Source organism: Muntiacus reevesi, chromosome 2, assembly GCF_963930625.1.
Source record: "Muntiacus reevesi chromosome 2, mMunRee1.1, whole genome shotgun sequence".
NCBI classification, from domain to species: domain Eukaryota; kingdom Metazoa; phylum Chordata; class Mammalia; order Artiodactyla; family Cervidae; genus Muntiacus; species Muntiacus reevesi.
In genome coordinates this window covers 60,650,242-60,794,420 of record NC_089250.1, presented here as the reverse complement: position 1 = coordinate 60,794,420, position 144,179 = coordinate 60,650,242, and the positions used below count along the sequence as shown (strand labels likewise).

At 47.6% G+C, this 144,179-nt stretch overlaps 2 protein-coding genes across 2 annotated transcripts; both read right to left on the bottom strand.

Moving 5' to 3' along the window:
• Nucleotides 1–91,464: 91,464 nt before the first annotated feature.
• Nucleotides 91,465–117,227, bottom strand: BPIFB4 (BPI fold containing family B member 4). The gene is made up of 16 exons (XM_065919755.1): nt 117,122–117,227; nt 116,097–116,159; nt 115,094–115,613; nt 114,024–114,128; nt 113,129–113,272; nt 111,955–112,018; nt 111,422–111,482; nt 110,338–110,429; nt 108,376–108,579; nt 107,041–107,094; nt 104,163–104,333; nt 101,910–101,977; nt 99,916–99,958; nt 97,654–97,717; nt 95,151–95,227; nt 91,465–91,488 (listed from the first exon to the last, which is right to left on the bottom strand). The coding sequence occupies exons 1-16, from the start codon at nt 117,225–117,227 to the stop codon at nt 91,465–91,467; spliced, it is 1,860 nt and encodes a 619-aa protein (XP_065775827.1).
• Nucleotides 117,228–126,409: 9,182 nt separating this feature from the next.
• Nucleotides 126,410–140,777, bottom strand: BPIFB3 (BPI fold containing family B member 3). The gene is made up of 15 exons (XM_065919754.1): nt 140,666–140,777; nt 139,786–139,942; nt 139,253–139,357; nt 138,679–138,819; nt 136,902–136,965; nt 134,792–134,852; nt 133,931–134,022; nt 133,626–133,805; nt 132,608–132,661; nt 131,252–131,422; nt 130,238–130,305; nt 128,786–128,828; nt 127,931–127,994; nt 127,249–127,325; nt 126,410–126,439 (listed from the first exon to the last, which is right to left on the bottom strand). The coding sequence occupies exons 1-15, from the start codon at nt 140,775–140,777 to the stop codon at nt 126,410–126,412; spliced, it is 1,419 nt and encodes a 472-aa protein (XP_065775826.1).
• Between the last annotated feature and the right edge of the window lie 3,402 nt (nt 140,778–144,179).

Genomic DNA, 144,179 nt, shown 5'->3' with positions numbered 1-144,179 from the left:
TATCTCATGGTTTAATTCCCAACTCATAGTAAAATACCTGCACGCAGTACAGTGTTAGTGTTAGTCACTCAGTTGTGTCTGAGTCTTTGTGACCCCATGGACAGTGCCTGCCAGTCTCTCTATCCACAGGATTCTCCAAGCAAGAATACTGGAATGGGTTGCTGTGCCCTCCTCCAGGGGAACTTCTGGACCTAGGGATCGAACCCATGTCTCTTATGTCCCCAGGATTGTCAGGCCGGTTCTTTACCAAACACTTAGTACAGTACAACAAAATAATGTTCGAGGAATAAAAGTATGAACATATAAGTGGGCGCCACATCATGACACTACATTCATCAATTTGACACTTCTGCTTACTGAATCTATTCCTTAATTTTCTCTATTCAAGATGTTAGTTAATTCAAAGGTCCTGTTCCCTGCCTTTCCCCCCATAGTGTTCTGAAGGGATTCCTGCTGGCTCAGATGGTAAAGACTGCAATGCAGGAGATCTGGATTCGATCCCTGGCTCAGGAGATCCCCTGGAGAAGGAAATGGCAAACTGCTCCAGGATTCTCGTCTGGAGAAATCCATGGACAGAGGAGCTTGACGAGTTACAGGCCATGGGGTTGCAAAGAGTCAAGCACGACTGAGTGACTAATACCTTCACTTTCACCCCTATGCCTCTTGTCCCCAAAGCATTCTGTAGGCCTCCATGTGGAGTGATATCAAGAGGGGAACCCACCAGTCACAGGTTTGAAGAAATATACTTACAAAATCCTTGCTCCTCTGCAGAGTCTTCTGGAATTATGCTGGGTGGTGATGGCCCGTAACTTATATTGGTGGAGATGGGGTGGGAGGCTGCCCCCGGAAACAAGCTTTGTGTCCAGAGCCATCCAAGGGGACTCCAATGAAAATAAGCCCTGTCCAGAGTGAACAGAAGACTTCCAAAGCAAAGGTCAGCCAGGATGCTTGAATTGGATGGCTATAGAGAGGACTTTGTGCCAAGACTAAGAGTAGGTTCTCATGGAGCCTCCAGATACCAAGATGGTGGCCATGCAGGTAGGGGGCAGAGGTAAAAACTGAGATGAATTGGAGAATATTCTGGTGACAGTGATCATAGTGATCATCCAGCTTAATTTTATCAGCACTTGGAAACTCAGACTGAGAGAGGGAAAGCAACCAGCCTGAAAGAGAGGGAAGAGATGGGGCTAGAATTGCGGCCCAGAGCATCAGAGTCAGTGACCAGTGAGATCATTCTTCCCAAACCTTCTCGTGGGTCTGAGCACTCTCCATGACATCCCTCACAGTGGAAGCAGTCTCAGGACAAATATTTGCAATGACAGGTTGCTCAGGACCCACCTCCCCATCTGCCCACTCCACTTAGTCAGTAGGGTTTCCCCTGAGAGTGAATATCGTCTACCTCCGTATATATCCAGCATATGCAGTATCCCTCTGCCCACTTGCCCCCAACCCCTTTACTCTCAGTAAAGTAAAGTAAAGCAGCTGCCAGAAGGTAAACCTCCGACCTTAAACCAAAGTCCCAACATGGCCCTTTGTTATCTACTCACTGCCACCCCAAACTCACCTACCTCTCTCTCCATGGCCCTACTGTCTTCCTTCTTTTCCAGTAAAATATCAAATTCATTGCTGCCTTGGCCCTCTGCACAGACCATTCCCTCTTTATAAAGAAATGCTCTTGGGAGGGGGATTCAGGATGGGGAACAAATGTACACTCTGGGGTGATTCATGTCAATGTATGGCAAAAACCACTATAATATTGTAAAGTAATTAGCCTTCGATTAAAATAAATTAGTTAATTTTTTAAAAATCTACTCTTTAAGCCAGTGTGAGTTGACTCCTGACATTCAAACTCACAGTAAGTCCTGACTTCACAAGTTTTTAGACTTATATCAGCACCTCTCTTTGGATGACAACTCCAGGTTCAAATAACCACATTGCAAACATAACAGACATCAAAGCCACAGGAGAGTTTAGCGTTCAACATAACCTCCTTACTGGGAGGACTGGGGAGCCTATGGTCCTGAGAAGGAGAAGGGCGCATTCAAAGCTACTCGTGAAATGAACCCAACTTATTTTCCTCTTCCATTTCATATCTTTTTGGTTTGTTGAAATTTTCTGCTTGGGAAATAGCTTTTTAAAGAAAGAGATTAAATAAAACCATCTAATAAGTTTGTTTAAACTGTGGATGCCTGACCTCCACACTATTTACTTAGGGTCAGGGGCTCCAGGGTGGCTGGACAGAAGTGGAGGTATCTAGACAAGGGTGGCTCAAAAGTACTTTTGACCTTGAGTTCTAAGATCTCTGATCCCAACACCATCCTCTGGACCCCACTTCTGCCTAGACATGACCGTGCAACACTAGGTGCTTATCCTGCTTCATCTTGTTTCACCTCATCAGCAGCCAGGCAGGGGTGTTACTGCACTCATTTCTTGACTGAGGGGCATGAGGCTCACAGGGGAGGATGACTTTCTCAAGGCCACACAGTCTGGAAAGGGCCAGAGCTGAGAGGGCACCCAGTTCTGCATCCTCTCCCATGGTGATTGGCTATTCCCACTCTCAGCCTCTGGGGCAGCAACAAGTCACACTCTTTGGCCCCAGTGTCCAGAACACTATAGGTCCAGGCCAGTGTCCAGTCCTGGGCTTGACACTGCAGGTCTACTTTCACCTTTGGCGCTCATGACAACCCCCTGAGAAGGTTTGGAAAACCCCTTTTTCCAGTTGAGGAACCTGAGATTGAGGAAAGAGAGTTGACTGGCCCAGGCTCACAAGGACAAGAACCTAGTATTTGTGTGCTCAGAGAAGGACCTTTCACTGAGATCACATCGAGGCCAGCTGGTCAGTCAGGAGAGTCCTTAGGTTTGAATACCCTGCTTATTTCTTGACCTCTGCTGTTTGGGTTGCTTGTAATGCCTGGTGCATTGGGTGTATGTCAACCAGGAACACCCGTTCCAGGAAGCACAGATGGGTGCCCATGTGGCAATAGGCTGGGAGCACCAGATAGAGAGCTCAGGTCACCCAGGAACAGTCTCCTCCATTCACCCAGTCGCAACTTGCAGGGACCTGTAACCCTGTCCTTGACGTGAATGCAGACAGGGCTGAGTAGTGGTAAAGCCAGAGGTTTGGAGAGCTAGTGTTCCTTATACTGATTCTGGTCCATCGTCAGAGCACAGGGAAAATGCCCAATCCTGGGGAGGGAACATGGAAGACTCCATCCAGCAGAGCCTTGGACTGGTCGGCAGACTCATCTCACAGGCTGTCAGCACCCAGTTCTGCAAACATCTGAAGTCCCTCCTCCCCTGGTTGTGGGCACAGAGCTGAGGGTTGTGCAAAAATCTTGTGCAGAGAAATGTCCAAAATCAAGAACACAGGGACTGAGTGTGACATAGTGACCTCTGACCTGGTGTTGGCCCCAAAGCTTCAGCCTCCTCATTGTAAAATGGTGAGACAACTCCATGCCAAGTAGCAAAATGGAAATTGCAATACCCCAACTCTGGGGTGACAATATACAGCCTTGACATACTCCTTTCCAGTTTGGAACCAATCTGTTGCTCCATGTCTGGTTCTAACTATTGCTTCTTGTCCTACATACAGATCTCAGGAGGCAGGTAAAGTTGTCAGGTATTCCTATCTCTTTAAGAATTTTTCACATCTTGTTGTGATTCTCACAGTCAAAGGATTTGGCATAATCAATAAAGCAGAAGTAGATGTTGTTCCGGATCTCTCTTGCTTTCTTAATGATCCAAAGGATGTTGGCACTTTGATCCAGTCTGGTTCCTGTGTCTTTTCTAAATCCAGCTTGAACATCTGGAAGTTTATGGTATACATACTGTTGAAGCCTCTCGGAGAATTTTGAGCATCGTTTCACTAGCGTGTGAGATGAGTGCAATTGTGCAGCAGTTTGAGCATTCTTTCGCATTGCCTTTCTTTGGGATTGAAATGAAAACTAATCTTTTCCAATCCTGGGGTCGCTGCTGAGTTTTCCAAATTTGCTGGCATATTGAGTGCAGCACTTTCACAGCATCATCTTAGGATATGAAACAACTCAACTTGAATTCCATCAGCTCCACTGGCTTTATTTGTAGTGATGCTTCCTAAGGCCCACTTCACATTCCAGGATGTCTGGCTCTAGATGAGTGATCACACCATCGTGGTTATCTGGGTCATGAAGGTTTTTTTAATATATTTTTCTGAGTATTCTTGCCACCTCTTCTTAATATCGTCTGCTTCTGTTAGTTCCATACCATATCTGTACTTTATTGTGTCCATCAATGCATGAAAACTTCCCTTGGTATCTCTAATTTTCTCAAAGAGCTCTCTAGTCTTTCCCATCCTATTGATTTCCTCTATTTCTTTGCACTGATCACTAAAGATGGCTTTTTCACCTCTCCATGCTATTCTTTGGAACTCTGCATTCAGATGGGTATATCTTTCCTTTTCTCCTTTGCCTTTAGCTTCCCTTTTTCTCTCAGCTATTTGTAAGGCCTCCTCAGACAACCAGTTTGCCTCTTTGCATTTCTTTTTCTTGGGGATGGTCTTGATCACTGCCTCCTGTACAATATTATGAACCTCCATCCATAGTTCTTCAGACACTCTATCAGATCTAATCTTTTGAATCTCTTTGTCACTTTCACTCCATAATTGCAAGTGGTTTGATTTAGGTCATACCTGAGTGGTCTAGTGGTTTTCCCTACTTTCTTCAATTTCAATCTGAATTTTGCAATAAGGAGTTCATGATCTGAGCCACAGTTGCTCCCAGTGTTATTTTTGCTGACTGTATAGAGTTTCTCTATTTTTGCCTGCAAAGAATATAATCAATCTGATTTTGGTATTGACCATCTGGTTATGTCCATGTGTAGAGTATTCTCTTGTGTTGTTGGAAGAGGCTGTCTGCTATGACCAGTGAATTCTCTAGGCAAAACTTTGTTAGCATTTGCCCTGCTTCATTTTGTACTCCAAGGCCAAATTTGCCTGTTACTCCAGGTGCCTCTTGACTTCCTACTTTTGCATTCCAGTCTCCTATGATGAAAAAGATATATTTTGTGGGTGTTAGTTCTAGAAGGTCTTGTAGGTCTACACAGAACCGTTTACCTTCAGTTTCTTCAGTTTTACAGATTGGGGCATAGACTTGGATTACTGTGATATTGAATGGTTTACCTGGAAATGGATAGAGATCATTCTGTCATTTTTGAGATTGTACCCAAGTATTACATTTTGAACGCTTTTGTTGACTATCAGGGCTACTCCAAAAAGTTGACTTAAAACTCAACACTAAAAAAACTAAGATCATGGTATCCTGTCCCATTACTTCATGGCAAACAGATGGGGAAACAATGGAAACTGTGACAGACTCTACTTTTGTGGGCTCCAAAATACTGCAGATGGTGACTGTAGCCATGTAATTAAAAGATGCTTGCTCCTTGGAAGAAAAGCTATGACCAATGTAGACAGCATATTAAAAAGCAGAGACATTACATTGCTAACAAAGGTCTGTCTTGTCAAAGCTATAGTTTTTCCAGTAGTCATGTATAGATGTGAAAATTAGACCATAAGGAAAGCTGAGCACTGAAGAACTGATGCTTTTGAACTGTGGAGTTGTGGAAGACTCTTGAGATTTCTTTGGACTGCAAGGAGATCAAACCAGTCAATCCTAAAGATAAACAGTGCTGAATATTCATTGGATGGATTGATGCTGAAGCTGAAACTCCAATACGTTGGCCACCTGATGAGAAGAACTGACTCATTGGAAAAGACCCTGATGCTGGGAAAGATTGAAGGCAGAAGTGGGTGCCATAAGAGGATGAAATGGGTGGATGGCATCACTGGCTCGATGGATATGAGTCTGAGCAAGCTCCAGGAGTTGGTGATAGACAGGGAAGCCTGGCATGCTGCAGTCCATGGGGTCGCAAAGAGTCGGACATGATTGAGTGACTGAACTGAACTGAACTCTGGGGTTGGGTGAACTGGGTTCAAATCCTCTTTTTGTATGTTGCTGGCTGTTTGGCCTGGACAAGGAGGTTCATCTCCCTGAGCCTCAGGTCCCCTAAGTGTGAAATGGGACTAACTATGAGCCTCTCCTCCTAGGTGTGATATGAGAAGTGATGGGATAATGTGTGTAGGCTCCTGATACACGTTTACTACAGTGATGATGAATACAATTGTTGGTGGTATCTGGTCACCTCACTCCCCTCCAGCTCCGGTTTCTCATCTGTTTATGACACAGGGTTCAGGAGAGGCTATATTGGGAGGATTAAGTAGCCAATATGCTTAACCAATTGCAACTGTATTTCTTATTTTTTGTGTGCAGTAAAGACTAAATGAGTTTGAATGGGCTCAGATCTACAGGATACCTATGTTCACAAATTCTGGAACCCTTGGATGCCAATATATAGCCCGTGGCACAGATGGTTCTTCATTCTCCCTCAGTTTCCCTTCTTGGATCAAGTTAGTGAGTCTGAACTGTGGTCTCAAGTAGGACTATAATTGATTGTAGGGCCTGGAGGCCGTTTTCTGCCAAGATCCCCTCCCAGGAAGCCTCTGGGCTTGGAGGAGAGGATTGATTAGTGATGTCTGCCACAGGTGAGGAGGAGAGAGTATAGACATTGCATGTTTGCCAATGCAGGACCATGTCATCTCTAAGGTCCCTGCAGCCAGTGACACCACATGTTCATGCAACATGGGACCCTAAGATTTGCCTGGTGCTGGAGGAAGGAGAAGGAGACCCTGATCTGGGTTTCACTCTTGGCTCTGTTAATAACCTGCTTTGTGACTCTGACAAAGACATTACTTTCCTCCCACAGTAACCGCTTCCTCTAACTACAAAATGAACAGTGGTTCTCCGCTAGACAGCTGACAATTCGGGGCTCTGAGAGGTGATCATGAATATTTGGGGCTACCTGCCACATTCCACCAGATAGAGCAACTGGCGTTCTTGTTTTTTGGGAATCCCACCAGCTCCTTGGGCACAGTGATTACTGCCCACTCTCTGAGGTCATAAGGGCCAGGACTACAGGATATCATCCCCAGGACCTGACACATAGATGTTCAAGAAACATTTATTAGAACATGCAAAAGCATTTTTCTTTATTGGCGATTAATTAAAGTGTACACATTGAGACATGCAGGCATTTTATCTGGAATAGCACATAAAACTTCCTCTTAGAGTCATCCTTGGGTATGCATCCCAGACTTTTCCCTTGTTGGTTATTTGGCAGCAGGCAAGTACACTAACTTCTCCTAGCATTTTTTTTAAAACTTGAAACCATAATCAGAATGTCCTAGGGTATTCTAGTTACCTTAGAAGAGCTGTTCAGGGAACTAACTGAGGAAGTGTCTGTAGAGAGCCCAGCCAAACCTTGGCTAGATAGTGTGTTCCATAAATAACAATGATCACTGTCATTACTATTACTGTAATAAAGAGTAGTAAGTGGTGACCAAAGACAGCAATTAGGAGCCCAGAAAAATAGGGAGGTTGACAAGGAGCATTGTGTGCAGTTCTTGAAAGTATGATGGAGCTGGGTTCAAATCCTGACTCTGCTTTGTGAGCTTTCCCTCCCATAGACTCAGCTGGCTCACCTGTAACCTGGGTATAGTGGGTGTACCTACATCACTGAACAGGTCTGAAGCATGCACAAGTTAACATGTATAAACCTGGACATGCAGTCCCTAGAAATGTGCTCTTCTTGCTCTTTCACTGGAGTGGGAGCCCCACAAGGCAGGGATCTTGTCTGTTTTTTTCCCTTGATGTGTCTGCTGTCTCATCACAATGCCTTGTGATCATGGCTGATGAACATATGTTCCCTGTTGTGTTGTTGTTGCCGTTATTATAAGACAGAAATAGGGGACCCTGCCCATGGGTGACTTCCCAGAAAGAGAGCCGTTGCTCTGTTTTCAAGTACTTTCCAGGCAAATTTGCCTCTTCCCAAACACTGGGCACCTGTGCTGCATTAGAACGCACCTGTCCCTTCTATCTGGTCCCTCCTTGTTCTGGTGACCACAGGTATGTGTAGTGGCTGAGAGTGTGGGCTTGGCTACCTGAGGTTTCTCCCCAACACATGTTGCTCCAACTGGTCGGGAAGTAGCCAAGTAGCCCCAGACATTCCTGACCACCTCTCAAAGCCCTAAGGGTTCAGCTGTGTACCAAGGAACCTCTGTTCATTTTGTCGTTGGAGGAAATGCAGACCCTGGCAATAATGAACATCTTACTCAGAATCACAAAGCAGGTTATAAACTGAGCCAAGACTGGAATCCAGACCAGGGACCCTCCTCCATCACACAGCATGAGGCAGGTCCCAGAGTCCCAACTTCCATGAACATGTGGTGTCCACATGCCCATAACCGACTGGATGGACCATTAGAGATGAGCTGTTTCTGCCCTGGCAAACACGCAGTCATTCCACTCTCCCCTGCTGAACCATGGCAGACATCAGTAATCAATCTTGCCCTCCAAGCCCAGGACTGCCTGGGAGGACTTCTCTGCATAAAGCGCCATCCAGTCCCTACAATTAATGAGGTGGATTAGAGATCACAGTTCTTGGAGTCTCTAACATGGTCCTGGACAAGCAGTTGAGGTTTAGTGAGGACCTGCAATCCCAAAGACTATACACTAGGTACCAAGGGAGCCAGAATTTGTAGACACATGTCTAGTGGAAGCTGAGCCCATCTAACTCATGTGGTCTTTACAGCACACAGAATAAGAAATGTTGTTGCCAATGATTAAGCGTAAAGCATATGGGATGTTTAATCTCTTCACTTCATTGTCTCCAGAACCCTGTGCAGTGGGTTGTAAAGACAGGAGATCTGAGGTGGAGGGGTGAAGTGATCAGACACTAGGAATAATTATAATATCATCATCACTGTTGTAACCGTGTATCAAGGGCCTGCCCACTTTATCCAATCGCATTTTCACAGCAAACTTTAGAGAATCCCAAGTGCGTGAGAGCTAAGTGGCTTCAGTCATGTCCAACTCTGTGTGACCCTAAGCAGTGTAGCCTGCCAGTCTCCTCTACCCATGGGATTCTCCAGGCAGGAATCCTGGAGTGGGTTGCCATGCCCTTCCCCAAAGATCTTCCCGACCCAGGGATTGAACCCACGCCTCTTCCTCCTCCCGCACTGGCAGGCGGGGTCTTTACCACTAGCGCTACCTGGGAAGCACAGAGAGCCCCATACTTGGTCTCATTTCACAGAGAAGAGACCTGAGACTCACGGGGATGAGTTGCTTGTTTAGGCCACATATCCAGCAACAGGAAAAGAGAGGATTCAAACCCAGTCTGACCAAACCTAGAGCTGAGGTCTGAGCTCACCGTATCCTCTGTATCTTCTGTATCCTTTTAGCCATGGGGATCCAGGCACCAGGTTTTTTAGCCGTTTTTAAAGGGGCAGCTAAAGGCTGGAGCCAACACCCAGTCTGAATTACATACATCACTCTCCAACCCCTGGGCTGTGGTCCTGAGGCCAAAAATTCTCTTTACCAGATTTTCCCACAGTCCTCTCATCTGTCCCCACTCCAGGAGAATAAGAACCTCTGATGTAGAGAAATGCAAATCAAAACCTCAATGGGGTACCATTACACACCAGTCAGAATGGCTGCTATCTGAAAGTCTACAAGCAATAAATGCTGGAGAGGGTGTGGAGAAAAGGGAACCGTCTTACACTGTTGGTGGGAATGCAAACTAGCACAGCCACTATGGAGAACAGTGTGGAGATTCCTTAAAAAACTGGAAATAGAACTGCCATATGACCCAGCAATCCCACTCCTGGGCATACACACCGAAGAAACCACAGCTGAAAGAGACACGTGCACCCCGATGTTCATCGCAGCACTGTTTATAATAGCCAGGACATGGAAGCAACCTAGATGCCCATCAGCAGACGAATGGATAAGGAAGCTGTGGTACATATACACCATGGCATATTACTCAGCCATTAAAAAGAATTCATCTGAATCAGTTCTAATGAGATGGATGAAACTGGAGCCCATTATACAGAGTGAAGTAAACCAGAAAGATAAAGACCAATACAGTATACTAATGCATATATATGGAATTTTTAAAAAGATGGTAATGATAACCCTATATGCAAAACAGATAAAGAGACACAGATGTACAGAACAGACTTTTAGACTCTGTGGGAGAAGGCGAGGGTGGGATGTTCTGAGAAAATAGCATTGAAACAAGTATACTATCAAGGGTGAAACAGATCACCAACCCAGGTTGGATGCACAAGACAAGTGCTCGGGGCTGGTGGACTGGGAAGACCCAGAGGGATGGGATGGAGAGGGAGGCAGGAGGGGGGATCAGGATGGAGAATACATGTAAATCCGTGGCTGATTCATGTCAATGTATGGCAAAAACCACTACAATATTGTAAAGTAATTAGCCTCCAACTAATAAAAATAAATGGAAAAAACAAAGAAAAGAACCTCTGATGTTTGCAGAACTGGCACAGGCAGCAGGGAGAGTGGTCTGCTGACAGGTTCCAGGTTCTGCTGCATGGGGTCCTCTATATCCCATCCCAAAACTTGGGCACCTGGGCTGCCACCTTCTCCCTGCTCTGTGCTCTGAAGACAGGACCGCAGTCAGGGTGAGGAATGCTATCTCCTCAAACCTCCAGCCCTACCCCTACTTTGTCCTGGCCGCATTCATCAGGTTCCTACTGATGCAGGTTGGGACTGGAGGAGATGGACCCTGGAGGACCTGGAGCTCTCTGCTGGTGCTCCCAGTCTGATGCCAAGTGGGCACCCATCTGTGCGTTCTGGACAGGGTGTTCCGGGTTGACAGGGGCCCAATACGTCAGGCATAACAACCAACTTAAACAGCAGAGGTCAAGAAATAAAAAGGGTATTCAAGCCTAGGACTCTCCTGACACACAAGCTGGCCTTGATGTGATCTGAGTAAAATGTCATACCCTTTGGGCCCAAATGCTGGGCCCTGTCCTTGTGAAATCTGTCCTTGTCCTGAGACCTGGGCCAATCACTTCACTTCCCTGAACTTCAGTATCCTAAGTTGGAAAAGGGGATTTTCCCTGCCTCCTTAGTGAGTTGTCATGAGCACCAATGGTGAAAGTGGACCTGCAGTGCCAAGCCCAGGGCAAGCCGGGGTCAACAACTGTGACTCATTGTTGCTTCCAGAGGCTGTGAGCTGGAACAGCCGATCTCAGTGGGAGAGGATGCAGAACTGGGAGCACTCTCCAGCTCTGCCCCTTCCCATCTTTTGACCTTGACTAAGTCATACTCTGCGTCTGAGCATCACATTGCTCAGCCAAGAAATGAGGGCAGTAACAACCCCTGCCTGGTTCCTGTTGTTATGAAATGAGGTGAAGCAGGATTAGCAGGTAGGAATGTGAGGGTCATGTCTAGGCAGATCTGGAGTTCCAGCAACAGGCAGGGAGGGGAAGGGGACCACATCAGTCACAGATCTTAGTGCTCAAGTTCAAAAGTACCTTTGGGCCATCTGTCCAGTCATTTGCATTTCTAGCCAGACCTTCTAGGGTCAGACTATTCAGGAACCCCAGACCCTAAGTATCTAGGAAGGGGCTCAGGCATCTAACGTTTAAGCAAACTTATCAGGTAATGTTGTTTAATTTTTTGATAAAAGGTTATTGACCAAGTGGATAATTTCAACAAATCTAAAATTTGTGAAGAGAAAGAGGAAAATAAGTGGGATTCAATTCTCGAGCAGCCTTAGATAAGTCCTTCTCCTTTCTGGGTCGCAGTCTCCCTAGACTTTTAAACAAAGGTGAAAATGATGACATCTAAGCTCTCCTGCCTCTTTGATGTCTGTGATATTTCCAATATGGTTGTGTCACCCTTGAGTAGACATCAGAATGAAGGAGGAAGACTTGAGTCTACAAATATTTTGTTAAGACTTCCTGTGGATTTGAATGGCAAGACCTGAGTCACACTGGTTTCAACAAAGATAAAAAATAGGAAGCAAGAAGTGTATTTGAACTGGAATGTTTGTGACAGGGAGGACTTCAGGCACACTTGGATCAAGGCACTAAAACAATGCATTGTCTCATCCCCCCCCTTTTTTTCCATTTATTTTTATTAGTTGGAGGCTAATTACTTTACAATATTGTAGTAGTTTTTGCCATACATTGACATGAATCAGTCATGGATTTACATGTATTCCCCATCCCGATCCCCCCTCCCACCTCCCTCTCCACCCGATCCCTCTGGGTCTTCCCAGTCCACCAGCCCCGAGCACTTGTCTCATGCACCCAACCTGGACTGGTGATCTGTTTCACCCTTGATAATATACATGTTTCGATGCTGTTCGCTCTAATCATCCTACCTTCGCCTTCTCCCACAGAGTCTAAAAGTCTGTTCTGTACATCTGTGTCTCTTTTTCTGTTTTGCATATAGGGTTTTCATTACCATCTTTCTAAATTCCATATATATGCATTAGTATACTGTATTGGTCTTTATCTTTCTGGCTTACCTCACTCTGTATAATGGGTTCCAGTTTCATTCATCTCATTAGAACTGATTCAGATGAACTCTATTTAATGGCTGAGTAATATGCCATGGTGTATATGTACCACAGCTTCTTTATCCATTCATCTGCTGTGTCTCATCCCCTTTTATAGCTTCATTTTCTAGTGAACTTTGCCATGTAATTGTGTCTAAATTCTATCTTTGAGGACAAAGTAGACCCAGGAAACATGTGAAGACCTAAAGCCTGCTTCTAAGTCATGAAATCTAGCCAAGGATTTTTCAATTTCTTTTACATTTTCAAAGGACTGATAGTAGTTTGATTAATATTTTGGTTAATATTTTCTCTTATTTTTGTCTTCTTTATGTCATTTACTCCTGCAAAATCTTTATTGTATTCTTTCAATGGTAACTTAGGGCTTAGTTTATTTTTCTTTTTCTAGTCCCTTAAGGTATAGAGTTAGGTTGTTCATTTGGATTTTTCTTGCTTCTTAATGTAAGCATTTATTGCTATTCTTTCTCATTTTAGGTTCTAAACAAATGAGTACTAACAATGTAATGCATAACATGTTGACTATAACTAACAGTGATGTATGATATACAAGAACATTGTTAAGACAGCAAATCTTAAGAGTTCACATCAGAAGGAAAAAGTGTTACTCTTTTTCATTATTTTTTACTGTATCTATATGAAAAGATGAATGCTAGCTTAACCCATTGTCGTAGTCATTTCATAATGCAGAGAAATCAAAATTGCTTTTAACTTATACAGTGAGAATATCAATTATTCTCACTAAAAATGGGGGAGAAAGGAGTTTAAAAAAAAAGTGTAAACTGTAATCATGAGAGCTGACATTTCCTGAACCCTCTGTCTGTATGAGACAATAAAGAAAAGGTAGCCTGGATAGAACTGGCAGCTAGAAAATATGGTCTCTTTTTGGGGGAAACACTGAGGAGTGGCCCCCACTTACCAGGAGACAGCTCCTGAAGGGTCTAGAGGGCTGAGGGGGATTGAAAAGCTGGAGGGCAAAAAGGAAGATGTTCCAGGTGTTGGAACAGCCTGGACAGAGGCTCAGCACTGACCCAAGTGCACTACTGCCCAAGAGAAGCCCTGAATCATGCGCTCTCCGTGTGGCCTTGTGTGGGACTTGGGATTATCGCAAAATACAGACTGAGAGGAAAACTCTCATCCCTTTGCTATGGCCAGCAGAGGAAGAACCAGAACGGGAGGAGACTGACTTCACATGAAATGTAGCTTTGCCTCTGACCGGCTGTGTGACCCTGGAGATGTCCCTACCCCTCTCTGAGACTCAATTGCCACACCTATGCCAAGATCCTTCACTGCATCACTCAGTATAAATAAGAATTGAGTAAGATACAATGTATAAAGATTGAATATGAGATTTCTCACACTGTTTGACGGTAATTCCAGTGTGTAGAGGCTGACATTCATCTTGTGCTCACCAGTGTCAGACTCTGCTTAAGCATTTTCCATTCATTGACTCATTTAATCGTCACAACCTTGCAATTGGGAGGTTTTGCTATTAACTCCCCTGGGCAGTGAGAGAGCTGTGGTTCTAGTAAGTTGCCTGAGATCACACAGCTGGCAAAGGGCAGGCCAAGTCAAGCTCAGCTCTGTCCAACTTCTCACCTCACGTGTGTCAGGAGCCCCGGCAGAGCCTGAACTGAGAGGTCCTCCTGGGAGAGCTCAGGAGAGGTGGTCCAAGGCCCCTCAGCTGCCCCAGGGCCTCAAAGGCCTTCTAGATGACTTGGCTCTGTGAGGCAGCCTTCATCCCACAGAAGGCCCTTGAGTGAAGCAGCCCCTGGTGGAGACCTCTGTGTGGCCCTGGTCTCGCTTAACCCGAGTCTCCCATGAGGATGACAGTGTTTCTTCCCTCACGGAATTGCACACAGCATTGAGATGGCTCCTCAGCAAATAGGCAAAGGTTTCCTGGACTTTTTGTCAGGAAAGTCAGACCCCCTCATGGAAAAGAGAGGTCCGGGGACCCTGGGGTGATAGCCTGGGTCAGTCCTCTGCAGAGGGAATGCAGCTGTGAGTAAGGGGTCTCTGCTCCCCACTCCCAGGCAAAGGGGGAAACTGAGGGCTTGCATGTTGAGGAGACAGAAGGGCCACAAGAGGAACCTCATCAGCCCTGGGAAGAAGAGATCAAGGCCAGGACAGCGGGACCTGCAGGGGCTGGGGAGGTGGCTGAGTATGGGAGCCAGGATGTCACTTCTCTGGGCAAGCGATCCCATAGCCATGGGTTTAAATCCTAATCCCGCCACTTGCTGTGCTGCAACCTTAATGAGTCACTTGTCCTCTTTGAGTCTGTTTCCTAATCTGTCCAATGGGGACAAGGGCAGTGTCTCCTGGCAGAAGATATCTGTCAAGATGTCATGAGATTAGGTGTGCTGGTGAAGACAACTCTCCATCAGGAGAGAGTTAGCAGAAGTTAGCAGAAGCATAGTGAGGCTGTCGCTGTGTGACCTCGGATCACTTTCTTGCCCATCCTGGGCCTCATGTTCCCATTTGTAAGACAATAAGTTGCAGCTAGATAATCCCAAAAGTCCCTTCCAACTTCAGACCTGGTTCTCCACTGCCCCGATTGCTCATATCTTGCCATACCTGAAATCTCAATGGAAGGAATGCAAGAGGCCACACAGGAGGTGCAGAAATGGCTTTTTATTGCTGGAGTGGAGGGTGATGAGCATAGGGTGTCCTGACTGCGAGGAGGAGCATCTGACGGTGCCCTTGACTGGACTCAGTTGTCCCTCCTGATGGATGGTGGCAGCCCCGACCGTCCCAGAGGGAGGCGGTTCAGAGATTCAGTCAAGATTCAATCTGGAAGGAGACCCCAGTGTGAGGCATGGACACCCCGGGGCCCTTACCGGCTCCTGCATTCACCAGACATAGTGGCAGGAGTGCGTCCCCCAAACCCTGCGAGCTCTGAGGCTCGGGGAGGAACTGGCACCTGTGGTTTGGGGTCTTTCTCTGGCACCTGGCACTGACCCCTCCTCATCCCCTCACCCTCCCACCCCCTCACCTTAGCAACAATGACTGATGTGAAAAGGCTGATCAGGGCCAAGGGGAGCCAGGGTTCAGGGCTCAGCGTATGATCAAGATCAGGGATCAGACCGAGATGCAGGTCAGATTCTAAATGTGATCAGTGTCAGGGCTCAGTCAACGACTGGAGTCAAAGCTCAGCCTGACTGTTCCAGGCTCAGTCAGGGAGCAGAATCAGGTGCAGTCTGGGTGTGTGATTAAGGGTCAGGACTCTGTCTATGACCAAGATCAGGGCTCAGTCTGCTACTAGAGACAGAGGAGAAGCCAAGCTTGTTTCTGCTTCTCCATAGGCCCCTGTGGGGAATCTCATCCTCCCTCATCCCATGGCCCCGAGCCCGGTCCTCACCAGCAGGCGGGCATCACAGCAGTTTTTCCTCATCTGTGCTCTTCACTGTTCCTGTTGGGCTTTCTGAAGTTCACGTGAAAGAAGAATCAGTAGCAGTTTTCAGCCTCCAGCTCTGGAAAGCTGAATAGAAATCAGACACCAGTGGTTCCCAGCATCCAGACAGTGAGACTGACAGGCATGGGACCACTCACATGCCACTCCATGTCTCTGAGCCTCAGTTAGATGACCTGAAACATGGGCGTGATGACACTGCCCACCCCCACAGGATTGCTGCAGGGGTCCAGTGAAGTGGTGAACAGGAAGCACAGAACGATCTGGGCCTGTGGCTGTTTTCTAGAAGGACTGCATTCAGGACCCTGACCTGTCACTCATCCCATTCTCTTGCTCCACAGTCCCAGCAACCTCAGTCGTGCCAGAGACCCAGGTCAAGGAAAGCCACCATGGGCTGGAGGTAAACCCAGAGCTCCTCATAAGAGGGCAAAGGGAAGGGATGGTGTTTATCATCAATGTCTACTGGATATTAGGCTTTTCCTGCTTTTTCTTTAAATCCACTCATCAGCTCAGCAGTGTTTATAATATCCTTTCACCTGTGAGGAATCCCAGGCTCAGAGACGTGGAGCCAATTGACCCCCACCCCATAGTGGTTGAATAGCAGATCCAGGATTTGAACCCAGATCTGGCCTGTCCTCTTTCTCACATCATTCTGGGCAGCAGGTTCTACCGGTTTGACAAGAGGGCGGCAGAAGCTCTCAGAGGCCCACAGAGGCCTTCAATCTGTGGGGACCCTTCTGTCCACAGTGTCCAGACTTGCTCAAGACAAAGGGTCCTCAGCTTCTCCAGGGACCCCTGACCAGACCTGCTGGTGCTACAGGCATAGAGTGGCCTGCTCCCTGCTGTGATGCAGCAGAGGGAGCCCCCTCACCGCTTCCCCAGGCTGTGACTTACCAATGACTTTCTTAAGACAATCTGCATCCAGGCTTTCAAGGAGTTCATGGAATCATGGGCACAGCTGAGGGTTACACAGATCCAGGGAAAGAGAGAGAGACACAGAGAGAGAACTGTAAAGAGGGAAGGAAAGAAAGAGGTCAGGAGCTGAGGAGGGAGAGGAGAGAGGGGAGAAGGAAGAGGCCTGGTTATTACCCGCCGTCAGCACCCTGCCCCCCACCCACAGAGATGCTCAGTACTGGGGGCCCCAGAACTTCCGACCCTTAGGATTCTAGAACAGAGGAAACCTAGAAGGCCCAAATCTGAGAACCAGAGGACACTAGAACCCTAAAACCTCAGAATATTAGAATCCTAGAACCTTAAAGAATCTAGATTTTTTACATTCCAGAACCCTATGCCTTAAACACCTTGACCTCTGGACTCTGAAACTTTATGGAGTTAAATAGGGCCCTGGGAACCATAGAGAAATGGTTTTGTGTTTTTCACCAATTTTGTGTGCCTACAATTCCCTGAGGATATCGTTAAAAGGCAAGTTGGTGAGCAGCAGGTCGAGGGTATGACCTAAGAGTCTGCATTTCTAACGAGTGTCCATGGGAGGTCAGTGCTGCATATCTGAAGAACACACTTAGAGAATGACTCAAGTTCAGTAAATCACAGAACAACATGGAGGGTTTTTTTTTTTTAATAAATCCAGATTTCCAGCCCCTTTCCAGAGTGACTAATATAGAATCTTTGGAATTTTGTGCACATGGTACATATGGTATTTTTATGTGATATGCTTGAATCTGAACTATAGTATGTATAGTTTTTGTATTTAAATGAATTAAGTTTGTGTTGAATGAAGAAAATTTATTAGCTAAAAGTCCTGCTGGCAGTCTATGCGTATGGTAAATGGATCAAGCGTGGGACCCAGTGATTTCATCTCAGGTCAGGTTCCTGCTCACCTCCTCCCCAGGTCAGGCTGACTGAAAGGGGACAGGTAACAACTCAGCCCAAAGGGAAGTTGGCCCCACAGAAAGGAAAGTGTCCAGAGAGTACAACCTACCTAGGGCAAGTCACCCCTGCCCCCACCTGGCCTGGCTCTGCATGCCCAGGTGTGGGGGACTCACCTCATAGTGTGTTACAAGGGACAGCACTTGTAACATGCAAGGGACATGCATGAGGTTGATCGCAAAGTCCGTAACCTCACTGAGCAGTCCAATGCGTCTGGAGAAGAGATGAAACTGATAAATCGTGATGAAGTTGGCTCAGCAGGCAAGCGGGAACAGTGGGAAGAGGGCAGAAGATGGTGGAGCTCCTTGAAGTCAGTGACTAGAGCCTCTACCCAGGGTTATCATAACTTGGAAACCCATGGTTGACCAGCAGCCCACAGCAATAGCTCATGTGAGTCTCTTGACAACACTGAGACCTCATCCATTCATTCATCCATCCTTCCATCCATCCATCTCTAGTCATCCATTCATTCATTTGTCAACACATATTTAGAGAACACCAACTATGTGCCCAGAGCCAAGGCCGACTGGGGACACAGTGATGAGCAAAGCACAAGCAACTCCTAACACGGTACCTAGGACTTTGGCTAAATGTTGGCTAAAAGGTTCATTCAGAGTTTCCTGTAACAGCTTATGGGAAAACCACAAAGACTTTTTGGCCAACCCAGTATTATCCTGTTTTCCTAAGGCTGGCTCCTTCCTACCTTCAGCTCTCAGTGTAACTGTCACCCTCTCCCAGCAGGCCTCGAGACTGCTTGCCTAAGGGGGGGCTTGGTGTCATAGTGCCCTATTAGGTGTGCTGTTCTGCTCAGGGATGATTGCAATTCAGCAATTTCCTTGTGGGCTCTTTACTTCTGGACTGAATGTTCACCTGTCTGTTTTTCCCTCCAGAGACTAAGCTCCATGAGAACAAGCTCCTTGCCCTCAGTCACCAGTAAATTCTCCAGAGTTTAGAACAGTGACTGTGGCATGGAGCAGATGCTCAAGACATTTTTGGCTGAAGGAATAAATGAAGTAAACATGCGATTGAATATATAATGATAACTTGTCACAAGTATCCAGGAGGAGGAGAGTAGAATCTTGAGAGAAGAGGCAGAACCTTGTTTTAGTCCCTACATGACAAGACAAACGTGGAAATGGGATGCAGGAAAGGTGTCCTAGGTACTTGAACAGCCCATGCACAGGTCTTGAGTGGAAGGAGTTTCCCTGAGGCACAGAGCAAAAGCTAGCAGGTCTAGGGCAGAGTGGGCAAGGTGTGTATCTAGATCATGTGAGCCAGATGGCCCTGGGAGGGCCTGAGATTCCACCCAAAGTGGAGAGAAAAGCCCCCAAAGGGTTTGGAACAGTAGAGTGGAATATCATTTTACAGATATGGACCTTGAAACCCAGAAGGCAGATGATTTCCCTGGGATTATAGTTATTGTCCAGCAGGGCTCAGGCATTTGGACTTGTATCTCAGTCTTTCCAAGTGATGGGAAAGTTGCAGAGCCTATCTTTGGTTCAGGGGGTCTTTAGACAACATGTGGTCCTATCTCTTATAGAGGCAGGATGCACTGACCTCTGCTCATGGCTCAGCCTTGTTTCCTGCCAAGGCCAACTTGTCCCAGCCTTCAGTTTTCAGACTGTTTCTCCTCTCCCAGCCAGGACCAGGACCAGCCTTTCTCTTTCCACCCTCTTCCCTGGGCTAAACATGCTTTTTCAAGCACACAGTTTAAGATGTAGATTTGGTGGGTTATCAGAGAGTAGTGTTTTAAATGGAGACGATTCAGTTTTCAAGATCTCATTTTAGGAATTTCCCAGTGGGTGGAGGATGATTTGGTGACAATCTGAAATTAGAGCCCATGGTAGGCATTAACTACTGCTCTTGCTGTCTTCTAGCTAGAGGCAAAAAGATAAACACAGTGAACTATTATCATTATCATTATTATTATTGAAGGATATTATTTAATATGAGAAGGGTCAGTTCTTCAGGTAGAGATAGCAATGCTAAATGTGCAGGCATCTAACAACAGAGCTTCAAAAAGCATGAACCAAAAACAGATAAAGCTGAAAGGAGAAATACACCAACTCACAGTTATGGTTGGAGAGGTCAACACTCCTGTCTCAGTAAGGGGAAGAATCAAGAGACAGAAAGTCAGAATGAATATTTTCATTACCCGAGAGCTTAGTATGTTGCAGGCTGTATTCTAAACACTGGCATTTTCTCACTTAACCACGACAGGAGGCTGAGTTAGGTGTTATTACCATCTTCAGTTTACAGATGTGAAAACTGAAGCTTCTAGAGGCTAAATTGATTACAAAACCACAAGTTAGTGGCAAAGCTAACTTGACTCCAGAGTCTGACCTCTTCTTTGCCATATTCTTCTCTCTCCCAGATAAAGAATAGGGCTGAAATTATGGGTCCCAACCCCTCTGAGATCTGCTCTCTGCTGAGATCTGTGGACCTGACCTGCCCAGCATAGTGAGTGAGATGCTGTGTTGATTGTTCTTGCATTCTTCCATGAACACCTTGGAGACACCAGACTCTTCATCGGTTTCAACGGTTTCAACGCTGACACGAAAACTGGAGGACCAAGCTGAGCGCCAAATCGACAATCTCCCCCAACACAGGCGTGCAGGGAAATAGATTCACAGTGAACAGAGGTGGAGAAGTCCCTTCACATTGTCTACTTTAGTCTCCCTTTTGCGTGGACATTATATGGGATGTCCATGAACAGGCACAGGGAAACTTGGTCCATGGTGTCGCAAAGAGTCAGACAGGACTTAGTGACTGAACAACAAATGGACAATGTCAATATTGTCTGTATTCTTTATGGAATCTACATTCTTACATCAGGATTTTTTTCTCCTGGCCAGAAGTGTTTGACTCATGTGAAATTTCTATAGAGTATCACACCAATGATTAAAATAAAAGTAAAATCTAACATTTCTTAAGAAAAGTGCTACATTAGGTATTTCCAAAACAGTATTTTACTTGGATTAATCCATTTAATCTCAACAGGAATACCATGAGGAAAAAAGCACTATTATTATCTCTGTTTTCAGAATGAGGAAACATGTGGTATAGAGAAATTAAGTAACTCTCTCAAGATCTCATAACTAAAGAATGATGAAGTCATAGTGCACTTTAATTTATAAGACTCTTCTACACATCCTCAATTTCCTATCTCTTTGTATCTTCAAAGTAACTAAAATACTTTCGAATTACATTTTCCATATAATTTTATATGCTCTTGATTACATACTATACACTACTACATGGCCCATACTGGTTACTGTCTTTTAAAGAGAATCTTGAGAGATGAAATGATGCTGGAGAAAACTTTGCCAAAGAGTGATAAATGTTCATGTCTTCTCAATTCTCAAGTTTTATAATTAGATAAGTGCCTGATTTCAAGTTGGAGATCTATAGGCCATACCGCACTGCATCTCACAAACCTCAGATTAAAAGCCATACTCACAGTTTCACGTTGACATCAACAGTGATCGGGATCCTCAGTTTAGCAGTGTTTTCAGAAGTCACTTCAAATATGACATCCAGGATGTGGACATTCCTGATTTCATCCTGTGCAAAACCCACAATTGACCCTTGTCATCCCTCCTGACAGCCATTGCTGGGCTCTTTCTATGCCAGCAGTGTGCTGAGCATTTGAGCCTCACGGATCTTGCCTGCTTTGTTCTTCATATGAGCCATGCTCAGGGGTTGGATTCTGTCCATTGGATGGCAAGGCAGACTGAGGATTAGATGGCTGTGATTTCCCTCAAGACCCCAAGGGTGAATATGTGCCAGAGCCAGAATTTATATATATATATATATATATATATATATATATTTTTTTTTTTTTTTAATTGATATATAGTTGTTTGACAATGTTATGTAGGTTCAGGTGTGGGGCTACCATGCTGGCTCAGAGGGTAAAGAATCTGCTTGTAATGCAGGAGACGCAGGTTTGATCCCTGGGTCAGGAAAATCCCTTGGAGAAGGAAATGACAACCCACTCCAGTGTTCTTGCCTAAAGAATTGATGGACAGAGGAGCCTGGTGGGCTACAGGCTGTGGGGTCACAAAGAGTCAGAGACGACTGAGCAGCTGACACTTTCACTTTTCATTAGGTTCAGGTATGTAGCAAAGTGACTCAGATGTAGATATAGATAGATAGATAGAGATGCATTTCTATTTCAGATTCTTTTCCCTATAAGATATTACAAAATATTAAGTATAGTTCCCTGTACTATATAGTAGGTCCTTGTTGGTTGTCTATTGTATATATAGTAGTGTGTATATATTTATGCCAAACTCCTAATTTATCCTCCACATTGCTTTCTCTTTTGGTAATCATGAGTTTGTTTCTTTTATGTCTAAGAGTCTGCTTTGTATTGGTTTTTTTGTATCATATTTTAGATTCCATGCATTAGTGGTGTCTGTGATATATGTCGTTCTCTGTCTGACCTATGATTATCTCTACATCCATCCATTTGTTGCTTTAAGTAAGTGCCATTATTTCATTCCTTTTTAATGCAGAGCCAGAATTAGAACCCTGAACTTCTTGACTTCCAGCCTTCATGTGTGGGACCACCTATGTGGTGTGAATTCTAGGTTCATTTCTCCGGAGACCATTTAGACTTTTATACTCAACTATATTCAGACAAGAAAAGTCTTATTCCTTGGAAAGGGGACACTAGGCACTGTCAAACAGGCAGAGGTGAGGGTGAAGAGAACCTTCATCCCAACCCTGAAATCACAGAAGAACGCCCAAACTCATGAGATGTCAAACAGGCTCCACAGACCTGACTCCAATTTTCCCATGCTTTGGTAGAGATGGCCTCAGACCGCTTCTGCTCTGCAAGAACAGGGGATCTTCCCAACCAAGGGATTGAACCCAGGTCTCCCGCATTGTGGGCAGATTCTTTACCAGCTGAGCCACCAGGGAGACCCAAGAATACTGCTGTGGGTAGTATACCCCTTCTCTAGCAGATCTTCCCCACCCAGGAACTGAACTGGGGTCTCCTGCATTGCAGGCAGATTCTTTACCAGCTGAGCTACCAGGGAAGCCCTCTGTGAGAACACACAAGATTTATTCAACTTTCTGCCTTTGATATTAAACTTATGTCTCCAAAGAGATGTATTCCCTTTTCTGGGAACAAATATCTCCAAATGAAGCATCAACTCATGCTGTAAGTCTGTACACTACTTGAAAAATTCCAGAAATGAGTTGTTTCAAAGAATTGAGACAAGCGCTTAGGAATGGTGCACTGGGAAGACCCAGAGGGATGGGATGGGGATGGAGGCGGGAGGGGGATCGGGATGGGAAACACATGTAAATCCATGGCTGATTCATGTCAATGTATGGCAAAAACCACTACAATATTGTAAAGTAATTAGCCTCCAACTAATAAAAATAAATGAAAAGGAAAAAAAAAAAAAGGATTGGTAAGTTCCTCGAACCTCACCTGGATCTCCACCAATGCGTTGAATTCCTGGAGCAACATGAAATCAGTCTTCAACTGCTAAAAGATAGCTGCAAAACAGTCTGCATTTAGTGTGGTACACAACTTATGAAGCAGCTCCAAGGCACCAGGTCCTAAATGAGACTATTTGCCTGTGCTTTTTATTTATTGTTTGTAACAACTCCACAGAATAGGCATTACTAATATCTGCACTTCCAGATGAGGAAATAAAAAATCAAAAGTTTAAGAAATGCATCAGAGTCACACAACTAGGAGAACTTGTTCTCTCTATGCTGCCTTTATGCTAATATATACTCATTATACACCAACAGAGCAATCAACCCACTGAGCAGAAAATAGGTTTTGATTGCACATTAGCATCTAGTAGTGAAGCACTAATGAGCTGCTCATACAACAAAATAAACTTAGAAGAGAATAAGAATTGGAAAATCCAGAATCAAGACAATACACAGATGTAAATCATGAAAGTGGCAGGTAGGAGTCCCTGAATGACAGCTTTGCATGAGACCTAGAAAGAGATGACCCATACAGGAGAACAAGTATAGAGTCCTAATGGACAGAGAAAGAGGGATTTGATAGAGGAAGTGACATGGCAATGTAGAATGGCACTTTTGAAAAGTAATAAGAAAATCTCTGTAGAAAATAATTCAAATGAGAAACAACAAGGAAACAGCTGACTCCAAGAATAAGGAAGGGCTACAAGAATATGTATGCAATCAAAGTACTGCAACATGATTTTGCAATGGATATGACCTAGTTGTAGTGATGCAAAGATGGAAACTACATCTGGTCCCTTAACTTACTAGGTAACTTTGATGTAGACACTTCTTCCTCTGAGCTCAGTTTAATCAGCAATGAAATTGGAAAGTGAGTCCCTCCTGTATCTTTCAGGTTGCCAGTCTTCCCTGGTGGCTCAGATGGTAAAGAATCTGCCTGCAATGCAGGAGACCTGTGTTCAATCCCTGGGTCAGGAAGATCCCCTGGAGAAGGAAACAGTAAACTACTCCAGTATTCTTGACTGGAGAAATTAATGGACAGAGGAGCCTGGTGGGCTACTGGCCACAGGGTCGCAAGGAGTCAATCACAACTGAGTGCCTAACACTTTCACTTTCATCTCTATGACTCTTGTCCCCACAGCTTTCCGTAGGCCTCCATGTCGAGTGACATTAACGGGGAAACCCACCAGTCACAGGTTTGAAGAAAAATACTTGCAAAATCCTTGCTCCTCTGCACAGTCTCCTGGAATTCTGCTGAGCGATGATGGCCCTTATACTGAAGGCGAAGAGGTGGGAGGCTGCCCCGGAAATGAGCTCTGTGTCCAGAGCCATCCAAGGAGACTCCAATGAAAATAACTCCTGTCCAGAGTGAACAGAGAGACTTCTAAAGCAAAAGTCATCCAGGATGCTTGAATTGGATGGATATGGAGAGGAATTTGTGCCAAAACTAGAGCAGGTTTCATGGAGCCTCCAGCTACCAAGATGGTGGCTATGCTGGTGGTGGGCTGGGGCAAAATGAAGATGAATTGGAGAATATTCTGGTAGAAGGATCCATAGTGATCTTCAAGCTTAATTTTATCAGCGTTTGGAAACTCAGGCTCAGAGAGGGAAAGCAGCCAGCCTGTAAGACACAGACAGAGATGGGGCTAGACGTGTGGCCCGTGGCATCAGGGTCAGTAACCAGTGAGGTCATTCTTCCCAAACCTTCTCTTCTGTCTGAGTGCTCTCATAACATCCTTCATAGTGAAACCTGCCTCAGGACAAATGTTTGCAATGATGGGTTGCTCAGGACCCATCCTCTGCCATCTGCCCACTCCATTGAGTCAGTAGATTTTCTTCTGAGAGTGAATATAGTCTGCCTCCATATATATCCCCATATATGCAGTATCCCTCTGCACACTTGCCCCCAACCCCTCTACTCACAATGCAGGTGCCAGAAGTTAAAGCTCTCACCTTAAACAAAAGTCCCCAAGATAGCTCCTGTGTCATCTACTCACTGCCATCTCAAACTCGTCACCTCTCTCTCATGGCCATACTGTCTTCCTTCTTTTCCAGAAAAATACCAACATCATTTCTGCTTTGGCCCTCTGCACAGACCATTCCCTCTTTACAGAACTCTCCTCTTGAAGTCAGTGTGAGTTGGGTCCTACCATTGAAACTTTCAGTTAAGTTCTGATTTAACACATTTGTACACTCACATCGCCTCCTCCCTTTAGATGACAACTCCAGGTTCAAACAACCACATTGGAAACATAACAGACATCAAAGCCACTGCAGAGTTTAGAGTTCAACTTAACCTCCTTGCGGGGATAACTGAGGAACCTATGGTCCAGAGAAGGAGAAGGACGCATCCAAAGCTACATGTGATTTGAACCCAGCATGTTTTCCTTTTCCATTTCATATCTTTACAGTTTTTTCAAATTTTCTACTGGGACAATTGTTTTTTAAAAAAAAAAAAGATTAAATTTTTTTATAAACTAATTCATCTATTTTAATTGAAGGCTAATTACTTTGCAATATTGTGGTGGTTTTTGCCATATACTGACATGAATCAGCCATGGGTGTACATGCATGTGTCCCCCCATTCTGAATCACCCTCCCACCTCAATCCCCATCCCATTACTCTGGATTGTCCAAGAGCAACAACTTTGAATGCCCTGCCTCATGCATCAAACTTGCACTGGTCATCTTTTTCACATATGGTAATAAACATGTTTCAATGCTTTCTCTCAAATCATCCCCCCCTTGCCTTCTCCTACAGAGTCCAAAAGTCTGTTCTTTGCATCTGTATCTCTTTTGCTGTATTGCATATAGGATTGCCATCTTTCTAAATTCCATATATATGTATTAATATACTGTATTGGTGTTTTTCTTTCTGACTTACTTCACTCTGTATAATAGGCTCCAGTTTCATCCACCTCATTAAACCTGACTCAAATGAGTTGTTTTTTATAGCTGAGTAATATTCAATTGTGTATATGTACCACAAATTTCTTATCCATTTGTCTGCTGATGGACATCTAGGTTACTTCCATGTCCTAGCTATTGTAAACAGTGTTGCAATGAACATTGGGGTGCATGTGTCGCTTTCAATTCTGGTTTCTTCAGTGTGTATGCACAGAAGTGGGATTTCTGGGTCCTATGGCAGCTCTATTTCCAGTTTTTCTGATAAGTTTGTTTAAACAGTAGATGCCTGAGCTCCTCCCTAGATACTTATGGAGTCCTTGAGGACTATGGGGTGACTGGCCAAAATAGGAAGCAACTGGACTAGGGTGGCTTAAAGGCACTTTTGACCTTGATTTCTAAGAGGTGTGACCCCCACGCTGTCCTCTGGAACCCAACCTCATGCCTAGACATGACCCTCACTACACCAGGCACTTATCCTGCTTCATCTTGTGTCACCTCATCAGCAGCCAGGCAGGGCTGTTACTGCCCTGATTTCTTGACTGAGTGGCATGAGGCCCAGAAGGGGAGGGTGACTTTCTCAAGGCCATGCAGTTGGAAAGGGGCAGAGCTGAGCGAGCACCCAGTTCCGTGTCCTCTCCCATCTAGGCTGGCTCTTCCCACTCTGTCTCTGGTGCAGCAGTGAGTCACACTCTTTGGCCCCAGTGTCCAGAACCCTGTCGGTCCAGCCAAATGCCTGGCCCTGGGCTTGACAGTGCAGGACTACTTTCACCGTTGGTGCTCATGACAACCCCCTAAGGAGGTTTGAAAACCCCATTTTTCCAATTCAGGAAACTGATATTCAGGGAAAGGAGGTGACTGGCCCAAGCCTCACAAGGACAGGAACCCAGCATTTGGGTCCCCAGGAAGGACCTTTCACTCAGATCACATTGAGGCCAGCTGGTGGGGCAGGAGAGTTCTTGCACTTAAATACCCTGTTTATTCCTTGACCTCTGCTGTTTGAGTTGGTTATAATGCCTGGTGCATTGGGCCTAGGTCAACCCGGAACACCCAGGCCAGGAAGCACAGAAGGCTGCCCACGTAGCATTAGGGTGGGAGCACTGGTAGAGAACTCCAGGTCAGCCAAGGTCAGTCTCCTTCGTTCACCCACCTGCATCTCAGCAGGGACCCATAACCCCTACTTTAATGTGAACGTGGCCAGGACGTTCACACTAAAGTAGGGGTACAGCCAGAGGTTTGGAGAGCTAGTGTTCTTCATGCTGACTCTGGTCCTGTCATCAGAGCACAGGGCAGGTGCCCAAGCCTGAGGCTGGGACATGGAGGACCCCATCCAGCAGAGCCTTGGACTGGTCAGCAGACTTACCTCCCAGGCTGCCTGCGCCCAGCTCTGCAAACATCTGAGGCCCTTCTTTCCCTGGTTTTGGGCACAGAGCTGAGGGTTGTGCAGAAATCTTGTGCAGAGCGTTGTCCCAAATCAGGAACACAGCCCAGGGGGCTGAGTGTGATGTAGTGACCTCAGACCTGGTGTTGGTCCCAGGCTTTAGCTGTCTCATTGTAAAATAGCAAGGCAACTCCATGCCTAGTGGCAAAATAGAAATTACAATACCCTAGCTCTGTGGTTAAGCAGACTGGGTTAGAATTCTTTTTGCCTGGTGCTGGCTGTGTGGCCTGAACAAAGAGCTTCATCTGCCTGAGCCTCAGGTCCCCTCCGTGTGAGATAGGACTAACTATGGGCCTCTCATCCCAGGTGTGCTATGAGAAGTGTGGGATATTGTGTGTAGACCCCTGATACACGGTTACTACAGTGAGGCTGATGATTACAATAGTTGCTGTTGTCTGGTCACCTCACTCCCCTCCACCTCTGATTTCTCATGTTTATGACCCTGCTGCACGTGGTTATGGGGAAGCTGTTTGGGTATATTAAGCAGTCAATATGCTTAATCAGTTGTAGCTGCATTTCATATTTTTTTGTTCAGTAAAGACTAAATGAGCTTAAATGGTCTCAGATCTACAGGATACCTATGTTCACAACTTCTGGCACCCTTGGGTGCTGATACATAGCCCTTGGCACAGATGATTCCTCATTCTGTCCCAGTTTCTCTTCTGGGGTCAAGTTAGGGAGACTCGAGAAGAACTCTGATTAATTGTACGGCCTGGATGGAGCTTTCTGCCAAAAGGAAGCTCCTGGGCTTGGAGAGAAGGGTTGATTAGTGATGTCTACCAAAGTTCAGGAGAAAGTAGAGACACTGCATGCTTGCCAATGCAGAACCAAGTCATCTCTAAGGTCCCTGCAGCCCGTGATGGGCACATCAACACTACATGTTCATGGAAGGTGGGACCCTGGGACTTGTCTGGTGCTGGAGGAAGGAGGAGACCCTGATCTGGTTCCAGTCTTGGCAATGTTAATAACCTGCTTTGCGACTATGATCAAGACATTCATTTCCTCTAACTACAAAATGAACAGTGGTTCTCTGCTAGGCACTTCCGGTCACTGAGAGGTGATCAGGAATGTGAGGGGCTCCCTGTCACATTCCCACCAGATGGCACACCTGGCATTCTTGCTTTGCAGTCATCCCACCAGCTCCTTAGGGAGGATGATAACTGCCCACTCTCTGAGGCCATGAGGGCCAGGATCACAGGGAATCACCCCCAGGACCTAACACACAGATGCTCAATAAATATTTATTATAACCTGCAGAAGCATTTTTCTTTATGGCTGATTAATTAAAGTGTACATATTTATACATCCATGCATTTTATTTATAACAACACAAAAAGCTTGCTCTTAGTGTCAGCCAAGGGTGTGCACCCCAGACTTTTCCCTTGTGAGTTGTGTGTCAGCAGGCACGTGCCCTAACATCTCTGAGCTTTGCTTTTATTTTATTTTATTTTTAACATGAAACCAGAATTATAATGTTCTAGGACATTATGTATCTAGGACATCTAGGACATCCTAGAACATTATAGTTACCTTAGAAGAGCTGCTCGGGGAACTAACTGAGGAATGTCAGTAGAGAGCTCAACATAACCTTGGCTAGGTAAGGTGCTCCATGAATAATAGTGATCAATGGCACTACTATTACTGCAATAAACAGTAGTGAGTAGTGACCAAAGATAGCATTTAGGAGCCGAGGAAAATAGAGCGGGTGATGAGGGACAGTGTGTGCAGGTCTTGAAAGTATGATGGGACTGGGTTCAAATCCCAACTCTGACTTGTGAGCTTTGCCTCTCGTAGACTCAGGTTACTCACCTGTAAAGTGGGCACGGTGGGTGTACCTACCTCACTGAACCAGTCTGAAACGTGCACAAGTTAACATGCATAAACCCAGACACACAGTCCCTAGAAATGTGTTCTCCTTGCTCTGCCATTGGAGTTGGAGCCCCACGAGGCAGGAATCTTGTCTGTTTTGTTCCCTGATGTGTCCCCTGTGTCATAACAATGCCTTGTGATCATAGCTGATGAACACACGCTCCCTGACACGTTGTTGTTGGTGTTATAACACACAGGTTGGGGACCCAGCCCACGGGTAACTTCCCTGTGGGAGAGCCATGCTGCTCTGTTTTCAAGTACTTTCCACGCACGTCTGCCTCTCCCCAGACACTGGGCGCTTCTGCTGCGTTAGGACCCACCCCTCCCTTCTCTCTGGTCCTTCTCTGTTCAGGTGAACACAGGCATATGTAGTACTTTAGAGTGTGAGCCTGGCTGGCCTGAGGTTTCTCCCCTATGCGCATTGCTCCACCTGGTGGAATGTAGCAAGGAGCCCCCCTTTGTTCCTGACCACCTCTCAAAGCCCGAAGGGGTCAGCCGTGTGGCAGAGAACCTATTCGTTCTGTAGTTATAGGAAACAGAGACATGGCCTGATCCCACCCTGGTAAACATGCAGTCGTTCTGCTCTCCCCTCCTGAACTGTGGCAGACATCACTAATCAATCCTGCCCTCCAAGCCCATGATTGCCTGGGAGGGCTTCTCTGCAGAAAGCTCCATTCAGTTCCTACAATTGATGAGGTGTACTACACACCATTGTTCTTAGAGTCTCTAACACAGTCCTGGATGGGAAACAGGCTGAGTGAGGAACCGCACCCCACAAAGATTTACACCAGCCACCAAGGGAGCCAGAATTTGTAGACACAGGTCAACTGGAAGTATGAGCTCATCTAGCTCATGCAGTCTTTATAGCACACAAAATAAGAAATGTAGTTGCCGTTGATTAAGCATAACACATATGGGATGTTTCATCTCCTCACTTCATTCTCTCATAACCCTGTGCAGTGGGGTCATGTAAAGATGGGAGACCAGAGGTGGAGGGGAAGTGAAGTGACCAGACACCAGGAATAATTATAAACATCACCACCACTGTTGTAACTGTGTATCAGGGGCCTACACACATGACCCCGCCACATCTTCCCAGCACCCTTGGGAGGAGAATCCCAAGTGCATGAGTGCTAAGTGGCTTCAGTTGTGTCCGACTCTGTGCGACCCAAAGGACCATAGCCCGCAAGGCTCCTCTTTCCTTGGGATTCTCCAGGCAAGAATACTTGAGTGGGTTCCCATGCCCTCCCTCCAAGGGATCAAAGCCGCATCTCTTAGGTCTCCTGCACTTGCCTGTGGTTCTCTACTACTAATGCCACCTGAGAAGCCCAGAGAGTCCCATACTTAATCTCATTTCATGCAGAAGGGACTGAGACTCAGGGAGTTGAGTCCCTTGTTCAGGCTGCATAGCCAATAACAGAAAAAGAGAATTCGCACCCAATCTACCCAAACCCAGAGATGAGGTCTGAGCACCAACTCCTCGCTACCCTTTTTGCCACAGGTATCAGGCACCAAGTGGTTTACCCATTTTACAATGGGGCAGCTGAAGCCTGGGGGCTACACCGGGTCTGAGTTCACTACATCACTCTTGATCTGCTGGCCTGTGATCCTGAGGCCAAAAACTCTCTTCACAAGTTTTCCCACAGCCCTCATCTCTGTCCCCACACCAAGGGAACTGATATTTGCAAAGCTGGGCACAGACAGCATGGAGGGTGGTCTGCTGACAGGTCCAAGGTTCTGTTGGATAGGGTCCTCCATTTCCCAGCCCCAGGTTAGGGCACCTGGGCGGCCAACTTCTCCCTGCTCTGTGCTCTGATGGTGGGACCACAGTCAGGGTGAGGAAAGCTAGCTCCTGAAACCTCTGGCCCTGCCCCTACTTTGTTCTGGCCTCATTCATAAGGTTCCTACTGATGCAGGTGGGGTACCGGAAGGGACAGACCCTGGGTGACCTGGAGTTCTCTACTGGTGTCCCCAGCCCATCACCAAGTGGGCACCCACCTGGGCTTCCTGGACCAGGTGTTCTGGGTTGACAGGAGCCCAGTGCACCAGGCATAACAAGCAACTCAAACAGCAGAGGTCAAGGATTTAACAGGATATTCAAGCCCAAGGACTCTCCTGCCCCGCCAGCTAGACTCCATGTGATCTGAACTTTCCTGTGGATTCAATATTTGGTTCCTCTTCTTGTGAGACCTGACAAGTCACCTCCCTTCCCTGACCTGAGTTTCCTCAGGTGGAAAAGGAGGTTTTTCCTGCTTCCTTAGTGGGTTGTCATGAGCACCAATAGTGAAAGTGGACCCACAGTACTGAGCCCAAGGCCAACCATTTGTCTACCCCTCCTGGGTGCTGGACTTGGGACAATGACTGTGACTCACTGTTGCTTCCAGAGCCTGTGAGCTGGGATAGCTGATCTCAATGGAAGAGGATGCAGAACTGGGAGCACTCTCCAGCTCTGCCCCTTCCCATCCGTTCGACCTTGAGCAAGTCATCCTCCGCTTCTGAGCATCACACCCCATCAGTCAAGAAATGCGGGCAGTAACACCCCTGCCTGGTGCCTGTTGAGATGAAACAAGATAAGATGTAGGGTTGTGAGGGTCATGTTTATGCAGAGCTGGGGTTCTAGAGGATGGCATGGGGTTGGGGGATACAGCTCTTAGAACTCAAGGTAGAAAGTGCCTTTGGGCCATCTAGTCCAGTTGTTTCCATTTCTGGCCAGACAGTCTGGGGACAGACTACCCAGGAACCACTGACCCTAAGTATTCAGAAAGGGGATCAGGCATCTATAGTTTAAACAAAGTTATTAGGTAATACTGTTTAACCTTTTTTGTAAAAGGGCTTTCCTGGTGGTTCAGATGGCAAAGAATCTGCCTGTGGTGCAGGAGACCCGGGTTCGACCCCTGGGTTGGGAAGATCCCCTGGAGGAGAGAATGCAAACCACTCCAGTATGCTTGCTGGGAAATATCATGGACAGAGGAGCCTAGGGGCTACAGTCCATGAGGTTGCCCAGAGTCAAACATGACTGAGCAACTAACACTGTTGCCCAAGTAGATCACTTCAAGAAACCTAACAGGTGAATAGAGAGAGTAAAATAAATGGGGTTCTAGTTACACGCGGCCAGAGATGAGTCCTTCTTCTTCTTTGGGCCACAGTCTCCCTAGACTTTTAAGCAAAGAGGTTAAAATGATGACCTCTAAGCTCTCCTGTGCCTTTGATGTCTGTTATGTTTCCAATGTGGTTGTGTAACCCTCAAGTAGATGTCAGAATGGAGGAGGAAGACATGAGTCTACAAATACGTTGTCAGGACTTACTGTGGATTTGAATGGCAGGACCTGACTCACACTGACTTCAACAAAAATTTAAAAATAAGAAGCAAGAAACGTATTTGAACTGGAAAATTTGTGGCAAGGAAGGCTTCAGGCACACTTGGATCAGGGAACTACAGTGATACATTTTCTCATCCCCTTTGTATAACTTCATTTTCTAGAGCTTTGCCAGATAATTGCGTCTAAATTATGTCTTTGAGGAAAACAGACCCAGGAAACATGTGAAGACCTAAAGCCCCCTGGTGAGTCATGAGATCTAGCTGAGGGTTTTTCCATTTCCTTTACATTTTCAAAGGACCAATTTTGGTTAATATTTTCTATTGTTTTTTTCTTCTTTATTTCAAATACTCCTGCTATAATCTTTATTGTATTCTCTCAATGGTAAATTTGGCCTTAGTTTATTCTTCTTTTTCTAGTCCCTTAAGATATAGATGTAGGTTGTTTATCTGGATTTTTCTTGCTTCTTAATGTAAGCATTTATTGCTATTCTTCCTTGTATTTTAGGTTCTAAACAAATGACTCCTGGGGATGTAATGTACAACATGATGACTAGAGCTAACAGTGATGTGTAATACATAGGAAGACTGTTAATAGAGCAAATCTTAGAGTTCTCAACACAAGGGAAAGTGTTTTACTTTTTCTTCATTTTTCCTTGTGTCTATATGAGAAGATAAATGCTAGCTTAGCCTATTGTCATAATCATTTCATAAAACACAGAAATCACACTGTTTCCTTCAACGCATACAGTGATAATGTAAACTATTTCTCACTAAAAAATGGGAGAAAGATTATTTTAAAAATGTAAACCATAATTATGAGAGCTGACACTTCCTGAACCCTCTGTCTATATGGGACAATGATGACAAGATAGCTTGGGTAGACCTACCAGCTGGAACAAATGGTCTCCTTGTTGGGGAAACATTGAGAACTGGCCCCCACTTACCAGGAGACAGCTCCTGAGCAGAGTGGTGAGCAGAGGAGGATTGAGAAGCTGGAGGGAGGGAAGGAATGATGACCAGGGGGATGGAACAGCCTGGAAAAACACTCAGCACTGACTGCTCAAGAGAAGTCCTGAATTGTGAGAACTCCTTGTGTGCTGTTGTGGGATTTGGGGTTGTCACAAAAAATAGACAAAGAGGAAAACTCTCAGCCCTTTGCTATGGCCAGCAGGGGAAGAACCAGCTCTGGAGGAGGCCGACTTCACATGAAACCTAGTTTTGCCTCTGACCAGCTGTGTGTGGAGAAGTCATTTCACCTCTCCTCTTAGAGATTCACTTGGTCACATATTCCCCAAGAACCATCACTGCATCACTCAGTAAAAAATAGAATCTAATGAGATTCAGTGCATAAAGATCTAATATGTGGTTTCTCAACACTGTTTGACAGTAATTCCAGTGTGTAGAGCCTAACTTGTGCTCACCAGTGTCAGACCCTGGTTAAGCACCTTCCAGTCATTGACTCATTTAAACCTCACACCAGTGTATTGAGGAGGTTTTACTGTTCATTCTATTTGGCAGGTGAGAGAACAGTGGTTTTAAGCGTAACTTGCTTGAGATTAACCAGCTAGCAAAGGGCAGAGGCCGAGTAGATCAAGTTCACCTTTGTCCCACCCTTCACCCTACACCTTGTCAGTAGCTGCAGCACAGCCTGAACCAAGGTCCACTCAGCAGAGCTGAGGAGACCTGATTGAAGGCCCCTGGATGTAGTTCCAGGGTCTCAAGGACTCCCTGAAGTGACCTGACCTTGTGAGGCAGCCTTCATCAAGTAGAAAGCCCTTGGGTGAAGTAGCCATTGGTGCAGGCCTCTGTGTGACCCTGACCTCTCTTAGCCTGAGTATCCAGTGAGGATGACAGTGGTCCTTCCCTTACAGAATTGCACAAAACAATGATGCTTGCTTGGCAAAATGGGCAAAAATCTTCTGGACCTTTTGGCAGGAAAATCACATGGCCTTCTGGAAAGAAGCAGCCTGGGGACCCTGAGGTGACAGCCCGGGTCAATCCTCTACAGATGTGACACAGTTGTAAGTAGGGAGGTGCCTTGCTCCCACTCCAGGGCAAAGGAGAAATTGAGGGCTTCCATGTTAGGGAGGAAGAGAGGAGGCAAGAGGACCTCATCAGTCCTGCTCAGAAGAGAGCAGGGCCAGAATGATGGGGCCTGCTGGGGGCAGGGGAGAGGTGGCTGAGTGCTGGAAGCCAGGGTGTCACCTCTCTGAGCAAGCTGTCCCAGGGCCGTGGATTAAAATTCTAGCCCTACCACTTGCCACCCTATAACCTTGGTAAGTCACTTGTCCTCTATGGGCCTCAGTTTCCTCATCTGTTCAGTGGAGACAAGAGCCATGTCTCCTGGCAGAAGGGTGCTGTGAGGAGGTCATGAGGTCAGGTGTGCTGGCGAAGGCAGCCATCCATCACGGCAGTGGTGCAGCAGAAGCAGGGTGAGGCCATCTCCACGTGGCCTCGGGTCACTTTCTTGCCCATCATGGGCCTCAGTGTTCCCATTTGTAAGACAAAGAGGTGGGGCTGGATAATCCCTAATGTCCCTTCCAGCTTTGGGTCCAGGTCTCTGCTGCCTTGATTGCCCATACCTCACCTCCCCCAAAATCCCAATGGAAGGAATGCCACGGGCCACACCGAAGGTGCAGAAATACCTTTTTATTGCTGGGGGTGGAGAGTGATGAGCATAAAGTGTCCTGATTGCAGGGAGGAGTATCTGAGAGGTGTCCTTTGACTGGGCTTAGTTGTCACTCCTGGGGGATGGTGGCAGCACCAACCATCCCAGAGGGAGACGGTACAGAGATTCAGTCACATCACCGGGAAACAATCCCAAAGAAGACCCGGTATGAGGCCTTACCGGCTCCTGCATTCACCACGCACAACCAGGCCGGAGTACTTCCCCCAAACCCTGCGAACTCTGAGGCTCAGGGAGGGACCGGCACCTGTGGTTTGGGGTCTTTCTCTGGCACCTGGCACTGACCCCTCCTCATCCCCTCACCCTCCCACCCCCTCACCTTAGCAACAATGGCTGATGTGAAAAGACTGATCAGGGCCCAGAGGAGCCAGGGTTCAGGGCTCAGCATATGATCAGGATCAGGGATCAGCCTGAGATGCTAGTCGGGTCTCTATCCATGACCCATGTCAGGGCTCAGTAAACAACTGAAGTCAAACTTCAATCTGACTGCATTCCAGGCTCAATCAAGCAAATCAAAGCACAATCTGCAAAATGTGCAAAATCAAGCACAATCTGAGTGTGTGATTAAGGGTCAGGACTCGGTCTGTGACCAAGATCAGGGCTCAGTCTGCTACTAGAGAAAGAGGCGAAGCCAAGCTTGTTTCTGCTTCTCCACGGGCCCCTGTGGGAAATCTCATCATCACTCAGCCCAGGGCCCCAAGCCCAGTCCTCACCAGCAGGCGAGCATTGAAGAGGTTTTCCTCATCTGTCCTCTTCAGTTTCTGACTGATTGTGCGGTTTCCTGAAGTATATCTGAGGGAACAAAATCACTAGCAATTCTCAGGCTCCAGAACTGGATATAGGTGAATAGAAACCAGATCCCAGTGGCTGCCACTCTCCAGCAGGTCAGACCTACATAAGTGGGACTTCTTGCATGTCACTCTATCTGAGTCTCAGTTTGTTCATCTGTAAAATGGGTATGAAAACAATACCTACTCAACAGTGTTGTTTAAATAATACAATGAGATGGTGTATATGAAGCACAGAGATATGGCCCAGGTAACTTAGCCCGTGGCTATTTTCTAGAAGGACCACCCCTAGGAGCCTGACACTGTTACTCACCCCATTTCTGTTGCCCCACAGCCTCAGCAACCCCAGTCATGCTAGAGACCCAGGAAAACAAAAGCCCCCAGGGACTGGGGGTGAAACCACAGCTCCTCATAAGAAGGGAAAGGGAAGGGGCAGTGTTCAACAGCAATGAGTATGGGATATTAGGCTCTTTCTGGGTTTTCTTTAAACACTTTAAACACTCATCAACTCAGCAGTGTTTACAATCTTTCATCTGTGAGGAACCCAAGGATCAGAGAGGTGGAACCAGTTACCAAGATCCCCCGGTTGCTAAGACCAAATTCAGGATTTGAACCCAGATCTGACCTGTTCTCTTTCTCTCATCAATCTGTGCAGCTGCTTACACAGGTTTGAGAAAGGAGGCCAAAAGAAGCCCTCAGTCTGCAGGGACACCGTTCCCCCAGCCACATTCTCCTGACTTGCTCAGGACAAAGGATCCTGAACTTCTGCATGGTCCCCTGATCAGACCTGCCTGTCAAGCAGGTGTAGAGCAGGGTGCCTGCCCCTTGGGAGGCTGCAGAAGGAGCCCCCCGACTGCTTCCCCAGGCTGTGACTCACATTGAGGTTCTTAACCAAAATCACATCCAAGGAGCTGCTGACTGTGCGGATTCCTGGGCATAGCTGAGGGTCACAGGACACCAGGAAGAGATACAGCGAGAGATGGAGAGAGGAAGGCAGGAATGATGTTGGGATGGGGAGGGGGGAGAGGAGAGACAGGAGAGAAAGAGGACTGATCGTTATCCACTGGGAGCACCCTGCCAACCCCCTGCAGAGATGCTCACTACTCGGGATCTCAGAACTTCTGACCCTCAGGAATCTGTAACAATGGAAACCTAGAAGGCCCAAATCTGAGAGTCAGAGAACAATAGAATCCTAAAACTTCAGAAGGTTAAAACTTTAAAATCTAGACTTTTAACATTCCAGAATGCTATGCTCTTAGAAACCTTAACCTTTGGAACATTGGAACATTGGAATTTTAAGCAGTCAAATGAGGCCCTGGGAACCAAAGAGAAGTGTTTTCCATGATTTTGTGTGCATGCAATCCCCAGGTACCTCGTGAAAATGCAAATTCTTGAGTCAGCAGATCTGGGGTAGGACTGCATTTCTAACAAGCGCCGAGATGAGGTCAGTGCTGCTGGCCTGAGGACCACAGTTTGAGCAGTGACCCTCTAGTTCAGTAAATCACAGAGCCATCTGGAAGATTTTTTTCCCCATAAACCTTCCAGAGTGACTAATTTAGTCTTTGCTGGCACATGGTACATGTGGTTTGCATATGATGCACAGGAATCTTACTTAGGGTACATGTACTTTTTATATTTAAATAAATTAAATAAAATTGTATTCAATAAAGAAGAATATTGCTAAAAGGCCTACTGGCAGTACATGGGTATTGTATATGACTCAAGTTGGAACCCAGTGATTTCTGCTAATATCAGATCCCTCCTCCCCTTCTCCCCACACCAGGCTGAGTGAAGGCGGGGAGCAGCAGCTGACAGCCCAAAGTAAGTGGGCACCTCAGGAGGGAAGGTGCCCAAAGAGCACAGCCCACCCAGGGAATGTCACACCTGCTCTCCACCTGGCCTGGCTCTGAGCTGCCAGAAGTGGGGTACTCACCACGTACTGCACTATGTAGGCCTCCACCTCATTCACAAGCGTGGTCACCGTCTTTCTGATATCGCTGATCAGTCCAGTGAGGCTGGAGACGGAACTGATAAAGACCAGTGAAGTTGGCAGAGCAGCCAAGGAGGAGCAGTGGGAAGAGGGCGGGCGATGGTGGAGCACCTTGAAGTCAGGTGACGTGAGCTTCTGCTCAGGGGGCTCATCGCCTAGAACCACATGACTGACCAGCAGCTCACCCTAACAGCTCATGAGAGCCTCATCACAGACATGAGACCTCATCCATCCATCCATCCATCCATCCATCCATCCATCTATCCTTCCATTCATTCATTCAGCATATATTTATACAGCAACCAGCATACATGCCAGGAACCAAGCCAGGCTGGGGACACAGGGATAAATGAAGCACAAGCAGCCTCCAGTCTGGTAACTACATATGAAATGAGTGTGGCTGAGGCTGGCTCCTTCCCGACTCCAGCCCCCAGCATAGCTGTCACCTCTTCAGGGCAGCCCTCCATGACTGCTGCACGAGGGAGGGCTTTGTATCATTGCACCCTATTGAGTGTGCTGCTCTGCCCAGGGATGGTTGCCATCTGACATTTACCTCGTGGGCTGTTTATTGTTGGACTAATGCTTGTCTGTTTGTCATTCCCTCAAGAGAATAAGCTCCAGGAGAGCAACTTCTTTGCCTGAAGTCACCGATACATTCTCCAGAGCTCAGAATTGTGGCTGCCTGGCATGGAGCATATGCTCAGCACATTTTTGGCTGAGGGAATAGATGAAGTAAACCTGCAATTAAATATATAATGACAACTCGTGGAAGGTATTCAGAAGGGCAAGAGCAGATTCTTCCAAGAGAGAAAAGGAGGAACCTAGTTTTAGACCCTGAATGATAAGAAGTACATTGAAAGGGGATGGGGGATAAGTGTACTTGGTATCCAGAACAGCCTCTGCACAGGTCTCGAGGTGGAAGGAGTTTGTTTGAGGCTCAGAGCAAAAGCTAGTGTGTGTAGGGCAGAGTGGCAAGGGGGAGAGCCCAGTGATATGAGGGTGGATCCAGATCAGGTGGTCTAGATGGGCCTAAAGAGGGCTTGGGATTGTACTGAAAGTGGAGAGAAAAGTCCCCAGAGGGTTTGGAGCAGCAGAGTGGAATGCCATTTTACAGATACAGTCACTGAGCCCCAGAAGGCAGGATGATTTCTCTGGCGCTATAGGCGAGGCATTGTGGAGCAGGGCTCAGGCATTTGGACTTACATCTCAGTTTTCCCAAGTGATGATAGGCTGCAGAGACTATTTTTGGTTCTGGGAGTCTTTAGGCAACCTGTGATCAGATCCCTTGTTGAGGCAGGATGGATTGACCTCTGCTCATGACTCAGCCTGTTTCCTTGCCAAGGCCAACCTGCCCCAGCTATCAGCATCCAGACAATTTCTCCTCGTCCAACCATGACCAGCATCAGCCTTTCTCCTCCCAACCTTCTTCCTTGGGCTAAACATGCTCTTTCAAGCACACAACATAAGATGCAGATTTGGTGTGTTACCAGAAATCAGTGATTTAGAAGGAGAGGATTCAGTTTTCAAGATCTCATCTTGGGAATTTCCCAGTGCGTGGAGGATGATTTGAGGACAATTTGAAATTGGAGCCCATGGTAGGCATTTACTACTCTTGCCCCTCCTAACTAGAGGCAAGAAGGCAAATACAGTGAATTATTATTATTATTATCAATATTATTATTATTGAGGAACATTATATAATATGAGAAGGGTCAGTTCCTCAAGTAGATATAGCAATTTAAATGTGCATGTATCTAACAAGAGAGCTTAAAAAAACATGAAGCAAAAACAGATAAAGCTGAAAGGTCAAATATGCAAATTCACAGTTATGGCTGAAGAGGTTAACACTCTTGTCTCAGTTAGGGGAAGAATCAGGAGACGGAAAGTCAACATGGATGTTATTATTACTGAGAGCATAGTGCCAGGCTGTATGCTAAACACTTGCATCTTCTGATTTGGTCAACACAGTAGCCTATGAACTAGGCATTATTACCACCCTCAGTTTAAAATTGAAAACTGGAGCTCCTAGAGCTAAAATGATGATAAAACCATAAATTAGAGGCAAAGCTAGCTTGTCTCCAGAGTTTTATCTCTTTTTCATCATATCCCTCCCAGATAGAGGAATAGGGCTGAAATTAGGGGTTCCAACTCCCCTGGGAGTCCGACGCTGCTGAGGTGTGTGGACCTGACCTGTTCACCAAGGGGAGTGAGATCTTGGCTGGTGTGTAGGTGCATTCTCCCGTGACCACCGTGAAGGTACCAGCATCAGTAATTTCAAAGCTGACACTTGTCCTTAGGACAAAGTTGAGGGTCAGGTCAACAACCGCACCCAACAGAGGCCTGTGGAGAATAAGATTCACAGTGAACAGAGGTGGAGAAGTCCCTTCTAGTTGCTCACTTGAGTCCCCTTCTCTGTGGACATCATATGGGGTGTCTATGGACAATGTCAAAATTGTCTGTAATCTTTATGGAATCTACATTCTTACATTAGGTTTTTCTTCTCCTGGCCACAAGGGTTTCTATCATATGAAATTTCTATATAGTATTGAGCTGATGATTAAAATAAACATAATAGCTAATATTTCTTTGATACAAATTCTGTTAGGTATTTCAAACAAAAGTATTTTAGCTGGAGTAATCCATTTAATCATGACCACACTACCATGACAGAAAATCACTATCTCTATTTTCAGAATGTGGAAACACTTGAACCAAGACATTCATTTTCTCCCATGATCTCCATTTCCTTTAACTGCAAAATGAACAGTGGTTCTCGCTAGACAGCTGACACTTCATGGCTCTGAGAGGTGATCAGGAACATCTGAGGCTACATTGCCACATTCCCACCAGATGGCGCACCTGGCACTCTTGCTTTGCAGGCATCCCATCCGCTCCTTGAGCCCAGTGATAACTAACTGCCCACTCTCTAAGGCCATGAGGACCAGGACCACAGGGCATCATCCCCAGGACCTGACACACAGATGCTCAATAATCATTTATTACAGCCTGCAGAAGCATTTTTCTTTATAGCTGATTAAAGTGTACATATTTAGAAATGTGTGCATTTTATTTATAGCAGCACAATAAGCTTGCTTTTAGAGTCATCCTTGGGTGTGCCTCCCAGTCTTGTCCCTGGCTGGCTGTGTGACAGAAGGCAAGTGCCCTAACGTCTCTGACCTCTGTTTTTGTTGTTGGTGGTGGTGGTATATATAAATTATAATTCTTTTTTAAAAAAATTTTACTGTAGGAAAAGTCACATAATTATCAGTTCAGTTTAGTTCAGTCGCTCAGTAGTGACCGACTCTTTGTGACCCCATGGACTGCAACACGATAAGCTTCCCAGTCCATCACCAACTCCCGGAGCTTACTCAAACTCATGTTCATCAAGTTGGTGATGCCATCCAACCATCTCATCCTCTATCGTCCCCTTCTCCTCTCGCCTTCAATCTTTCCCACCATCAGGGTCTTTTCAAATGAGTCAGGTCTTCACATCAGGTGACCAAAGGATTGGAGTTTCAGCTTCAGTATCAGTCCTTCCAATGAATATTCAGGACTGATTTCCTTTAGGATGGACTGATTTGATCTCCTTGCAGTCCAAGGGACTCTCAAGAGTCTTCTCCAATACCACAGTTCAAAAGCATCAATTCTTCGGTGCTCAGCTTTCTTCATAGTCCAACTCTCACATCCATACATGACTACTGAAAAAGCCATAGCTTTGACTAGAATATAAAACATACTATTTTAAACACATTTAACTGTACAGTTCAGTGGCACTAACTACATTCACATTATTGTACAACTCTCACCATCATCTGTCTCCTGAATTTTTCACCTTCCTAAACTGAAACTCTGTCCCCATTAAACACTCTCCATTCCTTCTCCCAGTTCCCCCCCCCCAATTCAGTTCAGTCTTATCTGACTCTTTGTGACCCCATGGACTGCAGCACATCCGGCTTCCCTATCCTTTGCTATCTCCCCCAAGTTTGCTCAAATTCATGTCCACTGAGTTGGTGATGCCATCCAACCATCTCATCCTCTGTTGCCCCTTTCTCCTCCTGCCCTCAATCTTACTCCTGGCATCTACCTATGTATTTTCTAACTCTATGAATTTGACTATTCTAGGTACCTTGTATAAGTGGAATCAAATAGTATTTGTCTGCACCTAAAGTATATTGGAATGCCTTTTTCAGATTAGCTTAGTATATGTCTTACAAGCAGATTGTACCTTCTTCTTTTTATCCCCAGTAGGTTCTCATTAGTTATCTATTTAATTTTATTTATTTATTTATTTTTGCTGCAGGTTACTTCCTGGATCGGTATCAACCCCTCACCCCCTGCACTGGAAGCGTGGAGTCCTAACCACTGGACCACCAGGGAAGTCCCTCGTTAGTTTTATATACCTAGTATCGTATATATGTCAGTCCCCATCTCCTAGTCCATCCCACCTCAGCCCCCCTTGGTAACCACACGTTTGTCCTCTACATCTGTGTCTCTATTTCTGCTTTGCAAATAGGTTCATCTGCACCATTTTTCTAGAGTCCACATGTATGCAGTGATATACAATGCTTGTTTTTCTCTTTCTGACTTACTTCACTCTATATGACAATCTCTAAGCCCGTCCAGGTCTCTGCAAATGGCACAGTTTCCTTCCTTTTTGGCCTGAGTAATATTCCATTGTATTTATGCACCACATCTTCTTTATCCACCCCTCTCTTGATTGACATTGAGGCTGTTTCCATGTCCTGGTTGTTGTAAATAGTGCTGCAGTGAACACTGGGGTGTATGTGTCTTTTGGAATTGTGGTTTTCTCCAGGTGTGTGCCTGAGAGTGGGGTTTCTGGGTCTTATGTTAACTCTATTTTTAGTTTTTTTTTTTTTTCCCAAGGCACGGGCCCCTCTCTCGGGGCGAACCCATTCCAGGGCGCCCTGCCCTTCACAAAGAAAAGAGAACTCTCCCCGGGGCTCCCGCTGGCTTCTCCGGGATCGGTTGCGTTACCGCACTTATTTTTAGTTTTTTAAGGAACTGCCATACTGTACTCCATAGGGGCTATACCAACTACCAACCTACATCCCACCAAGAGTGTAGGAGAATCTCCTTTTCCACACTCCCTCTCCAGCAATTATTGTTTGTAGATTTTTTTGATGGTGGTCATTCTAACCAGTGTGAGGTGTTACCTCATTGCAATCTTGGTTTGTAGTTCTCTAATAATTAGTGATATCAATATCTTTTCACATGCCTTGTGGCCATCCATATGTCTTCTTTGGAGAAATGTCTATTTAGGTGCCCTGCCCATTTTTTGATTGGATTGTTTGTTGCTTTGATATTGAGTTGCATGAGCTGTTGGTAGCTCTGGGGTTTTTTTAACTTTAAAACAAGAACTAGAATATTCTCTACCTTAGTAGAGCTGCAGGGGGAACTAAGTGAGGACATGTCAGTAGAAAACCCAGTCCAGTCCTAACTAGAGAAGATACTCCATGAATAATAGTGAATGTCATCATTACTTTGTTGCTGTTTAGTTCCTAAGTCATATCCAATTCTTTTGCAACCCCACGGACTGTAGCCTGCCGGGCTCCTCTGTCCATAGGATTTCCCAGACAAGAATACCGGAATGGGTTGCCATTTCCTTCTCCCAACCCAGGGATTGAACCTGCATCTCCTGCATTGGCAGGGGGATTCTTTACCACTCAGCCACCAGGGAAGCCCGTCATCACTACTATTACTGCAATAAACAGTAGTGAGTGATGACCTGATGCAGCATTTAGGAGCCCAAGAGAATAGTGAGGGCAACAAGGGGCAGTGTGTGCAGTTCTTAAAAGTATGATAGACCTTGGCTCAAATCCCGGCTCTGCTAGTTACTAGCCTTATTATCTTTCTCTTTCAGGGACTTAACTTATTCACCTGTACAGTGGGCACAATGGGTATACCTACATCATTGAACTGGTCTGAAAGATACACAGTTAGCAGGTATAAACCTGGACACACAGTCCCTAAAGATGTGCTTTCTTCTTCATCCACTGGAGTGGGAGCCCCACAAGGCAGGGATCTCGTCTGTTTTGTTCCCTCACGTGTCCCCTTGTGATCACGATGCCTTGTGATCATGGCTGATGAACACATGTTCCCTGATGTGTTGTTGTTGCTGTTATTGTAACACAGAGATCAGTGACCCTGCCCACGGGTGACTTCCCTGAGGGAGAGCATGTTGCTCTGTTTTCAAGTACTTTCTGTGCACATCTGCCTCTCCCCAGACACTGGGCACTTCTGCTGCATTAGAACCCACCCCTCCTTTCTCTCTGGTCCCTCCGTGTTCCAGTGACCACTGGTAGGTATAGTGGCAAGAACGTGGACTTGGCTGGCCGGGGGCTTCTCTCCTCATTGATGGGCTCCTCTGAGCCTGTTGCATCTCTGCTTTGGGAGTTAATGCCAGGCTCAGTATTTCTCCAGGCTGCTGTGTCTGTGCAACAAGAAGATGCCAGTCCAGGGCCAGCACAACGAGGGGTGCCTCAGTGCCCATTTCTGCCCACTCTCCAAACCCTGGAGAGCAAAGGGCACAGGCAGTGGGCGGGGAGGCTGTTTCCCTCAGAGGCCATCTGAGGTCCAGGCAGGTTCATCCAGGCCATCCTGGAGACAGAAGTGATGACAGCTTCTCCAGTGCATCCTGTCTCTTCATCCCTCTCCAGGAACAAGGAATTTCCTTGCACAGAAGATATTTGCTTTTTGGGGCCAAAGTCACCAGCCATGAGGGTCGTGAGATGAATTTCTCATTGAAATTTTCCAATGAAGCATGAAGGATTAGCTGTCCTAGGACTAGGACATCCTACCCCTGGCATGACAGTTAATCCTCAGCCATGGTAGCTTCCTCGTCCCACTGACAGCCCTTAAGCTCTGAGCTGGTATCTTTTTCTGAACACAGATCAGCTTCCTGGAAAGAAAGATTCTAGAAGGTCATCCAAGCTACCAAGATCAGAGAGGGCAAGTGTGGGGTTGAGGCTGCACAGAGGCAGGGGCTAGGCTGGCTGAGGCTCAAGGGTTCCCACTCAGCTCCCAGGTTTCACCCCCAGGCACCCCTCCCCAAACCTTGCCTAACACAATGGCAGACTTACAGAAGTGTACCCTCCTCCCATCCACCAAATGTAATTTCTTCACTTTGCTATGAAAAAAAGCTGAAAGAACTGTCATTTTGCTTTTGAAATCAACCAGACAGGAATAACTCATCCAATTTATAAAAGGCTCCCGTTTCTCACACTTGAATTGCCTCCACAGGAATTCTTGGCAAATATGGAAATCAAAGTAACAGCTATTTTCAAACGTATTGTCATTTTCATGACCGCTAAATATAACAATTAATAAAGTTGTCATAATATTACAGTCTGAAGACCTTTAATTTAAACTTCGAGCCGTTCTGACATTTTTCTGGTTTTGAAGGTAACACATTTTGCTTTTTCAGCTTGCAAACATTTTCCTAAGCCCTGGGCTCTGTCTGGAACACCTATTGGGTTAAACAACTCTCCCAGGTGACGGGTCCTAGAAAATGTAGAACTGCTTCTCATGGACTGATGGATGGACAAGGGGGCCTCATCCCCCACCCCCAGGCTCTTCTTCCTCCTGCTCCATGAAAAGCCCCTTGAGCACTTTGCCCAAACCTCCCAGAGAAGAGTCACTATACAGTAGAAAGGAAAGTTCGACAGGTCTGGCTCCTTCCCAAGTCCCTTTGAAGCCCAGACACCTTATCTTTTCTGCCCTTGAGTCCCTCAGAGCTGGCATAGGATCTGACTTAGAGTAGGAATCAAATGATGTTTGGGGGAGGGAAGAAGAAAGAGAGGATGGAAAGAGCAGAGAGGAAGGAAAGGAAGAAAGAGCAAAGAAAAGAGAAAGGGTGTGGGAGAAGAGCATCAGCTATGCCCCATCTGACCAGATCACTGAGGGCAGGGACCACAGGGGGACCCGGCTTGACTAACTGGCATTGACTGTCTGAATGTGTGAATGAATGAATAGACGAGAGAATGAGGTCAACAGCCCACCAACCTCCCAGAATTTGACCTCTTGTCTGTCCTCTCCCTGTGTCCTCTTCCAGATGCCTGCTGCTAAAGTGAACTGGATCCTTCATCCATCCTATTTATTCATTCACTTAACAAATGTTAATAGTTTTGCACTAGGACCACTCATCCACTCAATAACTGTTTATGAGCACCTCCTGCGTCAAGCCTATGTCAAAGATGAATGAATCTTGGTCCTTGTCCCAGAGATGGGCCAAACCTCCCAGGCAATAGATGAATCATTGAGGTCAGCTCAGAACTGGTAGGAAAGTGTGATCTCATTGTTTACTCCTCCAAACCACCAGAGGCAGGTAATAGTTTATCCCCACTTTATAGACAAGGAAAGGTAAAGTAAATTGCTCAAGGTCACCCACCTAGTAAGTGGCTGAGCTGGGATTTGAGCCTAGGTAACCTGGTCCCAGGGTCCATGCTCTGAGTCATTTACATCACACTGTCATTTTCACCTTCATGATTGGCATCCGTCTTGGATTGTCTGAGCCCTTAAAGGATAGGAAGCACTCTGATGCATTCTTTTTTTTTTTTTTTTTCTGTTTCCTTAGCATCACTCAGCCCAAGTTTTGTTCAGAGGAGGCACTCCATAAAAGTTTTTTGGTTGAAAGAATGTATATTAGCCCTTTCCCTTCTGCTAGACTGGGGCTCCTTCAGGTCAGGGACTGTAGTTCTGCATCTTTGTGTTCCCAGCAGCCACCTAGGGCCTGATTTGTGGTTGTTGTTGTTCAATCACTGGGTCATGTCCAACTGTCTGCAACCCCATGGACTGTAGCCTGCCAGGCTCCTCTGTCTTCCACTGTCTCCCGGCATTGGTTCAAATTCATGTCCATTGAATCGGTGATGCTATCTAACCATCTCATCCTCTGCCCCCGCTTCTCTTATTGCCTTCAGTCTAGGTTCCAATAAACATCACATTGAATTAAAATGAAAAGAGTAAGCTAATCAACAGACCCATTGGCTCAATAGAGAATGTAGAGGATAAGATTCATCCAGCAAGAAGAATCCAGAATTCCATCCATCCAGCCTTCCTCCCACACCTCCATCCATCCACTCATCCCATCATCCATTCATTCATCACATATTTTTGGAACTTCTGTTCTGGCCCTGCCCCATGCCAGGCTCTGGGTTGCCAAAGAGCATTCGTGTGTGTCCCAACCCTCAGCACCCATCAGCAGTCAGTTCAGTCACTCAGTCATATCTGACTCTTTGTGACTCCATGGAATGCAGCATGCCAGGCTTCCCTGTCCTTCACCAACTCCCAGAGCTTGCTCAAACTCATGCCCATCGAGTCGGTGACACCATCCAACAATCTCATCCTTTGTTGTCCCCTTCTCCTCCTGCCTTCAATCATTCCCAGCATCAGGGTCTTTTCAAATGAGTCAGTCCTTCACAACAGGTGGCCAAAGTATTGGAGCTTCTGCTTCAGCATCAATCTTTCCAATGAATATTCAGGACTGATTTCCTTTAGGATTGACTGGTTTGATCTCCTTGCTGTTCAAAGGACTCTCTAGAGTCTTCTTCAACACCACAGTTCAAAAGCATAATTCTTCGGTGCTCAACTTTCTTCATAGTCCAACTCTCACACTCATACATGACTACTTAAAAAATCATAGCTTTGACTCCATAGACCTTTGCTGGCAAAGTAATGTCTCTGCTTTTTAATATGCTATCTAGGTTGGTCATGGTTTTTCTTCCAAGGAGCAAGCAACTTTTAATTTCGTGGCTGCAGTCACCATCTGCAGTGGTTTTGGAGCCCAAGAAAATAAAGTCTGTCTGTGTTTCCATTGTTCCCCCATCTATTTTCCATGAAATGATGGGACCAGATGCCAGTATCTTAGTTTTTTGAATGTTGAGTTTTAAGCCAGCCTTTTCACTTTCCTCTTTCACCAGGTGCAGGCAAACATGCACACTGGCAACTATTTTCCCAAAGCAGGTAACATTCTTGAAAATGTTCTGTACATTGAAAACTGGATGCAAATGATTGGAATTTTCCCTCTTGCTGCCTTAGCTGCTGTCCCTGGCGGAGCCTGGTCCTGAGGACAGCCTTTCAGAAACACTGAATTGAATTTAACTGAGCATTTGGGGACTTGAAAGAAAAAACCATACAACATTATGATGTAGTTGGAGATAATACATATAATACAAAAGACCAGTGTTGGCAGAATCCCCAAACTTGGGGTATCTGTGATTATATTTGTCTCCCAGGGGCTTTTGATAATTAGCCGGACCTCAGCTGGAATCCTAACCCTGCTGCTGACTAGCTGTGTGATCTCGCACAAGTTACATGGACTCTCTGAGCATCCGTTCCTTGTTTGAAAATAGAGCTCACGAAAGCATTTGCTAAAACTGGTGTGAGGATTAGGTAAGACTTAAGCCTGAAAGCAGTGAATCTTGTGCCTGGCAAATGGTGAGTGCTCGGAAAAGCTAACTGCCGAGGGGAAACGGCTGAGGCTGAGAACCAGGACAGGGTCTCTTTCCTGACCCTGCTTCTTAGAGGTGGTGATTTTAGGCAAGTCAGCTCTCTGAACCTCCTCTCTAACATCAGATGCTGATCCTGGTTGGGACGCACTGGGAATGCACTGAATTAAAAAGAGAATACGTCATCCTGGAGCCTTATGTGGTGGCCCCTCCTGAATTAAAAGGGAGGAAAGTGCAGAGAAAATAGAACTCTTTGCCTTTCCTCGCAGGACACACATCTTGTGGGGGTCTCTCTCATCGTCACTCTCAGGTTCTCATCTCTCTGGACCATCCCCTCTGGGCCTCCTCTCTGACTGCCTGGACCTACTTTCCATCAACTCCTCCCCATTCCCAGAGCCAGGTCTGAGGATGTCACACCCTGCAAATCTCCCCCACCCTTCATGACACCTCCCATGTGGAATTTTCATTGATCTACCCAGATGACCCTTCTTAATTTTCTACCTTGTAGCTTTTGAATAGGTCTCTTCCTTTTCTACACACACACACACACACACGCACGCACACACAAAACTGTCAATTCTGGGAGGCCGAAGTCTGAGATTTATCTCTTGTTTCCCAGGATGGCTTACACAGAATAAGCTGAAATATGTTTGTCAATGACATCTGTCCGGATTATTTGGGTCAGGATTATTTTACACTGACTTAAGTGTAAAAGGGAGTCATTGACTCATGTTAACTCAAAAGGTCAGTGGGTTTCAGACACGGCTGAATCCAAATGCTCAAAGGAAAGTTTCAGGATGATTTCTCTCTGTTACTTGGATCGGTTTTCTTCTTCAGTGCCTTCATTCTCAAACTGACCCTCCCCAACGGGTAGTAGGCAGGGCGGCAGGCTCACTTTCTCTCTTAACAACTATGGCAGAAAGAGCACTGTCTGTTTTCTATTATCCCTTCAAAAGTCTAGGCCTGATCCCCATTGGTCCAGCTGGGGGTCACATGCTGAACTCTGAGTCAATCACAGTGGCGGGGGTGGAGAAATACGCTGATTGGCCAATGTGAAAACATTATGCCTGCAAAGGGGCAGAGGTGGAAAGCTTAGAGGGGTGGGAGAACCCGCAGTGGAGCGTGGCCAGGGGAAGGACTGATTTCAAGGAGGAGGAAGTGATGTCAGCAGTGTGATCAAGTAGGATGAGGCTGACACATATTCCACGTTGAGACTATTGAGGGCCTGATGAGCGCTGAGTTGGTAGGATGACCAGTGAAAATGGGTGGGTGGAGGCAAGAACGTATCCCAAGTAAGTGTGTTGCTTGAGGGGTGACCTGTGAACTAGTAGTATCCGTCTCTGCAGGAAGTTTTGAGGAAACGTTGAATCTCAGGTCCCAGCCCAGGACAACCGACCAGACGCTGCATTTTAACAAGAGCCAGGGACTGAGAAAGCTGTTCTAAGCTGAGAAACCCAGCTCTGGGGAAATTGGCTGTGAAGCGGTAGAGGGAGGGGAGGCGGGAACTGAAGGGATTGTGGTCTTGAGGGAGGGACCTTGATTCTTCCTTAAAGGAGGGCCTGGAGTTTGTTCCATTGTTGCGTTCTTAACAATGAGAAAAATTAACTTTCTGTTCACAACGTGAAACTTCATTCGTATTTTTCAGGACACTGTTTCAGATTTGCATAAGTCAGATTGACGTAGATGTGAGCTGCATCTATTTGCTGCTGGAAGGAAGGAAAGTCGTGATGGGGGTCTGTCCTGAGAGCCTCCCACTGTGGGTCCTTTGGCACCTGGAGGCCTCCCCAGGATCACTGATTCTGGGCCAGGGACGTCGGGTGCTGAGGGCCCCGCAGAGACTTCCACAAGAACCAAAGGCCACTATAATCCCTCAGCTCTTCATTTTTTGTCCCCCCATCTGGCTCCACGTGACTCTCCTCCGCGCCCACGAGGGTTCTCGGGTTGTTCACAGAGATGGTGCTGGCAAAAGGAGGTTGACAAAACAAAGGCTGTCACGTGTGTCACTGGGCCAGAAGGGCCCTGTGAACCACCACAGTCAGGGTGTCTTCGGGCCGGGGCCCCAGAGGCACGAAGGAGACGAGAGAGGCCTGGGCTCTGAGGTCACTTTGTGCGAGGTGTGTGGGGTGTGGGGAGACCCTTGGGGGCTTGGGGCATGTCCCAATGCCCCAGCCTGCCAGCTCCAGGACATGGTCTGTTGGCGGCCATCCTATGAGTCCCTCCTCCCAGGGCGAGTAGAACCAGGGGGTGGTGAAGGGGCCCAGCTTCATGAATCCCAATTCCTTGTAGCACCAATGGGGAAAAGGCCAGAGCAACATGGGGGACTCAGCATGGATGTGGCAGGGTAGTGCAGGGCAGGAAGGAGAACCCAGGGCACCTCTCCTCCCTAAGACCCTAACACTCCCGTCCTCCAGCTCCTCTTGCTCTCTCTGGAAGACCTAGGTTTGAACTTACTCTACCTCCTTCTAGCTGTGTGGGAGTGGGCCAGGCAGTCTCTCTAAGATTCAGTTTCCTCATCTGCAAAACAGGGATACTAACAGCCACTTCCTAGGATGGTTGTGAAAAATACACAGAATGGTCCATGTAAGGAGCACAGCGCAGGGCTAGGATAAAATAAACAGCCAAGGTCTATCAGTAAAGAACCCACCTGGCAATGCAGGAGACATAAGAGATACAGGTTCGATCCCTGAGTCAGGAAGATCACCTGGAGAGGGGATGGCAATCCACTCCAGTATTCTTGCCTGGAGAATCCTATGGACAGAGGAGCCTGGTGGGCTATGGTCCGTAGGGTCGCAAAGGATGGGACACATCTGAGAGACTTAACATGCACACAAGGTCGATTAACTGTCATAATGTTGTTGCTATTATTACCCTTGTTTTTCGAAGGGGGAGACTGAGGTTGTGTCCCAGTAGGCTGAGGAATTGAGATCTGAGCCCAAGATTTCTGACTTCCAGCCACACGTTTAGTTACATCACTTCTCTGAGACTCAGTTTCCATCTTTAAGATGGAGCTAAGGATCTTGAGCTTGAAGTCAAGCTTTGAAAATTAAACACGATCAAGAAGACCAAGCGCCCGGAACAGTGCTGTGCTGTGTCTAGTCTCTCGGTGCTGTCCAACTCTTAGCGACCTCATGGACTGTAGCCGGTCAGGCTCCTCTGCCCAGAACAGAGCCCGGCATAAAAGAATCAGTTCAGTTCAGTCGCTCAGTTGTGTCCGACTCTTTGCGACCGCATGAATCGCAGCACGCCAGTCCTCCCTGTCCATCACAAACTCCCGGAGTTTACTCAAACTCATGTCCATCAAGTCGGTGATGGCATCCAGCCATCTCATCCTCTGTCGTCCCCTTCTCCTCCTACCCCAAATCCCTCCCAGCATCAGGGTCTTTTCCAATGAGTCAACTCTTCGAATGAGGTGGCCAAAAGTATTAGAGTTTCAGCTTCAGCGTCAGTCCTTCCAATGAACACCCAGGACTGAGCTCCTTTAGGATGGACTAAACAAGAATGGGAGCCGACTGTGGCTCAGAACATGAACTCCTTATTGCCAAATTCAGACTTAAATTGAAGAAAGTAGGGAAAACCACTAGACCATTCACGTATGAGCTAAATCAAATCCCTTATGACTATACAGTGGAAGTGAGAAATAGATTTAAGGGACTAGATCTGATAGACAGAGTGCCTGATAAACTATGGACAGAGGTTCGTGACATTGTACAGGAGACAGGGATCAAGACCATCCCCATGGAAAAGAAATGCAAAAGGACAAAATGGTTGTCTGAGGAGGCCTTACAAATAGCTGTGAAACGAAGAGAAGCGAAAATCAAAGGAGAAAAGGAAAGATATTCCCATCTGAATGCAGAGTTCCAAAGAATAGCAAGGAGAGATAAGAAAGCCTTCCTCAGTGATCAATGCAAAGAAATAGAGGAAAACAGCAGAATGGGGAAGACTAGAGATCTCTTCAAGAAAATTAGAGATACCAAGGGAACATTTCATGCAAAGATGGGTTCGATAAAGGACAGAAATGGTATGGACCTAACAGAAGCAGAAGATATTAAGAAGAGGTGGGAAGAATACACAGAAGGACTGTACAAAAAAGATCTTCACGACCCAGATTATCACGATTATCACCTAGAGTCAGGCATAAAAGAATATGCTGCTTTATACAAATTACCTTCAGTGTAAGAAACATGAATTTGCAGCATCATGGCTCCACCTTGTGGTGTAATCTGGGAACTGCTCATTCATCACCCATCCTGGGCTTGCAAGGGGCAGGGGGTGGAGGCAAGAGGTAGGGGTGTGGTGGGAGTGGAGAGAAGGGTGACTGAAGCTCACCAGCTCTCTTGCCTCGGTGATTGTGGGGGCTCATTTATGGGGAGCAGGGGGCGAAGTGGAGTGGGGGCTGAAGTGGGGTAGGGGGTGACAGTGTATTCTCACAACCCCTCCACATCTTTGCACAAGCTGTTCCCTCTGGCTCTCAGTTTTTGGACCACCCACTGGTGAAGGCAGTTTGTGACACTGTCTAAGGCACTGCATCAAGGCTTTCTTGGTGCATTTTCTCAGGATTACCCTGTAAAATAGGCTCTCTTCTCACTCCCATTTCGCAGAAGAGGAAACTGAGGTTCAGAGTCAGTGGGGAGGATAGCATTTGAACCTGACTCACGCCAAAGTGCCACACCAGGGCCACCCACTCGCTGAGACACACACCCGCCATGAAAGTTTCATGCGAAGGAAGGGTCCAGGGTTTCACTTTGTGGGACTGGCAGGCCTGACAGTCCCACCCACTGGGAAGGCCCTAGCATTCTCAGGGCCTCTGAAGTCAGCATTCTGACCTAAGTGTGTGTTAGCTTATTCTTCAATTTTCTCTTTTCCAGGCAGATTCTGAAGTGTACCTTATACACTGAAAAAAGAACTTTGGGGCAGATGTTTTATACAGGAGAGGAAAGCAGAGCACGGAAGAGCAGGGACTGGGGATCCAGGATTAGAAGGTACAGGCAGCTTCACTAGTAGCAGCTGTTGACTCTGAGTCCTAAACAGCCTGGAGCCAATCTTTCAGCCTGGCTCATGCATCTCACTGGAATGTCATCACTATGCTTAGCTCAGGAGTCCTCAGAAATACTCAGACCCTAGGCCAGCTGCCGGAAGAGGGGGATGTTCACTCCATTTCTTCCCTCATTAGAGCATCATTCCTTTGATTCAGTTCTTAGAGGCTTTTCTACCTCAATCACTAGCCACCCTGGAGAGATGTTTCATCTGGTCAGTTTCAAACAAATCCAAACCCAAGCTCTAAGGAAGGGACTACTTTCAGTTTGGTTGTGAGATCACTGATGGGTAAATCAAGATGACAGTTTCTCGAGATGGGGTCAGAGAGTTCCATGGTGACTCTCCCAGGCTTCACATCCTTACCATGTTCCTGGCAGGGGTCCCAAGCTGATCCTAGTAATAGGAGGTTGTCTGGATCCCTGCAACTGACCGCAAAGAGAGACATTAGAAGGTGCTGCCATGAGAAGGATCTGTAGTGGCCACAGATTTGCCAGGGACCTCTCTGGCCTCTGTTCTTGTCCCCCTCCCATTTCCCCGATGCTCATCAATGACAGTAAGACCTTTAGAGACTGCTCGTGTTTTCTTGATGGGAGAAGAGAGGCCCAGAGAGGGAATGGGACTGGTATAAAGTCACCAGAGAGCTGGTAGCTGAACTGGGATTTGAACCCAGGTGTCAGGATGCCCAGGCCAAGACTATCTTTCTGGTCATCTTCTCTGGTTTTTGCCATCATCATGGAGAATTCTATGGAAGCAGCAAGGGGGCTCATGGATGAGTCAGGCCCTCCTTGGCTCCCCAGGGGGACAACACACTGCCCCTCCTGCTTGACGGGGGTCCCATCTCCTTCCTGCCTCCTACCTGGGACCCAGTCTTGGTGAGAAACCCAGAAGGAGGCAGAGGTGGCCCCAAAAGAGGCTATGATGACAGTCCAAAAACTCGACCAGGACAATGCTCCTTCGCTGTCCAGCCCAGGCTCCCCACAGAAGAGCTGGGGGTTTGGGGATGAAATGGAAGCACAGTGACTAAACAAATTCTTCTTTAAAAAGTATTTTGGCTGCCCTGGGTCTTTGCTGTGGTGCACAGGCTGTCTCTAGTTGCAGAGCACGGGCTCTGTAGCTCCTGAACTCAGTAGTTGTGGTGCGGGGCTCTTTAGTTTAGACACATGGGCTTAGGTGTCCTGGGGCGTGTGAGCTCTTAGTTCTCCCACCAGGGATCCCACTCATGTCCCCTGCATTGGAAGATGGATTCTTAACCTCTGGACCACCAGAAAAGTTCAACAAATTCCTTTAAGACTCAGAAATCAGTTGAATCTACTGGAAAGCTGCTTACAATACATTAGTGAAATATCCTAAGATTCTCACCTCAGTGCCCTTTACCATCAAGTGGGATAGGGTGGGAACTTAACCACAATACAAAGAACAGCTTCCAAGGAACGGGTCTGGCCTAGAAACCTAATGGAATGAGATATTTCAATTAACTGACCACCAGAGTGAAATATGGTAGGAGTCCATCATAGTAGTCTATTTGGTGACATAGCCTAGGAATCCCATACTACTGATCATTATGGAGTAAAAAAAAAAAAAAAAAAAAAAAACCAACAATTTCACTAAAATATTTATCATTATGTGACTCCGGGAATCTCATGACAAATCTCTTTGCCATGGAGTAGGTTAGTTAAGAAGCCCCAGGTTGACACTGGTGACTCTGGTGTGGGCTGCCCCCAGAACTCACTCACATTCACCACTATGGCATGGCTGCTCCACACATCTGACTCTCCCAAGAGTCACTATGGCATATGGCAGCCTGGACTCCCACCATCATCATCATCACTATGCAGTGGGCGATCTCGGGATCCCTGCTGTGACACTGGTCCCTGGGATTTGCCATCCTTGAAGCCAGCTTTAGTGCTCAGCGTTGATCAAAGCATGGGGTCTATGCCCGGTGGGCTGTCCACGGTCCCAAGATGTTACACTTGCTTTCAGGATTCTTGAGAAAGAACAGTTCAGCATGAAGATGGAGGAGGGGTGGGGGGATTGTGAGATAGTAGTAGGGCTAGATATGAGAAGGAAAAAAGTTACGTTCAATCAGTCAGCTGATGTAAGAGGCTGGGAAGTGTTTGTCCTGGGGAAAACCAGAAAGCCCACATTAAACGACCACATACTATGCCAAAGATCTGCATCTCTCATTTAATTCCCACAACAACCTTGCATTGTAAGGACCACAGATAGGGAAGAGAAGACTCAGTGGTGTGAATGGATTTGCCCAGGTTATACGCGGTGGCAGAACCGTTCCTAAAATCTGGACTTTTGACTCTTCTCCTGAAGAGTCAGGCACAGCGGCTATTGATCCCAAGATCCCTGAAGTTTCTACTTGTGAAACAAAGCACATTTCCCATAGTTCAGGACTTCCCATTAGTGGAGGAAGGGGAGTTGGCAGTAAGCTCGGAGGGGCAGAATGCATTTGAGGCCCCCGTGGACCACTTCTCCATTCTCAGGCCCCCATGTATTGTCATGTCAAGTAACTAACCTGACTGTTTTAAATATTTAAGTCAAGGGCAAAGCGGAGTAAACCACTAGTGTTTTAGTTCCTCCTCTGCACTGGACAAATCACAGATATCTTCTCATCTAGTCATTGTACTGTATTTCATGCACGACAGTATTATTGATGATTATTTAATGTGCCAGCAAGAAAATTTTTTAATCGACTGTGACATACCACTGAATATGGGACACACACCAATTTTATAAATGTTACAATGTGGAGAAAATGTGTGTCTTGGAAGTGATATCTATGATAACTTTATGTTTTGCATGCTAAGTCACATCAGTCATGTCTAACTCTTTGTGAACCTATGGACTACAACACATCAGGCTCCCTGTCCACGGGACTGTCCAGGCAAGAATACTGAGTGTGTTGCCATGTCCTCCTCCAGGGCATCTTCCCAACCCAGGGACTGAACCCCAGTCTCTTACATATCCTGCATTGTCAGGTGGTTCTTTACCACTAGTGCCCCCTGGGAAGCCCCTTGGATAACTTTACATGGGTATGATAGTCACCCTGATCTGACAGATGAGAGAACAAATGTGGAGAGGTAAGGGGACTTGTGGGGCCACCATTCGATGCTCATACCTGAAAGTCCAGGCAGTAATATGGCTCAGATGATGTAGGCTCCCTGGAGAAAGGAGGGTGGAGGTTCCTAAACAACTCAAAGGAGTGGACATCTGATAGACCGGAGAGTGGTGGCAATGAGAAGGGAGGACAAGAGATTAGGTTGACTGAAACAGACTTATAAAACTCATTCATTTGTCCCTGTCATACACAGACTTATTTGGAAGAAGATTATTTAAAAAAAAAACTGCTGGGAAATACATTGTAACCCGATGTCCTACCATCTTCCAGTACAAGAGAGTAGAGCATTGTCACCTTGGAGGGTAGTAATCCTCCATCCATCCATCCATTCATCCTTCCATCCATCCATCCATTCATATGTCCTTCTTATCTCCCTTACCGTTATCTTTCTCCTCATCTTTCCATCTACCCACCTGTCCATCCCCCTAATGCTCCCCTCTCTCTTCCTTTTATCCATCCATCCTCCATTCATCTTTATAGTTCCCTTTTTCCTTCCTTCTCCCATTCTGTTATGTATATATTATCTATACACACCTCTCCACCATTCATCTTCCCACACAATAGTAAGAGACTCTTCTTTCCTTCCATTCATTCACTCACCCTCCTGTCCATACATGAACCTTTTCACCCACTCACCCTTTTATCCAACCATCCTTTCTTCCTTCTTTCATTATTTTATCCATTTTTCTTTCCATCCATTCACCCATCTATCCCTCATCCCTCCATCATCTTTCATCTTTCCAATTTCTCTTATACCCATCGATTATTTTATCTCTCTTTCCTTCTATTTCCTTTCCATCTATTCATCTATCCACTTATGTTCCCTTTTTTCCATTTTCCTTCCATCATATTCTGTTCACATTTCCTTATATTTATCTGTTCACCAATCTATCCATCTCTCCACTTATTCTTCCACACATGTTTCCACTTATTTATACCTTTGTCCTTTGTTTCATTCATCAATGTTCTTCCCTTTCATTTCCAGTTCTTATTCCAACAAAGTGTCAATAAATATAGAGTGCCTCCTCTGTGCCTAACTAGGAACTATGAAACAACACCAGAAAGAATATAATACAGAGGTCCCTGATCTCAAGGATCTTCTGTTCCAGTGGAAGCAAAGAAGCAGACAATTACTAAACAGTCCAGCACAAGTGATGGATAGGTGAGCATGGGAGTCCTGAGGAGAGAATCATTCTACCTGGAGAGATCTGCAAAAGCTTTGGGGAGAACAAAACATCGAAGTCACACCTTGAAGGGGTGCAGGAATTTTCCAAGTGTAGAAGAAGGGTGTGGGAAGTCATTGGGAGCAAAGCTATAACATCTCAAAAGGGCATGGAGTGTATGGGATGGCTGAGACCTGTAGGCTGAAGCAGCCTGAGGGGCACAGAGAAGAATAAGCAAAGACTTTGTCTGCCAGCCTTAGGAGTTTGAACTTGATGCTCCTATGAAGACTCTGAGCAGAGAGGTGTGATTCAGAAAAACCTCTCTGGAAGCCATGAAAGGGAGAAAACAGGAGTGGGTAGGTGGCTACTGCAATAGTCTAGGCCAGAGAGCAGGTCTTAGGCCCATAACACAACTTACGTTTTAGGAACCTCAACTGTTGATTGATGATGTAGATCTAGAATCAGACCACTGGGCACAGCTGAAATACAGATAAGCAGAGGCCTGTGTGACAGGACACTTGGGCCTCCTTCCAGCCCAGCCTCTGACTGGTTGTGTAGAACTGAGTGGTTCTATCAGAGTTTTTATAAACCCAAAACAAATCTTCCTCTTCTGCAGGTGTAAACTGCTTAGCACATGTCAATCCTAGAGTAAATGTCCCTTCCCCAGTCGCAGGGGCCTGGACAAAGGGCAGGACAGCAAAGCTTGGAGAGGCTGGAGAGGCTGAAGAGAAAACTGCCTGCCCTGGTTGCCTCTCTGTGCCTCCAGCTGCAAAGCCTCTCCAGGGAATCTCTAGGGTCTGCCCGGGGCCCACTTGGTCAAACTCACCATGTTGGGTAGACAGCTCTGCAGGATCTGTTTGAGCATGACTTCTATAACTGCAGAGAGCTGGCTGGGGAGGGGAACAGGGCATTTGAAACAACAGCAGTTATAACGACTGGTTACAAATGTTTCCTCCACTCCAGGGACTTGGAGTACTTGTAATATGAGTACTTAATATATAAGTAATATAAGTACTTGGCATATATTAACTCAATTTTGTTGTTGTTGTTCAGTCACTCAGCTGTGTCCAACTCTTTGCGACCCCATGGACTGCAGCCCACCAGGCTCTTCTGTCCTCCACTATCTCTCAGAGTTTGCTTAAACTCATGTCCCTTGAGTCAGTGATGCTATCTAACAATCTCAACCTTTGCTATCCCCCTTCTCCTTTTGCCTTCAATCTTTCCCAGCATCAGGGTCTTTTCTAACAAATCAGCTATTCACATCAGGTAGCCAAAGCATTGGAGCTTCAGCTTCAGCATCAGTCCTTCCAATGAAAATTCAGGACTGATTTCCTTTAGGATTGACTGGTTTGATCTCCTTGCAGCCCAAGAGGCTCTCCAGAGTCTTCTCCAACATCACAGTTCAAAAGCATCAGTTCTTTGGCTCTCAACTTTCTCTGTGGTCCAATTCTCACATCCATACATGACTACCGGAAAAGCCATAGCTTTGACTATGTGGACCTTTGTCGGCAATGTGATAGCTCTGCTTTTTAAAACGCTGTCTAGGTTTGTCATAGCTTTCCTTCCAAGGAGCAAGCATCTTTTAATTTCATGGCTGCACTCACCATCTGCAGTGATTTTAACTCAGATCACAGTAATATTAAAAGAAACAAGGTCACTTGAATCCCTGTACCACTACTTCCTGGCTGTGTGACCTTGTCTAATTTACATAACATCTCTGTACCTCTCATGTATAATATGTAACATAGAGTTGCTGTGGGATGCAATAAGTGAAATAAAGAGACGGGCTAGAGGAAATTTGACCACTTCGCCAGTAGGGCTCCTGCCTCCCCATAAACATTGTTATTTTTTTTTTGTTTGCTCATATTTTTTTTAATTGGAGGTTAATTGCTTTACAATATTGTGGTGGTCTCTGCCATACATCAACACGAATCAGTCACAATTATATACATCCATCCATCTGCTCATCATCCATCCATCCATCTGTTCATCAGTGTATCCATCCTTCCAGGTACCCATCCTCCCACTCCTCCTCCCATTCATCTATCCATCCAAACATCTATGCCTCCTTTTCAGTCTTGTTCTCCAATGTATCTCCAGGTACAACTCTGTAGTGGCTGGCTCAATGTTTGTTGAATAAACAAAAGAACAAATGAATGATAATTACAAAGCAGCTTCGTTCCCACACAGCTCATGCACTCTCAATTACAGCGTAGTGTGAGAAGTGATATACTGGAGATTCCGCCCAGGATCTCTCATGTGAGCACAGACGAGGGACCATGCAATGTTCTCTACAGGCAGGACCGCTTTTGGGGAAGACATGGGCTTCTAGCAAGAAGCTACTCTCTTCTGTTTAGAAGCCTAAGTTCTGTGGGGTAGAGACCTGAGCAGGAGCTGAGATGAGAGCAGATGCTCTGGTGGCTCGCTGGGATCCAGACCGTGGCCCCCAGAGAGCTTGGTAAGCACCCCTGAGCCTGGCACAGCCCCCCTGCACCCTGACCAGTGCCCAGCGCTCCCGACGCAGCCCTTACCCTACTCGATGGGCATCCTGGAGAAGACGAGCTTGCAGCTCTGTGGAGTGAACGGGACTTGGTTCGACCTGATCTGGGGCATCTCTCAGGGAACCTCAGTGGTCACACCCACCTTGGAGCCGCTGAGGAAGCTGAATACCCTGGACAACACACACATAGTGAATGGGAGTGAGAGGGTTGTGTGAACTGAGACCCCAGGGAACCTCCAGAGGGAAGACCTAGCAAGAGCAGCATAAGAAGTCATGGCCAGGGCACACCCTGGGTCCCAGGCCAGTTCAGTTCAGTCGCTCAGTTGTGTCCGACTCTTTGCGACCCCATGGACCGCAGCACACCAGGCCTCCCTGTCTATCACCAACTCCCGGAGTCCACCCAAACTCATGTTCATTGAGTTGGTGATGCCATCCAACCATCTCATCCTCTGTCATCCCCTTCTCCTCCTGCCTTCAATCTTTCCCAGCATCAGGGTCTTTTCAAATGAGTCAGCTCTTTGCATCAGGTCTGGGGGCAAATCATGGGTTACCCTTCTCTATCTCTGCAGCTCAGGCAAACCTCCTCTCCAAGAACAAATGTTTAGGGCTGCTCTAAAGGCTTCCTTGAAGCTTGGAAGCAAGCACTGGCATTTGTGGGTGAGAGATGTGGTCCAAATGCATATTTTTTAGTGATGCCTGCTATTCCATATGTGGGCTTCCTGGATGGCACAGTGATAAAGAATCCGCCTGCCAATGCAGGAGATGCAAGAGATGCAGGTTTGATCCCTGGGTCGGGAAGATCCCCTGGAGTAAGAAATGGCAGCCCATTCCAGTATTATTGCCTAGAAAATTCCATGGACAGAGGAGCTTGGCAGACTATAGTCCATGGGGTTGCACAGAGCCAGACACAACTGAGCAATTGAGCATAGTGCATGGCACAGCTGTTCCATATGTATTTTAACTGAATTTTGTTTTTGAATATATATTTAAAAGTAAGTTAAATGTCTTCACTTTACTTTTGCATAGGTAATACATTTTTATGGCTCAAGAGTCAAAATACAGAGAAAGTGTACAGTGCCTCCCACCATACACATCTACACTTCCACACAGACAATTTAATTTAATCTTTCTGAGCTTTTGTTTTCTGTTCTATAAAATGCTCATGATAGCAATACACCCCTTCAGAGATTATGCTGAAGAATACATGAGCTAATTCATGAATGCCCTTAGCATTGGAATGTATTGCCCTGGAATATATCAACATTGAAAGTGAAAGTGAAAGTTGCTCAGTTGTGTCTGACTCTTTGCAACCCCGTGGACTATACAGTCCAAGGAATTCTCCAGGCCAAGATAGTGGAGTGGGTAGCCTTTCTCTTCTCCAGCAGATCTTCCTAACCCAGAGATCGAGCCAGGTCTCCCTCATTGCAGGCAGGTTCTTTACCAACTGAGCTATCAAGAAAGCCCAATACCAATATTAGGTACTCAATAATAGTTATGCTCTCATCATCTCATCATCTCTTTGGCAGGCAATCTGGCAATAGTTGCCAAAATCTATAAATTATACTTCTGAGAATTTCTAAGTAAATAATTGAGGCTATGAACAAAGATTTGTTACTCAAGATGTTAATCACAGAGTTCTTTGTAAGAGTGAAATTGGGAACAGCTCAAGCATCTGACAATAGAAAGATGGTTAAAATGTATCATTGTACAATGATGTGATGGAATAGTTATTGACATTCAAACTGATATTGAAAGAATTCTGGGAAGAACAGCCATTGTCTCTGTGTTGTAAATTTAGGTTTATGCTTTAACTCCCCTTCCCCCAAGTTTGTTATAATAAAGAATGCAAAAATGGCAGAAAAATAATAGACATACTTTCACAGCTGTCTTACTGTTAGCAGTCATCCCTAAGGAGCTGATGTGTTTAGGCAGATACTGTGAAGATTTCCTGGCCAAGGCTAAACGTAGCCAAGGGACATTGTGCTGATGTTGAAAAACTGTCTGCTACCTCCAGGAATTCTCTTCTGTGCCCCCACTTCTCTAGCTATGAACATTACTCGCCTTGGGAAACTGATTGTCAGTCTGGTCTGAAATTGCAGTTGGAAGTGGGTTAAAGGATAGACCGTCCATGATACCAGGATGATATCAAAGTTGATGATGTTGAGCCTACAGAATGGGGAGGGTGAGAGAAAGTGAAAAAGATGTTCCCAGGCTTCTCAGCTCAACATTTAAACTGCAGTGTGGCCTTTCTTCTATCCTGAGCCCTTCCATCTTTAATCTAGATTTCCATTCTAAGTCCCATTCCTACTAGCTCTCGATAAGGAAAGCTTAAGCCAATAACAAATGGTTTCAGTTAACTGGGGTACTAAAGGAAAGTTAGGACATCAAATCCAAAGCATCAGTTGGTAACTGTGGTGTTGCCTTAAAATAAAGATGCTGTTTTAATCACTGGGGTATTAAATAAGAACTAAGATTTCACTAGGAAGGGCTTCTGTTGTACCTCTTTCCAGGGCTATTTGTAATTCAGTAGGCACTCAGACAAGACTACATAAATCCAAGGTATAACATCATAACAGGGGGATACTGAGTGCTAGATTGACAGTTTGGAGAAGAAAGAGATATCTAATGTTGCCTTCTCAATGTCAACTTTCTACACAGGTAAGTGAGATCTGAAACTCACAGCAGAGAGCAATACCTTTCAAATACCTGGAACCTCTATTACCAATGCTTTGGAGGAACTACTTTATAGCTAAAGGACTCAAACTCACCAGCTGTTGAGTTTCCCAAAAGGAACTGCACTCTTTAGAACATCATTGATGTCATCAAGACTGCCATGGCCACAGATGCCCCCTAGAGAACCCTTGCAGAGCAAGCCTTCCAGAGCCAAGGACCCAGCTGCCTCCAGGAGGTGATCTTTGCCAGCAGGTAAAGTCTTGCTGTCCAGGAGGATCTTAAGTAGCCTTTCACGCTCCCTGATCAGATGCTGGTTGTTGAGAAGGATGGCTCCCAGCAGCCCTTCCTGAGCCAAGATGTCTTTGTTGAGAGCATTTGTTTGGCTGGGAGGGTTTCCAGATCCCATTCCAGTGCCTCCTCCTGGACTGTCATGAGCCAGCGGAAGCAGTGCATTGCTGTTGACTGGTCTCCCATGTTGGGGAGTCTTGCCGTCCACTGGGGTTCCCATGTGGCCAATGTTTCCCCATTTTACTTCTCCAGTGGAGCCAGAGTGTTCAGAGTTGCCATGTCCTGACTGTCCATGACCTAAGGATGTCCCAGCCTCAGACCTGCCATGATCATTATGTGACCCACTTCCAGAGTGACTATAACCAACAGTTATTCCCACCCCTAAATGACCAGAATCTATGGATGATGCGGTCCCTGAATGAATATGATTAGATACCTTTCCTCCAAGCTGACCGTTTCCTCCTACTGATTCAGCCCCAGATTGAACAGAGCCATCAGATGGTCCAGCCTGAAGCTGACCACTCATCGAACCAGCCCTAGACTGACCTGATGCACCAGATGACCCAGCTCTAGGCTGATCCAGTCCATTAACTGGTCTAGTTTCAGAATGACTAAGATGACGAGATGACCCATAATCAGACTGGCCATTGCTTCCAGATGATCTTGCCTCAAACTGATTGTCACCAGCAGATTTTTCAGGCCCAGGCCCACCATTTGTTGGCCTTTCCCCAGATTGGCCATTCCCTCCAGATGACCCTGTCCCAATTTGACTATACCCAGTAGATGACCTATTCCTAGTCATTAACCCTGTCCCCAACTGATACAAACCACCAGATTCCCCTGACTCCGGATGATCATCCACTGGCCCTGTTACAGGTTGACTGTAGCCATGAGATAACCAATCCCTAGACTGTCCATTTACTGACCCTGTCCCAGGCAGACCATAATCCCTAGAAGACCCATCCCCAGCTGGATCATTCATTAACCCTGCTATAGATTGACCCAAACCACCAGATGATTTAGCCCCAGACTGACCATAATCATTAGATGACCTACCACCAGTCTGACCCCTCACTAAACCTATCCCCAACTGACCTCAAGCCCTCAATAATTCAGACTCAGACTGACCACTCACTGACTCTGTCCTGGACTGACCATACTCTCCAGATGACCTTCTCCCAACTTGATCACGGACACTATGCGACCCAGTCCTAGTTTGAACACTTATTAACCCTGACTCTGACTGACCAAAACTACCAGTTTTCCTTGACTCAAGTTCACCATTTATTGACCCTTCCTCAGATTGACTAAAACCAAAACCACTAGATGACCCAGCCATAGACTGACCATAATTGCCAGGCACGGCTGCGCCAGACGTGAGACCATTTCCTCGAGGAACACCTGCATGATGGTCTCTGCCTGAGACACCCACACCACCCATGTTCTTACTGCCAGGGTGGGTGGGCAACATGTGGTCAGAGTGGTCATGGTTCATCCTGCCCTCATGACCAGACTGCCTGGAGGGATTCCCTTCTTCGTGGCCTGAGGATCCTTGGCTGATCACAGGACTTTTGTCAGCAAAGTCTCAGCCACTCATTTCACTTTGACCAGGGTTATGTATGGTGGCCTGATTTGTCACGTGCATTCTCATGGGTGGAATTGGAGTAGGTGCAGCCATTCTCACTAGGGGTGTGCTCAGCAGGTTGGGGTTCTGGGGCCAGTCTGGTTGCATACTGACTTTATTAGACTGGGCACTGTATTCTGCAAAGTCTTCAGTGTCCATGTCCTTCAGATACACGAACTTCTGGTCATATTCAGGGAAGCTTTGGTTTTGGAAGTGGATGGCTTCTCTGCTACTTGAAGGACTCCTGATGGCTCCAGCCTGCCGGTTGCTCCCACTGAGAAAGCCGGGGCCAGCCACACCACCACTGCCAAGCACCTGGCCAGGCTTGAGAAGGAGTCCCCCACTTCTACTGCCTGCTGGGACAGACACGTGAGTGAGTCCAAGACTTCCCCTTCCACCATAGAGACATAGGACTATGGTGCTCAGCTCAGAACCCGCTCTGTGGCCACGTCCAGGAACCGGGATAAGGATCACCCTTGCAAATTCGGAACAGAGATTCAAACTCTCGCTAGTTTTTTGTTTTTTTTCCCTGCACCACGCTGCTTGGGGGATCATCAGTGATCAAACCCACACCCTCAGCAGTGAGAGCCCAGAATCCTACCAACTGGACCACCAGGGAATTCCCTCTCGAGGTATTTTTGAACACTTGACCCAGGAGGCAATGACAATTGAGATACAAGGTGACCACATTTGGGTCACCTATGATGGAAGCAAGAAAGTGATGATACTGAGGAATAAGCGCTGTGGCCTCATAGGGTATAGCTGTTTAGTGGTTGACAGCTGCCCAGATCTTAGTTTTAGGATCCTGGAAGATCCAAGGGACTTCTAAACTCTGAAATCAGTGGATGACATCTCTCCTCTTTTTATAAATCAGTTTTCTTTTTGCTAACTACTTTGTAGGGGAGGTTGCTGTTTCTTGCAGCCAAACAATGTGCTGTGCTATACTCAGTCGCTTCAGTCATGTCTGACTCTTTGCAACCCTGTGGATTGTAGCCTGCCAGGCTCCTCTGCCCATGGGATTCTCCAGGCAAGAATACTGGAGTGGGTTGCCATGTCCTCCTTCAGGGGATCTTCCTGGCCTAGGGATTGAATCCATGTCTCCTGCTCTCTTGCATTGCAGGCGGATTCTTTACCCACCAAGCCACCCAGGAAGCCCATAGCCAAACAATCACTAATGATAAAAATTGGCACAAGAAGTGAGGTTCCAAATAAGAAGACTTCAGAGAAATATGGACCAGGCTGTGGTCTTGAGGCATACAAGGGGTTTCCAAAGGGCCCTTCGTTAAAGATTGGGAATTACAAGCCCAGGAGGTGTGGCTCCAAAGCGACTGTTAAACTTTCACTTGCAATCTCATGGGATTTAGATCATCAGAGATTAAAGCTAGAAAGATTTACTTGGGAACTAAGTATAAGAATAGGAGATTATGGTGGGGAGGGTAAATTAGGAGTTTAGGATTAACAGATACACTCTAAATAAAATAAACAAGGACCTACTGTATAGCACAGGGAACTGTAATCAATACCTTATGATAACATATACTGAAAAAGAATCTGAAAATATATATATACATAACTGAATCACTTTGCAGTATACCTGAAACATTGTAACTCAACTATAATTTTAAAAACAAAAGAAGACTATGTGAGACAGCAGAGAGGTGATGTGTGGTTTGTATTAAATACGTGATCTAGACTACCAAAGGTGATCTGAAAGGGATTAGGCACCTCTGGGGAAGACAGTGGGCTTCCAAGTGTCTCTTGTATCACTTTGCAAATCTAAGAACCTCTAAGGAATGACTTGGGGGCAGGTGCTAGCTTGTCCAACAGAGGTGAGTTTTTTTCTTCTAGAATCTCCTTGGAAGGAGCTCCAAGGAAGGAAGGGATGACTTACCTGTTTGGGAACTGGAGCCTCCAAACTGAGCAAGACTGGTACGAAACAGGCAGCAAGGGAGGAGGAGAGCCCACAGAAACTTTCCCATGATTACTCTAGACTCCTGTGGAAACAATGGTTGGTCAATAGGGGTACACTGATCTGGGATCCAGGAGTCTGGCCGTCTCATCAGATCTTCACCATCACTTTCATGTGGGGCTTAGTCGAGCCACTCAGTTTCTCTGAGCCTCCATTTCTTTATTTGTAAAGCTAGAACTTTTACTTGCCCTACCTCTTGAGAGGGAAACATGACCTTCGAGAAGCACTTTTGAATGTGTAGTAAATTCTTCGGCACACATGAACCTAATAACAGTTGGCATTTACCAAGCTTGTTATGTGTAAGATATTGTGCTAAGGACTTTGTCTGCATCACCGTATTTCATATTCATGAGAACCTTGTAAGTTCTATTATTATGCCTTTTTTACGGCTGACAGTTCTATTTTATTTACTTGATTAATAGCTAATTCTTCCACTGAACAGACATGCACAGATAACGTCTCATATCTGCCTGTTTAATGCAGGGTGGGGTAAATGAGGTGCAGAGAAGTAAAATGACTTGCTCTGGACCACACAGCTGGTAGATGGCAGTCAGGATTCAGAGTTGGGCAGGCTGGCCTGGAGCCCACACTACGGCATGATGCTTCAGCTGGCTGACATGAGTGAGGTGGCAGTCACCATTTACACTTACATGCGCCAGTCCCCGTGCTGGGTGCCTTCCAGTCACCGTTTCACATCACTGAATCCTCAGAACAACACTGAGAGGCACACAGTATTAACTCCAGTTTGCAGATGAAGAGATGGAAGGGAAAGGATTTGCTCAAGATCACTTGGTGGGTAATGATAGCTAGGATTGTGAGAGGTGGTTATTGCTTGAATCCACTCTCTAATACTTGGGCTAGTGGATGAGGAAGACTGCATTTTCCAAAGATAGCCACAACTATATATTTATCTTGTCTTATGTGTTATTACAATACTTCAGCCAACTGATGTGAAGAGCTGACTCACTGGGGAAAAAAAAAAAAAAACCTGATGCCAGGAAAGATTGAAGGCAGAAGAAGGGGACAGCAGAGGATGAGATAGTTGGATGGTATCACCGACTCAATGGACATGAGTTTGAGCAAACTGAGGGAGGTAGTGACAGACCAGGAAGCCTGGGGTGCTGCAGTCCATGGGGTCACAAAGAGCTGGACGCAACTTAGCAACTGAACAGCAACGTATTATTACACCTGGGCTTCCAGGTGGTGCCAGTGGTAAAGAACCTACCTGCCAATGCAGGAAATATAAGAGATGTGGGTCTGATCTCTGGGTGGGGAGGATCCCCTGGAGAAAGAAATGACAACCCACTCCAGTATTCTTGCCTGGAGAAGCCCATGGACAGAGGAGCCTGGTGGGCTACAGTCCATAGGGTCAAAAAGATTCGGACATGACTGAGCGACAGTATACACATGCTATTCCAATATTACTGATACTCTCCCTACTGAGAGGTGGAGTTATCGTCCCTCTCCTTGGATGGAGGGTGGGGGCTGGGATAGGGAGATGCTGGTGATTGCTAAAATGAATACAGCACTACTGAAGTGATGCTCTGTGACTTCTGAGTGCTGGAAAGTCGCTCAGTCGTGTCTGAATCTTTGCAACTACATGGACTGTACAGTCCATGGAATTCTCCAGGCCAGAATACTGGAATGGGTAGCCTTTCCCTTCTCCAGCAGATCTTCCCAATCCAGGTCTCCCGCATTGCAGGTGGATTCTTTACCAGCTGAGCCACAAGGGAAGCCCCTGTGACTTCTGAAGCTAAGTCACTTAAGAAACAGAACTTCTTCTCACTCTCTGCAGGCACTTGCCCTCGAACCTCAGTCCCTGTATTGTGAGGAAGCCCAGGCCAAACGCAGAGTCCATGTATAGGAGCTCCAGCTGATGGCCGCAACTCCCTCACTGAAGTTGCCTGCCTGGCTCCCGAAGGCATTTCGATACTTTTCAAAACAGACTTTGTGGAACACACACACATACACACACACTGTGGATCCATCCTCAGGACTGCTGGTTGAGAAGTCAAGGCCAGACCTGTGACTAAACTGCGCTGAATGGTGGGGAAGGGACACAGGGTCGGTGTCAGAGGGCAGTGGGCGAGGGCGGACCTCGTTCACCCCGGGGGACGGGCGGGGGGAACAGATACGGGATGGTGGGCCTGAGCTCTCCCGTGATGGTTGCTTTGGAACATCCATGAGGGATTCTAGAAAGAATGGGCTGCCTTGCTCCTCCAGGCCTTGGCTGACTAGGGTGGAGGCACAGCAGGTCCCCCCGGGGCCACTCCACAGGGTGGCACACACAGCCATTGCCCAGGCAAGGGGACGTGTTTGGGGGCTGAGTGCACTCCGGGGGGAAGGGAGGCAGGCGAGAGGAGAAGTTTGGGTTTCTGGGGGATTTAATTTGATTTAGAGAAATAGAGAAAGCTGATAGATATAACATGGGTGGATCTCACAAACACTACTTTCAGTAAAAGAAGGCAATCTGATTCTCCTTACATGAAGTTCAAAAGCAGATGGGACTTACCTATGGTGACAGAGGTCACCTCTGGTCACCTCTGGAGGGCAGTACTCAGCAGGATAGGGCATAAGGGAAAATTTTGGGTGGAAATGTCCTGTCTCTGACCTGGGTGTGGTTACAGGTAGATACACATACGTAAAGAGTCATCAAGCAGCATTCTTTACTGCATGTAACTTAAACCTCAATTAAAAACGTATGAAAGAAATTAGGACTTTCCTGGCAGTTTAGTGATTGGGACTCTGCACTTCTAATGCAGGGTTCGATCCCTGGTCAGGGAACTAAGATCCCACATGCCGTGTGGTGGGGCCAAAAAATAATAAAATAAATTTTAAAAAAAATTCTTTTTTATGTGAAGTAAAGAAAGAAAGATGAGGAGGAGGCAGGAGGGTGATCTTTGCTCCCTGAGGGCTTAGCTGCCATGTTTCCTGGGCTCTGGGGCACTCGTTGTCCCTCTGACTCTCTCTGAAGTCTGGACGCATCTGACAATGTGTTTTCTTTCTTGGTAGTACCTAGGAGGGGGTTGTCTCGTTCAGCCAATGCACACTCACTAGCAGGCTGCAGGTGAAGGAAGCAGGAATTATTCTTCATAAGCAGAACAAATGGAATAAGACATCTAGGTGCCGGGGTCCAGCCTCAGCAGGATCCAGGGGTACCCTCAGGATGAACGGCGTTAGCAAGAGAGAGAGAGAGAGAGAGAGCAGACTGGGGGTATGCAGCAGGGTCTGGCAATGCTTTATTTTTCACTGTAGCCTTTACACCCTAAGTTAGTCCATTTTTAAGGGGAGGTGAAAGATAGTATACAGAGTTAGTTTAACATTACGTCAGTTTGCCCTTTATGAGACCAGGATGTTTTCTGCATATTTTTTTGTTTATGAGAGTCTCTTTTCATAGTAGATTTTTGTACATTATCTTCTGACCTTGGGGCCCACTGCCATTTTATGACCTAGGTGAATGCAAAGCTGTTTCCATAGTCTATTTTTTATTGTTCTATTTTGCCTTGAGCTTAGCAGAAAACAGAAAAGTGGCAGTTTCATGGTACAGGTTGCAACATAGTAGAAATACAATTCTGTTAACACAAAGGTCAGTCTTTTTGCAGAAGTTCTCAGCTAAATTAATCTAAAAAGTTTACCACACAAAGATTCTGCAGCTCTGGTGAGGCAGCCTCTGCTTAGCACTCTTGGTTAAAATTAACAATTATCTTATTGTTTCCACACTAGGGCTAAACTCTTATTTTTCTAAATCTTTAACTATATTAAAGCCTCAGCACACTAAGAGCAAAAACACAGCAAGCAAGCGTTGACCCAATAACCACTTTTAGAATAATATTTTTTGTATTCTCTAATAGAGCTTCCTTACCCCCTGAAGGGCTCTGTGCCTATCAGGGCCTTTTGTGTGATCAGGTTCTTTGTGCTGTTTATGATTAAGGTGTTGTGAGCAGTCATGTGCATTAGTACACATCTGCTAAGCAGGCTAGAATGCCAGCAAAGGGGTCTAGATTGAAACACTCCTTTCATCCTGGATAATCTTATAGGATACCACCCTCCAGGGGACACATTGATTAAAGTTCTAAGTTGATTCTGTTTGGAAAGAGATCGGGGAAGGCCTTCAACCTGTGTCACAGAAATTAGGGAGTAGTCTAATACAGCAAGCATCAGAAAGACAGAGATCATCTTTAAGGTGAGCGCCGGGGCAGCTTTTCGCAATCCCTGAAGTCCTGATCCGCCTTGCCTGTCATTCTCCTCACGACCTTGTCATGGGTGGGATCCCGTGTGCTGGCTCCCGGCAGCTAGGACTGTTGTTGCTGTTTGCAGACATTCAGTGTAACAGTCCTCACCCAGCCCCTCCCCTCGGCATCCAGCCGGCAGGAGTTCAGTCCTCCTCCTCACCCGGGACAGGTGTGAAGCAGCCCAAGCAGACCTGGGAATTGGAGCCCCTGTTCTCTTTGGGGCGAACGGTGGGGTCCATGGAACAGCCGGGCCTCGAACTGGGCATCTCCGGAGAGCCAGGCCCTGCTCAGCACCCACCTCAGGTCATTTCCGGTGTCCCCTCCTCCCAGGTTTCTGTGTCCCTAATATTTACCATAAATGAGCAAAATAAACACAGAATGGCCATGAGCTGACATATCTTTGGTCTCTGGACAAGGGGGCTTTGAGTTCCCTCAGGTATGGCGTTGGCTGTTTCACAGGCATGATATATTACAGGTTGAGGGAAAACATCTAAGGAAAAATGTCTATTCAGGTCTTCTCAGTTTTTAATTGGATTACTTCTTTTTTGGTAATAAATTGTGTGAGCTGTTGTATATTTTGGATATTAGCCCCTTATCAGACATATGATTTGCAAATATTTTCTCCCATTCAGTAGATCAGTCTTTTTGTTTTGCTAATGGTTTCCTTTGCTAGACAAGAGCTTTTAGTTTTGTTTGGCCTCATTTGCTTGTTTTGCTTTTATCTTTTTTGCCTAAGGGGATAGGTCCAAAAAGTTACTGGTATGATTTATGTCAAAGAGAGGTCTCCCTATGCAAGATATGAAGGTAACCTAAGTGTCCATAAATAGGTGAGTGGATAGAGGATGTCACACACACACACACACACACACACATATGTATGTATGTATATTACTCAGCCTTAAAAAAGAATGGAGTAATGCCATTTGCAACTACATGGATGGACCTAGAAAGACTTTCATTCTTAGTGAAATAGACAGAGAAAGACAGATGCTCTGTTATCCCTTGTAAGTGGAATCTAAAAAAATAAAACAAAAGCATGTATATAACAAAATGGAAATGGACTCACAGATACAAAGAACAAATTAGTGGTCACCAGTGGGAAGAGGCAAGAAATGGGTAAGGTAAGGGTATGGGATTAAGGATTAAGAGATACAAACCACTATGTATAAAATAGATAAGATATAACAAAGATATATTGTACAGAGAAGAGAAATATAGCCATTATTTTGTAATAACTTTAAATGGAATACAACCTATGAGGTACTGAATCACTATGTTGTACACCTGAAACTAATATTATAAATCAACTATACTTTAATTTAAAAAAAAGGCTGAGGGTTCCCATTTTGCAGACCTAGAAACTGAGGCCTTAGGGTCACCTGGCAGGTCAGTGATGGAACCAAGACCTGAAGCTGGGCTCCAGCTCCTTTCTCACCTCCACCTGGCTGCTCTCCGGGCTTCTGAGTGTGGGGACTGCAGCACCCTTACCTGGGGTGTGCTCCGGCCACCCAGGACCTGTGGGCCTCCTCTGCTTGATCACAAAGTGAGAGCCAGGAGTGGAGATGAGCTTAAGTAGTAGGAGGGCCAAGGGGTGGGCCAGGGTTGGAGGGGGTGGGCAGATGGCCTGAGGAAGCTGAGCAGGGCTCTGGGGAGGACTGGCCACTTCCGGTGAGTACCAGAATAGGGAAGTGGATGTTGCAGAGCCACGGCTCTACCCTGGAGGCCTGAGGAGGATAAGGCCATGAGATCATCCACACCAGCAACCTGGGTGGGAGTTGTGACTTCCTGGAAACACCACAAATCGGTATGTGTAGGTGCCTACACACCTGTGTGTGTGCACTGTGTGTGAATGTGTCTGCAGACTTGTCTGTGTGTGCACTGTGTCTGAGTGTGTGAATACATGTGTGCACCTGTGTGTGTGTTGGGGGGGGCGGGGCTCTCTGGCTGCTCATGTCTCCAAGGGCACATCCGCTAAGTTCTGGGAAGAAACCACAGCTTTCACCTGATTCCCCAAGGCAACCTTCGCCCCCTGGAAGTGTGTTCCCTGCTCCAAGGCCCCTCTCATGAAGTCTCTGTTTTTTCTTGGAAAGAATGAATCGCTGACTTGGGGAATACTATCAGTCCTTCTGTGAGTGATCCTCAGAGAAATCTAATCTAATGTAATCCTCAGAGATCCTAATGGGAACAGAGGGGATACTCCAAATTCCTGAGGGATGCTAACCTCTCCGTATGAAATCTCTCTATTTCTATAAAATAGAGGTCCTTTATTTCCTTCTAAACAGAATTCTCGGTGTTTCCTGACAACTGAGTGTTTCCTCAGAAACACCATTGTTCCATAAGCCTGCCAGAAACAAATGCTAGAGAGGGTGTGGAGGAAAGGAAATCCTCCTACACTGTTTGTGGGAGTGTGAATTGGTGCAGCCACTATGGAGAACAGTATGGAGGTTCCTCAAAAAACTAAAAATAGAGTTGCCATATGATCCAGCAATCCCACTCCTGGGCATATATGTGGACAAAAGATACACATACTCTAAGGTTCACAGTAGGACTATTTACAATAGCCAAGATATGGAAGCATCCTAAATGTCCACTGACAGATGAATGGATAAAGAAGATGTGAGCCACTTCCTTGCAACACCACTGACTGTAGCCCACCAGGCTCCTCTGTCCATGGGATTCTCCAGGCAAGTATATTCGAGTGGGTTGCCATGCCCTCCTCCAGGGGAGTATTCCCAAACCAGGAACTGAAACCTGCATCTCTTACATCTCCGGCATTAGCAGGCAGGTTCTTTACCACTAATGCCACCTGGAAAGCCCCACAATGGAATATTACTCAGCCATACAGAAGAATGAAATAATTCCATTTGCAGCAACATTGATGGACCTAGAGATTATCATACTAAGTGAAATCAGTCAGAAATAGACAGATGAATACCATATGATATCACTTTTATATGGAATGTAAAATATGATGCAAATAAACTTGTGTATAAAACAGAAACAGACTCAGGGATGTAGAATACAAATTTATGGTTACCAGTGGGGAAAGGAGGTGGGGGAGGGATAAATTAGGAGTTGGGGACTAACAGATATATACGACTGTATATGAAATAAACAACACAGACCTACTGGACAACACAGCACAGGGAACTATATTCAATATCCTGGAATAAACCTTAAAGGAAAAGAATATGAAAATGAATATATATTTTATGTATAAAACTGAATTACTTTGCTGTTTACCAGAAACTAACACAACATTGTAAATCAATTATACTTCAGTTTAGGAAAAGATGCATGGGGGGGAAGAAAAAGAATATCAGTGTCTCTGAGGAAGCCACACAAATCCTGTGGGAATTCCAGAGAACTTGCCAATGTTCCTAAGGAATCTAGATGTACCTGGGAAATTCTGGTTCTAGCTGAGAGAAGAACTACAATTTCTCTGGACATAGTAGTCATGCCAGCACTCTTCCCCTTCCCAAGGGGGCACTGAGGGAACCTGGGAGCCCGAAGATTGCACCTGGAGTCTACACCAGGATCTGAGGGTCCCCTGGGCTAGAAGCAGGACCTTGAGTGTATCCCTTCTCATTTCTGGGTCTTAGGTTCCCACTAGGTACTGGCTTTAGTGGTGCCTCCCTGATGAACAGGGTGGGTAACTTGCAAACTGCAAAGGGTGGTACCCACTGAAGGGGCTGTTGTAGCCACGAGGATGGATGTCTCTGTTACTATTCACTCTCCCTCACTGTGGCTCTCCCGGGGCCCATGCCCAGTGGAGAGGAATCAGAGGCAAGGCAAGTCAGAGCCCCCTGACCCCCGTGGGCCTCTCCTCAGCCCACTTTCTTATCCCTCCCAGGCATCCAGGCTGTCCCCGGTGCTCTCAGGTGCCACTGCTGTGGGAGCCTGGAGTCGGTCACAAGGACACGTGGGCTAGGCCGGCTGCCAGAGGAGGGCTGGCTGATCTGTGAGCTGCTTGCAGGCTCTTGGTACATTTCACACCTCATGCAGCAGAAGGAAGACAAACAGCCCCACCAGGGTGGAGTGATGCCAGGCCTGAGGGATGAGACAGCGTGACCAGGATGAGTCAGGGGTGAGTGCACACAGGGTCACAGAGCCAGGCGGCCCCCTGGGTAAGCCCCTTCCACCCTGGACGCCTCGGTTTGCACCATCTGTAAAAGACGCATCAGGGGCTGGAGACGGCCATCTGGGAGGGCTATCCGCTGACAGCGGGGCAAAGCAGCCTGGCCAGCTGCCACCCCCGCCTGCAGTCTGTTCATCCCCAGAGTCTAGATGCACCACCTGGGGAGGCAAGCTCTCTTTCCCTTCCTAGGGGGCTTATGTGGGGCGTCACTCTACAGTCTTGGAAGACACGCTGTGCTTTTTAATCAGACCAACAGTCATGTGAATAAATTCCACAATTCTTTTTGTTTGTACTGAGTCATAGAATTTTTAAAAACCGTGTAACTGCTCATACCCTTGAAGCAGAGCATACAGACATAAGTCCACACAGAGAAGCATAGAGCTGGGGGAGTTGGTGTAAAGTGAACCTTCCCACATGTTATGGGCTGAATTGTGACCACACACCACCCCCCCCCCCAACTCATATGGTGATGTCTTCGCTCCTGTACTCAGAACGTGACTGTATTTGCAAGCAGGGTCTTTAAAGAGATGATTAAGTTAAATGAAGTCATGAGGATAGGCCCTAATCCAATAAGGGATGGGGGGCATCCTTGTGCAGTCAGGGTGCTCCATTCAATACTCTGCAATGACCTATATGGGAAAAGAATCTAAAAATAAAGTGGATATGTATACATCCAACTGGTTCACTTTGCCATACAGCAGAAAGTAGTACAACATTGTAAATCAACTACGCTCCAATAAAAATTAAGGAAAAAAAAAAAGACCGGTGTCCTTGTAAGAAGAAGAGGTTGGTGCTAAGAGAAAGTCAAGGCAGGGAATATGAAAGGCTGACAGGAAGGGAGAGAAATTTTAGACACGAAAGTCAGAGAGGGCCTCACTGAGAAACTGACTTAGACGAGATAGCACAGGATAAGAGAAGAAGCTGTAGTTACGTCTAGAGTGATGAGCCATCTGGGCAGAGGGACAGCAGTTGCAAAGTCCTGGGGTGGGAAAGGAGCTGGTGTGTTGGAGGGATAGTTGGGAGGTCAGCAAAGCTGTCTTGAAGCTGACAAGTGGGAAAAGAACAGAGGATGAGGTCGGATAGTCAAGGAGAGAGATGTACTTTGCATCCACAATATGATCCACAATGAGAAAAAAATTTTCAAATCTCGCTTGACTTTAAGGCACTAAATATTTAAAATAATCTTTTAGGGACTTCCCTGAAGGTCCAGTGCAAGGGATGCTGGTTCAATCCCTGGTCAGGGAGCCAAGACCCCACATGCCTGGCAGTCAAAAAATCAAAATATATAACAGAAGCAATATAGCAATATGGTAACAAATTTAATAAAAACTTTAAAATGGTCCACATCAAAAAGTAAAATAATCTTTTAGACTATTATTTAGGACAGGAAAACATTTTTCTCTACACTTCTAGATTCTTTTGATTGGTCTATTAATTAAACTGACATAAGGTAGATTAACAGAAGAAAATCAAATTTAATTATGTATGTATAGGAGTGCCATAAAAATATGAGAAAGAAAAAGTGAAAGTCGCTCAGTCATGTCTGACTCTTTACGACCCCATGGACTATACAGTCCATGGAACTCGCCAGGCCAGAATTCTGGAGTTGGGTAGCTGTTCCCTTCTCCAGGGAATCTTCCCAACCCAGGTCTCTCGCATTGCGGGTGGATTTTTGACCAGCTGAGCCACCAGGAAAGTCCAACAATACTGGAGTGGGTAATCTATCCCTCCTCCAGCGGATCTTCCCAACCCAGGAATCGAACCAGAGTCTCCTGCATTACAGGCAGATTTTTTACCAGCTGAGCTACCAGGGAAGCCCAAAAATATGAGAACCAAGGCCAAATGCAGCAGCTGACACCTCTATGCCATCCTGAATTAAGGAACTGGATACTGGCCTAGAGTCCAAAGGGGAGGAGAGTAATTCATAGGACAATAAGAAGAGGAGATGTTTGCTAATTAGATGTATACCCTGCCATAGAGTTAGGTCATTCAGATAGAAGTTATCTCTGCTGGGACTTCCCTGGTGGTCTAGTGGTTAGGACTTCATGCTCCCAATGCAGTGGGCCCAGGTTTGATCCCTAATCAAGGAATTGAATGCCACATGCCACAACTAAAAGTTTGTATGCTGCAACTAAGAAAAAAAAAACCACTACAATATTGTAAAGTAATTAGCCTCCAACTAATAAAAATAAATGAAAAAAAAAAAAAAAAACCAGACCCCATTTGCTGCAATGAAAATCAAAGATCCTGCATGCAGCAACTAAGACTTGGCACAGTCAAACAAATAAATTAATTAATTTTAAAAAATAATAGTAGATACTATTTTTTTACGTTATCTCTGGTAATAGCTCTCTCCCTGAGCCAGGCCCCCTATTTAATTATTTTAAATAATTAAGGGAGAGGTGAAAGTTTTTCTTGAGTCTGTCTGGTGGGCTTGAATGCCTTCAGCTCAAAATAATCTACACGTCAAAGTGGGGTATTTGAGGGTCACATATTCTGCTCCCCTTTGAGCTTCCCTGGTGACTCAGTGGTAAAGAATCTGCCTGCAATGCAGGAGACCTGGGTCCGATCCCTGGGTCGGGAAGATCCCCTATAAGAGGAAATGGCAACCCACTCCAGTATTCTTGTCTGGAGAATCCCATGGCCAGAGGAGCCTGGCAGGTTACAGTCCATAAGGTTGCAGAATTGGACATGACTGAGCAACTAAAATACCATAATCTATTAAATTTTTAAATAACAATTTAACACACAGTAATATTGATTGAGAAATGGGTGTTTTAATGAAATGGATGACTTTTCTCCAATTAGCTGTTTTACCTGTAAATTACTTTACTCATTGCTAGAAAGCAGAGTTCAGCACCCATCAAGGACCTAATCTGCATCTTCAGAGAGCTAAGTGCCATGAACAATTCTGTATACTTTTTCAGCAAATAAGCAGAGAGGCATGAAAGGAGTTTTATTAAAACTGTGTTGCTCAATCCTTTGAACTGCTTTCAATGTATATAACAAAAATCACAAGGGGATGTGTTATCAAAAAATGTTTCTCAATAACTCTAAGTAGGTTAAGACTGGAGCAATAATAACACTCCTCTTTTATTGAAAGCAAACTGAAAACCACTTGGCTTGTTTTCTGGACATTCCAGGATCACTCACAGACCATTTTATTCCAAGTCCTAGAGGTGATGTTCCAAGGCAAAGCTCTTGAGTAGGAACTGGGGCAAAGAGAAAAATGCTTTATAATGAAGTTCCGAAGAAACATTAGAAGAAGGTAAGGTGGTAAGGTTTGTGGAAGAAGCCACTCTTGAAAACAGGGTTCTGGGAATGAGAACATAGAAAAGTTGGAAATCAGTAAATGGTTACCCATAAAAATCCTATAAATGAACCCATGGATACTTTTCTTATAAATCTGCTGCAACTCACAGGACTCACAACATGGTGATGCATGGAAGATGAATCTGGATTCTGGGTCTAAATCCTGAGGCTTCCTCTTATTATCAGTGTGTTCTCAGACTGCTTAACTAACCTAAGTCTGTTTCCTCATCTGTAGAATGGGAGCAAGAATAAAGACATTAAAGAATAAGAAAATAAAGGGTTTGGCCATGTGGCACCCAGCACAAGGCAAGTGCTCAGAGGATCTTAGCTGCTATCATGATAAGACTTTGGTTTTGTTTTTTTTTTAAATATTATTTTATTAGTTGGAGGCCAATCACTTTACAACATTTCAGTGGGTTTTGTCATACATTGACATGAATCAGCCATAGAGTTACACGTATTCCCCATCCCGATCCCCCCTCCCACCTCCCTCTCCACCCGACTCCTCAGGGTCCTCCCAGTGCACCAGGCTCGAGCACTTGACTCATGCATCCCACCTGGGCTGGTGGTCTGTTTCACCATAGATAATATACATGCTGTTCTTTCAAAACATCCCACCCTCACGTTCTCCCCCAGAGTTCAAAAGTCTGTTCTGTACTTCTGTGTCTCTTTTTCTGTTTTGCATATAGGGTTATCGCTACCATCTATCTTAATTCCGTATATATGTGTTAGTATACTGTAATGTTCTTTATCTTTCTGGCTTACTTCACTCTGTATAATGGGCTCCAGTTTCGAAAATCCATCTCATTAGAACTGATTCAAATGAATTCTTTTTAACGGCTGAATAATATTCCATGGTGTATATGTACCACAGCTTCCTTATCCATTCATCTGCTGATGGGCATCTGGGTTGCTTCCATGTCCTGGCTATTATAAACAGTGCTGCGATGAACATTGGGGTGAATGTGTCTCTTTCAGATCTGGATTCCTCAGTGTGTATGCCCAGAAGTGGTATTGCTGGGTCATATGGTAGTTCTATTTCCAGTTTTTTAAGAAATCTCCACACTGTTTTCCATAGTGGCTGTACTAGTTTGCATTCCCACCAACAGTGTAAGAGGGTTCCCTTTTCTCCACACCCTCTCCAGCATTTATTGCTTGTAGACTTTTGGATAGCAGCCATCCTGACTGGCGTGTAATGGTACCTCATTGTGGTTTTGATTTGCATTTCTCTGATGATGAGTGATGTTGAGCATCTTTTCATGTGTTTGTTAGCCATCTGTATGTCTTCTTTGGAGAAATGTCTGTTTAGTTCTTTGGCCCATTTTTCGATTGGGTCGTTTATTTTTCTGGAATTGAGCTTCAGGAGTTGCTTGTATATTTTTGAGATTAATCCTTTGTCTGTTTCCTCATTTGTTATTATTTTCTCCCAATCTGAGGGCTGTCTTTTCACCTTACTTATAGTTTCCTTTGTTGTGCAAAAGCTTTTAATTTTCATTAGGTCCCATTTGTTTATTTTTGCTTTTATTTCCAATATTCTGGGAGGTGGGTCATAGAAGATCTTGCTGTGATTTATGTCGGAGAGTGTTTTGCCTATGTTCTCCTCTAGGAGTTTTATAGTTTCTGGTCTTACATTTAGATCTTTAATCCATTTTGAGTTTATTTTTGTGTATGGTGTTAGGAAGTGTTTTAGTTTCATTCTTTTACAAGTGGTTGACCAGTTTTCCCAGCACCACTCGTTAAAGAGATTGTCTTTTTTCCATTGTATATCCTTGCCTCCTTTGTCAAAGATGAGGTGTCCATAGGTTCGTGGATTTATCTCTGGGCTTTCTATTCTGTTCCATTGATCTATATTTCTGTCTTTGTGCCAGTACCATACTGTCTTGATGACTGTGGCTTTGTAGTAGAGTCTGAAGTCAGGCAGGTTGATTCCTCCAGTTCCATTCTTCTTTCTCAAGATTACTTTGGCTATTCGAGGTTTTTTGTATTTCCATACAAATTGTGAAATTATTTGTTCTAGTTCTGTGAAAAATACCGTTGGTAGCTTGATAGGGATTGCATTGAATCTATAGATTGCTTTGGGTAGAATAGCCATTTTGACAATATTGATTCTTCCAATCCATGAACACGGTATGTTTCTCCATCTGTTTGTGTCCTCTTTGATTTCTTTCATCAGTGTTTTATAGTTTTCTATGTATAGGTCTTTTGTTTCTTTAGGTAGATATACTCCTAAGTATTTTATTCTTTTTGTTGCAATGGTGAATGGTATTGTTTCCTTAATTTCTCTTTCTGTTTTTTCATTGTTAGTGTATAGGAATGCAAGGGATTTCTGTGTGTTAATTTTATATCCTGCAACTTTACTATATTCATTAATTAGCTCTAGTAATTTTCTGGAAGAGTCTTTAGGGTTTTCTATGTAGAGGATCATGTCATCTGCAAACAGCGAGAGTCTTTGTATCTCTCTTTGGTGGTGTTTTACCACCATTTTGCCATTATTATTCTCATTAATTAGACTATCTTGGGAGTAAGGGAGCCCAAGAGGTAGGATTTCTGAATCCCACCCTCCTCAACCCAAGCAGCTCCACTCCCATTGGTTTTTCTATTTGGGCTGTCCAAAAACCTTCATTCATTTTTTCATCTTGATTATGCTATACTTGATTATCACTAGTGGCTCAGACAGTAAAGAAACCACCTGCAATGCAGGAGACCTGGGTTCAATCCCTGGATTGGGAAGATCCTCAGGAGGAGGGCATAGCAACACACTCTAGTATTCTTGCCTGGAGAATCCCCAGGGGCAGAGGAGCCTGGTGGGCTACAGTCACAGGGTTGCAAAGAGTTGGACACAACTAGGTTTAAGCCTTTCTAATAGTACTTATTATTCCCTGGTGGCTCTGCAGTAAAGAATCACCTGCAATGCAGGAGACCCAGGTTCCATCCCTGGGTCAGGAAGATCCCCTGGAGAAAGAAATGGCTACTCACTCCAGCATTCTTGCCTGGAAAATCCCATGGCCAGAGGAGCCTGACAGACTACAGTCCATGGAGTTGCAAAGAATTGGACACGACTGAGCGACTAAGCACAATGATAGCTTATAGTGAATGACATCGGATTCATGATCTCTGAAGAAGGAGATTTAACTTCAGGACCAGGGACCAGGCTTGACCACCCAAGAGCTTTTGTGTAGCAGAGTTTTATTAAAGTATGAAAAGGGACAGAGAACACTCCTGACATAGACATCAGAAGGGGGAATGGAGAGTGCCCCACTCGCTCGTGTGACACGACTGAGTATGCATACACCTCAACTCACAATCCTTAGTACAGAGTTTAAGCTGAGTTGTTTTGTTGTATAATCATCAACTCTAGGCTTAAAGAAAAAACAAAGTCTGTCCTTTTCTCCTCCTTGAGAACTACAGACCCCTCTCTCCTCCTTGGGGATCCTGGACTTCTTATCAACCTACCTAGGAATTGACTTTCTCAACAACACAGCACATACTTGATTATACTATATTACACTATAGTGTGATGTGATCTCATTGAGGTTGATTACCTCAATCCTGGTAGTTATTCCCATCGGTAAACTAACTGATGAGACAGTTCAGTATGAAAACCCCTTGGTGCAACAATTATCAGCCTTATCCCCACCTCCTCTGGTTACTTTGCAGGACCCCATGTTGAGGTGGGTTTAAATGTCACCCCATCATCTCTGTGGGTTAGGTTGGAAGCGTGTGCACCAAAGTCAGGACAACCTGCATTTGAATCTCAGCTCTGCTCTTCCGGCACTGGGTGACCTCAAGTCCTCGCTCTGAGTCTCAGTCTCCTCATCTGTAAAGTGGAGTCAGTGGTTGCACCTGCTGTGAAGCACTGTTGTGATGCCCGAATGAATTGCATGCAAAGACCTTATCTCAGTGCCAAGCATCATCATGATGCTAGGCACAAAGTGAACTGGATCCACTGTTGTTAAGATTTGCACAAAGAACTTCATAGGCATGATCAGGAGGCCTCAGCTGCCATCGAGCCCTGCCTTTTCCTCATCAGGTAGCCCTGGCAAGTCATACCCATTCCGTGCCTCAGTGCTCCCCCTGTGAAATGGGAATCCCAAACCCTACTTCTCTTCATAGTTCCCAGATAAAGGTCAAAGGAGATCACAGCTACCACACATAACCCTCCAGTGGGAGAGAGGCTGCCCAAGTCTGGGAGGGGGCCCTGGGGCCCACATCTCCCAGCCTGGACAAATGACAGGACCCAGAGGCCACAGGCTATGTCTGGGCCAAGGTCCCAGGATGAAGCCTGGGCAAGGATTTCTGGCTCCAACTTAACTCCCCAGCAGTAGAGTTGCCTAAATTCAAGGGATGGTAGGGAGGGGAGGCTGTCCTACTCATGCACCCTGGAATATAGCAACTGCTTGGGAAATGATTGTTATATAAAGGATCAGATGTGCGGCTCAAGATAGGGTAGTGAAACCATTTACCACAGATTGGGACTTGAATCCACGTGCTGGCATTTGAACCCAGCCAAAACCCTGCTTGGGACTTGAACCCACGTGGATGGGACGCAAACCCAGCCAAAACCCACGGTACCTGATTTCAGAACCTAATGAAGCTCAGGTTTTTAATGTCTCATCGCAGAAAGAATTCAGCGAGAGACAAAGTGGTAGATAAGAAGTGGATTTATTCAGATACAGAGAAGCACACTCCGCAGACAGAGTGTGGGCCGCCACAGAGGGTGAGTGCCGCAGCTGTGAAATGTGGCATGGTTAGTTTTTTTAACAGGCTGGATAATTTCATATGCTGAGTGGGAGGACTATTCCAGCTATTTTGGGGAAGGGGCGGAGATTTCCAGGATTTGGGCCACAGCCTGCTCCTTGGTCTTTTAACAGTGCCTTGGAACTGTCATGGGACTTGAACCCATGTGCTGGCACTCGAACCCAGCCAAAATCTCTGAGTGTGTCATTTCACTTGCTGATTCAGGATCAAGGTCTAATCTTATCTGCTATCTTGGTCCCATTTGCTTCTAATCAGTTTATATTGTGCCCTTGGGCTATGTCTTTCAAAAATTGTGCCCTGCCCCTTTCCCTCCTGTTAGAGCAGTGACAGGAGCTGGGAGACTTTTCTTGGTCCAGAAACTAGGGAACAAAGACTGAACTTGGACAGGAACAGCAGAACAGTTTGAATGATCCCAGTAACTTGGAGGGGGTGGGTGGAGCAAGTCTGAGATGGGGGAAGAAGGCAAGTAAAGGAAGGAGAGAGAGCTCTGACAACGGTGCAGCCTGAGCAACTAGGAGAAAGATGCAGAATTCCCCAGAGGAAGATAAATGGTCAGCTAACAGGAGAGATGGCAACATTCAGGCTGGGGGTGGGGTGGGGCATGAGGTCAGCTCAGGGCTCAGAACAAGGGCTCTTTATCACTGGCCCCGCAGACCCCCTAAGGTAACTGCCTGGTTTGTCCTTATCAAGTCCAGGCCATGCCAGCTTCTGCAGTTGCTCTTTTCAGAGTCACCTCTTACCTGGAAAGTGACTGGGGCTGGGAGTTGAACGCTGGCCGACTCTGTCACACTTGGTTCATTCCTTGATGCAGGAGAGAGGGACAGACGTAATGCCTTGGGGGGATCACTTGAAACACCCTACAAAGAGGTCAAGCCCAACCGATTTAGGGCTGAGCTTCGACTACCAAACCTAACCCTGGCACCCGTTTGCTCTTTCCCGCCTCAGTGTCCCTGACTGCCCAATGGGGATGGTAAACTAAAGCAATATTTTTCAGTCTTTCTGCCAGTCTCTCTGTGAAGCGTATTAAATTCAGACTCCAGTCCCCCATCCGGAAGCTACTGAGTCAGAAGCTCTGGGGAGTGGGAGGCCTGGGAGCCTGCATCTGTAAATATTGCCAGGGTATTCTGTGCTCACCGGTATTTGAGCTGCAGTGATGATAGAGAAGGAGCTTTGACGTGGACTCAGGAGAAGTGGTCCCAACCCTGCCATGCTACTCCCAGCGTGTGGCCCGGGGCTGGTCCCTTTGCCTCTCTGGGCCTCAGTTTCCCCAGCTCCAAAGTAGCAAAGGCTGTGCTTAAAATCTGCCAGAGGGGTGGGGGTTGCATTTCTTGAGCACCTGCACCCACACCTGGGTTTTTAGGTTGACTGTGACAATGAATCACAGACACTGACTCTACTCCAGAAATCATCTTCAAAATGGGAAGTTTCATCATTTGAGAGGGAGACTGGGCAGCATTGGTAGAGCGCCTACATCCAGTCAGGGAGCCTCGGGGCCTGGCAGGAAGGAGGTGGTAACTGAGAGCACGGGATGGTTTTCTGTGCCTAAGCTTAGACCTCAGGGCTCAGTATTGGGAAACCTCAGGAGATCAGATTGGGTGGACATCCTCTTCACAGAGGGAAGTCCTGGGAAAAAGAAATGCCACTATCCAGGTGACCAGGCCTCTCCCAGGGGTCTCCCCTCTTTCTCCAAGCCCCTGACTGAGGCTCCAGCCTTTCCTACTGTGGTCTGCCTTGTCTACTTCGGCATGTCCAACACCAGCACCACGTTCCTCCCCTTCCTCAAGAACCTTCCACAGCTCCCCACTGCTTACAGGAGAAAACTCAACTCTTTGGCCAGCCTTCCGGGCCCCCATCTCCTGCTGCTCACCTTTTTCCATCAGACTATTCCTTTTTCTCTTCTCCAAACCCTCTGGGCTTCCTCACTTCTGTGCAGTGGAAGAGAGCCAGTGAGTTTCAGAGGTGGTAGGGCCACTTTCAAGGCTCTGTGACGCTGTGACATTTTGATGAAACTGGAAGGGCCCTTATGAGTGATTTGACTAAATGAGTCAAACAGAAATGACACCATGTGACTTCCAAGACTGGATCATAAAAACATTATTCAGTTTCCATTCTGTGCCTTTGAATCCAGAATGGGGACAGGCTGCCCATGTGCAGGTGTTCTGGCCAACGGCCACCGTCAACTGCCAGACAGGTGAATGAAGAACCCTCCAGGTGATTCCATCCCCCAGATATCAAGTCACCCAGCCATTAGTCCCAGCTGAGGTCTGACACCTTGAAGCAGAGATGAGCTGCTCTGATCCACAGAACCTATGTGGTAACTAAAACTGTAACATCACTTTGCTGACTGTATAGTCAAAGCTATGGTTTTTCCAGTAGTCATATATGGATGTGAGAGCTGGACCATATAGAAGGTTGAGTGCTGAAGCATTGATGCTTTAGAACCGTGGTGCTGGAGAAGACTCTTGAGAGTCCCTTGGACAGCAAAGGAATCAAACCAGTCCATCCTAGAGGCAATCAACCCTGAATATTCATTGGAAGGACTGATGTTAAAGCTGCAGCTCTAATACTTTGGTCACCTGATTCGAGGAGCCAGCTCATTGGAAAAGACCCTGGTGCTGGGGAAGATTGAGGGCAAGAAGAGAAGGGGGTGACAGAGAATCAGATGGTTGGATGGCATCACTAGCTAAATGGTCATGAGTTTGAGCAAACAACAGGGAGATAGCAAAGGACAGGGAAACCTGATGTGCTGCAGTTCATGGGGTTGCAAAGAATTGGACACGACTTAGCAACTGAACAACAACAAAAAAAAAACAACTGTGCTTTATGACACAAAGTTTTGATATGGTTTGTTCAGATTAGTAGCAGAAACATCTATTAAGCAAGCTGTTTGAGGGGGACATCTGGCATTGTTGTTTGTCCACTATAACTGAAATAGGACATCATGTAGTTACCTGAGAAGTCTCATTGCATGTCATGCCATGAAATCTGCTGCCTGCCCCCTAATGCTTCAGGGAGCCCTCTCACTCACATGCATAAACCTGGAATCCCTGCAATTTTGAGGAGCATCCTCGGTTTATCAGGGAACCCTCAGAATCATCCAAAACTGATGCAGATGCTTAGTAAAGCCTCTTCACACTTTTAAATTTAAAATAACAGTTTATTTGGCTTTTGTCATTGTCAACTCAGGATACAGTGATGGTTTGGTCCATCTACCATGAACAGAAGGGGCAATGTGATGTGAGGCCTGAACAGTCAGGCCAGGTGTTGAAGATCCTCTCTTGAATCAGCAGGGCTAAGCCCACCAAGCATCACTCCTCTGTTATACACCTGTCACTAACCCAGAAGCCCCAGTGTTCTAGACCACCCATTATCATTTGGACCATCCACCCAAGCTTCTCTACCCAAATTCTCATCTGATCCAACCTCACCTCCTTTTCCTTCTCTAGTTTTCCAAACCTTTCCATCTTCTCACTTTGAAAGAATGCCTGAGCATATCCTTTGACTTCTGAGAATTCATAGCCAATGAAAAATGAAATGAGTTGCTTATGATCCCCAAATGTACCCCCCACAAATAGTTCAATTCTTTCAAAAATTAAATAGCAGAAAAACTTAAACTTGTTGAAGGATGTGGGTGTTCTAAAGTCTGAGAAAGACGTGAGAGACGTACGGAAGGCTTCACTGCCCCTCCACCTGCACAGGACCAGCTGTGGGGCTGGAGAAGTGGGTTGGGGCAGACCCTGCAGGGCCTTGTGAACAGTGGTGAGGGGTCTGGATTTCACTCTGGGTACCACAAAAAGTCCATAGACGAGATTGAAGCAGAGAAGGTAGGTGATTGGTCGTGCAATTTAAAATACCCAAGCCAGAAAGATAAAGACCATTACAGTATACTAATACATATATATGGAATTTAGAAAGATGGTAACGATAACCTTATATGCAAAACAGAAAAAGAGACACAGATGTACAGAACAGACTTTTGGACTCTGTGGGAGAAGGCGAGGATGGGATGTTTCGAGAGATTAACATCGAAACATGTATATTATCTAGGGTGAAACAGATCACCAGCCCAGGTGGGATGCATGAGACAAGTGCTCGGGCCTGGTGCACTGGGAGGACCCAGAGGGATAGGGTAGAGAGGGAGGTGGGAGGGGGGATCAGGATGGGGAATACATGTAAATCCATGGCTGATTCATGTCAATGTATGACAAAAACCACTGCAATATTGTAAAGTAATTAGCCTCCGACTAATAAAAATAAATGGAAGAAAAAAAAACACCCAACCCTCTGGCGGCTGAGTGGAGAATGGTGCAAGATTGGAAGGAGGCAGACCAGTGAGGACGCCAGAGCAGGGGTTCATAGGAAAGATGATGGGAGGGGGACCAAGGTGGAGGTGGAAATAGAAACAGTGGATGAATTCAAAAGGATTTATAGGAGGTGGTTCTAACACTGGAAGCAGGAACAGAGCAGCCTTAGCCACTGGCCTGGGAATCAAGTTCTGGTCACCCTCTTGAGGCACCGCCCTTTAAGGTGGGACTTCCTCCCCTCTAACCCTTCCCAGGGCAGGCTGGACAGGAAGTCCCACCCTACTTCTTGCTGAGCCCCCCTCACAGGAGCTAAGGTTTGGGTGTTACCAACGGATCAAGAGAGAAAGAGACCCTGGATCCCGGGGAAGGGTAATAGGTTGTGAAGGTCCCTAGAGGGGTCTCTGATGATGCTTCCTCCTAGAGAGCCCTTCTCTGACCACCCAAAGCTGCCTCACCCTCCCTCTTCCCTCCTTGATATGTATCCGTGTTTATCTTTTTAACCCTCAAGACAATCTCAAAATAGCCTTTTTGTTTGCTAGTTTACTTATTATTGTTTTCTCAGAATTTATTGTTAAAGATCTGTCTTGTGGAGTAAGACTGAAGCTCCAGGAGGACAGAATTGGTAGCCACGTAGTGAATGAATGAATGATGCAGTCAGGAATAAACCCAATACATTGGGTTACAATAGACTACTGAGAATAAACTAAATAATTTAACTTCCTGACATTTAAGTGAAAGAGAAAACAAGACATGGAGGGGAAGTTCTTTTTAAAAATCACTGGGAGGAAGATACAAACTGTGTAAAAAGGACTTTAATACTTCTATGCCCCTCAAGGCGATAAGCTGGCATCAAATAACTCTGCTAAAACTGCTCTAAATGTCCTCTGTGGCTCTGATGGAGCTGTTTGGGGGGAAAACTCCTGCCTTCCTCTAGGAAGGATCCATTGGGCATCTCTTGCTAGCAATGCGAAGTACCTTCCTTGGTCTCAGTTTAGCTCTGACCAGAGGTGCACAAATTAATCAACAGAAACTTCAACAGAATTGGGAGACCAGAACAGGGAATTCTCACATCCCATGACAATAGCCAAGCCCTGACAGGAGGAAGAAAGCCTCCTCTCCTCTCCTTGCAAGGATTCAGCCAATGAAAAACCAAGGACCCTTTGTTTACTATAGCCCTCCCAACTTCCTGTCCCCCTCTATAAAAGTGTTCTCCTTCTCTTGCCATGGGGGGACATGCACACGGCTCACCATGGTTGCAGACCCCGAGTTACACTTGTCTGCTGGTCTTGAATAAGCTCATCTTTGCTGAAGAAATAACTGGCAGTCTTTGAGGCAAGAGGGTCCCAAAGGCTCACACTCTAGAAATTCTAACCACAGCAAGCAGAAATTAAGCACTTACTGTGTGCCAGCCTTGGTGCTAATAAGCACCTCAGAAAACAACAACAAAAAAAATGATCTCATCTAAATAGCCTCACACTCATTTTAAGGTATTATTATTATTATCCATTTTACATATAAGAACACGTTAGTCGCTCAGTCACGTCCGACTCTTTGCAACCCCATAGACTGTAGCCTGCCAGGCTCCTCCATCCATGGAATTCTCCAGGCAAGAATACTGGAGTGGATTGCCTTTCCCTTCTCCACAGGATCTTCCCAACCCAGGGATCAAACCCGGGTCTCCCTCATTACAGGCAGATTGTTTACCATCTGAGCCACCAGCGAAGCCCACAGATAAGAAAACTGAAGAATAGAAGGCTAAGGGCCTCACTAAGTCAACCAGTGACCGTGATGGAATGTGAACACCAATTCTCCTGACTCCAAAACTCTTGCTCTTTAATGACCTCCTGATGCCAGAGTTAAGCTTGGTGATGTATAAAGCTGTCCTGTGGCAGGGAAACCTCTCTGTAGAATGCTATCTGATGGTTCTCAACATGAAGAGATTGGCCATTTCCCTCACTGTCTGGCAGAGAGGGTTTCCAGGAGCCTTGGGGTGGGGCTTGGGGAGCAGTTGCTCTCAGCAGACAATAATTGGCCAGAGTCTAAGTTTCAATGGACATACAGTCATTGGGCTTTATTTCTAGAAAAATAGCTTGTTTGTAAAGAACCGATCTGGGGGCATCCTTGCTCATTTTTTGGACTGCTGCTGCATCTGTGCCTCCTCAACTTGGACCTGAAGGCATGCGATGCCTAGTATTTCTGCAGAATCTCTATGGCAACAGAAGCCTCACTGTCCCTTAGCTCTAACCACAGATAAGACATCGATGGTTAGACATCGAAGATCTTACCATGCTCATGCATATACCTGGTTTCCCCTTCCTCCTGACCACACTTCCCTACCCCTTGAAGTCAAGCTAGATCGTGTGACCTGCTTTGGCCAATGAAATGTGAGTGAAAGCGATGCTTCCTGGTGGAAGCCTGGAAGTGCTGGTGCTTGACTCCCTCCTTATGCTTTCTTTGCTCTGGGGACTGTGCAGATTTGGGGACAAATTCAGCCCAGGGCTCCCCCCTGCAGCTTATGAACAGAGACAGTGTGATAAGTGGAGAGGGCTGAAGCCCTGCAGCTAAATCATCAGGTTTAAACCCCAACTCTGTCATTTTGCAGCTGTGCAACCTTGGGCAAGTCACTGCAATTCTTGATGCCTCAGTTTCCCCCACCTGCAACATAGGGAACTATCCTGATACCTACCTCATGGTGCTCTCATGAGGTTAAATGAGACCAAAGTCTCAGTGCCAGGCTCAGCAGGTAGCAAGCACTCCATAAACATCTCTCAGGAGGATGAGGCAGGAGGATATCTTATTTTTGCCTCTTTCATCTGTCCCCTGGGACCTGAGATGCACCCATCCACCGCCCTTCTGGACGGAAGTAAGTCACACGCTGGGAACACAGAGAAGATGGGGAGGGGCGAGGACAACTGAAAGCTGAGACCAGAGTGGAGAGCTTTGTCATCTTGGCGAATGGGAGTTAGGCCAGAGGGCAGCCCTCCAGCAGTGCAGTCAGTCTAATGACTGAACTTGCTGCTTCTGAGTGCTGAACCTCCCCAAGTGCTGTGGAGTTGGGGGTGGGGAAACAGGAATGAGAGATCAGCCAAACTGAGAGCTGAAGAAGGCGGTGAGAACTGAATTAAGGTCCCCTCCCCACCCCCACCTGCCCCCCCTGCCACCCATCCACAGGGCCCTCAGAGGTGTCTGGCATTTTTCAGTCATGGACTGAACCATCTTTCATGAGGCTGTAGCTACATCTGCCAGGTGCCCCCCGCGAAGTCTTGAACAAGGAAAGAAACACCCAGACCCTGAGGGAGGGTCCTCTGGGGAGACTCGCCCCAACTGCAGGCAAAGAGGAATCTTTTATTGAAAGCATAAAGTTCTCAGCTTGGGGTCTGGCATGGAGCCTGAGAGGCCTCGGTCTTCTAGGAGAACTCTATGCCCCTGCAGGGGGCTGACCATGGATGGGATTGTTGGTCGATGGGGGCAGTGGCTGGACCCTTTCTCAGAGCAGCAGCAGGTGAGAAGAGGGTTGGAGGGGTGGGGAGGGACCTGTTGAAGAGCTGAAGAGACTTGGAGCGGGACCGTGGCAGGCCAAGCCTTCCCAGGATGGTTCCGGCTTCTCCCCAGGCTGTGGCAGCAGCTCTGCCTCCGTCATTCAGGTGCTCAGCACCAGAAGGTCCTTGGAGGGCAGAACACAGAGCTGGTTAGTGCGTGGGGTGGCTTCTGGCTGCAGCTCAGCAGACAGCCACCTGCCTTGGGGTCAGGCCAGCCGCATTTCTTGGCAGCAGTAACTCTGAACAGTGGAGACAGCTGGGGCCAAAGGGGCCTGAGAATCACCCTGGCTGTGTCATTAGCTTGCTGTGAGCAGGGGATCTTGGGCAAGATGCTTCATACCCTACCCCTCATTTGCTTCTTTTCCAAATAAAGAGAAGTAGGCCTGAGCCCCTCTCCAAACCCTCTCCAAACTCCTCTTCCAAACTCCAGTTTTCATAATTAAAAAGATCTACAACAATAATAAAAGCAACAGACTTAATTCATAGCAGAAATGAATACCCATGTGCCCATACTGTTATAAGTAATTGAGTAAATAAATAAATGAGGGAGAAGGGATAACTTTTCTTTACAGCAGAACTCCAACTAGTAAGTGTGAAAGGAATTGCAGAGATAAAAAATCACCATTCAGGCAAACAGCACAGTAATAACTGCTGAAGGCAAAAATCATTAATGAATGACAAAATTAATAGGAAAAGTGTGGTGAGAAGCAGAATATTTGCATAGAGTTGAAGTTTAAGCCCCACACGATATTAATTAGTTATAAAGGGAAAAAATAGTAACTTGGTGGAGAAACTGGCAGGATCCACCTTAACCACAAGATCAAAGCTGAACATTTCCGAGAAGGAGATGCTGACATCACGTGCCCTGACATGGTACCCTGACAAGGGCACAGCATTGTTTGGCAGCATTCTTGCCAAAAATACATAACCTCATCTAATAATGAGAAACTATCAGTCAAATCCAAACTGAGAGACATCCCACAAATCCAGCCCAACTCATCAGAAATGTCAAGGTCGCAAAACACAAGGAAAATTGAGGAACTGTCACAGATTGAAGGGCACTAAGGCGGTGTGACAACCAGCTCTGAAGCGGGAGCCTGGATCCAGAACCAGACAAAGGACATTAGTGGGAAAGCTGGTAGGTGAGGCCTGAGGATTTGTATTAATGTTAATTTCCTGACTGTGATCATTGTACTTGGATTACAGCAGATGCTGACACTGGAGGAAGATAGGTGAAGAGTGTTCTGGAACTCTCTGTAATATTTTTGCAACTTTTCTATAAGTCTAAAATTATTTTAAAATAAAAAGTTAAAATAAATGGCTAGACCCATATAGTAGTAGTAATAAGAAGAAGAAGAATAGCTACCATTTACAGAGGGCCTATAAGACTCTTGAGGAGTCCCTTGGACTGCAAGGAGATCAAACCAGTCAATCCTAAAGGAAATCAATCCTGAATATTCACTGGAAGGACTGATGCTGAAGCTGAAGCTCCAATATTTTGAACACCTGATACAAAGAGCTGACTCATGAGAAAAGACCCTGATTCTGGGAAAGATTGAAGGCAGGAGGAGAAGGGAATGACAGAGGATGAGATGGTTAGGTGGCATCACCAACTCAATGGACATGAGTTTGAGCAAGCTCTGAGAGATGGTGAAGGACAGGGAAGCCTGGTGTGCTGCAGTCCATGGGACCGAAAAGAGTTAGACACAACTGAGCCACTGAACAACAACAGAGAGCCTACAAGAGCCTCTGAGTCTTTCTCTTTTTTTTCTGAATCTTTCTTTAAACCAGTGATTTTTCACCTTTCAGACCCAACACCCATTTTTCATTTTATTATAGGTCTTCATATTACTTCCTTTATTCTGAAATGAATCTCATAGATTACATAATCTACTGATACATATATTTTAAAAGCTTGTATAATTCTTTTACTGGAATATACAGAAGAAATAAAAGATAAATAATTTATAACAAAATAATATGTATTGGGTCAGCCAAAACGTTAGTTTAGGTTATTCCATGAGATGTTACGGAAAAACCCAAATGAACTTTTTGGCCAACCCAAGATTTTGATATAAAATGCTCAAGCGTGATTATTCAGGAAAGAAAATTCACCCTTACTCATTTCAAAATCCCCTTCAGGCTGGGGAGGTGGGTTGCAATACAGCCTTGGTTGAGAACCACTGGTTTGAGCTGTCTCTGTTACTTCAGGACAAATCCTGCCTCTCACCAGCTGAGTGACCTTGGGCAAGTGGCCTACCCTCTCTGACACTCAGGTCCTTCACCTACGATGTGAGGCAAATATTGACCGGAGTCCTGGTAAGGCCCAAATGCATATAACACAGTGCATGGAGCACCGCACATGCTCAGTAAATGGTAGAAATGATGACAGTGGTGATGATGGAGATAATAAATTGCTGCCAATCCTGTTCACATTTCCTAATCCATTTTTAAAAGTGAATGATGACCGTTAACACTGAAATGCTGTATCTCACTTAATCTCTCACTGTCAGCTCCATGAGGTGGGTGGTGGCGGTGTTCCCCATTTTCAGATGAGGAAACTGAGGCTCAGAGTAGTGTTGAGGTCCTGAAGGAGCTCAAGAGAAGGGACCATGACTGGCACCCCTAAGGACTGCCCAGAGCTGGCATCTGACCCACATTGCCCATTCAAGGTCACTGCCACCTCTCTTGACTCTTCCCCAAATGTTGGGGGGTGGGCTGTCCCCTGGGCTGAGGCCCAAGCCTGGCATGAGTGTGAGGAGCTTGGCTTTCGGCACACAACTGGTGGCTATGCAAATAGGTGCCACCTTTTGAAAAGGACTTTGTCAATCTGGAATCATGTTCCGGGATCATGTTCTAAGGAACTAAAGCCTGAAGCCAGAACAGTTTGTGCACCAGGATGTACACTGCACCTTCTTTATTACAGTGATGCTGATAATGACAGACACTTCTAGAATGCTGACTCTGTGCCAAGGGCTGTACAAGGCACTTTATGTGCAGAACCTCTTTTATCCTAAGTGCAGCCCTGTAGATATACACTATGATTAGCCCCTTTGTATAGCGGAGATAACAGGCCCAGAATCACTCAGCTGGAAACTGACAAAGTCAGGATTTAAACCCAGGCCAGTGGATGCCAGGACCCTTATTCTTTAACTCCGATGCTCTACTGACCAACCCCCTGATTAAGCCATGTTTAAAAATAAAATTCCAGAGAGATTGGAATGAAAAATAACAAAATGTTCTAAGTAATAATTTCTGGGTTGCAAATATATCTAGGAAGATAAACGTGTGCTTGTTTCATCTTTTTTGTATTTTTTGAATTTCAGATATTGAACATATGTGTATTTTGGTAGTGGTAACAAGACCCCCTCCATGGCACTAGCCATGATTCCAATTAGTAATTATTTCAGGAATATTTTCCCAAAGACCCATCTACCCACTGGTTGAAGCTTTGCAAGGGCCAGGGTTTTTGTTCACTACTGTTTCCTCAGCCCCTTGGGCATTGTCTGGCACATATTAGGTGCTCAATAAAAATTTTTATGATGAACTATGTCACACTTTCACTTTGGACAAGTCCTTTACTGCTTTGAGCCTCAGTATTCCCATCTGTGAGATGGGGGCAGTGATGAAAGCTTCATTTAAGGCTCCTAGCAGCTTTGTTTCTTGTTCCCTCAGCCCCATCCTTTGAAGGTAGAGGCTGCTATTGTCTCACCCTTCCCTTCCCTTCTCTTCCTCCCAATTCCTGGGTTTGCCGACGAAGGCAGAACAGAGTTCTCTCTCTCCTTACCTCCAAGATGTCAATGTCTGCATTGCTGAAGTCGATGTTGAGGATTTTGGGAAGAGGGACACCAGAGCCCAGCACAGCTGTCGGGAAAAAAAATGACCAGGTACAATCAGCATGGCCAAGAGCCATCAACCTTCCCAAAGCCTCCAGTACTATGTCTTTCATACCTCCAGGACTTTGTCCTTGCCTATCCTTGTGCTGGGAGAGCACAGCCTCACCCTTGCCTGCCTGCTGAGTTCTGAGATTTCCCCGAAATTCTGTTCGGATGTCACTTCTGTGAGGTCTCCTACCCACCAGACAGAGCAACTCTGGGCTCCTGCCACTCTTCCCGAACAACTCCATTACGGAAACTACAACATACTAACGCCCTGTCTTCACATCTGTCACCACCACCAGATTGTGAGTTTCTTCGGGCAAGGACTGTGTCCCCAGCATCACCCAGACCTGGGTGGAGCACAGAGGAGGAGACAGAGGTTTGCTGAATGAAGGCACAGAAGGAAACACATGGGACCCCAACAAGTGACTTCCACGGATGGTCTAGATCATCAGATGGTTTAGATCATTGGAGCCTAAGCAGACCTGCTGATTAACATTCTAGAAAGAAAGAAGGAAGAGAGTGGATGAGGAAGGGAGCCAGCAGAGGGTGGGAGAGGCAGGTGGGGAACACGGCACTGAGTGAGGTTGAACACACTACCTGACTCCAGCAGGATTTTTCAGAGGACTAAGGACATTGTGAATCTACCCCCAAGGAACCTATGCAGTATTTCCCAAACTTGCTTGGTCGTGGAACCCTTTTCTCAGAGTATCTTGTGGGACTGATTTTCTATGGGATCCTTCTTGGGAATCCTGGATCTAACAACCCAACCTCTCACTTGTGAGAATGGTAAATCGCAATAGAGTGCGATTGAGGGACTTGCTGTCAAGCTCACAGCTCCTCCTAGTGGTGAAGCCCAGGTGAGCATCTCCCTCTATTGGCTCCCAGGTCAGCCCAGCCCCATCCATCTCCTGACATCATCCTCTCCTACCAGGGACCGAGCATGGGCTTGGTGACCAGCGCTTTTCTGTGGTTCTGATTCAGTCTCCTCTGGTGACAGTCCCCTGAAAAAAGGTCTGATTGACATCAAGAGTTCTCCAAACGAACTGAGCTGGTACAGTTGCTGCCACCCCTCTTCATCCCATCTTCCAGAATGCAGAAGTGGGGAGAGTGGTTGGGGTCCAGTAGTAATGAGACAAGCTGGGACCTGGGACCCTTTGCTGCAATGCTTGCACCTGGACACACCTGTCCTCAAGCAAGAAAATACAAAGAAACTGTATGGGACTAAAAATAACAGTTGGGGCAAATTCTGGACAAAAGATAAAAACAAACCAAAAACCTAACTGCCACTTTTGAAGAGCCTGGAGCAAAGAAGAGGAGGTCGGGAACACAAGCAGGGTAATGTGCATGCCCTGTACACACAATACCACCTAAGGGGTGGACAGATCACTTAGGTCACCCCTCCTGCCTGACCACTGGACCACCCTTACCCTCACCACATATAAGAAGCAAGCTTGCCCCACTCAGGGAGACAGTAAGCAAGGGAATCTGTTTGTTCTTGCTCCCCACTCGCTGCAGCAGGGACCCCAATAAAGCCTTGCTTGCATTTCTTGTCTAGCCTCTGATCAATTTCTATTGATTAAGGGAGCCAAGAACCCTGGTTGGTAACAGCTTGAGGGCTGTGGTTCTTGATGGAGCAGCTGACCCAACCTCCAGTGGCCCCAGGGCTCAACATGGAGCCACAGAGATGAGGCACCACTCTGTTTGATCTATTTATAAATTTAGGCAAGAAAACCCTCTAACTGACCATGTAACTGTCTAGGGGGTTAGGAGGCTGGGAATATTGGTAACAGCAACTTTAGTTCTGTCTGTACTGATTGAACTTTTTACATTAATAAAATACAAATGTGGTCCCTGTGCAAGTAAAAATAAATACACAATTAAAGATAAGTCAGAAAAAATAAGTCAGGAACACAGCCATGTGAATTAAGTTAAAAATGGTTAGGAAGGCAAATTTTATGTTATATATATATATCTTACCACAACTGAAAAGAAACCCAATGAAAATAAATATAAAAAATTTTTTAAAAAAGGAAGAAGAAAAGTTTAGAAGGAAGTATACCCAGATATTGGGATTAATTGTGTCTGGGAGGTGAGATTTTGTTTTCTAACCTCTCCGGACTTTCTAAAATGTACACACATATAATTTTCACATATAATAAGAAGTTCACAAAGATAATCAGAGAAATCAGTCAAGTAAGGTGGGGCAGGAAACTAATACAACAAAAGCAGCAAATAAAGAAGTTGATGGAATCTTGGGGCAATATTTGCATTCAGAGGCTGAGATAAATTAGCTTAGAGTAAAGGTCTCAGGAATGCTATTGAGGTGGAACAGCTGTGTATCATATATGCCCAACAAACCAGTAACCTGCTGATCCCCAGGCCACGCACCCCTGGGGCACCCTCTCTCACCATTCATTGCAGGCATGAACGCCAGGTCAAAAATCTTCCCTACCAGCACCTCCAAGAGGCCAACCTGCAGAGGAAGAACCAAAAGGCAGAGATTCACTCAGGTTGGAAGGGATCCTTGAGCTCCCAGCTCCCCGCCACCGTGGCTGGAGAGGAAGTCGAAGAGCATCTTCGGAAGAATCTGGGAGCTGCAGCCAGAGCCCCTGTGATTCCAGAAACACCAACCCCAAGGCACATCTGGCCCACCTGCTCCTTGCACAGATGGGCAGGCTGAGGCCCAGTGCCCGGCAAGTGCTGGCCCAAGGCTCATGGTGAGGCAGAGACCGAGGGAGAACAGGTCTTCCCAAGGGGCACAGAGCAGGGGGTCTTTGGTGGCTTGGAAGGCCATTGCGCTTTGTGACCAGCACTTCCGCTCCCCACCCCAGCTCAGCTTCCATGGACTTCCAGGCAGCTTCCCTCACCTCTCTGACCCCCAGTTTCCTCAGCTGTAAAATGGGCCAACAAGTCCAGCTTGCAAGGAAGCAGTGAGGATTAGGAGCAGATCATGTAAAATGCTTGGCCTTGAGCCTTTTCATATAGCGTGTGTGCGCGCTATAGTTGTGTCCAACTCTTTGCAACCCCATGGACTGTAGCCCGCCAGGCTCCTCCGTCCATAGGATTCTCCAGGCATGAATACTGGAGTGAGCTGCCATGCCCTCCTCCAGGGAATCTTCCTGACCCAGGGATCGAACCCGTGTTTCCTGCTCTGCAAGCAGATCCTTCACCTCTGAGTCACCAGGGAAGCACTTTTTCATATACAACTACTCTTCATGTCTCTAAACCTTGCTTTCTACATCTGAAAACGTGAGTGGACAATCATTACCTCAGGGAGTACTTGTCCAAATCAAACACAAGCTCTTCTGTGTAGAATAGCTGCCATGGTGTGCTGCCACGTGATACCATGGTGACCGAGCATGGGATTCAAGTCCCAGCACTGCCTCTTACCTGGTGGCTCAGTTGGTAAAGAATCTGCCTGCAGTTCAGGAGACCCCGGTTCAACTCATGGATCAGGAAGATCCCCTGGAGAAGGGAATGGCTACCCACTGCAGTAGTCTTACCTGGAGAATCCCCATGGGCAGATGAGCCTGGTGGGCTACAGTCCATGGGGTCATAAAGAGTCAGACACGACTGAATGACTAACACACCGCCTCTTACCAGCTCTGTGACCTTGGGCAGGTCACTTAACTTCTCTGTGTTTGACTTTCTTATTTGGAAAGTGGGCCAATAATTGCACCCAAATCATAAGCTTGACTTGAGAATCAATAGAGAAAGGCTTGATTTAAAAATAAATAAATAAATAAATGGTTAATGTAGTGCCTGAGGCCAATTTCTATTGCTCCAGAAATATTCATTAATTTCCCATTAAGTACTGGTGTCTTTTTCCATTTGGAGTCCAGAGATTTCCATTCTAGTCTGAGCTCTGCCCCAACCAGCTGTAAAGCACGTCACTGCCCCTATCTGGGTACCAATCTCTCCATCTATAAAATGAAGCTGATGATACCAATCCTATGAGTTGTTTGGATAAGAAAAGCACCAGATGGTTTGATTGTCTCTGCATAAGTGGAAATCTCACCCAAACTTGCCCCAGAAAGCAAGCATCAATTTCATTGCCAGTTTATAAAATCAGCAGTTCAGTTCAGTCACTCAGTCATGTCTGACTCTTTGCGACCCCAAATGGGCATTTTCAAAGTCTTAGGTGGGGTGGGGGACACAATAAGGAAAAAATTGATGAAATAAGATCAAATTCTAGAATATAAGTGTCTCAGATTCATGATCCTTAGAAAGGCAGAATTTCAGAACGTGGAGGTTTCAAAAGAAATTCAAACCTGTTTGCCTTACAGACGAGGAAATAGGCTCAGAGTGGGTAGGTATAGCCAAGGTCACACAAGAGTCAATGGCAAAGCTGAGTCCCCCCAGTCCAGGAAGGAAGAGGTCCCAAAGGTCATGGCTGCTCCCACAACCACCCACCCTTGGGTGGAGGATTTGGGCCACGTGATCCCCATGGGGGCAGTTAGAATGGGACGCCACAGGCATGGTAGAAGGAGCTGTGAATCAGGACTCTGTCCCTCACTTGCTTTGTGGGCCTCAGTTTTTCCATCTGTAAAACGAGGCCTGACAGCACTGATGCCAATCAACACCTTGGAATTCACTGACATCCCAGTCCCCGGCCAGCCTCACGGGGTGCCATTCCCAGACTTAACTCTGGGGCCTGAGCTTGGTACTTACGTCAAAATTGCCCACGTTTGAGGTTCTGAGGTTGAGGCTGGTCCTGAAGATGAAGAAAACAGCTCATTAGAAGGAGCTATTGGGACTTCTCTGGTGGCCCAGTGGCTAAGACTCCAAGCTCCCGATGCAGGGGGCCCGGGTTCAATCCCTGGTCAGGGAACTAGATCCCACATGCCTCAGCTAGGAGTTTGTATGCTGCAACCAAGAGTTCGCAGTAGACCACAACGAAGATCCAGTGCAGCCAAAGAAAGAAAGAAAGAAGTAGCAATTGCCTGAGAATCATAAGATGCTCACATTTCAGCGAGAAGACCGTCCACCAACACCCTCAGGGAGCCCCCTCTGGATCTGGGGGAGTTAATATGAGTATGACTGGTGTCTATTATGGAGCATTAACCATGTACCAGACACGATGACATGTGCATAAGGCTTGCATCGCAGCTATGTGTCCTTGGCAAAGTACTTAACTTCCCCGTGCTTCAGTTTCCTCCTCTGTAGAGTAGGTGTCTATAAGCACTAAATAGGGTAATTCAAGTAAATCCCGTAGAATCACCCCTGGTACCCAGTGAGTGCTGTGCCCGCATGAGCATCATCACTACCTGGCAAGATCCTTCAGGAACTCCAGGAAGGAGGAACCAGAGGCTCCCAGGAAACCGGCCAAGGCCACAGAGCTGGGAGAGGAAGCCCCGGACTCACGCCCTGAGATGCACTCATGGCTGCTGGGCTGTTCTGAGCAGGGAGGCCCGAGCCTTGGTTCAAGGTCTTTCCCTGCATTGTGAGGGCTTCAGTCTTGCTGCACCTGAATCTCAAAGGCAAACCAGCAGTCCCACCTGAGAGAGGCGGGACCAGACCCGCTCATGGGCAAAGAAACATTGGAGCCACTGACCTCCAGGGGGAGCAAAACCAATGAACAATAGAGGCTTCTCAGGGGAGAAGACTGCTTCAGAATGTGGGAGTCCTTCCCAACTTCTACTCCGTCCCTCCTTCTTCCTGCTCCATCCAGGACACCCAAGCTCTTTCCTGCCCCTGGAAGTTTTCAGGCTCTACTCTACCCCTTCTCTCCCTCCAGGCCTTGGTCTCAGACCTCCTTAGCAACTCCTGAATGGCTCCAATTAGCATCACAGTAGGAGTAGCTCTCACTGTTGAGCTTGATAAATACTTGTTGCAAGACAACAACCTTACAATGAACTAGGCACACACTGCAAGTGTTACATACACTCTCATTTGTCTTGAAGTGGGACCCTTCAAGACAATAATAACAATAATAATAACCCTTGCGGCCATAGGCTGATGTCAAGAATTAAATGAATGAAGACACCTTGAAGGCTTAGCTCAATGCCTGGCACATAGAAAGCATCCAATAAATAACAGCTATTATTGTGAGTCCTATAAGGTAGAGACAACGATGCTCATTTTCAGATGAGAAAAGTGAGTTTCAGAGAGGCAAGGTCACCTGGCTACATCACACAGCCAGTCGGGGTTCGTGGGAGGATCTGAACCCATATCACTGGCTCCATAGCTGCTGGTTTTAACCATTAGACACAGCTCCAAGTCAGACAGACGTGGGATGGCTCACAGCCCCACTCTGTTCTCATACTGTAGCCTTCCTTGAGTAAATAAATCCACCTCTCTGAGCCTTAGTTTTCTCCTCTTTAAAATGGGAGAATAATAGCCCTGCCTCTGCAAGGCTGAATGAGATCAGACACAGAAGGAGCCAGCACAGAGCCCGGCTAATCACCAGCCGCAGCGGTATCATTACTGCCCATGCTGAGGTTGGCGGCAGGTCCTTCTGTGAAGCTCACGGCTCCACCCTCCTTGCCCTGCTCACACCAGTGGTTTTGGCAGTTATGGCCCATTTTCCCGTGTGCAGTCCCTTGGATTTACCCAGCAGCCAAGTCCAGAGACCTCTAAGCCCTCCCTGTGAGTTGGCACCAGGCATAAGAATGCCAAAGAGGTCTTTATGAAAAGCGAGAACCCTCGGCAGCAAACCCGCTTACTTGTCCAGCTTGGCGTCAATCATAAGCTTATCATTCTCCACGGAAAACATGGCCAAGAGTTCTGTGTCCTGGAAGAAAGGGAAGGTGAATGGAGCCTCACTGCCATCTTACAGTGTTCATCGCTCGCCGGGGGCTCCCTCTGAGACCCCCAATAACACACAATGTAATGGATTTCCCCCACCTCTGGAGGAAAGGAGTTGAGAATCATAAATTGCCTGCGTTAACTGTTGTTCACAAGTAAATCACAGCAAAGGCTGGAGGAACATTCTTAAGAAAGGAATAGTCATAGGAAGCCAATGATTGGCACGGGGGTCGGGGATGTTTATTGAGTTTCTCTGAGCTGTCTCAGAGGAGGCGGGCATGGCCTGCAGCCTAGGAGACCTGCTTCAGAACAACTGTTGTAGTTGCGATTGGGCATCATCACTGCCAGTCATAACTGCCCCGTCCCCCCAAGAGAGGGCATAAAAGGTTCAGACTCATCCCCTTCTCTAAGCAGAAGCCTTGTTGTCAGAAGACCCCTCTTAGCTTCTCGGCCCTCCTCCCCACCAAAATAAAATAAAACAAGTTGGTCTTGTGAGAAAAGGGAAACTTCCAACAATTTCAGGCGATGCTATTAGTAAAAACAATAATTAGGACGATGGAGAGCAGCAGGAGCACTGGATGTATGTGGCAGAGACCGATCCAGGCGTGGGAAATTTTCCTGGGGAAATGGCACTTTTCAGCTGAGACCTGAAGGGTATGTACGACTTGGCCAGATGGAAAAGAGGGTGTGAGAATGATCCAGGCAGCAGGAAGGGCATGTGCATAAGAGCTAGGGCAGGAAAGGGGTTGGCAGAGGGACAGAGAAAACCAGAGTGTGAGGAGGGAGGGGACTCCTGGAGGCTGGAGTGGGGGTGGGGCCAGACCAGGCAGGGCATGTGGGCTGGAGCGGAATCAGGGCTGATCCTGGAGGCAGTGGGGTCACGGCAGGGTTCTGAGCTGGATCAAATATATGGGCTATTGATGGAAAAAAATTCCCGCATGGCTGGGACACATAAACCGGGGACTGGCTGAGGGGCAGCCATCTCCACTCCTGGGTGAGAATCAGCCCTTTAAATTTCTCATCTGACGATGCCTAGCATGGACTCCATGTGTGCTCCAGCCGAGAACATCCACCTCCCATACTAGAGATGACTCACCACATCTCCAGCCCTGGGAGGAAAGACTGGAAAGATACAGCAGACAGGACAGGACCCTAAGTGTCTGAGTCTGAACCTTTCACCACGGAGGGGGAAATGGCCCCCAACACAACTGAGCACATTCCTTCCACAAATATTCACCAAACACCTACCGTGTGCCAGATTCTGTGCTCGGCTCTGGGGATCCTACAATGAATGAAATGGTCTGCGCCTCTGCCCAGTAATAAACTAACCAATGAATTCATTTAATAATATCACATTAAGGCTATGAGCAATGTAAAGCAAGGGAGACAGGGAGAGAGATGGGAGGGGTGGGAGTATTTGAGACAGGTGGTCTGGGAAGACCTCCCGGAGGAGGTGACATTAGATCAGAGACCTGATGGAAGTCAGGCTTTGAGCCATGCAGATGTCTGGGAGAAGAACATTCGAGACAAAGTCCCCGAGTGGGACCATGCCTGGCATGTTGGAGGAACACTGAGAAGCCAAAAGGTGACCGGAGGATGCTCAGGAAGGACTTTGTGGATGGTAGAGGATGGGCTGTGTGTAAGTTTGAGAGAAAGACTTTCAATCAAAGGAATTACATCATTTTAAGAGGATTCCCCTCTGTGAAATAATTGTGGAAATTGTTGATTTGTATCTTTTCCTCCTGAGTACCATGGACAAGAAAGCCAGAACTATCTGTTTTGTTCCCCTTTCTCCAGCCTGTAGTAGAAAACATAGCACATAGTAGGTACTCAATAAATATTGCTGAACAAATGACTGAAGACTGCTTTAGCACGGGGTGTGGTACACAACCTGTGAGAATAATACCAGCCAGCACTTTTGGCTTCCTTCTGGTGTTTCTGGTACTTCCCTGAGCGTCTCATTAATGCCCTGCTGCCACTGTCGTGGGGTACAGAAAAAAAATCAAGCCCGAAGGTCACACAGCCACAAGTGCCCTTAAAGCTTGGATTTGAATCAGGTCATCTGCCCCCAAATCCATCTCATAGTCACTATGGGGGGGGGGGGGGGCGTGGGGGCCTCTGAAGGTGTCTGCAGGCTCCCAGAGACCACATGACCTCCAACCCCCACTCACCACATCGATGAGGCAGATGGTGGTCTCGACGTCATTGGGCTGGGAGACCATGACCTCAGAGGTGGCGAACACCTTCACCACCGCCTGGTCCTTCTGCAGCGTCACGGAAGGTGGGTTCGGTACCTGGATCCTGATGGTGAGGGGGCGGGACTCGGGGTACTGCTGGAACACCTGTGGGCAGATACCAGGTGGGGTGAGCAGGGCCCTCCATAGCAGAGGGGAACTCAGGGGCTCATCAGCCAACCTCTAAGCACAGAGCAGGGGGTCCCACACTGGATCCTCTCAGACTCAGCAACATTGCTTGAGTCCTACAAACCACATGCAAAGCCTCCAATCACTGTGGGGTTTGGCCGGGGGCAGTCTTCTCCAAGCCTCTCACAAAGAGATATCGTAAGAAATCAATGTGATCATGCCAGCAAAGCTTCAAACTCCATACTTGACACTGATACTGTGGAAATGCTCAAAACCCAGTCCTTAGGGAGATAGGGTCCTGGGGTGGGGGGGGGGGAGGGGCACTGAGCTTGCTGTTGGACACTCATGATTTCATTGACTCGTCACAGCTCCATACATTGCTTTTCTTCTCCATGTTACAGATGAGAAAACTGAGGCTCAGAGGGGAAACATCAAGCAAATTGTCCAAGGCCACCAGGAGAACTGAGATTGTAGGCCAGGTCTGTGTGACTCGGGAGCCCAGGACCTCTCTCCCTTCCTACTGACTCCGGATGTCCCACCTGGAATGAGAAAGTCTACAATTCCAGGTGCCTCACAGTGAAATTCCCAGAGCAAGGCACAGCCAGCCCCACCCGCCTGGATTTGCTGGGGTCTCTGGAGATGTATGGTGGGAGGGATCAGAGCCTGCTTGCTGCTAACTGATTCCTCCAAATTGGCTAAAGGGACAAGTCATCAAACGACCAGCCCCCATATTTACTAAATAACTGCTTTACCAAAAAAGTTTAAGGAACATTTTTCTTAAATATGTTAAGTGAGCATAAATATATGGAAAAAATCCCAAAGTTACTTTAAAAGGAAACCAATTTAAACGTCAACTTTTCTATATCCAGTGCAGTAGTGTATGTCCTGATCCTAAGAAGGCGTTCATTTTCCTGACCACATTCAAGGTGAAACTCTTCTGGAAAGCTCCTCATCTAACAGCAAATCTAATAAATATAACCAATTGGCCACTCAGTGGACTCACCTTTGGGCAAATTGCCTCTCAACAAATCGATAATTTGGCTCATTGACTTTTTACAAAAAGGTTTTCAGGATATTTCCACAGAGGGGCCCAGTGTCCCAACCACCTCCACCCCAACATGCAGAATCTCCAAGAATTCACAACTCTCCATTCACAGGAACCCTGAGTGGTTACCCTGAATTCTCTCCACAGCAGCAGAAAACTCTGGATACCTATCCTGGCTCTGGTCAAGCACCTCCTGGTAACTCCGGGAGACATTCCTCCATGTCTAGCCTCAATGCCCCCCTGCTACAGGCCCAGCCCCATAGCCTGAGTCTTTGCTTCACTGAACTCAGCTGGGCTGCCGCCACGTGGTGTGGCAGCTCTGAACTGGTTTCCCCACCTGTAACTGGGTTTCTCCTCCCTTCTGGACCCATGTATGGGAGGAGGATTAAAACCACATGAAACTGTCTATTCTTAACAACATTCATGAACCATAAAGTGCAGTGCATGTAAGAAGTGGTCTGATAAACAAAAGTCCAGTTGATTGAGGAGTCCGCCTGCCTCCTGGTGATGCCTCTGTTTGTGTTAATGGTGCCCTGCCATTCAGCGTTCAACCACACAAGGGCGATAGTGACCATTTGTTGAGTGCAGTTTCCTTTCCTTTGAATTCCACCCAGAACAAGATGGGACAGGTAGACAGGAGATGAAAAATGTCTAAAATGGTTGTCAATTACAGAAATCTTTGGCGCCTGTATTACACCATTTAAGAAGCTCTTTGCTGCCAGGTTCAGGGTAGCAGGCCTGGAACCAGAGGTAGGACAAGAACTGGGATCAGAAAAGCCTTTGTTCCACTGTGCATGGCAGCTGATCCAAGACTGCATTTGCATTTGCTTTTTTTTTTTTTAATGTTATTATTAACAAGAACGATCATAGTTAACATTTCAGTTCAGTTCAGTCGCTCAGTCGTGTTCAACTCCTTGTGACCCCATGAACCGCAGCACACCAGGCCTCCCTGTCCATCACCAACTCCCGGAGTCCACCCAAACCCATGTCCATTAAGTCGGTGATGCCATCCAGTTAACATTTATCAAATGCCCACTCTGGGCCTAGATTCAAATCCCAGAGCTGCAGTCACCCTGTGAGGTTGTCATTTTTGCCCATTTTTCCAGGTAAGAAAACCAAGGCTCAGAGAGGTCATTTGCCTAAGGGAGAATGGTTGGGATGTGCTGAGCTGGAGTCAAATTCATGTCTGTCAGCTCCAAAGATGAGGCTCTTTCCCTCTAGGCCTCCATGCTCTCCACCGCCAAGCTCTGCATCAGTATCTTTATGAGCATCATCCCCTTTGCCCTCCTGGATGAACCTGTGTAATAGTTATTAGCATCCTCCTTTGACTGATGAGGAAACTAAGGCTCAGAGACATTAAGACTCTTGCCCAAAGACACACAGCGAGGAAGTGACCAGGCTGGGATTAGACCTAGGCAGGCCAGTCCATGACTAGAGCTCAGGTGCTTTCCACCTCAGTGCTCTGCGCCCACACACCCCCAGGGGTCTGGTCTCCAAGCCTTTCTCACTGTACTTTCAAGGTGCGGGGAGAAGGTTGGATCTCCCACCCTAGTGCTGAGTGTCTTCCCTTCCTACCCAGCTCCTGGGACAGTGAAAGGGAACGTGAGGCTGAAGGCAAGGGGAGGCACCACCCATACGTACCTTGGGAATCAGGGCTCCCAGTGTGGACGTGGTGAGTGGAGGAAGCTCTTCAAACTGCAGGGAAAGAAGAAGGGTTGTGTGGGTCCCCGAGGCTATGGAGACAGACAGGAGTTGCTAACACAGTGATTAAACCTCTACCCCTCTCAGACAAGCAGTGGAGGCATGTCCTCTCCCTTAAGGACTCTGCGGAGGGACCACAGGTCCAACAGGGGCCACCATGCAGAGCGAGGTAGCCATTTGGGGGTTAAGTGAATGGGGCAGTCGCTGAAGCTTCCACAGACAGGACTTAGTGCAGGAGGCAAGATCTGAACCTTTCTTCTCTAAAAATGTGAGTCTTTATGAAAACAAGATGGACATCAGTGGGTCCATGTGTGAAACCCAATGTCCATTAAGTGCATGATGCCGCCATATCCCTGAACTACCTATGTTATTATTTAGCTAATATCTAGCTTTTAAAAATTATCAAATACTAAGAAATGGAAAGCCAGTACCACTTGACAGAAGGTGATGGCATCTGTAAAACTAAATGCAACAAAAACAAAACAATGACCTCACACTGTGCGTGGATACCATTGTCTGTGGGGGGTGGGGGAGTTCTGTTCTCCCTGAGTTAAAAGAGGACACCTAAAAGTTTAAGGGAGGGTCACATCAGACTGGCACCAAATGGAGACTTTCCTCTTGGTAGAATCAAGGTTGACATAAGGCACATGATGGGGTTATTTTGAGAAACTCTTGTTCTTATGAGATACACACCGAATTTTATGGAACAAAATGTGATGACTCCAAACACTCAAGCTGTTCAACAGCAGATAGAGGGATACGTAGATAGATAGACAGACAGATAGATAGATAGATAAAGATAGGTGGATGGACGGATGGATAGATATAAAGCAAATGTGGCAAAATATTAACTGGTGAATCTAGGTGAAGGATATTGTGACATTAATTGTATTATTTTGCAGCTTTGATGACAGCTTGAAATGTTTTAAAAGAAAAGATTTGGAGAGAAAATGACTCTGGAACATACCTAAAGGTGATATTTTATTCTTATGTCTCTTAGTTATGCATTATCAATGTTTACCAAGCAAAAGGATTCAAAACACTTATACTGAGATACAGACATATGGATTTATACTATGCTTTTTTAAAGGTTTGGAATAAAATTATGTAGAATTGGATAGGGAGCAACGTTTCAATGTTGTTTAGTGTCATGAGTTAAGGAATGGACTGTCCACAGTCTGCTTTCAAGCCATTTCCCAGGACACTGGGGACTAGAGAGAATCAACAGTGAGCTGAGCGCTGCCCCGCCGCCTGGTCCCGGGGGCCCTGACTCACCATGCCATCAGTGATGTCAACATCCAGGGCCCCTTGCTTCTGCAGGAGAGTCAGCACCGAGCCCAGAAAGTTGGCAGAAATGGCCAGTTGCGAGTTGGTGTTGTCGCCCATGGGGGGCAATTCTGGCATCTTCTGCCTGGGAGACAAGGCTGGCCGCCCCAGTGGGTAGTCGATGAGGTCTCCTCCAGCTTCTCCAACCAAAGTCTGGGGAAGTAGAGAAGAAAAGAGGAGGAGAGGTGCAGAGAGAAGAGTGGAGGAGAGGGGCTAAAGGCTGGAATGAATCCCTACATTTGCCTACAGGCAGCCTTCCTTGGTTAAACCACTGGGTCTGAGTGACTTTCATGTATGGTCCCATAAATTCTATTTGTGATGGAATAGCATCTCTCGATGAGATGGTTAGTGTGCATCACCAACTGGATGGACATGAATTTGAGCAAACTTCAGGAGATAGTGGAGGACAGAGGACCCTCATGTGCTGCAGTCCACGGGGTCACAGAGTCAGACACGACTTAGTGACTGAACAACAAACGTCTCTTGCAGTTCCTGCTCTATGAACACTTATAATTAAGCCATGGTTCAGTGCCATATATTTGAAATAGAAGAATGAGAGCCCTCCACTAACAATGTAGCAAGCTGATGCACCCTCCATATACACTAGAGTATCTACTCTTTAAAGGCCAGACTACTCTCCATAGCATAAAAGGTGTTGTGCGGTCTGCCTCATCTGGAGTCACTCTGCCTCCCTCACCCCCCTTCCTCGATGCAGCCACCAGGGTCTTGTCTATCTGTACCTCCACTTCAGCACCCCTACCATCCATAGATGCTTCCTGCCTGCCGTTTCCTCCCACACACTCTTCTTTTGTTCTGTCCCACTCCGTTGGCTGGTCTCAGCTCAAGTATCACCACCTCCAGGAAGCCCTCTGTGACCTCCCTGGGTAAATCATATCCCCTGCTTTAGGCTCTGATAGCCCAGGAATCCCTTTCGCAGAGCTCAAGATTTCTAATCGTTTGAGTGATTCTTAGATGGCCCATCCACTCCAGTAGATGGTCACCTCCCTCAAGTCAGGGATCTTGTTATGTTCACCACCAGTCCCAGTCCAGAGTCTGGCACACAGTAGCTAACTGATAAACATCTCCTGAATCACTCTGTGCTTGTGGATATACTCAATGTCCACATACATTTGTGCACAGGTGTGCTGTGTCTTTGAGAGCTTGGGTGTGCCTGCTCTGGGTCTGATGCAGGAAGTGGAAGGCACTTGTGTCTGTGCAGCCCAGGGTAAGTACGTGTGTGTGTGTGCATGCACGTGCACGGTTATGGGCCTGATTCAGTGGTGTGCTTGAGCTAGCGCGCATCAGCTCACAAGAGCCAATTCCAGGCATCTCTTTCCAACCCTGTGTTTAGGGAGTCATGCTAGTAGCCTGAAATTGGTCAGGGTAGGGGTAGGGGTACTTATACCATGGGAATTCGCACACATTACAAATTAGGACTTTTTTAAAGAATCATGAAGAATCAGGTGTTAATGTCTACCAGCACACAAAGAGCCAGATTCACTCCTCCAACAAACCCAAGCCCATAGCAGCAGCTCCCATGGCTAGATGCCAGACTGCCTGCTCCAGAGCCCGGGTTCACATTTACTAGCTGTGTGACCTTTGGCAAGTGGCTTAATCTCTCTTACTTTCCTCAATAAGAGTGCCTACTTCGGGGTTAATCTACATAAAGTTCTAGGAATGTGCCTGGCACACAGCAAGCACTAGGTGAGTGTTGGTTGTGATTGAATTTCCCAACACAAATTCTTGAAGGTCCTCATCCTAGCAGGAAAAGGTCTTGTTCAAATGTTGCCTCCCAGGCATTCAGCAGCAGTCCTGGTGCAAGGGGTGGGGGGTGGGGGGGCCTCGGGGGGGAGGGGTCAGGGGAGGTGGGGTCCTCGTTCACACCTCCCCCACCCAAGCCCAGGCACTCACGTTGAGGTCCAGCTCCAGGAATTCCCCAGTCACAAGCGGCAGGCTGGAGAAGGTATACTGGACACTTCCCAGTATCCCCAGAGGAATCAGAGCTGCAGGCAAAGGTGGGGGTCACAGGAGGCTCCCCCGACCCACCCACCCAGACACCTTCTTTGTGACCTGAGAAGAGTGGGGCAGCAAGGTTCTGGCTCCAGACACCATGGAAAGAGCAGGCATTCTGGGTTCAAACCCCAGCTCTGCCTCTTCCTTGCTGTGTGATCTTGGTCAAGACACTGCACCTCTCTGAATCTCCATTTCCTCCCCTGTAAAACAGGCTTAACAGAACTCCTCGGACCATATTGGGGGTTGGGGGTGGGCAATGAGATTCTGCATATTGATAAGCTTTGTAAGCTGTGAAGTGCTGTACTGGAAAGAAATTATGGGGCTCCACAACGTGGTGCTTGATTGAGTTTGGCATTTCTCTGACTGCTTGTGATAAAGGGCCCTAACTTCTGGGCTCTTCCAACCCTGTATGGCTGTAGACACTGTGTACTGCCCAACTGGTGCTCCCATTACGCTGTGATCTATCTGGATGGAGGACCCTGGAATCATGGAGTGCACGACCTGTACAACCACGCGGGGCAGACTTGCCTTCAGGAACGTTTACTCTGAAATCCTAGACCAAGGGTGAGTGTTGGAGCCTGAATCTGAAGACCTGGACGGTCTCCATGGCATCTGTCGCTCTCTAATCTAGTGCTAGTCACTCCAGTCTCTCTAGGAGTTGAGGCCAACTCCCCCATTTTAGAGATGAGGAAACTGGGAAGAGCCTCTCCAAGTCCACACACTGCCTGCGGGCAGTAAACCCAGCATCCCGACACCATCTGGAGCCACAGCTCCTCCCTCTGGGGCTTGGGCGGAGGGGTGTCCGGGGACAAGAGGAAGGGCCAGGCAGCCCCTCTCCCCTGGCGTCAGACGCCTAGCACTGCATGCACCACACAGGGCCCTCCTTCCAGACCCTGCTGTGTCCCTGATCCCTTCTGAGGGCTGGACCCAGATCAGGTACTAGAAGATGTTGGGTGAATGAAGCAAAGAAGGAAGGACTTACAGTCCACGAGACCCAGCTGGTCATTGACAAGTCCCAGCACCACATCCACGATGGGGCAGAGCTGCAGGGGAGAGAGGGCATGGAATCCTGGTGACCGCGCAGGGGGTTGGGGAGTTATACACAGATGAGAACAATGATACTAGCAACTGTACTGACTGCCTTTCTGTGAGTGGCCCTGTCCTGTCCTCCCCGCAGCCCTGTGGGGAAGGCTTTCTCATGATCCCCATTTTACAGATGGGAAAACTGAGACTCAGAGAGGTGATGTGACTGCCACCCAGCTTGGAAGTGACGGAGCTGGGTTTCCAACCAAGAACTGTGTGTATCTCAAGCCTCACTTCCTTATCCCCTCACTTATCTGTCCCTCCACATTCCTTAGGGCCCTTTCCAGACCCCCCAAGGACACGTCCCAGCCCCCTGGCTCCCTCTCGCCTTCTGGGTCACCTCTGTGCCTCCAGGAATGGAGGCTGCACTGTGGCACCTCGCTCAGGGGAAAGTTTGTACTTCCTGCCCCTGGTCCCGGGATGGATTCTTACCAAATCAGGGAGGACATTGGCCAGGACTCGGTTTACTAAGTTGTCCACGAGGTTGGGGAGAAGCCTGAAGAGAGAGCAAATCAATGACAGTTCAATCAAACAGTGGAATATTACACAACCATATAAAGGTAAGCAAAAGGAAACTTCGTGTTTGGTACAGAAAATTCTTCCAATAGACCAATGATGAGAGAAAAGTACAAAACAGTGTTTCCAGTATGTGCTCACTTCTGTTAAAATGACAGAGGGGAATGAAGTTTACATTCTTGTTTGCTTCATTTATTTAAAAAAAATTGGGTTGAAAATCAAGAAACAAATAACCAAGATGAGCTCTCTGGGAAGGGGGAAGATGGGAGATGGAGAGGGAGGGGGCCATGCCTTTTTATCATTTTATATTTTGAACAATGTACCACCAGATATTTTTCCTTGTGAAAATGTGAATTAAAAGTCTGTGAAGTTTCTGGGTTTCCTTCCCCCTCCTCATCTCACCAGAACACCAGGGGCTGATTTCTTCTGCCTCCACCCACCCTGGAGCAGAAAGACTCAGAGAAGCCCACAGGAATAGGAAATTTGGGGCTCAAATGAAAATTTGCTGTCCCTTCATCAGTGAATTTCTCTGATCCCACAGTCTAGATAAGATGAGGGCCAGGGAGTGAAAAGAAAGTTATGAGTGGTCCTGATGTGCCCTCATCTGAGACCATCATCTTGGGGCAGCATACTGGCCACACCAGCCAATATCTAGACACTTGAAAACCCCTCTGGACACAAGGTGTGGACTCAGCCACTTTCTGGGTAGAGTGTAATAGAAAAAACTCAACATCTGATTAAGATCACATTGAACAGCATCAACTGGGAAATTTCCCTGTGAGTTAGAGCACCATTAGACACAATACCCATGTTATTCAAGTAACGTAGACTCTTAAGATGTGCCAGATTTTCACTAGGTGTTTACATTCACCATCTCAATTCCAAAGGGGAAAAAATTACCTCCATTTCACAGATAAAGTGGAGCTCAGAGAGGGCAACAGAACTGTCCAAGGTCACACCACAAGCAACAGTGAAGCTGAAGAGGTTGGAACCCCAGGCTGCTTCCAGAGCCTCTGTTCTAAATTATGATTTGCCAAAAAATGATCACTCTACCATCTGCCAAGGCACTCCACAGCCTGCTGGTACTCACCCTCGCAGCAGCCTGACTTTGATACCTCCCAGGAGGGTGTCACATCGCTCAATGACCAGCCTTGGGTAACCCGTGCGGTCCATGGTCAGCCGGACTTTGGCCGTAATGTTCACCTCCACCGCGATGTCCAGGAACCCAATAAGACTAGAGAGAGGAGACCACGGTGCCAGGGAGACCGTGAGTCAACCCCAATCACCACATTGCACCTCGGCTTTTGCCCTGGCGGTTCCTGCCATCTACTATGCTGCTGGTTCACATCTAGGGGTCCCCAACCAGAAGGCTTCCCTGGACCCTCAAGTCACCTGTGAACAAATCTATCCCCACTTAACTTAGGAGAGCTTCAAAGGCTGGGGACAGAGATCAATACATGAACCTTATGTCCAAATTCTGGTTTCCAAGGCGATCACTCAATCATATTGCTTTATAGGCATGACCTCATCCCATGGGGATAAATCAATGCAAAAGTCCAGCACCTGAGGTCCCCTAATGAGCACCACTACTTGGCAGACACTATTCAGGGAGACCATCTGTCACAGTGGCTGCAGCCACCTGGGAAAGGATATGTCTTATTGTGCCCATTGCAGGTGAAGACATTATGGCTCAGTGATATTAGGAGAACTGGCCCGACTTCACACAGGTTAAAAGAGAGTCAGGATTTGAACCCAAGGGGCCCCCAGACTCCAACCTCCCAGGATCTTAACCTCTGCATAGGCTGCCTTCACTGCTAGCTGCTCAGGAGATGACCTGAGCCCAAAGGTATAAGCCCTGTGTGTGCTGATGACACCTCAAGTCTTTTAGTCCCCACATTATGGACAAAAAGGAGAAATGACCTGCCCCAGATCTCCCAGCCAGGATGTAGGGTGGCAGGGACCCCTCTGGAACCAAGGGCACACACCTCTTCCCGTTGATGGCCACGCGGGTGTACAAGCTCAGGTAGACGCCCACGCCGGGCAGGAGCCGCACGGACACCCGAGGGAGAGTCAACTCCACGATGCGTAACCTGCAGGGGACCAAGAGCAGTGAAAGGGCAGCCACCCCCACTGCCCGGCACCCCACTCCCCAGGGACCCCCTTCCCCATACCCCCCTCCCCTGCGCCTCATTCATTCTTCTCAACTCTAGAAAGACCTATGATTTGTGGATAGAGTTTGGAAAACACAGAAAAATTATAGGCAAAAAATATGCCATGACCCAGTCTCCCACTGCCTGGAGGTCTATTGCTTATATTTCCATATTTTGCTTTGATCTTTTTTTTTTTCCATGTAAAAATGCTACTCCTTCTGCCTGTCCCTGCCCGGCTTTGTCTGGTTTCTTCCCACACATTCTTTAGATTTCAGGTCTATGCTTTCTTCCTCTGGGAAGCCACCCCTGGTCTCTCCACTGTATACCTCCTCACTTCTCCATGAACTTCTTAGCATTGTAAGTGTTTAATTGTTTCCAGGCTTCTTTATTGATGCCATATAACCCACCAGCCTGCAAGCTCCATCAGAACAAGAGATGTGTCTTGTCTTGGCTCACCATAAGGTCATGCCCCTAGGGACAATAAAGCGCCCTTCACGTAATTGATGCTCTAAATATTGGTCAAATTAAATAGTGAATATGAGGAGGAGGCTGAGCATAGTTGAAATTATATATGTATGCACAATCTTGGGTCTTTTCCACCTTGACTATATTACTATGACCATTCTACAGAGGAGGAAACTGAGACTCAGACAGAGGAAAAGAATGGCCCAAAGTCACAGGTTAATATAAAAGGCTGAGCTGGGACTCAAATTCAGGACTTTTAATAGCGAGATCCCAAATTATACAAGACATACAAGATTCAAGACATCCAGTCCTGAGGCCAGGTCTGAAAGTGTATGAGACACTGAAGACCATCCTTATTCCAACTCCAGGCCCCTGGGGGTAATTAATTCTGTTCGGAGATCATTATGGAGCTTGACAGGGAGACCCCAGCCCCTCCTTACCCAGTGATGCCCTGAACGGTGCTGATGATGCCGCCCTCGCCAAGTACACCCAGGACGCCCCCTCCTCCAAGAAGTCCTCCATCACCGAGGAGACCACCTCCGCCGAGCAGGCCACCTTGGCCCGCTAGGATGCCATCAGCTGCCAGCATGCCCCCAGTGCCTAGCAAACCACCCGGGCCCAGTGCCCCAGTGGCTACACCAGGCGGGATCTCTCCAGGCCTCAGTTCTCGCCGGTGAAGTCTGCCCACGGGCGCCGCACCTTCAGCAGACCTGTACCGCCCATGGTCCCTGTGGCTGCCGTGTGCATTCTCAGCATTGCGGTAGTTGCTGGTTCGGAGGTCCCTGACGCTTCCGTCGGACTCAAGGATCTCACCATATCGGTATTTGCCCCCCAGCTGAGCGGTGTTGTCACTGGTCTCAACGTGACCGTACTTGTAATTACCGCCCAGCTGGCGGCCATTGGTATACTTTGGGGGTGGTTCTCGGACGTGGAAGTCATTGTAGGGAACACCACCAACACCTCGGGGGAATTCAGCACGTCTGTAGTCATCGTAACGGTGTCGGCTACCGCCCAAAAGACCACCACTGCCACCCAAGAGACCACCACCACTGCTGCCCAAGAGCCCCCCACCACTGCCGCCCAAGAGCCCTCCACCACTGTGGCCTCCACCACCCAAGAGTCCCCCACCACTGCCACCCAAGAGCCCTCCACCACTGTGGCCTCCACCACCCAGCAGCCCCCCACCACTGCCACCCAGCAGCCCACCATCACCACTGCTACTCCCACCACCAAAAAGCCCCCCATCACTGCCACCCAGGAGCCCTCCACCACCGCTGCTACCGCCACCCAATAAGCCTCCTCCAACTCCGCCCAACAGATCACCGCCACCCCCTCCACTCCCGCCACCAAGCAGGCCCCCCAGAAGACCACCTCCCCCACCACCTCCACTTCCACCAAGCAGACCCCCCAGGAGAGGCCCACCACCATCACCACCAGCTTTACCCATGGGCACCTCTCTCAGGGCTGAGCGAAGAGCATCACTTTGCTGCAAGGTGTCTGAGATGGCTGCGGAGAAGCAAAGGTCTCATTCAGAGGCTCGTTCCCCCTCCGGCCCCCAGCACTGTTCGTTCCCTGGTCCCCCTTTCCCCACGTAAATGCCTGAGGTTGAATGGTAAGGCTCCTCTTGACCAGCCCTGCCATCCCCGTGAACTCATTAGCGACTGGCTTTGACCTCTCACACTTTAACTGGATTTTGACACCATTCAGCCAAACCTGGTAGATTTTCTTCATGATCCTTCCTTCCAAACATTCCACACTTTACAGTGTAAAAAACAAATAAACCAAAAAACCCTACTTCTTAGCGCATTATTCGAATTTATTCCTGGAAAACAGTCAAGGCCAGAATTATTGTCCCCACTTGATGGATAAAGAAATTGAGGCCTGTGACACTGAGGAAATGACCCCTTTTTTCATTCTATGACAGCCTTAGACAGGAATGAGGGCAGGAGACATGTCCTGCTTTGCCAGGTGACAAAAGCAAGACCCTAAGAACTGAAGGCAGGATCAATGACAGCTCCCACTTTGAGTGCTTTCTATGAGCCAGGAACTGTGATGTTTTCAAAAGGTCATTCATCTCATTAGATTCTTTTATCAATCCTCTGAGATGGGGACCATAATGACACTCTCTTTGCAGGTGAGAAAACTGAGGCTCAGAGAACTCAAGTCATAGACTTAAGGTCATATAGCCAATATCTGAACTCTAGGAAGGCTGACTCCAAGACTCAAGCTCTTAATCGCTGCTTTCTACTGCCTCAGTCGTAAACTCCCCAGCATGGTATCTGGCCCCTAGCAAGTGCTCAGTAAGTGGGAGCCTACGGAAAAGATGAAACTAAGGCCCAGAGAGAAGCCACCCATCCTTCTGATGTAGAATCTGCCAGTGAGCAAGAGAGTGCTTGGGAATTTGAGAGTTGGCTGAACTTCCCTACCCACCCCCTGCCACTATCCACCCGCTGCAGGGCTGGACTCACCATTGCTCAGCACGTCTTTGGAAACCCTGAGGACGGTGTTTGTATCTTGGCGGACGCCACACACAGCCGCCACCGACAGAGCAGTCACACACCACGCCGTCCACATGCTGGCACTGCTTCTCTGCTAAGGAGACAGCAGGTCATAGGGTCATGGCTGGGTGTCACCACCCTGCCCAGCAGCTGGAGTTAGCACCACCCCTCCCCAACCCATCAAAAGTCACATCAAGACCTTGAGGCCCAGAAACAGGGGAAACCACCCAAGGGCATAGAACAGAGCAGGTTCAGAGTTCCTGAAACCACCTTCTGAGTTTGTCAAATTGCAGTGACTCTGGAGATACCATTAACCAAACTGTCCCATAACATAGATGTTTTATTAATATCTCCCCAGATGAAAATTTATAAATGGAGCTTCAGGAATAGAGAAAAAATACTCTGAGTATTGGGGATTCCAATCAAAATAGCAAATTAGTAGAGGGCAGACTCTGGGGAAATTTCTCCAGAGATTTCTAGAGAAATCTACTCATCTGTTCACTCAACCACTAACCCATCCATCCTTCCATTCACTCATCCATCCATCCATTCACCCACTCATTAACCATCCATTCCCCCTCTTATGCATCCATCCATCCATCTATCCATCCTTCTTCCCATCTATCCATCATTTATCCATGACCCAACCAAGCAGCAAGCTGATCTTATATCCATCCACCTATCCGTTCTTCCTTCCTTCCTTTCATACATCCATCATCCATACATCTTTCCATCAGTCCATCCACTTGTCAATACATTCACCAAGCCACACTTGCATGCATCCAGCCAGCTAGCAAATACCCCTTCCCATCTCTTTGAAGGAGACTGTTCCATCATCATGTCATTAAGATTAAGGGCCCCAGATCAGACCTCTCTGGATTCTAATGCTTAGAAGAGAGATTTGACCTTTTGAATTACAGCTTCCTAGTCACCATCATGGCTTCCCAGGTGGCACCAGGGGTAAAGAATCCACCTGCCAATGCAGTATATATAAGAGATGTGGGTTCAATCCATGGGCTGGGAAGATCCCCTGGAGGAGGGCATGGCAACCCACTCCAGTATTCTTGCCTGGAGAATCCCATGGACAGAGGAGCCTGGTGGGCTACAGTCCATAGCGTCACAAAGAGACAACTAAAGTGACTTAGCACGCACATACATGCAGTCATCAATACTTCATATGTGGTACATAGCAGACACTCAACAAACAGTAGCTATTTTGGGGGGACTATTATTTCACATCCCTAAGAAGTGGATGTGAAGTATTATGAGATTGGGGGGGGGGTGAAGCATGCATTTGGGGATGAGCAGATCAACCCCTAGGAAATTTTATTTTGCTGCCTTCATGTCTAATAAACTTCTCTTACTCCACCAAACCAGTCTACCCATTCGCCAGCCTCAGAGAATCAAAACAGAACATGGTTCCTTCCAGGCAAAACTATGAAATTGTTGGCCTCAACCCCCTCCACATATGCACCTCTTCCCTTTCTCCTGCCCTCTACATCCCCTGAAGTTCACACAGCCCCTACATTGTTTCCCTGCTCTTCTAGGAAGAATTTCAGGGGAACTCATTCATACAAGAATATTACGGTCTAATATATTCAAGAGTTTTTTCCCCCTGGCTTCCTCACCTCATCCTAACCCCGCTGCCCAGAGAATTCTCTGTTCAAAGAGAGATCACAACCTTCAGTTAAAAAGATGGGCATCCCATCAGCAGACGAATGGACAAGGTAGCTGTGGTACATATACACCATGGAATATTACTCAGCCATTAAAAAGAATTCATTTGAATCAGTTCTAATGAGATGGATGAAACTGGAGCCCATTATACAGAGTGAAGTAAGCCAGAAAGATAAAGACCAATACAGCATACTAACGCATATATATGGAATTTAGAAAGATGGTAACAATAACGCAATATGCAAAACAGAAAAAGAGACACAGATGTACAGAACAGAATTTTGGACTCTGTGGGAGAAGGCGAGGGTGGGATGTTTCGAGAGAACAGTATCGAAACATGTGTATTATCTAGGGTGAAACAGATCACCAGCCCAGGCTGGATGCATGAGATAAGTGCTCGGGCCTAGTGCACTGGGAAGACCCAGAAGAATCGGGTGGAGAGGGAGGTGGGAGAGGGGATCTGGATGGGGAATACCTGTGAATCCATGGCTGATTCATGTCAATGTATGACAAAAACCGCTACAATATTGTAAAGTAATTAGCCTCCAACTAATAAAAATAAATGAAAAAAAAGTCAATGTATGGCAAAACCAATACAATGTTGTAAAGTAAAAAAAATAAAATAAAAATTTATAAAAAAAGAGAAAATGGAAAAAAAAATAAATAAAAGTCTATTGTATCTGGAAAAAAAAACAACAACCCAATAAACATTTACTATGATTTAAAAAAAAAAAAAAAAAGATGGGCATCAAAGGAGGGGTTTCTGGCATCAGCAAGCAGCTAACGAGTCTCAGGGAGGTAGCAAAGGTCCCAGGTACCCAACCCCAACATTCCTGGGGAAGATAAGTGCAGCTCTGCTCACCCACGTCATTCAAGGGACTCAGGCCCTTCTGTTGATCCCTGAGAGGTCTCCTGACTATGCCCATGTTGCAGACAAGATCACTGAGGTTCAGAAAAGGGTTACCCAGGCAGGTCTCCAGTCTGGGACACACCTCATTGCCTCCCCAGACCTCAGGCTCCCCCTGCCCAGACTCTGAAGAGGGAGGGGGCACCTCCTTACCCCCCAGGAGGTCGCTGCAGCTCAATCTTGAGAGGTCCCATTCACCGGGCCCTCTGCTTTGGCTGAATCTGGTCGCAGGCTGGCCTTATATAGCAGCAGGAGTCTGATCCCTGACCCAGGGAGGGAAACACCATGTAATTATGAGAGATCGGAATCTAGATTTGCTCCTCACATTGGGCACTAAGACTCAAAACCACAAGGGTTTGCGGTTTGTGGCTAATTCTGAGAACTTGTTCAGCCCCGGATGGTGTCACATGAGCTGGGGCTTATCAGCCCCTGGTCTGGGCACATTATTGGAGACCCTAGCTAGGACCCCAGATGGGGGAAGTGGAAGCACCCCCAGAAGCACCTAGTTTTCAGCACAAAAGCAAGCACTGCCCACTCCAGCTGGCCAGGGCAGACAACTGTGCCCAGACTCAGTATCAAGCTGACCCTGGTCCAGTGTCACTCAACCCAGAACTCACTGTGTGACCCTGGGTCAGCCACTCCCCTGTTCCCTGCCTCTCATCACATATTTCCTTCTGTAAAGTGGGTAGAATACCTATCTCACAGGACTGATTTGAGGATTCGGGGAGATGAACTTGGACCTGACTCTTCAAACTTGGGGCAAGTGTGAAGAGAACAAGCAGACTGGCTTCTGTTGATCTGCAGATGTTTTTCTCCCAATATTTCATTATGAAATGTCCACACATCCAGTGAAGTTGAAAAAGTTATACAGTGAGCACCCATACACTTGTCATATTCCACCCACCAGCTACATCGACCATCAGTATTTTCTTACGTTTACTTTCAGTTCAGTTCAGTCGCTCAGTCGTGTCTGACTCTTTGCGACCCCACGAATTGCAGCACACCAGGCCTCCCTGTCCATCACCAACTCCCAGAGTTTACTCAGATTCATGTCCATTGAGTCGGTGATGCCATTCAGCCATCTCAACCTGTGTTGTCCCCTTCTCCTCCTGCCCCCAATCCCTCCCAGCATTAGGGTCTTTTCCAATGAGTCAACTCTTCGCATGAGGTGGCCAAAGTATTGGAGTTTCAGTGTATCTATTCATCCATTAATCCAGCTTAAAAAAAAAAAATGTATTTCAGGGATTTCTCTGGTGGTCCAGCGGCCAAGACTCTGCACTCCCAATACAGGGGCCCCGGGTTCGATCCCTGGTCAGGGAACTAGATCCCACATGCGGCAGCTAAGAGTTTGCATGGCACAACTAAAGATCCCGCATGCCGTGTCTAAAGATCCTGCATGCCACAACTAAGACCTGGTGCAGCCAAATAAGTAAAAATAAATAAATGTTTTTAAAATGTATTTTAAAGAAAGTTGCAGTTAACAATATATTTCCCTCTAAACACTTTAACATGCATGCCATAATGATCTTCTTCTTTAGATGTAAAATTTACATACAGTGAAATTCATAAATATTAAGTGTTTATTTAAATAGTGACAATGTTATACAGTATGTAGCTTGCACCCCTATCTTGACATATTTTCATCACTCCAGAATTTTCCTTCCTGTTCCTTCTCAGTCAGCGCCTGCTCCCACCCCTTAGAGGCAGCCACTGCCCCCTCCAAGACCTGCTAGAACACAGACCAGACCTCTTCCTTGGCGCTGAAGGTGGATCTGCCTTCCACACCAAATGGTGCCCATTCCTCTCACTACCACCACCCCCAGCCTCCCTGTTTCCCAGCCTCTGCACGTGCCCTCTCTGCCAAAGAACACCCTTCCCCAGATTCTGTTAGTCACACCAGTGCAGAAATGCCAGCCGCTCTAGAACGTTGTGACAACCCCCAACTCAGATGCTGCCTCTGGACGCCCAAGGCCCTCTGCCGCCCCACTGAGACGGCCTTGCTCTGGGCAAACCAGGCCTGTGCCCCACTCCCAGCCCAGCAGGCACAGACGCCAGTGCAGCAAATGAATGAATGCATGAACGAATGCTCTCAATCACTGCACACAACCTGGGGAGTAATTTGAGTCCTCCTTGCTTCCCACCCTTAACCCAGGCCTAGGCCCTACCTTCATGTTTATTTTTTTTTACTTTTTGGCCATACCCCACAGCACATGGGGTCTTAGTTGTCTGACCAGGGATCAAACCCATGCCCCCTGCATTCAAAGTGTAGAGTCTTAACCACTGAACCACCAGGGAAGACCCCCTACCTCCATGCTTAATTGATGACACCTCCTCCTTCCCCATGAAGCCCATCTGAGAAGCTCTCTTGGGCGAGGGGGCATTTCTCTCCCCCACTGAGGCCTGCTCTCAAGACAGGCTGAGCATAACAAGTGTTCCCCTGAACTCTGCAGGGAGATGCTTCCTGCCTGCCATCTGAGGGCTGTGGGGACTCTGAAGGCAGGCATGGGTGATGTCAAGTCCTGCCAACCTCACCAGTGTCACTACTAGACCCTGGGCCAGTGCCTCTCTGGGACTGTTTCCTCATCTGTGGCGGGTGCTTCAGTGGAAAACAGACTGGAGCCAGAGGCGCAGTTTGAATTCTGCTGCCAGTTTTCTCCAAGCCTGTTTCTTTGGTGTCAAGATGGTGACCAGAATGACTTGGCCTCAAAAGGATGTCGTAAAGGTCAGTGATCTAATCATGCAAAGTGGTGAGAACAAGGCCCAGCACCCAGTAGGTGCTCAGTAGGCGGTATTTTTATTCTCATCATCCTGGGTCCCTGCTGGCACCACAAGGCAGCAAGTTGGTAAAACCCACAAGGGGTGTGAGTGGGTGCCTGAACCCAGGCCCTGGACCAACTGATCACCTGTAAGGGCTAGGAGGGTTCCAGGGCAGGGACCCCAAGAACCACACACGCCTGTGTTCCCACATCCCACTTGCCCTCTCAGCTCTGGACAATCCCTTCTTCTCTGGGTCCTCAGTTTGGCCATCTGAGAAATGGACAGAATATCGCACTTTTCCAGCAGGGTTTCCAGAATTGCAGAGGAAATGTCTGAAACATGCCTGGAGCTTTGTGGGGCAAAGAAGGCAACCGCGCCTTTCTCCACCTGCCCTTCCCTCCCACCAGAGAGCAGGGAGCAACGCCTACTGTAAACTGTAGAGGGCGGTGCACACATGAAGTTAAGTGCTGTCCTCAGCCCCAAGACCAGCCAGGTCCTGGTGGCCATGAGGCCAGCCTGCCCCCTGGGGCCCCGAGAGGATTAGTGTAGCTCTGGCGCCGAGGAGATCACCTGGGCTTAGCAGCCAAAGGGCACCTTTGTCTGGAGCTGGTGGGACCAGGCCCTGGGAGGTGACTCATCCAGAAGGTGATTCAGCCTGCAGGGGGCCTTGTGGGGGCTTCATGAAGTGTGGAGTTGGGACCAGGAAACAGACCCAGCCTCACTACCAATCCCTCCAACTCAACCCTTGTCCCCATCATGAACTGTCAATTCACTGCTGACCTAGGGACTTCCTGCACGGCTGGCTGGTTTCATTGCCCACCCTAAATGTGGCAGCTCAGAACCTGGGCTCTGGAGGCAGGGGCCTGGGTTCAAGTGCTGACCCTCATCACTTCCTAGCTGTGTGGCCTTGGGCAAGTCTCTTAACTTCTCTGGGTCTCAGTTTCCTCACCTCTAGAGTGAACGTAAAAACAGTTCTGAGAAAGCAGGGTTGATTCAAGGAGATGATGACAAAAGTATTACAAGTCCTTAGGACAGTGACTGGCACTTAGGAAGCATACAATAAACACAGAAAGTATTGTTTTTATAGCATAGTCATGAAAAGCCCAGGCTTCGGATTAAGGGGAAGAAGGATCTGGTTCAAACCCTGGCTTTGCCACTTAGGAGCTGTCCGGTTCCATTTCTCTGAGCCTGTGTGCTCATCTTTAAAACAGGGTGATAATACCCACTGATTATGGTCTCTATGAAACCTAACTGGGCGAAGGGACATCAGCATCTGACGCAGAGGCTGGTATACGGTAAGCGCTCAGTAGAGGTTAGCAGCTCTCACTGCCACGCTGTGCAACACAGGACTCACCAGGGTGAGCAAGGACCCTCCCTCACCTTGACCTTGGGGAGCTCCTGGTCAAGAGGGAGAACAAGGTGAGGCAGGGACAATCCAGGGCGGCGAATACAATAACAGACCCCGTCTAGGGTCTGTGAGGCTGGAGGCACTCTTCTCTGTATTCTGGGAGGACTATCTCATTTCATCCTCAAACGACCTATGAGTGAGTCCTACAGACATGATTCCCATTTCACAGACGAGGAGCCCGAGGCACAGAACCATCTCTGCTCCCTCTTCATGCTCCAAGAGATCAGCTGAAGCCACAGGCAGCCTTGATGCCAAACCTGGGAGTCTGGATGGTTTTCTGCTGGCTGTGAGAACCCAGCCACGGAAAGTCTGTCAGCAGAGGTGAGAGATGGTCAGACGAGGTCAAGAAAGGGCTGAAAGAGGACAGAATGGAAGAGAGGAGAGTGTGAAGAATAGGACAGGCAGGTGCAGCCCCGTGAGAGAGGAGGAAGGTGTGCTGGGGTCTGGGTGAAGAGGCAGTAGCAGATGAAGGCAGGATGAGAAGGTAGAATAATGTGGCAGTAACATGAGCTAACGGGAACTGATGGGTAAGTCAACATCCTGAGTGCTGGTTAACCCTCAAAACCATACTAACCATCATCCCCAAGTTACAGATGAAGAAATTGAGAGTCAGGGAGATTCAATGACTTGCCCAAGGCCACATGGCAGCTGGGATGGGATGCGAACCTCTGCACGTGTGTGCTAAGTCACCTCAGTCGTGTCCGACTCTTTGCCACTCTGTGGACTGTAGCCCACCAGGCTCCTCATTCCATGGGATTCTCCAGGCAAGAACACTGGAGTGGGTTGACATGCCCTCCTCCAGGGGGTCTGCTTGACCCAGAGATAGAACCCATGTTTCTTATGTCTTCTCCATTTGCAGATGGGTTCTTTGCCACTAGCACCACCTGGGAAGCCCTGGGATTTGAACACAGGCAGCCAAAACTCAAGCTACTCATATAATCACTGTATTTTCCTGGATGGGAGTCAGGAGACACTGGAGGTGAGAAGGGAGTCAAACATAAATCCCACATGTCACTCAGCACTGGTTCTGGCAGGTAGTACATAACCAATAGCTGCAGGTGGGTGGAGGGAAGGTAAAGAGAAAAGGAGGGAACGGAGAGGAAGAAAGGGTAGAACAGTGGATGGATGGATGGATCAGAGGATGAACTGATGTGTGAATGGATGGGTGGGTAGATGGGTGGGTGGTAGGTGGATGGATGGGTGAATAGGTGGATAAATGGATAGATGGAAGGATGAATGGGTAGGTGAATGAATGGATGGATGGATGGCTAGATGGATGAGAGGATGGTCATTCCCATTGGTTCGTAAACCTCTAGATGAGTTCCAACTCTCCTCTGTTCCCCCCCTGCACCCCCAGATCCCCTAATCCAGTTCCCAAAACTTAATTGGCACTTTTTCACTCAAGTCCACCCATTTGTACCAACTTGGGGCCATTCTCCAGAACCAAGGAGGCCCATCTTGAGCAGCGGAGAGGAGTCCCAGGCAAGAGAGGCAGGATCCCCAGTTTCCCATCCCAGCTCTGCAACTGTGCAGCCTCGGGCCAGCCAGACTCCTCGCTGGCGTCAGTTTCCCCACCTGCACTCTGAGCATCCAGCGTAGCTTTGTCCTGAGGCCTGTCCTGAGGTGTGTCAATGGGAGGTGTGCAGCTATTAAGTGACCCCTCCAGGGCAACACCTTCCAGGAGTCTCACCCATCTCTGCTTCCTGGAGTACTGACTCCTTTAACCCCCGGAAAACGCTTACTCAGCCTTCAAAATTCAACTCAGAGGTCACTTCTGAGAAGCGTCCCAAAGTCAGAGAGACACAGACTCAGACAGACTCAGAGAAACAGAGTGAAGGATGGAGGCATTTAGAAAAACAGAGAGAGGACGGGAGTTCCCTGGTGGTCCAATGGATAAGACTCCATGCTCCCAATGCAGGGAGGGGGCATGAATTCAATCCCTGATCAGGGAATGAAGATTCCACATGCCACGCATGGCATGGCCAATAAAAAAAATAATAAGAAAAGAAAAATAGAGAGAAGGGAAGGAAGTGGGGAGGGGGACACAGGGAGCGCCACACAGAGGCGGACAAAGGCAAGACAAGACACAGAGGTTGCCAAAGTCAACCAGTTAAGTTTGGGACACGAAGCTACAATGACTAGGCCCCAAGTCCCCTCACCTGCCTGGAGCTGAGGAGGGCGCCAGAGGCAGAGGCCAAGGCAGCCCCAGTGTGACTGGAGAACAAACCAGCCAGGAGGTGCTGAGACGAGTCATTTATTGAAAGCTCAGGACTTGCCAAGGAGGCCCTAGATCTTTCTCCAAAGCAGAGTCTTGTGGCTAACCCTGCAGTCCCCACTCCAGACTGGGGGCAGAGCTGCAGGGCCGGAGCACCTGGGGGGCCCTGGGTGGATAAGGGACACTTGTACTGTCACAGACACGGGTTAGAGCCTGGGAGGGAAACTGAGGCAGGTGGGCAGGTGGGCAGGATTCTGGTGGTCAACACAGAGGGATGGCAGCCCTCTGTCAGCCTCAGGATGACACGGTCAGCACCACGGCGTTCTGCAAGGAGCAATGGCTCTAGGTTAGGTCCTCTGAGCCCTTGTGCCCAACACCCCGCTACACACCCCACCCCTCCAGCCACTCTGCGTCCCCCACCCCCAACACCCACCCCATGCCCTGGGGCGAGCACTGTACTGGGAACACAACCGGCACTTAGGAAGTGAATGAGCGAACAAATGAATGAACGAGGAATAAACGACCTTCAGTGTGGGAGAGGTCACTGATTTTAGAGACTTTAGTTCAAGAGTCATTTTTCCTGTGACTTTATTGTGTGACCTTGGACCAGAAACTGGGCCTCCTACAGCCTTGGTCCTTATCTGAGAAGTAGGTCCAGCATTCCCTGATCTGCCCACCTCCTAGAGCTGTTCCAAGACTCAAAGGCGTACTGGACTGAAAAGGATTGTGAGACCATGTCCAATCTCAGCAGGAAAAAATGTCCTAATCTATTAGATAAGGCTGCCACAGGCACAGCACAGGGGAGAAACAGAAAAAGTTCTTGCTACTCCTGGACCAGGGGAACTGTGATTCTGTGAGGAAACCTGAGATCCCATCCTACAGGCCAGTCCTGTGTCTGAATTCAACAAGAAAGATCTCTGTGACTGCTTGACAATATCTGCCTTGGGCAAGTAAGGAAAAGAGTGCTAGAATGTATGTCACATATTTGCCATTCCGAAGTTAGATAGTTTATAATCCCTGAGCAACGTAGAAAATGATGCAGCGACAGACCTTGTCAGAGGCAGAGCAGTCCCCTCTCCAGAGACAAGCTTTAGGCCCATCAAGGCTTACTCTCCCCACCATGGGAAACTCACCTCTATGATTGCCAGGGCCGCATTGGCAAAATTGACATTGAGGATCTTAGGCAGGGGGATCCCGACATCTAGGTTCACTGTGAAGAGGACATGGTTGAAAGCAAAGATATGTGAGGGGCTCAGGTGGGACCTGCTGACCCTATTCCACCACTTTGAGCTAGCCAATTCTCTTCTTGGAGATGCAGGTTCCCGTGAGACTCCTACTCATCCTACTAAACCCAAACAAAAAAGCCCCTTTTCTCTATTGTCTTAAGGGGTTCCCTCAGCAGAGCCTCCTTGAGGTTCTCTCAGTCTCCTGCACATTCTGGGTCATTTATATTCTATTCATTTGTTATACAACTATTTCCATCTGGATTGTGAGCCTGAAGACACGATGCATGTCAGATAGCTCTTGACGCCCAGAGTTGGGCATGATGTAGTAGCTATCCATATTGTTTGATTGGAAACAATCCTGGTTTCTTCATCTTAGAAAGGGGGATCAAGCCCTCTCCAACCTCAGTGTCTATTAAGAACAACAGAGAATGATCAAATCACTTTGCTGTACACTTGAAATTAACACAACATTATAAATTAACTATACTTCAATTTTTTAAAAGAAGAATAATAGAGAGAGTAGACGGATTTGTCAATCCTGAGTTCAGACACTCTGTGTGTCCAAGAAGACACTTAAGGCTGCGCTTACCATTGACCTTTGGCACATAAGCTAGCCGGACCACATTGCTGAGCCATTCTTCTAAACGGGACGCCTGCAACAGAGCATGCAGAGAGGCTTGAAGGGGTGGCTTTGCAGGGAGCAGTACCACCCTTCCCAGGGAGAAAAATCCAGAGGTCCAGCTGCCCCAGCCTTCCCACAAGCCTGACAACATAGCTCTTAGTAGGCACAGGAACTGCTGGGGTGGGCAGTCCAGCAGTGACCCCAAAGTGGACTCTGATTTAGGCAGGCTTCACTCTGGGCCCCATGAGCTTGGAAGGGTTGCTCTCCTGGAGGAAGGATCTGGGGCACCTGGTGGGGGCCTGTGTCTGAGAAAGAGAGAGGAAATAAGCTCAGCTCCAGTAACTTTGTGTGGTCTGACCTTAGATTCCTAGGAGCTGAGAAACACTTAGAATGATCTAGAATCTGAAACCGTCATGAAATTCTAGAACCTCGGGACTTTGTAAGAAGCAGGAAACTAAGGGCTCCATGAGTCTCTGAAATGTTAGAACTTTCTGAGTTCAGGGACCTTATTACTTGTGTGAAGTTCCAGAATTTTGAGCCCTTGTGAGGTTCTACACACTTGCAACTTTGTAAGGTTCCAAGACTTTGAAAGATCTTGAGATTCACTTTCCTAAGACAATGTCTGTTTGACAAGTGAGTGCACGTGTGTGCACGCACACATTAGAGACACACACCAGCCCGGATGTTTGTCCACTCTGTCTTTTTGGGGCAGAGCCCAGACTGGGGCTAGCTCAGTCATATGGCCTGACTCATCCTGCCTCCTTTCCACCCCACTTGTAGACCCTCACCACCACCAAACTGCCCAGCCTCCCAGGAACTTACATCAAAGGTGTGGGCAGAGGAGGACGCCAGCTTGACGCTGAGCCTGGCGGAGAGAAGAGAGATGTTGAGGGGCCCCAGCACCCACCATACCCCAGCCTGCCCCATCCCTAGCTCTCCAGGATCAGGAAACAGGGTTACAGGCCCAACTCTGCCTCCGTGCAGCCTTGACTCGGGGTCTCAGTTTTCCTACCTGTAAAATGGGCTTGGAGGGAGCTAACCTCCTTCTGAAATGTCATGACTGCCACCTCCAACTCCATGGCCCTGGAACCTTGATCTGACTCCCACTTGTTTGACTGACGCTTTCTGAGGAGTAGCCCTCCCACAGACTGAGCCCTAGATATAGGGTGCGCTGCACCCCACAGCTGCTCACTAACAGCAATAAACCACCAATGGACCACAGCTGGCCCAGACAAAGGTCCAGGGCCAGAGCCCGGACACACATCTCTTCTCCTGAAGAGCTGAGGCTTCAACAGCCACCAGGAGGAGGAGATGAACCCTGAAAGTGGGTGAGGTCTTTGTCAAGTTTAGAAAGGGAGGGGTGGTAGAGCCTTGCGGGCGGAGGAGGGGGATGGTGGGCGCAGTCGCAGCCTGAGGGGCCGGCAGGGATCGGGTGAGCACTGGGTGCCTATGGCACAGGGCAGTCAGATCTCAGAGTCCCCTGGGAGAATTCCTGCATCCAGGGGAGGGACGGAGAGGCCCCAGGCCCCAGGCCCCAGGCCAAGATGAGAGCGCTGGGCCTGGAGAACGGAGGCCTAGACAGAGGACTTGCTTCCAGGAACAATGCATTTTTAGAGCCTGGGCTTTGCAAACTGTAAAGTGCAGTGCATGCGTAAGGAAGGATTGCCATCAACCTCACCATCTCGGTTATTATGATTATCATGAGGCCTCGTTACCAGAGGCGGGGAGAAACTAGAGAAATAGCTAGTCCACATGAATAACAAAGCATCTGACCACATTCAAGGACAGGTATCTCCATGGCCTGCCTCTAGGGCTGATAACTAGAAGTCTGGACTCCACCTCAGCAGCAGGTTTATCTCCAGGGCCAGGTTTTGAGCAGGTGCAGTGGAAGATGCCCACTCTGGAGCATATTCTCTGAGCCCTAGTTGCCTCATCTGTAAAATGGGCTAAGACCACCCCTTCCCAGCAGGTTCCAGAGGCAAGGAAGACACTGGCAAAACAAACACCTGCAATTCAGTTGCTTCTCAGTAAATAATGGGGTTTTTGCTAGTCCCTAATTCTTTTTTTTTTTTAAGTCCTTATTGAATTTGTTACAACATTGCTTCTGTTTTACATTCTGGTTTTTTGGGCCGTGAGGCATGTGGGATCTTAGTGACTCAAACAGGGATCGAACCCACATCCCCTGCATTGGAAGGTGAAGTCTTAATCACTAGACCACTAGTGAAGTCCCCCTAATTCTTATTCATAAAGACAACACCCAGGATCCCATGTTACCGTTCCAGGGATAGTGAAATGTGCAGCTTGGTAGCCGAGGGAGCCAGCTGGGCATTTAAAGTCATCACCTGCATAAGAAGAGCAGGCCGAGATTATGCCAAATTCGGCAAAAGGAGTTTGAAGACAGGTCTGCCTTGGCCAACAGGTGACTTTCCAACATTCATTTCCTCCACTACCCCTTGCTGAGGCCCTACTGTGTGTTCGTGTCCATGCTGGGCTACAAAGAGGTCACTTGAAGGCTCTGGTGCTCAGGAACCGGGGTACTGAGGGCTATCAGTGTTGTATGCAAAGGAGTCCTGGGGCGGCAGGCGCTTGGACAGACCCTCAATCCTGCCTGCAATGGGCGAGGGAAGGCATCGCCCACGAGGTGACCCCTATGCTGAATCCTGGAAGATAAGGAGTTAGCCAAAGGAAGGGGAGAAATGTGGTGGTCCCTGCACAAACAAGGGCAAGGTGGGGGAACCTGGCAGCCCTGAGTAACTGGCTTAGGGCGCAAGGCTGGAAAAAGCAGAAGAGTGAGGCCGGGGGTGGGGGACGGGGCAAGGAATGGTGTCTGGCTATGTGGGGCCAGGGCAGAGAGCGAGCAGGGTAGGCACTGCCTCTGCCCAGATGTATGGTTGGGGAGACTAGCAGAGGTGGGGTGGAGGGGAGCAGACTGGAGGTGGGGGGCCAGGGGGAGCTGGAGGGTCATCCAAGAGATATCTGAGCACAGGGAGGCTAGGCTGCTGCTACTGCTGCTGCTAAGTCGCTTCAATCGTGTCCGTCTCTGTGCGACCCCAGGGCGATGCCTTCCCTCGCCCATAGATGGCGGGGACAATTCCTGAGGTCCTCAGGAAGCACCTGGGACACATGTGTGATGAGGAAGCAGGCGGGAGTCTGAACGCTCAGGTGGTAACAGTGGGGGAGGGCTTCCTGTACTGTGTCCCTTGGGGCCCCCCCACCCCAAGATCCGCAGCCTGGAGTGGGTCCCCTACTCAGAACCCCACTGCCGGCTCCCACCCCTCAGCCACTCACCCCATTCAGCTGAAATAAGGCTTCATGGGCCCCTTTAGGAAGGTAGGACAGCACATGGATGGTAGCTGGGATGGAGACCGTGGCCTTGTGATTCTGAAGCGTGACCGTGGGCGCTTTCTTCACCCGCAAGGAGAGCAGGAGCTGCTGGCCTGGGGGCAGCTTCCGCAGGGCCTGGAGAGAAGCAAGGGCAGAGCAGGGGCATGGGGGCATCTTAGATGCCTCACTAATAGAATCGGTCGGTCAGTCAATCAACAAACACTCATTGAGCACCTAGTGGGTACCGGTATTGAGCTGGGAGCTGTGGTAACAGCCTGAACCAGACAGATCTGGGCTCAGCCCCCTTGAGGCTGACATTACAGAACAGCCCAATCAGAGTCAAAATCGCCGCTAGGACACACTTTATTACACAATGTAAAAAAAGAAAAGAAAACAAAAAATCTTCTTATGCCCATAGTCCCTGCATGATCCATCCTCTGCCCTCCTATCTAGCCTCCCACCACTGGCTCCTATTCTCTTCTCTCTTGGACTCAGTGACCACTTTGTTGTTCCTCCAAGCAGCCAGGCTCCTACCTCAGAACCTTTGCACTTGCTGTTCCCTCTGCTAGAAATGTCTTCTCCAGACACCTGCATGGTTCCCTCCCTCCCCTCTTCAGCCTTCAGCTCACACGTCCCCTCCTCGGTGAGGCCTTTTGCAGGGTACCCTCCACCTTCTGACATTGTATATATTCTAGTTATTTATTTGTTCAATGTCTGTCCCTCCCATCACAATGGCAGCACCTGGAACACAAAGACTTTTACCTACTTTTCACTGTCTGCCCCTTCCACATGCCCAACACCTAGCACAGGGCTGGTACATCACTCAGATTCCCACAGCTGGAAAGAAGCTGTTCAGCCCCAGTTGGAGGAATGGAAGAACAGAGGGCCAGGCCCTGTGGTCATGTACTGACTGATGCCCACTAGTCAAATCTCCCTGAATCTTCTCTTTTCTCTTCCTTCTCCAAGGTCACTGCCCTGAGTCTTCTCTCTGGGGACAAGAACGCTGAGACTAAGACGAAGTAAGACAGTTGGAGGGAGGGGGGCTAGGGTCATTTGGAAAGAAACTCCTGTCCTCTGCTTGACAGAGGAGCAACAGCCTGGGGACAAATGCCCAGTTGACTTCTGGTGAAGTTAAACCCTGGTCCTTTCCTCTCTAAGCAAAATCTACTATCAGGAAAGGATATGGTGTTAGTCAATCACACTTTAGTGTGAATTTGAACTCAACATTCAGTTGCCTGTAGAGCTGTATTGAGAAAGATTCTGGAGTCCATTCAGGGTCATGAGGAAAGACCTAATAAAGTCCAAGAGAGGGTCACTCACCTCAGGGACCAAAGTTGCCAGGTCTGTAGTTGTCAGTGGGACATTGCTGGGAACCTGGACCAGAGACCAAATGGGATGGGGGATAAACACAGAGCCGAGATAGAGATCCCTCAGCACAAAGTAGCTTCCTCCCACCCAACTACATACATGCATCTCCACAGGCACTCATGCTCCTTCTAGCAACCAATGATGAGTGCTTACTACATGCCACACACATGCTAAGGGCTTTCTGAGCCTTCACCCATTCCACTTTTATAACCACTCCAGGAAGTGGGTGCTATGATTACTCCCATTTTACAGATGAAAAACCTGAGGTTCCTGTCCAGGCTCATAAGTTGGTAAATGGTAGCACCAGACTTTGACCTGGGCAGGCTAATTCTAGAACTTTTAAACTGCCCTACCAATTTGAAGGCTCAGGAATCTGACCCCACATATTTTTGCTTTTTACCCCAAAACATTCTCAAATACTATAAACTTGTTTCCATCATTTACAAATCAGAACATTTCACATAAATTTGCAGTTTCTAACTTTAGGACCCCACATCCCAGGTGACCGTGCCTCTGTACCTCTTTAACACTGTGTTTGGGCTCTATATACCTTTGGTATAGTCCAACCCAAGTTTTCTTCTCTTCAACTCAAATACGCTCTTGAGAGAGTAGTGGGAATGTTAGCCATTCACACTTTAGTAAAAATTGAGCATTGACTCTACAAGAGCTCATCTGGTGCAGGGATAGAAAACTGGCTACATTTCACATGCCAGTTTTGACCAATTCCAAGTAACTTCCTGAGCGTCATGTTGAGAAGGACTCAGAAGTCCTATTCAGGTTTAGCCAAGTAGAGGCCATTATCAATTAGCAATGTCTGCCACAAGGACAAGCATGGACATGTACCTGCTATAAACCTGTCCAAGTCTCTCTGATTATAAGAAGGAGGCTCATCAGGGCTGAAGAGTGACAAGGTTCAGCTAGGTGACAGCCAACATCACTAAGACCCAGCAGGGCAGGTTGCCACACTTACCAGCTCAGGGGTGATGTCCAGGTCAAGGGCACCACTTGTCTGCAGGAGCCCAAACATGGTGTTAAAGAGGAACAGAGGCACGGTCACCTGGGATGTGTGGTCCTCCTTGGGCGGCACCTTGATGGGGTGGCGGGGCTTGGGGAAGTCGACGATGTCACCAGCTACGCTCTTCACGATGGGCTGCAGAGGTGACAGCAGATCTCAGGGCAGCTCACTCCCCTGGCTCTGACTCAGCATCCCCTTCCTGGCCTCCACTGGGACCTCACCCACCCCCAGTGGTGGGCAGGGCCTTGGCGGGCACTTACGTTGACGTCCAGCTCTATGTACTGGTTGGAGATGAGAGGCAGTGTGGCTAGAGTGAATTCCACGGACCCAAGAGCCCCGAGGGGCACCAGGCCTGGATGAGGAGGGGAGGAAGGAGAAAGGCCCCATGAGCCCAGGCCCTACCTCTGTTTATTGAGTGCCTGCTGAATGCCTAGCACTCTAATGAGTATTCACCTAGGCACTACTGTCATCCCCACTTTACAGATATGGAAACTGAGGCTTTAACAGAGGAAGTCACTAGCCCCAAGCCACACAAGCCACAGAGTAGCAAAGTCAAGTTTCCTGTTTTCCAGAGCTGCTGCCACTAACCACGTCATTGCTCTGCCTCTCTCATATAATACCACAATCAGAGTTACATCTGCCCCCAGGTTTTCTATCCTAATCCTAGTTAAGAATTTTTATACTTTTTTCAAGGCCCATTTGTGAATACAAAAGGCATCCATGTCTCCATAAGGCTCAGAGAGGCTGGGGGCCACCGTGGCTGAGGGGCCCTAGGTTCCTTATAAGCTCCGGACCTCGGTCATCTTGTCTGTCCAGATAATAATAACATCTGCCTCACACTTCTGACAGTGCCAGACATCCCACCGGTGCTCAGAGAGTGGCTTTAAGCCCCGACAGATGGAAACCTGGAAGGTTCCGCGTCTCCTCACCCCGGTGAACCGGCCTCAGCCCAGAACTCCACCACGAGGCCTCCTCATCATGGCGGCCTCGTCAGTCTGAGGAAGACGTGAAAGGTCCCAGAATTCTGCCCCATCCTCTTCCCTGGTACCCCACCCGTTGGGATAATGGGGTGGAGAGGCAAGATCAGGTACAGAGGAGGAGCAGGGCAGACCCCAACTTACCCAGCACGGCCCCCAGGAGCTCATTCACCACGCCCAGCACACTGTCCACCACGGGGCACAGCTGTGTCCAGAGGAGACAGGAGTTAACAGGAGCATAAGAGTGAGCCCCAGCCTGGTGCAGAGAATCTCCGCATTTTCTTTAAATTATTTGTTATGGGGTCCCAAGGACCGAGGCAGGGCAGACGATGGAGATGGATAGGGGGACACACAGGTGGGAGGCATGGATGGGTTGGAGCTTGAAGTGTCAGAGGGCAGAGAGGGTGGTGCAGAGGGCCAGTTACATGAATCCCCTCAGAACAACTTGGAGGATGATGGCGGGACCTGGGGACACATTCCAGAGGCTCGCTGGGGCGTGGGGACAAGGCCCTCCCCAGAGGAAACAAATGGCTATTTTCTCCAAGGTCTCAGGCCCCCCTGCCATCCAGGTGAATGCCCAGAGACCTACAATCCAGATCCCACAGAACGGCACCTCCTAACCTCCACCCAGAGTCAGGCCTGGCCCAGGGCATCCGCTATACACACCATCCTGGGTTTCCTGAAAAACCCCTGGGCTGCGACAACAGGGAGCAAGCAGTTTGGATTCCAGAATCCTATCACGGAATCTGAGTCCACCGCAGCAAGAACCCCAAAGGAGGCCCAGGCCAGCCCCTTCTCTCATTCAGCTCCATCATTCTACAGCTGGAGCCAGAGGAGAGAGATGACCTGTCCAAGGTCACAGCTGTTCTCAGAAAGACAAGAGAAGGCTGTCTTTTCATTTAAACTTGGAGTCCCTAACTCCAGGGCTTCTGGGGTCAGACACATCACAGAAAAGAGAGGAGACCAGAGGGGCTGTGATGGAAGGGGGTGAGCCGCCCCTTGGAGACCAGCTGTGTGCCGCCAGCAGGAAGGAGGTACGTGCAGCCAGGATGGCTGATAGCAAAAGAGAAGCCAGAAATCGGATTGCTGAGAGGAGCCTCCAGTATCTAAATGCCAGTCATTAACTCTTATTTTTAAAACTTCTTTGAGTCACATAAATCCTGTCTTGAAGCCAATTGTCCAGAGACCCCAGTTACTGGCTCTGACTTAAATGTAGCTTCAACACCCCTTGTTGAAATCGACTTGAGATGGGCCTGGGCCACTGGGAGCTTTCCTTCTCCCCCTGAGCTGCTTTTCTGATTGGATTGTTGAAGCCCAGGGCAGTTTTGTCAACATCAGTCTCCCATACCCTTGCTACCTCCACGGCTGTTCTTAACAAGGACTGACAAGAGAGGTCCAGCCAGGACTGGCAATCAGAAAGCCTGACTACTCTTTGCTGGCAGTGTGACCTCAGCAAGCCACTCCCCTCTCCATCCTTAACAAAATGGAGCTTTGGCCAGACCAGCTTAAGTGTGGTTCAAGGGACAGCAGGGGCAGGCAGGAGCATCCTGGGGCAGTTTCATCATATTCTGTTTAACGTTGCATGATGTCTTAATATATGGGCTTCCCTGGTGGCTCAGCAATAAAGAATCTGCTTGCAATGCAGGAGATGTGGGTTCGATCTCTGGGGCAGGAAGATCCCCTGGAGAAGGAAATGGCAACCCACTCCAGCATTCTTGCCTGGAAAATCCCATGGACATAGGAGCCTGGCAGGCTATAGTCCAGGGAATCACAAAGAGTTGGACCTGACTGAGCGACTGAGCGCGCGTGTGCACGTGCACACACACACACCTTAATATACATATATGTGGTCTCCTTAGTCATGTTTGCTAAGCACTGGGCTTTGTTTAAAATCACTGAGTGATCCAATTTTAATTCAAATCTACTTTAAAGGAAAATATAAAGTCAATAACAATTCAGGTGGCAAAGACAAAGCAGGGGGTAAGAAAGAGATTTGGATTGGAAAGCAGGTCACCGGAAGCTGTACATTTAGGGTTCAGAGGTCTGGGGACAGACTGTGCCAGCCCACCTACAGACTGGCAGGCGGCGCCTGGGAGGCCCATGGGCAGGCCAGGATGGGATTACCTGATGGGCGGAGAAGGAAAGACCAGCCTAATCCTGCCTGGCGCCCAGATTAACGCAAAGCCGGGGAGGAGGGGCACGGCCCAGGGGAGGGCGTGTGCCTGGTCTGTGGCTCTGTGGCCCCCACACTCACCAATTCTGGCAGCACCTTGAAGAGTGTTTGTTCCACGACCCCAAAGAGCGGTGCAGGCAGCAACCTGGGCAGAATGAGACGCGTGAAGGTGTGGCCACCACACAGGGACGGCGCCAACTCGGATGATGGGGCAGCGTGGGCACTGGGGGCTCAGGACATCACCCGTCTCCTCTCCTGGTGGGCTTGACTGGGACTTAGGGAGCTGGGTTTAAATCTTGGCTCTGCCTCACCATGGGGCCCAGAGGAGGATGTTCGTTTCCCCATCCATACAGTGCCTGCTTTAGAGAGAGCTGCTATCACTGAGATCAAATGGGAGCATACATGTGTCTAGCGCTCAATAAATGTCTGTTCCCTTCGTCTCCCCCAGTACGTATAGACAAGTGACATTTGGGTCAACAACAGCACCTGGCTTAGGGTGAGGGTTCAGTAAGTATCTGTTGAATGAATGAATGAATGTCTGAGGGGGTAGTCTGAGGATATGCATGGAGATGTACTTAGGTCTGTTTGAAGATGAGGGTGTCTAGTGGGAGGGTGACAACCACAGAACCACAACCACAGGACACCAGCACCCTCCTGAGCTCCACCCCCTCCAAGCCACCTCTAGCCCAGAGGAGCAGGATGGAGCCACTGGGATTTAAGGAGCCCAAGACCCTGCCTGGAAGCCCCTTATTAAGGCTCTTCTGCAGACAGAACCAGAGAAGGCAATGGCACCTCACTCCAGTACTCTTGCCTGGAAAATCCCATGGACGGAGGAGCCTGGTAGGCTGCAGTCCATGGGGTCGCTAAGAGTCAGACACGACTGAGTGACTTCACTTTCACTTTTCACTTTCATGTGTTGGAGAAGGAAAAGGCAACCCACTCCAGTGTTCTTGCCTGGAGAATCCCAGGGACAGAGGAGCCTGGTGGGCTGCCATCTATGGGGTCACACAGAGTCGGACACGACTGAAGCGACTTAGCAGCAGCAGCAGACAGAACCAACCCTGGTTCACCCTGTTCTTGGAAACTCACACAGAGCTGTCTGATCACCCATCACTGTGCAGGGGCCACCCAGCAAAGGTGGGGTGTGGGTGTGGGGTTTGGTCTGGAATGGAGAGACTAACAGGGGCTGACTCAAAGTTGGAAGGGGTAGGGGCGGACAGCAGGTGACAGTAGGGATAGGAGCAGAGCTGCAAGAAAGACTTGGACCTGAGTCCAGAGACCAGTTTATCTCCACACTTGCTGCAATGTAGGTGTGTGACCTTGGGCAAATCCCTAGCCCTCTTTGGGCTTCAGTTGCCCCATGGTGGAAGAGTCACTGTGACCTGAATGCCTGGAGTGAGGTGGATATAAAGATGCCAGAGACTTTGGGATCGTTAAATTTAGGTGCTCATTATACAGATAGGGACACGGAAGCCCAGACAAAGGACGGGGATCCCCTGGGGTCACACAGCAAGTCAGAGGCCGAGCTGGGTCTCTGACATGCTACAAGCAGAAACAATTCCCCACAGATGGAGGGACCCCCACTGGCCCTTGTTCTATCTGGAAGAAGGGAGGCAGGCTCTCCGGGGGCTGGAGAAGTGGGATGCTCAGTCGCGGGAGTTGCAAGCTGGGGGCTGGACCAGAGTCCTTGTCCGTGGTGGGCCTCAGTTTACAAGTCTGTGCAATGGGCTGATGCGGTGAGAGGGGCAGAGGCAGGGTGAACGCAAGCCCCGCCCAGCTGGCCAAGGAGACCCCGGGGAGTCCCATCAGGTCTGGACGCCTGGAGCCGCTCAACTAGGGCTCCAGCCTGCGGACTCACCCCGTGAGCAGGCTGATGTGTCCCAGGAGCGTGCTGCAGCGCTTGAGGATAAGGATGGGAGTACCCCGCGCGCTCACGCCCAGCGCCACCCGCGATGACACGTTCACCTCGGCGGCCAGCTGCAGAAGGCCCCCCAGGGGGCTGCGAGACCAGAAACTGGGGGCGTGACTAGGCGGCCAAGGCCCCACCCACCAGGGCCGCCTCAGCCGCGCCCATTCTGAGGCAGCTGACTAGGGATCTGATGGGCGGCGGATGGGGTAAACTTGCGAGGGGGTCTAGTCCCCGCCCCTTCTCTCCCCACCGCCTCCCTGCCCATTCGCACGCCCCTGCACCCCCTCCGTCACCCCCACCAGTGACCTCTCTCAGGGAGAGAGACGGAAGTCCCTGGACGTCCGTGGGGTGGAGATCCCTGGAGAGTGGGATCCAGGGAGGGAATAGGAAAGCAGGAGTCCCTTGGGAAGGAAGTAGGGTAGGAGGAAATAGGGCGTGAGGGGGTGAGCCTGCGGAGACGATAGGGTAGGGGGTCCCCAGTGGGGTGGGGAGCAGTAGGGTAGAGGCCCAGGGGCACACTCACCCGGAACCATGCAGGCCCACCTTGGTGTGCAGGTCCAGCTGCACCCCAAACCCTGGAAGCAGCTTCACAGACACCTTTGGCAGTGTGACTTCCTCCACCTTCAGCCTGCAGGGAGGACAGGGCCACTGACACACCCCCGCTCCAGTCCCTTAGTGCCTGGACCAACCCAGACCAGGCTGCTCAAGGCAGAGGTCTCTGGAGCAGACTCTTGAAGAGGAGGGAGGGAGCCATGGAGATAGTGGATTAGCCCAGAGAGATTGAGCAACTTGCCCCAGGTCACACAGTCATTGAAACTGACCCCAGAGCTGGAACTCTCAACCACAGGGACATGCTGCCTGACATTCAGTAGACCCCTTCTTTTCTGACTCAGTTTCTAGGACTCCCTGTCTAAGGCTCCCCATGACATTTCCACTGCCTTCCAACAAATTTAAAAAGTCAACCTCTTCTCTATTCCCTGAAGCAAAGACAAGACCAGGCTACATGTACAGCACACAGGAGGCAGGCAGTCACATGGCCACATTGTGAGGACTCACCCAGAAAGCTCCTCAACAACGCCAAAAACCCCTCCGTAGCCCAGCAGGCCACCTCCTCCAAGCAGGCCCCCAGAGCCCAGGAGGCCCTGGTTCACAGATGTGACTGTCCCCAGCACGTTCTGCAGAATGGGCCCGCCGACCAGCGAGTTCTGGATGGCTGCAAAGAGGGCAGGCAGGGGCGTGGGGGGTGGGGGGGGAAGGAAGGTTCATATTACAGATGAGGAAACTAGGGCCCAGAGAGGGGCAAAGTCACATAGCAAATCGGGTTTAGGGCCAACAGTAGGACGAGGGCTCCTGGACATTGGACCACCCGGTAGCATTGAAAGGGGGGAGCAAAAGTAAAGGAGGGAGCACCCAGCCACCAGAGCTCGAGCAAACAGGAGGAGGCAGCCCCTCCTGGGCACGACGGGCCTGACTCTACGTGGATTGTGAGAAGGGCAAGATGGAAGGGACCGTCTCGTGGAGGTTGGGACAGCCAGGGGAGCTTCCGGGAAGCATTTGCTCTTCACAGCCATAGTCATTCTGGGCCGTTGAGCCCCTGGAGCCCCAAATGCCTAATAGAGTTCCCCCACCACAGAAATGGGGGAGCAGAAACCCTGGCCCCTCCAGCACCCTCCCCTGGACCTCCTCAATCCTGCCCACCCCCATCCCTGAGGGAGACTCAAACCCTGCTTGCTCATCCAGTCCAGTTCCCCTCTCAGAAGAGAGTGAACTATCACCCACTGGAGCCTGCACACCAACCTTTAAACCCCTGAACTCTACACAGTTGGGAATCGAACCCTGTTCTCGTCTACCCCCTGAAGCATAAACATGTAAGTCTATCTATAAGACAGTTTACCCTGCAACTGGATCCTCACACCCTGCCCCACCTTGGGCTCACCTTTGCCAAGTTCATCCTTGTCGATCCGAGCAAGGGTGCCCACCGTCTCAAGCAGCCCCTGGCATGGAGTCACCAGACCCCAGAGGAGAAGCAGGGACCACACGTCCAACATTGTCCGCATCACACCTACTGAGAACGGGAGCAGGAACCTGGGGCCATCCTTGTGCCCAGGCCTTCTCCTCCTTGTGCCCCTTCACCAGCCAGGGGCCCTCCCACCCGCCTGGCACAGCTCAAGTCCAGCTTCACTCCCAGGAAAGCCCTCTCCCTCCAATTTGAGCAGCAGCTAACACATCTGAATTTAAAGTCTTAGTCGTCTGTGATCCCAGGGAGCCTGGACCTGGCTCAGAGACAGCCACAGAGGGCCTTCCTTTCCAGAACAGTAGGACAGGAGCTCTCTTTCCTGGACCACTTTCCCATTGGCTCAGGGGGCCATTTCAGAAGGTGTGGCTGATTGGAGACAGTCAGCAGATAGATTTAACAGTCCCGTTTCACTCCTGCCTCCCTTGCCTCTTGGACTGCAAGGAAATCAAACCAGTCAATCCTAAAGGAAATCAACCCTGAATATTCATTGGAAGGACTGTTACTGAAGCTCCAATGTTTTGGCCACTTGATGCGAACAGCTGACTCACTGGAAAAGACTGATGAAGGGAAAGAATGAGGGCAGGAGGAGAAGGGGGAGACAAGTGGTTGATGGCATCACTGACTCAATGAACATGAGTTTGAGTGAACTCCAGGAGATAGTGAAGGACAGAGGAGCCTGACATGCTGCAGTCCATGGAGTCACAAAGAGTCAGACACGATTTAGTGACTGAACAGTAACAGCAAACCCTGCCTCTATCCTGGACTGATGTTGGAAGGAACAAGATAGGCGGTGACAGCATAGCTAACGTTAGTTTCATAGGTTGGGATTTTTCTGTATGAAGTTCCATATCTGCCAACCCAATAACATACCCATCTATCCCCTTACATCACCCCTGCTTGAACTCTTCAGTGTTCCCCCACTGCCCTGGGTATAAAACCCAGGCTCCTACTGTTACCCACAAGGACCCTCCCTGCCTCTTTACCTTCTCTGTCTTAACCATGACAAGCTCCTTCCACCTCAGGGCCTTTGCACGTGCTATTCTTTCTGTTAGGGAGGTTCTTCCTCTGGACTGACTCCTCACCTTTCAGGTTCTGAATAAATGTCACCTACTTGGGGAGGCATCCCTTCTTTACTTTGTCTAAAGAAATCTGTCTGTCAGTAAACACCACCCAGAATATATACTTGAAGGCAGTTTGCGACCATGCATCGTGTTTGTGTTCTCATGTGCCATTTCTGTGAGTTCCCTGAGGGCAGGGACTGTTTCTAGGGTCTCTGTGCATGGTTGTATGTTGGAGCAGGTGCTGGCTGAGGGGGCAAGAGTAGATGGAAATCCAGCCCCACTGTACTCGCCAACTGTTTGCCTTGGCGCAGGCTCTGTCTCCCCAAGAAGACACATTTTCCTCTCGCACAGAGGTGCTTACAGGCTCTGTAGGGACCAACCACTAGCTCAGCAGAACTGGTCCCAAAGTGGCTCCCTGTAACCTCGACTCTCTCATAGAAGGAAATATTCCCACAACAGGAAACCAGTCAGGATCAGTGGTTCAGGCAAAAATGGGCACCTCTTGAGCCTAGGAAAATTTTGCCCTCAGCCCATGAATCCCTGCCTTTGCCCCCTCGCTGAGCCCCGTTTTCCCATCTGCAAAATGGACTTTTTCTCCCATTATCTTTTAGGTACCCGCAGTGTTCTCCTAGGGAGAATTCTTTCAGGACCCATTATGCAGATGCGACAGCAGGATGGTTACAGGGTCAAGAACCAGGGATCTGGATAAAGTTGTGGCTCCGCAGGCTGTCTTACCCTCTCCTGCAGCTCCACGAGGAGTGAATGGGGGCTTCCGGCCTCCTGACGGCTCCTCCACACTATCGGGCCCAGGGGCCGCCCTTATATGCCCACAATGCCTCTGGGGACACAAAGGGGGTGCAGCCGCCAGAAACCCGTCAATGTGTCATGTCAGAAGCAAATTGTGGTTTTCCCTGCGGGCCTGGGCTAAGCCTTCCTTCTGGGGGTAGAGTGAAAGGGAAGGACTGGGGTCAGTGCCCAGGGGCGGGAATGAAAGCCTGGGGGCTACAAAGGCAGCCGGCTCCTCCTAGCCCTGGGGGTGGAGCAGGGCATTCAGCCCACCTATGGGATCTCCCTACAGAGTTCCCTAATGGCTACAGGCGCCCTGATGGCACAGAATCCACCCTGCCTCCCCACCTACCCCACCTGAGGCCCAGCGAGAGAAGGAAGGCGCTTAAGGCTGCTGGGTCTTCTGGCCCTCTGCTCACCCCTGCTCCAGGTCTTTCATGGAGACAGCCATGGGCCCTGGAGAGAGGAACTCTGGATGGACATGGGGAGGGCTACTAACTCCACCCCCATCTCCCAAGACCCAGTGTCCCCTGGGGTTCCAGAGCAGTTTTCCCCTCCTGAGTTTGGTGCAGGTGACAGTAGAGAAATTCATCCATCCATCCATCCATCCATCCATTCATTATTTCTTCTGAAGGCACTTGTGCAGCACCTACTGTCTGCTAGGTGCTGGGGATAAGGCCTGTAAACAAAAGAAACAAACCACCTACCCTGATGACCAATAGAAATATAGTGCAATGAAAATTTTTTCCAATAGCCACATTTTTAAATTTATTTTTTATTGAAGGATAATTGCTTTAAAGAATTTTGGTTTTTTTCTGTCAAACCTCAGCATGAATCAACCATTGGTATACATATATCCCCTCCCATTTGAATCTCCCTCCCATCTCCCTCCCCACCCCACTCCTCTAGGTTGATACAAAGCCCCTGTTTGAGTTTCCTGAGCCATACAGCAAATTCCCGTTGGATATCTATTTTACATATGGGAATATAAGTTTCCATGTTACTCTTTTCATATATCTCACCCTCTCCTCCCCTCTCCCCATGTCCATAAGTCAATTCTCTGTCTGTTTCTCCATTGCTGCCCTGTAAATGAATTCTTCAGTACCATTTTTCTAAATTCTGTATATATGCGTTAGAATATGAAATTTATCTTTCTCTTTCTGACTTACATCAGTCTGTATAATAGGTTCATCCACCTCATTAAAACTGACTCAAATGTGTTCCTTTTTATGGCTTAGTAATATTCCATTATGTATATGTACCACAACTTCTTTATCCATTCATCTGTCGATGGACATCTAGGTTGCTTCCATGTTCTAGCTTCCAATAGCCACATTTTTTAAGTGAATTTTAATAGTATAGTTTAAATTGTCCATGAAGCATATATGGCTATTTACTATTGCTATACATTCAGCGCCCCTCTGAGTGAATGAATGAAGTCACTCAGTCATGTCTGACTTTTTGTGACCCCATGGACTATAGCCTACCAGGGTCCTCCATCCATGGGATTTTCCAGGCAAGAATACTGGAGTGGGTTGCCATTTTCTTCTCCAGGAGATCTTTCCCACCCAGAGATTGAACCCAGG

Bases quoted from the DNA above. Each gene is read 5' to 3' on its own strand.
- BPIFB4 (XM_065919755.1), bottom strand. From the start codon at position 117,227: ATGTGGACGGCGTGGTGTGTGACTGCTCTGTCGGTGGCGGCTGTGTGT. The intron at 112,019-113,128 runs GTGAGTACCAGC...CTCTCTCTTCAG, and splicing joins AAAGTCAGGCTGCTGCGAGG to GCTTCTCCCCAACCTCGTGG. The intron at 97,718-99,915 runs GTAAGTACCAAG...CTTCCTCTGCAG, and splicing joins CAAACGTGGGCAATTTTGAC to GTTGGCCTCTTGGAGGTGCT.
- BPIFB3 (XM_065919754.1), bottom strand. From the start codon at position 140,777: ATGTTGGACGTGTGGTCCCTGCTTCTCCTCTGGGGTCTGGTGACTCCA. The intron at 139,943-140,665 runs GTGAGCCCAAGG...CCCTCTTTGCAG, and splicing joins CAAGGATGAACTTGGCAAAG to CCATCCAGAACTCGCTGGTC. The intron at 138,820-139,252 runs GTGAGTGTGCCC...CTGGTCTCGCAG, and splicing joins GTGGGCCTGCATGGTTCCGG to CCCCCTGGGGGGCCTTCTGC.